This window comes from Petromyzon marinus, chromosome 17 (assembly GCF_048934315.1).
Source record: "Petromyzon marinus isolate PM22_M1 ecotype Great Lakes invasive population chromosome 17, UKy_Petmar_22M1.pri1.0, whole genome shotgun sequence".
Classification (NCBI taxonomy): Eukaryota; Metazoa; Chordata; class Hyperoartia; order Petromyzontiformes; family Petromyzontidae; genus Petromyzon; species Petromyzon marinus.
This window is the reverse complement of record NC_133683.1, coordinates 16,078,999-16,201,225: the sequence shown is the minus strand read 5'-3', so window position 1 is coordinate 16,201,225 and position 122,227 is coordinate 16,078,999. Positions and strand designations below refer to the sequence as shown.

The 122,227-nt window shown below is 53.4% G+C and overlaps 3 protein-coding genes across 5 annotated transcripts; 2 read left to right on the top strand and 1 right to left on the bottom strand.

Moving 5' to 3' along the window:
• Positions 1-4,449: 4,449 nt before the first annotated feature.
• Positions 4,450-14,142, bottom strand: COA8 (cytochrome c oxidase assembly factor 8). The gene is made up of 5 exons (XM_032955965.2): positions 13,682-14,142; positions 9,545-9,727; positions 7,727-7,790; positions 6,785-6,875; positions 4,450-5,380 (listed from the first exon to the last, which is right to left on the bottom strand). The coding sequence occupies exons 1-5, from the start codon at positions 13,838-13,840 to the stop codon at positions 5,281-5,283; spliced, it is 597 nt and encodes a 198-aa protein (XP_032811856.1). The 5' UTR covers positions 13,841-14,142; the 3' UTR covers positions 4,450-5,280.
• Positions 14,143-15,846: 1,704 nt separating this feature from the next.
• On the top strand, positions 15,847-25,525 carry LOC116943259 (WD repeat-containing protein 20-like). Of its 3 annotated transcripts, none has more exons than XM_076067672.1 (5): positions 15,847-16,179; positions 19,540-19,722; positions 20,792-22,006; positions 24,152-24,286; positions 25,368-25,525. In XM_076067672.1, the coding sequence occupies exons 1-5, from the start codon at positions 15,928-15,930 to the stop codon at positions 25,419-25,421; spliced, it is 1,839 nt and encodes a 612-aa protein (XP_075923787.1). In that variant the 5' UTR covers positions 15,847-15,927; the 3' UTR covers positions 25,422-25,525. The 3 variants fall into 3 exon arrangements, with proteins under 3 accessions (XP_075923787.1, XP_075923786.1, XP_075923785.1); XM_076067671.1 differs by having other exon boundaries at positions 25,289-25,392; XM_076067670.1 differs by lacking the exon at positions 25,368-25,525 and having other exon boundaries at positions 24,152-24,911.
• A 22,338-nt stretch (positions 25,526-47,863) lies between these two features.
• On the top strand, positions 47,864-119,601 carry LOC116943261 (glucagon-like peptide 1 receptor). Its single transcript, XM_032955969.2, has 13 exons — positions 47,864-47,972; positions 51,971-52,076; positions 52,696-52,803; positions 76,923-77,035; positions 83,993-84,099; positions 84,731-84,884; positions 85,350-85,509; positions 91,456-91,516; positions 97,253-97,322; positions 97,898-97,986; positions 108,822-108,960; positions 114,236-114,277; positions 114,755-119,601. The coding sequence occupies exons 2-13, from the start codon at positions 51,986-51,988 to the stop codon at positions 114,911-114,913; spliced, it is 1,293 nt and encodes a 430-aa protein (XP_032811860.1). The 5' UTR covers positions 47,864-47,972; positions 51,971-51,985; the 3' UTR covers positions 114,914-119,601.
• The last annotated feature ends 2,626 nt before the right edge of the window (positions 119,602-122,227 follow it).

The following is a 122,227-nucleotide window of genomic DNA, read 5'->3' as shown; positions in this document are numbered from 1 at the left end:
CGTGTCAGGACATTTCAGTTAAACTTAGAGCTGGACAAGAGCCAGGAGTCTCGCCTCCGTGCCGCTTTGGCCAAAACACGAGGATCTTTGAGAAGTCAGCGATTTATTGTTTTCGTTCAAAAGCGGTCGTGCGGGGAAAATCTGCACGGGTTTTTTTTGTTGTTGGTGCAAGGTCGGTCAGTGTGAACTCCAGCCACAGTCGGGCAGTGGCAGGGAGGGTTCAAATTACACGGTGCCAGACACAGCAACACAGCCGGAGAAGCCACGGAAACACGGTGGGACACGTGTTTGTTGAACTTCTTTCGCACCGTACGTATCCAACCGTGCATATCGGACGTGAGACATGGGGGAGAGACGGCTAGAGGCGGGGAGACATGGGCACATGGGGATATCCACAGCCTGCAGGTGCCTTCGCTAGTTGTTTACCCAGGAGAGCCTCACTGAGTCTCAAGATTCTTCTTGAGGAGGGTCCTTGCTAAGTTGTCGCAGTATCGAGCATTGATTGCTATGCTTCTCCTCGTCACATAGTTTGAGAGTCACTGCAAAATGTTGCAAATGTGGACACTGCGTGTCGCTGGACCGACTCGTATTTCGAATAACGCCCCCGGTATCCTCCAAGGTCCGCCGTGAAGCAGACTGCGCCTTATTAACCAGGGCGGCCAGGGGACTCGAACCCGCGAACCCTCCCTGAAAATGGGCGCTGGATGCGCGTCTCCCGCCCCTTTCTACCGTTGGCTTAAATTCGGGATCCTTCCGACTGAAATTAAACACCCGGCACCACCTATTTGACCTCGACTATTTCCAGTTCGCTGCATTCCATCATCCAGTATCGGGCTCAGATCACCATCATCATCATCATTCTGAGGGTACATGCAGAATAATTTTAAGCTCTGGTAAAAAAAAAATATACGACTGCATCTCGAAGCGGGATGCACGTCCCTAAAGTGTTGACGATTGCAAGTAGGCCTCTGCTTTTTGGAACTCCATCCTTTAACCAATTAGTGACACCCTCGGCAAAATGTGCTCCACCTCACCCTCGTCATCCCGATTCTTCCCTCGCACCACTTCACGTTTGGAATTCCCCTCCCATCGTCGCGCTTTCTCAAGCTCTTATACAATAAATAACCGTATAGAAAGGCAGACGATGTTTCTTTCGTGTGTCTGTTGCTGAACGGAAAAAATATATATACAAGTATTTTGTGTTACACAACCCACCATCTGCCCCATGGCCTTCTGGGAGTGCAATATTTCAGTAGCAAATTCAATTAAAAACTCTAACCCTGACCCACCCACCCTCTCACCCACTCACTAATTCACCCACTCATTCGCTCACCCACTCACTCACTCGCCCACCTACTCACTCACCCACTCGCCCACTCACCCACTCACTAATTCACCCACTCACTAATTCACCCACTCACTCACTCACTCGCCCACCCACTCACTCACTCACCCAGCCACTAAAGGGAAGGGGAGCATAGAAACAATGACGGGGGTCCGAAAGCACGGGGTCGAAAAGGAACGTTTTGTAGGCGAGCCTTGCTGAAAGCAGAGAGTGAAAGGGGACCAGGTGGAGTTTCCTTGGGAGGGTGGTCACCCTTAAGCTGTGGGTGACAACCAGGTGGAGATTACATCCTGACACAAGAGACGCCTGGTTCCCGATATCTGCTCCAACACCACAGCAGTCACCGCCTGGACCGTCATTGCCCCGCGTCCCCTGAGCAAAGCGCTTTCTTTACTTCGCCGCTCCTGTGGATCGTCAGACTGGACAGCCGCTGTCACATGGCTGTCACATGTCTGCCACAGGTCTGTCACATGTCTGCCACATGTCTGTCACAGGTCTGCCACATGTCTGTCACATGTCTGCCACAGGTCTGTCACATGTCTGTCACATGTCTATCACATGTCTGTCACATGTCTGTCACATGTCTATCACATGTCTGTCACATGTCTGTCACATGTCTGCCACAGGTCTGTCACATGTCTGCCACATGTCTGTCACATGTCTGCCACAGGTCTGTCACATGTCTGCCACATGTCTGTCACATGTCTGTCACATGTCTATCACATGTCTGTCACATGTCTGCCACATTTCTGTCACATGTCTGTCACATGTCTGCAACATGTCTGTCACAGGTCTGTCACATGTCTGCCACATGTCTGTCACAGGTCTGTCACATGTCTGCCACATGTCTGTCACAGGTCTGTCACATGTCTGCCACATGTCTGTCACATGTCTGTCACATGTCAGTCACATGTCTGTCACATGTCTGTCACATGTCTGTCAGGTCTGCCACATGTCTGTCACATGTCTGTCACGTGTCTGTCACGTGTCTGTCAGGTCTGCCACATGTCTGTCACATGGCTGTCACGTGTCTGTCACGTGTCTGTCAGGTCTGTCACATGTCTGCCACAGGGCGGCCGCTACAACCTGCCTGCCTCACGAGAGGCTCAAGGCCGCGTCCTTCCTGCCGCACCGCGGGCGTCCGCACAGAAGAGCGACTTGGCGCTGTGCGTCGATTCCTTCCCAAAAACGAGCGTTTGCACCCCCCCAACCCCGTGCCCCCCCAAACCTGCCCCCCAACCCCGCCCCCCCAACCTCGCGCCCCCCCCACCCCGCGCCCCCCCCCCCACCCCGCGCCCCCCCACCCCGCCCCCCCAACCCCCCCCACCCCGCCCCCCAACCCCGTGCCCCCCCCCAACCGCGCGCCCCCAACCCCCCCCCACCCCGCGCCCCCCCACCCCCCCCAACCGCGCGCCCCCAACCCCCCCCACCCCGCGCCCCCCCCCACCCCGCCCCCCCAACCGCGCGCCCCCCCTCCTCGTGATCTCACTCGGGACCCTGGTGAGGCGCCAGAGATTTGAGAGAAATCTGTGATGTGAAGTAAATCCCCACACCCATGTAGTATCGTATACAGGACGGGTTCAACCTCCACGTGCATGTATCGTAGACAATACATCCTGGCTGGATTACCATATGTACGTAGCTGTTTGAAAATAAAATGTTTCCTTTAATCAAACGTTGTGTTATTAAACGTGTTTATACGTTCTGTTTACGAGCAGGAATGTCTTTTATATGCATGGCTGCTGTCCATCTGCGTGCGAATTTGACCCATGGCACTGATTGTAGTGTCTATTGAATTTATTTCGCTTTTTTTGTTGCTGCCATTTCCGTGATCCAGGTCGCTCTTGCAAGCGATGCTTGTAACATCCTCGTCGCCCCGGGCTCTGTTCTGGTTAAACAAATTCACGTCAACTCGTGGGGGGCGGTGGGACGTGGGCCAGCGCTCGCGCGTCACAGCACGCCTCTTGCGAGAGGCTCAACATTCAAATCCGGCAGGCCGCCGTGGTAAATACCCGTGCGGGTGTTTTAATAAGGAAAAATAACTCTAAAGACTGTGCGCCGTCCGCTTCGTTTCGACGAGAGCATTGCGTGCTCGGCGTTAGCGTGCAAATGAAAAAACAAAACACGTTTTACCTGCAAACGACTCGAATGGGATCGCACGTTAGTCCTCATTGCCCGCGACTGGCAGATTATTTCCCCCCACTTGGCAGGCCAGCTGCCGAGTCAACCTGTGTCGCACAGGGACGGCTGCCAGTGCGGGGGGGGGGGGGGTGCCCTTTGAATGATTGAAGACCTATCACCCAGTAAAAACAAACCATCAAAAACACATCACAATTACGAGGCGGTCTCACCGTGCATATTTTATTGGCCAAACGCCGTCCGGCTCCGTGCAAATTTCGCGTTAGCCGAGGTCCGGATTTGTCCGGGCTTTAACTCCATTCGACTCGCCCTGCAGCTGCAGACGCTGGCCAGGCGTACGAGGCTACCTGCCACGTCCGATCCCCCCACTCCGCCCTCACCCCGACCGACACCCGTGAGCGACACCCGAGCCGCCGCTGCCGCCGCTGCCGCTGCTGCTGCTGCCCCGACTCTGATCATTCCCTGCCAGATTCTATTGCAGACGTCTATTTTGGTCGCAAGGTCAAAATGGCCCTCCGAGGATCCTAATGCACGCACTACACATCCCACCCGTGCGTGCGTGCGTGCGTGCGTTAGCGCGCGAGCGTTTTAAAGCTGCGCCGTTCGGCTGCGCAAGCGAACTCCCGACTCCCGTGTGACCCTGGCCGTGATCGGTAGAGGCGGGCGACCGCAAGGTGGTAGCCACCTTCCTCCTGCACGAGAGCCCCTTCCACCTCCTCCCTCCCATCAGTTTAAACCCGAACACTCGGACAGCTTGCGCCGCCAGAGTTCACGGTCAGAGGGGCGCGTTGACAGAGTGCAACGACAGGCGGTGACAAAGGGTGTGACAATGTGCGGTGACGAAAGGGAGTTACGATCAGGTGCAAGGGCAACGATTGGTGGCAGTGGCTGACAAGACGGGGGTGGGAGGGGGGGGGGTGGTGATATGCGGTGTCACGTGGAGTGGCAACACCCACGGCAACGGCTTGTGACGAATAGGTCTTTATTTTATGCAAAGGAAACTCCGGCTCGCACCTCGTTCGCAACGCACGGGACACACCGTGGGGTCACCATCCCGCGCATCCAAACTTGCATTTACTTCCGTCAGTGTGCAGCGTCCGCGGGCATCGCCTGGACCCCAGTTTCCTCGAGGATGAGCCCGAGACTCGTTGGGAGCTGTCCTGGCTGCCCCCCCGCCCGTCGCCTGTTGTCAATGTTTTTGTTGTTGTTGGTGCTGGGCCCTGCTTACTGGGTCCCGGGCTGTGCCGCAGTGTTGCCATCTCTCCTCTCTCTCAGATTATTTCCCTGCCTTGACTGCCCCTCCCCCTCCACCCCCTCCGCCTGCTACCCTGAGGTAGTTTTTGTTCAGTCTCGTAAAGTGTCTTGAAATGCGATTTTGGAGAAAAAAAAAAAAAAAATTACAAAAACATCAGATTTTTTTCGCATAGCGCAATTCACGGAAATTGCATCTGAAAACGCCGACGGGTTATAATTTTTTTTAACTCTCGCAATTTTCACACGGAGGCGATCGGGAGAATACAGAAACAAGTGCGTATGCAGCCAGAGCGGCGATGACAAAGGCCGATCTTGCGACGTTTTACCAACTTGCCGCGTACACGCAACATACATTCAAATTATTGTAAAATGGTTGTTGTGGTTGCTTTGTCCAGAGCCGAGCCACAGGCACGATGCACACGGAGCGCCGGCTCCGGACACGGTCTCCGCGCGGCGACCACGTCAGCCGGCAGACACGGGCGGCGGCTACTTCCTCCCAGTAGCCAGCAGTGACTACAGCCACCGCACGGGGAGTCGCGAGGTCACCGGGGGCGACCGCCACTCAGCACAAACCTCCAGGCTCGGAGCACGGCCACGCGACCCATCATCCACGTCATGGTGAAGTTCCTGCGGTACCACTCCCTGCGGGAGAACACGCACGCACACCACAAGACTCCCTGCAGAAGCGCACAACACTTCCTGAACATAGACACACAGCCAGCAGGAGCATACATGCACAAAACACAACAATCCCTGCACATGGACATACACACAACGCTCCCTGCAGGAGTACACAAACACACAACACTCCCTGCAGGAGCACACAAACACACAACACTCCCTGCAGGAATGCACACAAACGCACACAACACTCCCTGCAGGAATGCACACAAACGCACACAACACTCCCTGCAGGAATGCACACAAACGCACACAACACTCCCTGCAGGAATGCACACAAACGCACACAACACTCCCTGCAGGAATGCACACAAACGCACACAACACTCCCTGCAGGAGTACACAAACACACAACACTCCCTGCAGGAATGCACACAAACACACACAACACTCCCTGCAGGAGCACACAAACACACACACAACACTCCCTGCAGGAGCACACAAACACACAACACTCCCTGCAGGAGCACACAAACACACAACACTCCCTGCAGGAGCACACAAACACACAACACTCCCTGCAGGAGCACACAAACACACACAACACTTTCTGCAGGAATGCACACAAACACACACAACACTCCCTGCAGGAATGCACACAAACACACACAACACTCCCTGCAGGAGCACACAAACACACAACACTCCCTGCAGGAGCACACAAACACACAAAACACTCTGCAGGAGCACACAAACACACAACACTCCCTGCAGGAATGCACACAAACACACACAACACTCCCTGCAGGAATGCACACAAACGCACACAACACTCCCTGCAGGAGCACACAAACACACAACACTTTCTGCAGGAGCACACAAACACACAACACTCCCTGCAGGAGCACACAAACACACACAACACTTTCTGCAGGAGCACACAAACACACAACACTCCCTGCAGGAATGCACACAAACACACACAACACTCCCTGCAGGAATGCACACACAAACACAACACTTTCTGCAGGAGCACACACACAAACACAACACTTCCTGCAGGAATGCACGCACATACACACACAACACTTCCATGCACGGGGACACACACACACAACACTCCCTGCAGTAGCACACACACAAACACAACACTTCCTGCAGGAATGCACGCACATACACACACAACACTTCCATGCACGGGGACACACACACACAACACTCCCGGCAGGAGCACACAAACACACACGGAACACTCCCTTGCAGGGGCACACACACACGCGTGAGGCTCCCTGCATAACCACCAAACACTCCCTCGACTCGCCATCAACATCCATCACCATGGGCTGGCTCACCATGGTGACGCAATGTTGACATGTCAACACGCGTGTACAACCGCGTTTGGCACTCGCACACGAGGGCACGCACTTGTTATAGTTGAGGTGCTTGGTGTAGTTGTCATCCAGAAAGCCTTTGTAGAATTCTGCCATCTCCTCCACGCTCAGACTCCTCTTGGAACCTACACGCAGGAATCGTACGAATCTCACCATCGCTCGCATTTACGATCTATGCGCACGCAAGTGAAATAAAATCCAAGTGATTTCCTGCTCAAATACTCATCTCCACCTTTTCCTATCCACGGCATAATTTCGAGCTTGTTCAAACTTCGCGAGACTGCCAGAACAGCTCAACCCGGCCAGCACACGTCCCATCTACATACACACACCAATCCAGCCAGCACACCTACACACACGCACCATCCAGCCAGCACACCTCCCATCTACACACACACACACCAATCCAGCCAGCACACATCCCATCTACACACACACACCAATCCAGCCAGCACACCTACACACACACCAATCCAGCCAGCACACGTCCCATCTACACACACACACACCATCCAGCCAGCACACCTCCCATCTACACACACACACACCAATCCAGCCAGCACACCTACACACACACACCATCCAGCCAGCACACGTCCCATCTACACACACACACCAATCCCGCCAGCACACCTACACACACACACCATCCAGCCAGCACAAATCCCATCTACACACACACACACACGTCCCATCTACACACACACACCAATCCAGCCAGCACACCTCCCATCTACACTGTCACACACACACACCGACCCGCCAGCACACCTCCCATGTACATTGACAATCCACCCTGGGTCTATCCACGTTCACGACCCATTATATATTTCGGCATCAGGCGCACACCACATCCAGTACACCTTTCGCTCTAGGCTGCGGCTACCGGTCACGTGCCGACTCCAGTCTACACGGCGACCTGCAAAATGTTCCAGTGGGAGATGAATCCCTGGGAGGGGGTGGGGGCGGGACTCACCGTCCTCATCGCGAGTCCCCAGCCCTTTATCGCGCAGACGCTTCACGATGAACTCCTGCTTCTCCTGCGTGGGCACAGGTGGTGTGGGCACAGGTGGTGTGGGCACGGGTGGTGTGGGTACAGGCGTGAGCACGGGTGGTGTGGGCACAGGTGGTGTGGGCACAGGTGGTGTGGGCACAGGTGGTGTGAGTACAGGTGTGGGCACGGGTGGTGTGGGCACGGGTGGTGTGGGCACAGGTGGTGTGGGTACAGGTGTGGGCACGGGTGGTGTGGGCACGGGTGGTGTGGGCACAGGCGTGGACACAGGTGGTGTGGGCACAGGTGGAGCAATGCTGCTCACATCACATCTCACAGCTCACCTCACACTGCACCAAACACAAAGATGCCCCCCTATAGCCTGAACAGACTGTTGGGGCAAGTGTTGTTGGCGAGCAGTGCCTATGAAGGCCGGCTCGGCACACGAGGGGGCGGGTGGCCAGCACCACGCCCGGCCGCTTTTGTCTCCCCATTGGCGGTGTTTACACATCGCAACAGGTACTCATTTGAGGTTGAGTAGACCTCGGGGAGGCCCAGGACCGATGCAGATAATCGTCACCGGTGTTGGCCGTGAGCGGAAATCGACTTGTGTCGCAGGGTTCGGAGCGCAGTGTGCTGACCATTGCACAACTTGCTTTTTAATTTCGTGCGTTTATAAATACTAGATAAATAAAAGCCTGCCTTATACAGGCAAAAGTTTTCAAAAAATATAATAATGAACCTGATATGATTTTTTTTCTACGATCAGTCATGAACAACTACTGCAAATTTTGCAATATTTACGCTAACAAAATTGTTGATTTGATTCAACTTCTTACATTTAAAGACGTACCCATCGGAAACCGCTCAATTTAAAGATTCCGTTCTTCTTTTATTAGAAAGAACAAAATGCGGATGTTTTTTGTTCAAAACCGCTTGAATCCGAAATATCTCAAAAACAATAAAAGATAGATCCCCATTGGTTCTCGCTTTATTTTTATTTGCCATTTAACCCTCTTATTAAATGGAAAAACCCGCAATCTTATATTTTGAATGGTTTCTGAATGATACCATGCACAAACATGTTTATGAGGCACTGACAATCGAGATTTGGGGGCCTTAAAATTAACAATCTCATATTTTCTGATTTTTCCTGTTGCTTGTGTCCTAAAAGCTACCTGTGTACCAAATTTGAGCTTTCTACCTTGTCGGGAAGTGTCCAAGAGGTTTTTGAGACGCACAGATAAAGGTTTTTATTCGTATAGAATATACACTATTTGTTGTTTAAGTGTTGAGTTAAGAAACACTGAAATCTGTGCTCTCGCTTTGCCTGGGTGGAAAGTGGACAACGTCTTAGGGGCGCCACAGTGGCGAGATGTTAACAAACCACGCCTGGTATGGAGGAGGTCCTGGGTTCGATCCCAACCCTGACACCTGTATATTTGGAGTTGACGTGTTTTCCTTGTTGCCGCATGGATTTTTCTCTGGGTCCCCTGGTTTTTCCCTCCACATTTAGAATCAACACGCTATAAATTTCGACATAAGCCACTCCGTTGGAACTCTCGTGTGCGGCCAGGTAGCCTTTAAAAAAAGAGCTACATAGCTCCGTGGGCCAGCTGGCTCAAAGACGAAACAAGTTTCGTCTTTGCCCAGTCCTGGCCAGCTGGCTCAAATCGTAATCAATTAATTGGTCTCACCACTTAAAACACACACTCGTAACCCCGTCCCCTGCTATATGTCCAAACCCAGCTATGTTAGACCCCCCAAAGGGGGTCACAAAATCCTCTCCCACGCCTGCCTTACCCGGCTGAAGGCCAGGTTCTGCTCGCTCCAAAAGTGGTGGCTCCACGCCTCGGTGTCTCCACGCAGCTCGCGCAGCTGAAGCTCCAGGGGCGTCTCGGGGGGCCGTCTCCCCACGCGCACGGGCCGCAGGTTCGAGTCCCGGTCCGGGGGACCTACCCAGTCCCGCTCGGGCTCCGCGGGCGGCTGCGTGCGGGAGAGGGCAGGTGAGGTGATGGGGGGGGGCAGAGTCGCTCATGTCGGGCACAACGTCATTTTGTAGACATGCCAGTGGAGTGTAGTTCACTCGTGAGTTCGTCTCGTCACCACCACAGTGTAGTTCACTCTGGGTTAATCTAGTCTCACCGTGGTTGTGCGTTCATGCCAGAGGGCAGTCGTGTCACTCTGAGTTACATTCTTTGGGTCTTTCGGTAAAGTCACGTAGATAGGTTCAAAGAAAATAACAAAATACTACGACGTTTCGATCACAACACACAAGCGGTCATCATCGAAAGACCCAAAGAATATGAATTCCTGCCGTCACAAAAGCTTTAAGTTAAGATTGACTCTGAGCTAACCAAGGTTACTCCAAGTCAAGTCCCTTTGAGTCTAGTCACCCCGTCAGTGCAGTTATTAAGTATAGTCACCGAGTTCATAAAGTCACTAGGAGTGAGTCTACAGTCACTAGGAGTAAGTCTATAGTCACTGGGAGCGAGTCTATAGTCACTGGGAGTGAGTCTGCAGTGACTGGGAGTGAGTCTATAGTCACTGGGAGTGAGTCTACAGTGACTGGGAGTGAGTCTATAGTGACTAGGAGTGAGTCTATAGTGACTAGGAGTGAGTCTGTAGTCACTAGCAGTGAGTATGTAGTCACTAGGGGTGAGTCTGTAGTGACTAGGATTGAGTCTGTAGTCACTAGGAGTGAGTCTGTAGTGACTAGGAGTGAGTCTGTAGTGACTAGGAGTGAGTCTGCAGTGACTAGGAGTGAGTCTGTAATCACTAGGAATGAGTTTATAATCACTAGGAGTGAGTCTATAGTGACTAGGAGTGAGTCTACAGTGACTAGGAGTGAGTCTACAGTGACTAGGAGTGAGTCTACAGTGACTAGGAGTGAGTCTACAGCCACTAGGAGTGAGTCTACAGCCATTAGGAGTGAGTCTACAGTCACTAGGAGTGGGTCTACAGTGACTAGGAGTGAGTCTATAGTCACTAGGAGTGAGTCTATAGTGACTAGGAGTGAGTATATAGTGACTAGGAGTGAGTCTACAGTCACTAGGAGTGAGTCTATAGTGACTAGGAGTGAGTCTAAAGTCACTAGGAGTCTATAGTGACTAGGAGTGAGTCTATAGTGACTAGGAGTGAGTCTATAGTCACTACGAGTGAGTCTATAGTGACTAGGAGTGAGTCTATAGTGACTAAGAGTGAGTCTATAGTGACTAGGAGTGAGTCTATAGTGACTAGGAGTGAGTCTATAGTGACTAGGAGTGAGTCTATAGTGACTAGGAGTCTACAGCCACTAGGAGTGAGTCTATAGTCACTACGAGTGAGTCTATAGTCACTACGAGTGAGTCTATAGTCACTACGAGTGAGTCTATAGTCACTAGGAGTGAGTCTATAGTGACTAGAAGTTAGTCTACAGTCACTAGGAGTGAGTCTATAGTGACTAGGAGTGAGTCTATAGTGACTAGGAGTGAGTCTATAGTGATTAGCAGTGAGTCTATAGTGACTAGGAGTGAGTCCATAGTGACTAGGAGTGAGTCTACACTGACTAGGAGTGAATCTACAGTGACTAGGAGTGAGTCTATAGTCACTAGGAGTGAGTCTATAGTGACTAGGAGTGGGTCTATAGTGACTAGGAGTGAGTCTATAGAGACTAGGAGTCTATAGTGACTAGGAGTCTATAGTGACTAGGAGTGAGTCTATAGTCACTAGGATTGAGTCTATAGTGACTAGGAGTGAGTCTATAGTGACTAGGAGTGAGTCTATAGTCACTAGGAGTGAGTCTATAGTCACTAGGAGTGAGTCTATAGTCACTAGGAGTGAGTATATAGTGACTAGGAGTGAGTATATAGTCACTAGGAGTGAGTCTATAGTAACTAGGAGTGAGTCTATAGTCACTGGGAGTGAGTCTATAGTCACGAGGAGTGAGTCTATAGTGACTTGGAGTGAGTCTATAGTGACTAGGAGTGAGTCTATAGTGACTAGGAGTGAGTCTATAGTGACTAGGAGTCTACAGCCACTAGGAGTGAGTCTAAAGTCACTAGGAGTCTATAGTGACTAGGAGTGAGTCTATAGTGACTAGGAGTGAGTCTACAGTGACTAGGAGTGAGTCTATAGTCACTACGAGTGAGTCTACAGTCACTACGAGTGAGTCTATAGACACTAGGAGTGAGTCTATAGTGACTAGGAGTCTACAGCCACAAGGAGTGAGTCTACAGTCACTAGGAGTGAGTCTATAGTGACTAGGAGTGAGTCTATAGTGACTAGGAGTGAGTCTATAGTCACTAGGAGTGAGTCTATAGTAACTAGGAGTGAGTCTATAGTCACTAACTAATTCCCAGTCGTCTGGTCACTCACTCTGGTGAAGACTCACTTTAGTCACTCACTGTAGTCATTCACTGTAGTCACTCACTGTGGTCACTCTGGTGAAGACTCACTGTAGTCACTCACTGTAGTCACTCACTGTAGTCATTCACTGTAGTCACTCACTGTGGTCACCCTGGTGAAGACTCACTGTAGTCACTCACTGTAGTCACTCTGGTGAAGACTCACTGTAGTCACTCACTGTAGTCACTCACTGTAGTCACTCACTGTGGTCATTCACTGTAGTCACTCACTATAGTCACTCACTGTAGTCACTCACTGTGGTCACTCTGGTGAAGACTCACTGTAGTCACTCACTGTAGTCACTCACTGTAGTCATTCACTGTAGTCACTCACTGTGGTCACCCTGGTGAAGACTCACTGTAGTCATTCACTGTAGTCACTCACTGTGGTCATTCACTGTAGTCACTCACTGTAGTCACTCACTGTAGTCACTCACTGTAGTCACTCACTGTAGTCACTCTGGTGAAGACTCACTGTAGTCACTCACTGTAGTCACTCACTGTAGTCACTCTGGTGAAGACTCACTGTAGTCACTCACTGTGGTCATTCACTGTAGTCACTCACTGTAGTCACTCACTGTAGTCACTCACTGTAGTCATTCACTGTAGTCATTCACTGTAGTCACTCACTGTAGTCACTCACTGTAGTCACTCACTGTAGTCATTCACTGTCGCCATTCACTGTAATCACTCACTGTAGTCACTCACTGTAGTCACTCTGGTGAAGACTCACTGTAGTCACTCACTGTAGTCACTCACTGTAGTCACTCTGGTGAAGACTCACTGTAGTCACTCACTGTAGTCACTCACTGTAGTCACTCTGGTGAAGACTCACTGTAGTCACTCACTATAGTCATTCACTATAGTCACTCACTGTCGCCATTCACTGTAGTCACTCACTGTAGTCACTCACTGTCGCTATTCACTGTAGTCATTCACTGTAGTCACTCACTGTAGTCATTCACTGTGGTCATTCACTGTAGTCACTCACTGTAGTCACTCACTGTAGTCACTCTGGTGAAGACTCACTGTAGTCACTCACTGTAGTCACTCACTGTAGTCATTCACTGTAGTCATTCACTGTAGTCACTCACTGTAGTCATTCACTGTGGTCATTCACTGTAGTCACTCACTGTAGTCACTCACTGTAGTCACTCTGGTGAAGACTCACTGTAGTCACTCACTGTAGTCACTCACTGTAGTCACTCACTGTCGCCATTCACTGTAGTCACTCACTATAGTCATTCACTGTAGTCACTCACTATAGTCACTCACTGTAGTCACTCACTGTGGTCACTCACTGTAGTCACTCACTGTGGTCACTCACTGTAGTCACTCACTGTAGTCACTCACGTCACTCACTGTAGTCACTCACTGTAGTCACTCACTGTAGTCACTCTGGTGAAGACTCACTGTAGTCACTCACTGTAGTCACTCACTGTAGTCACTCTGGTGAAGACTCACTGTAGTCACTCACTGTAGTCACTCACTGTAGTCACTCACTGTAGTCATTCACTGTAGTTACTCACTGTAGTCACTCACTGTCGCCATTCACCTGCGCCGCGCTCTTTGCCTCACGATGCTCGCCGCTCCGCGCGGCCCGGGTGGCGGGGAGGCCCAGGGGGAGGCCCAGGGGGAGCCGAAGGCGGCCCAGGGGGCCCAGGGTGGGGAGGCCGCGGCCTCCCGGACGCAGCCGCAGCAGCAGCCGCCTCATGGCCGCGCTCGGCGCGGGTGACCTCCGAGGAAAGGGAGCAAAGGTTCGATCTCGGGCGAGGGTTCGATCCCGGGCGAGGGTTCGATCTCGGGCGAGCGACTGCGCTGACTGCACTTGGCTGGAGCGTGGACGCCGGCTTCTGGCGACGAGAGGGTTTGAGGGTTGAGTGCGGGTCGAGCGAGCGAGTGAGCGAGTGACCGGGACCAGACTGCAGTCGGTTCTGAGGAGCAGGCCAAGGCTGGTGGGGGGGGAGGGGGGTTCCAAAGCGCGAGTGGCGGCGTCCCAGGGCCGAGAGCGCCCCCACGTGGCTTGGCCACGTGGGGGATCGCCTGATGCTCGGTACCACGAGAGCGCCCCCACGTGGCCTGGCCACGTGCGCTCGAGGTTCCCCGTGCGCTCGCTCGCCTGATGCTCGGTACCACGAGAGCGGCAGTGAACCCGTGCCATCAACATCAGCAGCAACCTCGAGCAATGGTCAATCCACTGCTAGATTATAGCCTGGCAAAGTCGTCGCCATCTCGACCAACCACCCACTCAATTAAACACACACTCAACCACCAACAGATACTCAGCCATCACAATTAACTATCCGCTCAACCACTTAATTAACCACCCAAATACACCACTCAACCACCCACTCAACCATCAGATCAACGACCCACTCAATTAAAGACACTCAACCACCAACAAATACTCAGCCATCACAATTAACTATCCACTCAACCACTTAATTAACCACCCAAATACACCACTCAACCACCCACTCAACCATCAGATCAACGACCCACTCAATTAAACACACTCAACCACCAACAAATACTCAGCCATCACAATTAACTATCCGCTCAACCACTTAATTAACCACCCAAATACACCACTCAACCACCCACTCAAACGCTCCATTAACCATTTCAGAATCAGAATGTTTGTTTATACTGGAGTAGGAATCCGATGAGATATGAAGCTCTTTTTCACAGATGTTCAGTAGAGGCAGGTCAGAATGTTACAACAATAAACAATATAAAGTATAGGAAAGGTAAAAAAATCACTTTAAAAATACATACAAATACAACTAAACTATTTTTTTTATCTTACCAGCTAAAGCCCACTGAACGAAAAGCTTCTTTTTTAGAAGCAACCTGGGCACAAATGATAGCTCAGTGAAGTGGCTTATCAATGTGGACATTTATATCACTAAAATAAAGTAAAGAATCGAGATGCATACCGGTGACATGACGTCACTGCGCCGAGCTTGCCATGGTGACTTCATCGCGCCAAACACTGCCTCAGTGACGTCACCAAGCCTGGCCGCGATGACGTACCCACGCCGAGCCGTTTCGCGCTGACGCTCATCTTGCCAAGCCGTATTAGATGACGTCACCACGCGATGGCAAAACGCGGGGGACGTCGGTGCTGTACAGAAACGCGGTGACGTCACAGCGCCGATCAATAACACGGTGACGTCAGGCCCAGGGGCCTCCGCCAGCTGGAGGGATTCCAGAGATCAAGTGAAAAGTTATTTCATTTGTGATTGCTGAATTTTATTTGTTGTTAGAACTTGTAAAAATTATTTTAATTCTTCTTTAACTTTGTTTTCCTTTTGAAAATATTACTGGGGGCCTCACAGGACCTGTAGCCCAGGGTCCTACAAAATCTTAACCGGGCCCTGGGTGACGTCACCGCGCCAAGCCAAAACGCGGGACGTCACTGCGCCAAGCCGCAACGAGCTCACGTCACCGCGTGAAGTCGTAACGAGGTGACGTCACTGCGCCAAGCCGTAACGAGGTGACGTCACCGCGCTAAACCGTAACGCGGCGACGTCACTGGGCCGTAACGTCACCACGCCGAGCAGCAACGCGGTGACGTCCCCACGCCGAGCCGTAACGCGAGGATGTCACCGCACCGGGCCGCGGCGAGGTTGACGTCACCGCGCCGAGCAGCAACGCGGTGACGTCACGACGCCAAGCCTGAACGCGGTGACGTCACCACGCCAAGCCTGAACGCGGGGATGTCACCGCACCGGGCCGTAGCGAGGTGACGTCAGCGCGCCGGAAGGACGCGTGCGACGAACTTCCGGCGCGGACGACATGGCGACAGAGGGAGGAGGAGGGAAGGAGATGAGCGACATAAAGACTCAGTTCTCGACGCGCGAGGGCACCTACCGCCTGCTCTCCCTCTCCGAGTACAGCCGCCCCAACCGCGTGCCCTTCAGCGCGCAGGGCTCCAACCCCGTCAAGGTGTCGTTCGTCAACGTGAACGACCAGTCCGGCAGCGGCGACCGCATCTGCTTCAACGTGGGCCGCGAGCTCTACTTCTACATCTACAAGGGCGTGCGCAAGGTGCGGGCTCGCTCCCGGCTCATCGTTGCCCCAGCTCGCCGCACCCCGCGGACCTGCCCTCGCCTGCTCCGCCTCGCCGCCACTGCCGGCCTTGCCCGCTTCACCACACACCTCCCTCCTTGTCCGTTCCGGCGTTTGGCCTTCTCTACCAGCTATGCACCCCCCCGCCTCCTCACATCCATCCCGCTCCCGTCATGTGCTCTTAAGTCTTCGTCAGCCATGCCCTGCCCTCAGCCTTGCCCTCTTGAGCCCTGCGCTACCCTCTGCTTCGCCTTGCCCCCCCCCCCACCCTTCCACCGTGCCCTGCTTCCCGGCGAGTGCTGCTACTGCTGTTCCGTGAGAACCCGGCAGGGGCAGCGGACGGGGTGGGGCCGCTCTCATGCACCGTGGGAGTCGGCCCGTGCCCCCGTTTACAGGGCAGTGCCCTCAGAGCCCCGTTCAGTGAATTGTCTCTTCGTTGCCAGGGCCATCCTCCAATTGTACAAGGACCGTGCCCTAATTACCTGGAGCATGACCTAATTTACGAGGGCCGTGCCTCCGTGACAAGACCCTTGCTCCTACCTCTCCTGGCAAAGCCTTCGCGCGGAGTGCCGTATCGAGGGCCTTGCCCTAATTGACACGGGCGATGACATTACCGCCAGATAGTGGGGAAGCCCCCTGCTACGTGATTTTTTTTTAAAAGAGGCTGCATTTCATCGCGTGGCGTAACCCGGAGTGAATTCCCACGCTTCCCCAAGCAGGGTCACGTGGACGGCAAGGGTGGTGGTGGTGGGTGGGGGAATCATCTGGCAAAATCACGTGACAGCTGGCATGTGAATCTCACGTGGTAACTGGCGTTAAATCTGCCCATGGGCAAAGTAGCAAATGCCTCGTGATGCTCGTCCGTTGATGTTACAGGTCTGCCAAGGTGGCATCGCGTCTCGCTTATGTCCAGGTTCTGCCTCCGATCTGCTCGTGCGCGTTAATTTGCACCCTTTTGTAGTTTGCGTCCTTTCCCATTCGTCGGTGTGAAACGGAATCGCGTGAGGTGCCGACTTGTAAACCCTGACCTTGGCCTGCGCGGTGAGGTCCACGAAGCTGTCTTTTGCTGCCCGCATTCCTTGCTTACATTGGCTGAGCCTTGGGTGCTTCCTCGGCAGCCCGAGAGTCGTGCGAATCCACCAACAGTGGCGTCGCATGAGCAATTGAAACATTCTAAAGGGAGCTCTGGGGGAGATGTGGAGGAGACGTTGGGCAAAGTTGCGGTCAGGGGTAGGTACCGAGTGGAGGGGCTTGGTTTCTGAGAGTAAGGGCTCTTTTTTTGGAATCTCTAGTTTGCGAGAGTTCGTGCTAGGGTTAGGTTTCTCTCGTTAGGGTGAGGAATATAGTTGTGTGTGTGGTTGACCTGGCGGGCACAGTTGTCACGCTTGCGGTCCAGCGCTTTTCAGACAAGGGTTAATGAATCGGGCATAATTGTGAAATGGCCAAACCAAACGATGTACAGGAAGTAAGTCCCTTTGTGTTACCTTTTGATTTATTATCCTGCGATATGTGTGAGTTGTTTTTTCTGTGTAGTCTATTTCCTACCACAAGTCAAACATTCTTAAATCAAACATCTGAATGCAAACATTGTCCTCAGAGTCTTGAGACTTGGTGGGACTTCTTTGGGTAATTGGATAGTTCGTGGTACCGCCATAAGCACATGCCTACTGAAGCCTGCAGACTCACTCGCATGCTCATGCACTCGCATGCCCTGACACAAGCGCATTAATGCTCGGATACATGCAACACACTACAATGCAAACACCCACTGGTACGCACTATCATTCAATTGCACTCGAACGTGCACTCATGCACGAACTTTCCTACTCACAATCACATGCACATTTACGCTGTCACAGACACACACGCACTCACAAAATACAAAGATCCCCCGTATAGCATTAACAGACTGTTGGGGCAAGTGCTGTTAGCTATCGCCTATGAAGGCCGGCACAGCACACGCGTCGGTGAGTGGCCAGTACCTTGGCCAGCCGCCTTTGTCTTGCTAGTGGCGATGCTTACACAGGGTACTCATTTGAGCCTGCGTCGGCCTAGGTGAGGCCCCACACTGGTTCATATAATTGTCACTGGTGTCGGCCGTGGGCAGGAATCAAACTTGGGTCACCGTGTTCGTAGCGCAGCGCGCTAACTGCTATACTACCGCTCTCCATGCTTTTGCACACACTGACACACACACATACACTTAAACTGGCACCCACCAACACAGTCACAAACATACTCTCGCTTTCAAATTCGTACACTATCACGTACAATAACAGCCAGGCTAGGTACACTTTGAGGCTGCGTGAAGTGTTGAAGGCTCTCTGGCAGGAGTACATGGGACACACCTAGGTGCTATAGGTCATCTTCTTTGGTTCTTTCGGTAAAGTCACGTAGAATGAGAATAAAATAAAACAATAAAATTCTCACGACGTTTCGGCCACAACACAAGTGGCCTTCTTCAGGTGAAAGGAAGAAGGCCACTTGTGTTGTGGCCGAAACGTCGTGATAATTTTATTGTTTTATTTTATTCTCATTCTACGTGATTTTACCGAAAGAACCAAAGAAGATTAATCCTTGCAGTCACGAAAGCTTTAAATCGAAATTGCTATAGGTTAATTGACTGGCAGCAACAATCCCTATCTCATTGTAGTGTGTATTGTATGTATGCCTAATCGGGGAAAGGCTGATGTTTATTGGCAGATTACCCTCATGGCGCACGAACTTGTACCACGGTGGCAAAATGACGGGCACGGGACAGGTACAATGGACTAGTTTCCCCCCTACATTGTAAATTTAACTACCAAAGGACCGCAGGAAAAGCAAACAATAGGAACAGCAGCCATTCAAAACCAAGTAACGATGACATCACCATAGGGCGTGTGCCAGACTAGGTGTCCTTTGAGGCCACCTGAAAAACACAATCATAAGGAACAACATTCAGAAAAAACGTGCGCACACAAAGATCCCATGTATAGGACGTTTTACCTTTTTACCAGCACTTGCTCTTTTGGAGCAAATGCTGTTGTGACCTATTTGGGCCAGCAAGTCGAACTAGGGGGTGGTGTGGCCAGGACCACTCTTAGCTACCTTGGTCTCGGCAGTTCTCATTTGCACACCACTCCTGGTACTCACTTAAGGCCGAGTCGACATAAGAGAAGCCCAGCACTCTTAAGATATTCACCTCTCAGGCACAAAACAGCAGCCCAACGTTCGCCACGAAGTGACGGCCACGTCAGCACGTTGCTTGTGCCAGGCTGCGCGCGCGCGCACACGCACGTCGTCGCACTCGCTTGACCGCCCCGCCTGTGTTTCCCGCTATCGCTGCGACTGCTGCAGGCCGTGGACCTGAACAAGCCGATCGACAAGCGGATCTACAAGGGCACCCAGCCCACGTGCCACGACGTGAACACGCTGACCGCGCGGCCCGAGAGCGTGGCGCTGCTCGTGGGCTTCTCTGCCGGGCAGGTGCAGCTCATCGACCCCGTCAAGAAGGAGACGAGCAAGCTGTTCAACGAGGAGGTGTGTGCACGCGGGGGCACAGGAACACGCGCAGCAGTACGCATGCGCGTGCGCGCGCACGCACACAGGAAATGCAAAGTCAAGTTTTGAGTGTTGTTTTGTTTAGAACACGGTGGGAATCCCAGAGACCATAATGGTCTCTTATGCGAGAGTGTGTGACCTGGGTCACCAAAATGATAAAGATGGTCGTGGAAAAACAATTACAATGATGGCAATATAAATCGGAGCAAAAACAGACGAGTTTTAGAAGAATTCGAAAAAGTGTGCAAACAGTCAGTATTCAATAAAATACATTTCTGGTGACAAGTTGATTTCAACAAATGACTTTTAAAAAAACATTCAAAGTAAAATCAGGTTACAGAAACATCAAACACACTTAGGGTGATGAGTCCACTCGTATATCTGAGAAGGATATATCAAATACTCATTCATACATGCTGGAAAACACCCATAGCAGCACACATACCGGAATACACGAACAGAAATCCGAATTTTTATTTATCCTGTTAAAAACGTGTAGGAACAGAGTCGAGCAAGCACGCTTACACAGGAACGCACAATGGTATACAGGAACACACACACACAGGAGGATATAGGACGACTCGGCAAATTCGACAAGAACACGTACAAAACGTTCACACAGGCACACGTAAATAAATTCGATCACGTAAATCGCACGCCCAGACAGGACCACACCCAAATGAAGACAAATACACAGGGTCACCCGAAGGGACGTACACGAACAGCCAGGAATAAACGCAGGTCACCAGGAAGTGAAAGCTTACAGGAACACGCACAGGTACTTACACAGAATGCTCAGAGTAACATGCATTATCAATTGGACAAGCATGTGCATGAATAGACACAGATTCACACAAACAAACCGGAGCCCACAGGTGTTACATATATACTTACATGCAGTACCGCACACTTCCCGGTTTCGCGATGCGAGCGGTCTTGAGCATCGAGCACGATTCAATTCCACCCTGACAACACGGCCATGCAAGAGCCGCACCGGTGCGAGCGGCGAATGTCGTCCGCCTTGCCCTCTCTCCGCTCTGTCCCGCAGAGGCTGATCGACAAGACGCGCGTGACGTGCCTCAAGTGGGTGCCCGGCAGCGAGAACCTGTTCGTGGTGTCGCACGCGAGCGGCAGCCTCTACCTGTACAACGAGGAGCTGGGCTGCGGCACCAGCGCGCCCTCCTACTCCGCCATCAAGCAGGGCGACGGATTCTGTGTCTACGCCTGCAAGAGCAAGTCGAGCCGCAATCCGCTGCACCGGTGGGCCGTCGGCGATGGCGCCCTCAACGAGTTCGCCTTCTCGCCCGACGGCAAGCACCTGGCGTGCGTGGGGCAGGACGGATTCCTGCGCGTCTTCTCCTTCGAGGCCATGGAGCTGCAGGGTGCCATGCGCTCCTACTTCGGCGGGTTGCTGTGCGTCTGCTGGAGCCCCGACGGCAAGTACCTGGTGACGGGCGGCGAGGACGACCTGGTGAGCGTGTGGTCCTTCCTGGACGGCCGCGTGATCGCGCGCGGCCACGGCCACAAGTCGTGGGTGAGCGTCGTGGCCTTCGACCCCTACACGACGAGCCTGGAGGACGGCGCCGACCCCACGGAGCTCAGCGGCAGCGACGAGGAGTTCCCCGAGCAGACGCCGCCCTTCGCCGCGTCGCAGGGCCGCTCGTGCGCCGCCGGGCGGGACCGCGCCAACAGCACGCTATCGCGGCTGTCCCAGAGGGCGGACGGGCGGCCCGTGTCGGTGACGTACCGCTTCGGCTCCGTGGGGCAGGACACGCAGCTGTGCCTGTGGGACCTCACGGAGGACGTCCTCTTCCCGCACCAACCGCTGTCGCGTGCGCGCACGCAGACCAACATCGTGACGGCCGCCAACTCGGGCGCCACGTCGCCCTCCGCCGCCGGCGCCACCGTAGTCGGCGGTGGCTCGTGCCCCCTGCCGCGATCAAACTCCCTCCCGCACTCGGCCGTGGCCAACGCCAACAGCAAGGGCGGCGGCGGCGGCGGCGGCGCAGGGGGAGGGGGAGGAGGTGGCGCCGGGGGGTTGGTGGACGGCGCCATCGCGGCCGGGATCAGCAAGTTTGCGACGCTTACGCTGCACGACCGCAGCGGCAACGACAAGCGCAGCCTGGACAAGGAGCACAAGCGCAACCACAGCATGGGGCACATCTCAAGCAAGAGCGCCGAGCGCCTGCACGTGCTGTCCAAGAGCCAGCGCCCGGACTCGTCGCGCCTCCTCGGCACCCCGCCCTGCCCACGCATGGACGAGGTGAGGACCTCCCACTGGCGGCAGAGTGCATGGTGTGGCCGGCTCGGAGCACAGAGACGCTGAGCCGGCATCCGCTAAGAATCCTGGGTTCGGAGTCTGGGTTTCGGCCACCCGTGATGAAACCGGGTCGTTAGGTGTGAGGTGTAGCGAGTTGATGGTCTCATCCCGGTCACCAATGACTGCACAACAAAACTATCACGTTACATTTGGTTCTGCAAAATCTGGGAGGGGATAGCAAAATTGGGATGACATTTGTGGAAAAAAAGACAATCACAGTGCTACACACGGCTGAGAGAACAGCAGAAGGCTTGTTACATTAAGTACGCAGTACTTAGCGGTGTAACGCCAGGTGTCATGCATTGTATCACGGAACAGCACACACAGTCCAACATGGTGCAGTGTATTACGCATCGTGTAATCATAATAATCAGCAGCTTTTTGTCATACAACTGTTGGATTGAGGCCTCATGTTGTGCCAATTCTACAGAGATTATTTAACCGTACCTCACCACGCACGCGGAAGAGAACAAGTAAACTCGACACAGAAAACCACTCAAGTCAGGAAGCGAAGCCAGGTGCTTTTTTATCATAACAGACTGCCTTAAAGTAAAAAACAACAGACGTTTCGGGCAATGACCTTCCTTCATAGCACATCAGGCCACCGCAATAACGCGCAGGGTGTGTGGTCCGAGAGGGAATTAGCCGCCCAACGTTTGTTCACTCCGCTCTTGCCACATTTGCCGAGGCCTTATCTCCTCTATCATCGAAGAGTCCGCCCTCTCTCCCCACCCTCCCCACCTTCGCAAGCTTGTGGCCAAAGTCCCGTGTCATCCGTATCGATTTATTGAAGAGTGACGCGGCATTGGCACGCGTAGTGCCGCACTGTAAAACCACACACAACCCCCGGCACCGCCGCTCGCTGCTTCGACCGAGGCCGGGATCTGTTGACCCTGAAAAGCAAACTAGGCGAGGCGCAGGCTCCTCTAGGACTCCCTCAAGCGGGGAGGCCCTTCCGTCAGAAGTGGTGTGAGCGAGTAGGTGCAAGGCTGCGCCTCTACCTTTTAAAGCAAACCCATTATGTACATATTGTGTGCGCGCGCCGGTGTGCGGAGCATCGAGCCACTCGGGCGTTTTTAATTTATGACTTCGCCGACAACCACAAACCGACGGTGACCGCCAACCGCTCTGTGACGGAGAGCGATCTTGGCATCAGCTGAGCGGCGCGATCGAGGTCATAGTCGCGTCCTGTGAGGTCACGGCACCAAAATAAGAAGCCGGGTCAAGTGGCACGGTTGTTCCAACTTGCTGAATTTCATGCCAACCTCCTGAATTCTGTCCCGAGAACCAACTCCGGGAAGTCGGCATAAAATGTTTGGCGCAGTGTCTGGTTGTTGCTCAATTAGGTGGTGAGAATCGTCCGTCTCCTCACCGTTCAGATGAAATAATAATAATTGCCGCGTCAAACGCTTTTACACGTTGCGGTTTAATTTGTTTGGCTTTGTCAGGTGGTGGAGGTGTCTTACGACACAAACTTGCTTTAATCATTGCTTGGCCAAAGACAAAAATTATATTCTTTTACGTGACAACATCATGGTCGTTTTTACAGCTAGGGGTGGTGCAGCGGAAGGATGGCAGTATAGTGGTAACACTTGTGCCCCATAGCAAGATGGGTCTGGGTTCGATTCCTGACTTTGATGTGCCGTTACGTGTGGACTTTTATGTTCTCCCCCTGTCCTGCATGGGTTTCTTCTGGGTTCTCCAATTTTCCCTCGTTTACATGTAACTGGTATTGCCCAAAAAACATCCCAATGCTGAAAAAAATTACCAGCAAAATTACTCTTATTTGGGATTACACACAACAGTAACGTCGCCCCCTAGAGTAAACACTTGGCAACACCCTCCTGAAAAATAGTCTTAAAACTCTGTGAGGCTTTCCTGGGTAAACAAGTGAAACAACAAAAATAAATAACAACCACGGGCAATGTCGCCCAGCTCTGGCAACCACGCAACATTTGCCTGGCCTCTGCCAGGCTGCTTCCTGGACCGTGCCAGCCTGCGGCCGGCTACACGACGGACCCCGTTGGCTTCCGCTCGGCTGATATGTCACGCCCCGGTGGCTTGTGCGGTGCGCTGCTGGGCGAGCAGGTGCCGCTGCTGGAGCCGCTGGTGTGCAAGAAGGTGGCGCACGAGAGGCTCACCGTGCTGGTCTTCCTGGAGGAGGCGGTGGTGAGCGCCTGCCAGGAGGGGTTCATCTGCACGTGGGCGCGCCCCGGAAAGACGGTACGGCTCTTGCCGGGGATCGCAAGCGGCGCTGGCGCCGGCCCCTTCATGATACAGTACAACGTGGCCTTGTACGGTGTCTAAACGCGACCGCCCCGTCCCCCGAGACCCAGCGCACAAACGACGCGTGACGTGTTATCGGCTATTTGTACATTACGTGTATGATTCTAGAGGAGGATTGTTCAGTCGCGGGCAGAGAAGGTTTGGGGGGCAGGTCCTGGCCGTGGACTCAGTTGAACGGGGGCAGGGAGCGGACACCATGGATGGTTTGGGGAAGGGAGTTCCAGAATAAGGCGAAGAATTTGTGGATGAGATTACTTAATGTTCATGATATGTGATGACTTACAACTGAACAGAGGTTGGCTCAAGGATTTGACAGGAGACCTTGGCTGCTGGGTCTGAGACTGGATGGAGAGGAGTAGAGTGAGATGAGAGGGGAGACGTAGGAGTATGCTTGGATGAGAGTAAATTAGTATGAGAGCAGAGAGGCAGGAGAATGCATGGAGAATAGAGTGAGATGAGAGAGGAGAGTGCATGTAGGGGAGTAGGGTGAGTTTAGAGGGTAGACGTAGGACAGTGTGTTGCTGGGAGTAGAGTAACATTTTAATAAAGATTTTGGACAACATATATGTTGACTCAATTATTGCTTTGAAACTCGGTCCGCTGTGAAAGTAATTTGCTTCCCGCTCCCACCGGTAGATGTGCAGCTATGTTGCAAATCAGAAGCGGCCAATTCATGGTGTTTAACGTGAGATTCTACACGACATCTGAAACGGGGCAGCAGTGTGCAGGAAAGTGCAAGAAGATGTGGTCTAAGGGCAGCAATGTGGAGGCAAGTTTGCTGTGCCGTGCAGTTTAAAGGCACGGCGGTGGGGAGAGCGAGGGTGGTTCGTTGGGGGGTTGACCGAGCTACGTGAACCACGCCGCTGCTGGCGGCAGGAGCCTCAGCCAGTGTGTGTGTGTGTGGGGCCGCTCCCTCCCCGTGCACTCTCTCCGTTATAGAACCGCGGCGCGGAGCAGCTGCTGGGGAAACTGACGCCCAACGACGAGCGCTGACGATGGCTGCCGCCCGTGTTCACAGGGGCAGGCGGCGGCGCAGACGCAGGCCAACTCGCCCAGCGGGACGGTGGTATAGCGGCGGCGCCGCCGCTCGCTCGCTCCCCGGAGCCGCGTGGAGCGCCGCTTGGAGCTGTGCGGAGCGGCGACGCACGCCGCGGCTTCTCGGTGGAGCCGCCGTGAGCACAGCGGCTCGCTCACTCGCTCAATCGCTCGGTTGGCTGATCGATCGCCACCGCACAGGGTCGCCATCCCCACCCCCCCCCTTCACCCTGCTCCGGCACAGGCCCGGCTACCACCACCATCACCGCCACACGCGAATGCTCCAGTTAGCGGCCGTGGCAAGGGTGGGGGCGGGGGGAGCCGCGGCGCGGTGGGTGGGGGGGCTGCGGTACTGGGGAGGAGGGGGCCTCCTGGTGAAGGAAATGAAGTCCCCAGCTGCTGCTGGTGCTGCTGCCGCCATCGACTGAGACGTTTTTCCTGCGTTCAACCTTAACCCACCCCCCCCCCCGTCACCCCTTGAGCGACGTTTAAACCCTCGATCCCCTTGAACTGCGCGGGGACGCTGCTGGCGGCTGCTGGAGTCGGCCCTGGCGGCGAGGGCAGCGCGGCCCCCTGTGCAGCAGTCGCAGATTTTTTTGACTGCCCGCTCGGCGCGCCACTGCTGGCGTCTCCACCGCCGCTCCACAAGAACCTGTACCATACTGTACACTGTACCATACTGTACCTGTACCATACTGTACCCTGTACCATACTGTACATGTGTAGTGTTGTTATTTTTTGGCCTGGTCCCTCTGCCCCGCGCCGACGGCACACATATCACGGGGGGCGGCCTCCACGCGCCAGCTCGACCTGGAAGAGCGAGGGGAGAGAGTTTGTTTTTTTTGTTTCGCGAGGTGGGAAGAAGGTATATAATATATATATTTTTATGTATTTTGTTCCGTGCGCGCGCTCGCACACGCATCGAGGCTGTGTCGACGACGAGAATGCGTTTGGGCCTGGAGGTCACGTTCGTAGCGATCTCTCTCTCTCTCGCACGCGCGCGCTAGAGCGAGCAAGAGCGCAAAAGCGGTGAGCAAGCGGCGAGCGAGAGCGCGAGCGGTGGCCACTACCGCGAAAAAGGGGACTTTTCACCGTGGATCCTCGTCCCGGCGACGATCGGCGGAGGCCGCGGGATCGCCAACACGCGGCGCACGGCCTCGCCGGAGGGGAGGGGGGGGGGGAACTTGATTTGCACAAACTGCTGCTGCCCCGGTGCCGATCGTGTTTCCGCGCGGGCGGCGCCCGGGGTTGGCGGCGCTCGGCCCCCGATGTTGCACACACCCCGCACAAGCGCTCGCGCCGCGGCGAATCGCGGCGGGAGGTGCCGGGGAAAAATCCGACCCCACCCTCCCAACATGGGCCTCACCCACGCACATTGCCTCACTCCCAACCCTTCCCAGCACTGAACCCTGGGCCACCGAGTGCCCCCACCCACTCATCCAACCACCCACCCACTCCCCTGCTGCGCGCTCAGTTTCTGCAAAATAAAACTTTGTACTCGGCGTCAGCGCGGGCCCTTGCTCCTTCTCGGACGATGCCTGCAACTCGCCCGCCCTCTCACCAGGTCGACCACTCCGCTCGTCTTCTGGTGTGTCAGTCAGAGTCGTGTAGCCCCACGCGTGGCGCTGCTGAGCAACGGTCGCCCCCTCCCCGAGAGCTCCCCGTCTCCGCAGCGTGGCACAGACGGGTGCTCGGAGTCCTTTGATGGAGCTATCGATGTGGCCGTGGTTGTGGCTTGCACGGGAGAGGAGTGAGGAGGCTGCTGTTAAGGCGGCGCCTGCGTTGCTCCGCAAATTTCTGGCGCCAGCCAACATGATGGTGCGGTGATGTCTCAAAGGGGGGGGGGGGGGGTCCCACTGTGCTCAATGAAGGAAGCTTCACCGAGTGGATATTGTGAATTCTGCCCGAGTGGTTTGTGGTTAATCGGTTGAGAGGTCGAGTTATTGCCGAGTGGGTTGGGAAGTTGGTGCTAAGTAACTTTATTGAGTGGTTTGGTTTATGTTGACGTGGGTAAAACCGATTGGGCAATACATTTCCATTTTTCGATGGGAGGGTAACTGGTTCCACCATAGAAACGTGGTTAGACCAATATAACTTGAACAAAACGATCCAAAGGCGTTTCTGTCCGTGGTCAGGTTCCGAACGGCAAGGTCGTCAAACATCACGGTGCAACAGGTATAGATAATTTTTTAAAAATAAAAAAACCTAAAACTCAGTGCGTGAGTTTTTGGTTTTAATTAGATTTGTATTCTTTTCTATCTACGTGACTTTACCAAAAGAACCAAAGAATATGAATTCCTGCAGTCAGGAAAGTTTTAAGTCAAAATTTAAGCATAGAGTAAACAAGGCTTGTAGAACGCAGCATAGACAGTATTTAGGTGCCAAACGGCACCGAGGTCAAATTGTCACAAACAACATGGACTTAACATCTGCAGAGCAGCCATTTCCATGTGAAAGGAAATCTGAGGTCCTAAAGTGAATTGATGTGGGACGAGGATGGTTCAGGATTTGATCCCAGATATTTTCCCTTGGTTATTCCAGAGATTACGATTTAAATGCCTTCCGTTACACGGAAGGCATTTAATCGAGTTTGGGAGGGGGACTTAGAAGGATTCAGGAACTTATTTTTTTTATTTTAGCAGGTAATGCCCACTGAGCTATATAGCTTGTTTGTGGAAGCGACGAAGGGACTTATCATGTGGACATTTATAGCAGCGTAATACTCTAAACGCGTGTTTTAAAATGTGGAGGGCAAAACCCGAAAAGCCGAAGAAAAATCCACGCGACCACGAGGAGAGAGGCACGCAAACTCCAAATATACAGCAGGCGTCAGGGTCAGGTCTCACCCACGACCTCCTGTGTACCAGAGCGAGGTAGTCAACATCTTCTAGCAACCGTTGCGCCATTTCCTGGGTGAAATAAAAAATGATCCAGACGCTCCTTGGCAGGCTTATTTTGTAAGCGCTTTTGATGGTGAAGATGGCCCAATGCCATTCCCTGCGCGGATCAATGGGGAGCTGATTAGAGTTGAAATAAAGTGAACGGTGATGATGGGTGCTGTGGGTGGACATCAACGTCAACGCGGAGTGATGCAATTGAACCAGTTTTAGCGCTTAGCAACACCAGGTCTACATAGCATTACGATGTCGTGTGGCGGGGAGTATAGTGCCTATAATATCAAATCGTAGTCGGGGTGAAATGCAAAGTTTGTACAGGAAGCCATTTTTTTAAAAAACCTTTTTTTGTGATCGATATGTGCAGCAAACGATGGCTTGTTGGTCGAGGATGACACCTTGGTGTTGTTTAAATCTGTCCGCGTCGAGTTCAACTTGTTGACAGTCGAACGCCATCATTTTGGAAGTGGGGTGGGTGGGGGGGAGTCAATTAACCGCTTTCCAGAGGGCATCATTTTCGTCTTGCTGGCATTAACATCAAGTTCTAGATAGTCTCTGATGCATGTGGAATCGTAAGGTGAGTATGCATGTGGAGTGGTTAAGTGAGTTGGTTGGCCGAGTGAGCAGTTGTGGTTCGGCAAGTGGTTGTTGTTTTTTTTTACTGACTGACCGCTTGCTTTGTTGGCCGAGCGTGGCTGCTGCATGTTTGTGAGCGGGTTTAAAATATAAAGTTTTTCTTCGTAGTTTATTTAGCCGTCGGTTTGTGAGAGCTCGTTTGAAATACGTAAAATCGCACCGAGTGAAATGCCTCTTCGCAGTCGACAAGGGCTCGGCACATCGGTCATCGACGTTCATGGGTCTTTGCCAACAAGTCACGATGGGTCGCGTGGTGGATGGTATGAAAACCTCGTCTCAGCCTTTGCTTCCAACCCTGTTGGCGACCTACGGCCTCCGTCATTCTCTCCTCCGTGATCTCCGCGCGCCATCTCGACATTGTGCCATCAAAGAGGAACAACAGCGAATGAGTCCGTCGCTCTTCAGGTCCGTTTCGTCGCCGCTTCAGAGTCGAAGAATGATAGAGGCACCATTCCACGGCCGAGTCGTTTGACATCTTTGTTCACATTTTGTGAACAGGCCCGACTAATTTCATCACGACGGCTGGTGCCACTTATGTAACTAGTTGTGCGTGATAAAGCGCCCTTCGCATAGAAGAGCGCTTTATAACGCATCTCACCTCGACGCATTTAAAAGGGCACCCCCGGTAGCAACTGTCCATGTGGGTGCAAGGTGGCTCGGCACCTGGTCTGCAAACAGATGTTCGGCCTCTCGGTAGGGGGACGGTGATTGCTGCTCTGTGTGATTCCATGAGTCATTTAATGGTGTCCACGGTTATACCATCTGATCCAGGAGTTGTCCTCACACTGCAAAGGGCACAGTGGACCTCCACAAGGGGGACATCAGGAGCTTCCACATCGTCATCCGAGAGACGGTCCGATTCTTGGGATTTTTGTTTGCTCTAGAGATTTGTATACAATAACTCAATGTGTGGAATATTACACGCCCCCCCCCCCCAGACCATTTGCGAATCGAATCTACGATCATCGACCTTTGTTGCTGCTTTCCTGCTCCCATCGCTTGCTGTGTGCCAACCTCAGTCGTCGTGTCCGTCCACGTGATGACGCGATGACGTGACTTGACGTGAAAATACCAAAGCGCATCGGAGATGTTTTCCCAAAACTGGATCGCAGAAAGTAAAGGAGGTAGCCCTGCGATTTCTCGCTCACATCACTGCTGGTGGAAAGGCCTTCATTAGAGAGAGGCTCTGAAGAAAGAGATGGGTGGAGCCACACTTTGCAACCGCACGTGATTGGCCGATGGGCTCACCGTGGTTGTACCCTTGTTCGTCGAGAGGTGGACATGTGGGGGGCGATCATCAGACACTCGCAGGCACCACACGTGTCATTGTTATTTATAAAGCCTCCGCCGCCCCTGCAAAGTTAGACCGTGAATCGGTGGCTGGGTGGTTGGTTGGATGGTTGAGTGGTTGAGGTCATGCGTGGATTTATGGTTGAGTGATTTATTAGGAGGTTGAGTTATTCGGATGCGGTTGAGTAGTGTGTGGTTGGATGGATGCGTGGTTGGTTAGGTGAGTGATTGGGTGGTTGAGTGGGTAGGTGAGTGGTTGATTAGGTGCTTGAGTGGGTGGTGAGTGGTTGATTTGGGGGGCTGGATGAATGGGTGGGTGAGTGGTTGATTAGGTGGTTGAGTGGTTGGGTTGGGGGGCTGGATGAATGGGTGGATGAAGTGGTTGAGTTGGAAGGCTAGAGGAGTAGTTGGTTAGTGGTTGAGTTGGAAGGCTGGACGAATAGTTGGTGAGTGGTTGGTGGGTGGTTGGTGAGTGGTTGGTGAGTAATTGGTGAGTGGTTGGTGAGTGGTTGGTGAGTAGTTGGTGAGTGATTGGTGAGTGGTTGGTGAGTAGTTGGTGAGTAGTTGGTGAGTGGTTAGTGAGTGGTTGGTGGGTGGTTGGTGAGTAGTTGGTGAGTAGTTGATAGGTGGTTGGTGAGTGGTTGGTGAGTAATTGGTGAGTGGTTGGTGAGTAGTTGGTGAGTGGTTGGTGAGTGGTTGGTGAGTAGTTGGTGTGTGGTTGGTGAGTAGTTGGTGAGCGGTTGGTGAGTATTTGGTAAGCGGTTGGTGAGTGATTGGTGAGTAGTTGAGTGGTTGGTGAGTAGTTGATGAGTGGTTGGTGAGTGGTTGGTGAGTAGTTGATGAGTGGTTGGTGAGTGGTTGGTGAGTAATTGGTGAGTGGTTGGTGAGTAATTGGTGAGTGGTTGGTGAGTAGTTGGTGAGTGGTTGGTGAGTAATTGGTGAGTGGTTGGTGAGTGGTTGGTGAGTAGTTAGTGAGTGGTTGGTGAGCAGTTGGTGAGTGGTTGGTGAGTAGTTGGTGAGTGGTTGGTGAGTGGTTGGTGAGTAATTGGTGAGTGGTTGGTGAGTAGTTGGTGAGTGGTTGGTGAGTAATTGGTGAGTGGTTGGTGAGTAGTGAGTAGTTAGTGGTTGGTGAGTTGTTGGTGAGTCGACCACTCCCTCGGATTGCCACGAGGCGGCGATGTCTCACCAAGCGCCACGTGGGGGTACGCGGGGAGGGTAACCGCATTGAAAAAAACCGGTTACCGCATTGCCGCACAAATGTCTGGCGATGAACCGATCGGGTTTTACTTTTTAACCATAAAACGAAAGCAGTTGTCACAGGGGTGTGATGGTTCGCGTACCGGTGACTTGCAAGACAGATGACGCCGGTTGGATTCTATCTCCCGGCGCGGCATTTGAAACGACGGGGCGAGTGAAATCCCCCCCCCCCCGCCACGGGGCAGTGGAAATGTCTTCATCAACCACAGGTCGCGTGTGTTGGGGTCAAAGTGTGGGCTGACCTCTTCCAAGACGTTACTGTACTGGCCAGCGTGGAAGAGTAGACCAAGTACTTTCGAGAGCGCTAAATTAGTGGAGTGTCGTCCCCCCCCCCCCCCCTCAGCAGTGGCGTGAGCGAGAAATCGCAGGGCTGCGCCTTTGCCTCTTAACTGTGCAGATTAACCACTCGGTGACTTAGACCGCCGTGCTGGCTGGCGCGTCCGTTACAACAATTCCGCTGGAAACGGTTACCGGTTCCTGAATTGGGGAACTGGAAAACGGTTACCGGTTTTAGCAACCCAAGTGCGGACCTGCCTGGGAGAGGTGGAATAATATTATTACCTATCAGTCACGGCCGCTGACTAGTGGGTAGTCACTCGTTAGTGGTAGTCACTAGTTGTGGTTACGAATCAGTGGTTGTTGTGGCGAGTGAGTCAGGCTTCCAGGCCTCAGTGTTGACATTGATAATAATCGTGGTGATAGTGGTGAAGGTGGTGATGGTGGTGATTGCTGTGATATCGTTGGTAGGTGGTGCACCTGGTGATGGCAGTCGTGGTTGATGTTGGTATCGTGAAGATGATTGTGGTGATGGTGATAGTGGTCGTGTTTTGATTTAAAGCTTTCGTGACTGCAGGGATTCATATTCTTGGTTATTTCGATAAAGTCACGTAGAAGGGAAACAATAAAATAATAAAAATATAAAAAAACAATAAAATTCTCACGACGTTTCGACTGCAACACAAGCAATCATCATCAGGTGTGAAAGCCACAACAAGAAATTTTGAACCACAACAAGAAAATTTGAAAACATTTCTTGTTGTGGTTTTCACACCTGATGATGATTGCTTGTGTTGCAATCGAAACGTCGTGAGAATTTTATTGTTTTTTTACATTTTTATTATTTTATTGTTTCCCTTCTACGTGACTTTACCGAAAGAACCAAGATTATAGTGGTCGTGTTGGTGATGTTGATAGTGATGGTGTTGGTAGTGATGGTAGTGATGGTGGTGGTGATGGAAGAGGTCAATGGATGTATTAACCCATGACAGCCTCCCCGAGTCTCCCGCCCTGCGAGGTGTCCATACGTCCACGGCTGAGTGCGCCCTCCGCAAGGGAAGCCGGGAGGAGGCTACCCACTGAGAACCCACGCTGACTCGGGAATAATTAAGACCCGAAAGCTTCACACACATTGATTCAATAATATAATCCATTGCTGTTCTCCCGCAAGCCCGAACGCCTGCGGCCCAAGCTTATTACCACCTGCAGGAGCTCCACTCAGCTCCTCCTCACTACCCCCTCCTCTCTCCTCCCTCCTGTCTCCTCCCCGCTCTCGCCCCCTTCATTCCTTCGACCCGTTTTCACCTCTCTTCTCTCCCCCCATAGTCACCTCTTCCCCCCCCCTCTCTCTCGTCGCCACCTCTCATCTCACCTCTCTCCCCTGTCACTTCTCACTGCTTCCTCTACTCACCTCTGCTCTGTCACCTCTCCTCTCAATCGCTCCGCTCTCACATACCTCCTCTTGCCACTCCCCATCCTCTCTCTCTGCTCCCTCTCCCCGCTCCCTCTCCCCGGTCCCTCTCCCTGCTCCCTCTCCCTGCCCCCTCTCCCTGCTCCCACTCCCCGGTCCCTCTCCCCGCTCCCTCTCCCCGCTCCCTCCCTCTGCTCCCTCTCCCTGCTCCCTCTCTCTGCTCCCCCGCTGATTCCGCCGCGGCGCCGGGGTTCGCGATTGGAGGCCGCGCCGAGGCCCCGGGGGACCCCGCGGTTGCCGCTACCCCTCGCACCTGAGGGAGCGAAGGGGTGGGGATGGAGGAGCCGGGGGAGCTGCAGGATGAATCTCCTGGTCGTGGGACTTAGCTTCAGCTCGGAACTCAGGTACTTGGTGTCCCCCTGTCCCAAAGGCAACATTTCCCTCGACCCCTATTTCCCGTATTTCCGATATATCGGCGTCTACGTTCCCCCATGTCCCCGTGTCTCCGTGTCCCCAAGTTCTCATTTCCCTCAGTCTTAGTGATCCTCGTGTCCCCGTGATCCTAAGTTCCCGTTTCCCGCTACCCCAGAGTGTCTCCGTGTCCCCAAGTTCTCATTTCCCTCTCAGTAGTCTCCGTGTCCCAGTGACCCTAAATATCCCGTTATCCCAGTGTCCCCATGTCCCCCGTGTCTCCCGTGTCCCCCACGTCTCCCGTGTCCCCCGTGTCCCCCGTGTCCCCCACGTCTCCCGTGTCCCCCACGTCCCCCACGTCTCCCGTGTCCCCCACGTCTCCCGTGTCCCCCGTGTCCCCCGTGTCCCCCACGTCTCCCGTGTCCCCCGTGTCCCCCGTGTCCCCCACGTCCCCCACGTCTCCCGTGTCCCCCACGTCTCCCGTGTCCCCCGTGTCCCCCACGTCCCCCACGTCTCCCGTGTCCCCCACGTCTCCCGTGTCCCCCGTGTCCCCCGTGTCCCCCACGTCTCCCGTGTCCCCCGTGTCCCCCACGTCTCCCCCACGTCTCCCGTGTCCCCCACGTCTCCCGTATCCCCCGTGTCCCCCACATCTCCCGTGTCCCCCACGTCTCCCGTGTCTCCCGTGTCCCCCGTGTCCCGTGTCCCCCACGTCTCCCGTGTCCCCCACGTCTCCCGTGTCTCCCGTGTCCCCCGTGTCCCGTGTCCCCCACGTCTCCCGTGTCCCCCACGTCTCCCGTGTCCCCCGTGTCCCGTGTCCCCACGTCTCCCGTGTCCCCCGTGTCCCCCACGTCTCCCGTGTCGCCCGTGTCCCCCGTGTCTCCCGTGTCTCCCGTGTCCCCCGTGTCTCCACGTCCCCCACGTCCCCCGTGTCCCCCGTGTCCCCCACGTCTCCCGTGTCCCCCACGTCCCCCGTGTCCCCCGTGTCTCCCGTGTCCCCCGTGTCCCCACGTCCCCCACGTCCCCCACGTCTCCCGTGTCCCCCACGTCCCCCGTGTCCCCCACGTCCCCCGTGTCCCCCGTGTCCCCCGTTCCCGCCCGGCTTCCGTCCACCCCGAGGCTCTGTGCCTGCGTCTGTGGCGGTGGGCGACGTGTGGACATTTCTCGTGGCGGCTTTCGTCTCCCCGCGCGCGCCGTCGTTCTCTCGCTAATTGCGGCCACTCTGAAGCTGGGGGAGGAGCCGGGCGAGACAATGGGAGTCGCGGGGCGCGGCGGTTCGGCACCCGTCTAGGTCAGCTCCGGGGAAACTCGCGCGCAGCTGCGCAGCTGCTACTCGTGTCTCCCCGTGTGTGTGTGTCTACAAGTGTGTGCGTGTCTACAAGTGTGTGTGTGTGTGTCTCCCCGTGTGTGTGTCTACACGTGTGTGTGTGTCTCAACGTGTGTGTGTCTACACGTGTGTGTGTCTACAAGTGTGTGTGTGTCTCCCCGTGTGTGTGTGTCTACAAGTGTGTGTGTCTACACGTGTGTGTGTCTACAAGTGTGTGTGTCTCCCCGTGTGTGTGTCTACCCGTGTGTGTGTGTCTACAAGTGTGTGTGTGTCTACAAGTATGTGTGTGTCTCCCCGTGTGTGTCTACCCGTGTGTGTGTGTGTGTCTCCCCGTGTGTGTCTACAAGTGTGTGTGGGGAGCGGTAGTGTAGCGGTTAGCGCGCTGCGCTATGAACCTGACGACCCGGGTTCGATTCCCGCTCACGACCAAAACCAGTGATGAGTATTTGAACCGGTCCCGGGCCTCCCCTAGGTCGACTCAGCCTCAAATGAGTACCTGGTGCGGTGTGTAAACATCGCCACTAGGGAGACAAAGGCGGTTGGGCGTGGTGCTGGCCACCCACCCCCTCGTGTACCGTTCCGGCCTTCATAGGTGCTCGCTAACAACACTTGCCCCTACAGTCTGTTAAGGCTATACGGGGGATCTTTATCTTTGTCTACAAGTGTATGTGTGTGTCTCCCCGTGTGTGTGTGTGTCTACCTGTGTCTACCTGTGTGTCTCTGTTTTTACCTTTGTGTCTACCTGGTCGGGCGTGACTTCATAGGTGCTACTCGCTAACAGCAGTGGAATATTCGTCATTGTGTCTATCTCCTAGTGGCTATGCATATGCGTGTGCCGACCTGTGTGTCCACCCGTGTGTCCGTGTCTACCTGTGATTGTCTACCTCTTGATCCAACAGCCTGAAAAGGCCATACGAGAGATCGTTGCATTTTGTCTAATGTTGTTTACTATTGTCTACCAGTGTGTGTTTGTCTATCTGTGTTTACCAGTGTCTTACCTGCGTCTGTCCTATCGCCTTATCCACCTTTGTCTCCCCCCCCCCCCCCCGTGTCTACCCCGTGTCTCTCCCTCGTCTCTCTCTCTCCCGTATCTCTCCCTCTGTCTGTCTCCTGCCTCTCTGTGTGTCTCTCCCGTATGTCTCTCCCCTGTCTCTGTGTCTTTCTCCCTGTGACTATCGACCCGTGTCTTTCTCCCCGTGTCTATCCCCCGTGTGCCTCTCCCTGCCCGTGAAGTCCTCGACTCCCGATTTTCGTATCCGCGCCGCGTGGGCTCAACGCGTGGATCTCAGCGTCATGGCGGTGAGTGGGTGAGTCGGTGGGTGAGTGAGTCAGTGGGTGAGTGAGTGGGTGAGTCGGTGGGTGAGTGGGTGAGTCGGTGGGTGAGTGAGTGGGTGAGTCGGTGGGTGAGTGAGTGGGTGAGTCGGTAAGTGAGTGGGTGAGTCGGTAAGTGATTGGGTGAGTGAGTCGGTGGGTGAATGAGTCGGTGGGTGAGTCGGTAGGTGAGTGAGTGGGTGAGTCGGTGGGTGAGTGGGTGAGTCGGTGGGTGAGTGAGTGGGTGAGTCGGTAAGTGAGTGGGTGAGTCGGTAAGTGATTGGGTGAGTCGGTGGGTGAGTGAGTCGGTGGGTGAGTGAGTGGGTGAGTCGGTGGGTGAGTGAGTGGGTGAGTCGGTGGGTGAGTGAGTGGGTGAGTCGGTGGGTGAGTCGGTGGGTGAGTGAGTGGGTGAGTCGGTAAGTGGGTTTTGAGTCGGTGGGTGAGTGAGTCGGTGGGTGAGTGAGTGGGTGAATGAGTGGGTGAGTCGGTGGGTGACTGAGTGGCTGAGTCGGTGGGTGAGTGAGTGGGTGAGTCGGTGGGTGAGTGAGTGGGTGAGTGAGTGGGTTAGTCGGTGGGTAAGTGAGTGGGTGGGTGGATGCAGAGCGGGTGAGCTTTATACGAAGCTCCGGGTCGTCTCGGACACTGTCATGCCCTCCCGTCCATGTGCGCGCAAAACGTGCGCCCCGTTACAACATGAAACTTTCCAGGCTGCGATGCCAACGATTCATCCTGGGTTTAACCAGGCCGGATTGTGTGAGGAGCTCACCGATAACCGAACGACCCACACACTGTTCGCATCAGTGAGCGCCTCCGGCAGACAGGGCTATGTTGGCTGGGTCCTGTAACCCGCATGCCCAAGCAGCTTCTGTTTGCCCGAATATAGGACGGGGGTAGGGGGAGGGTGCTAAACGGGCGCGGCACGGACTGGAGAAGAGATGGACTGATGCGGCACGGGAAAGTTGTAGAGCTGAGTGGACTTGCCGAATACCGGTACAAGCGGTGTCAATATCGGCCGCCTCTGTGGAGGAGGCTCGTGAAGGACGCTGCTGCTGGGCAGTTGGAGGCAGTCGCCCTCCAACAACAGCGGAGGGCAGAGGAGCGACGCTCACAATAATGAGCCGAGTGCTGGCTGGATAAAATGCAGCAAGATTTGCACAGTGGGGACCAGAGGTGGTGCATCTGCCAGTTAACCCATAGCACCTGGGTCTGTATCGTGATCTCCTGCCAGTGATCCTCAAAGAGCGGGAATCGAACTCAGGTTGACTCACAGGCCATTAAGGTCGGGTCGCCCTTCCGGCTAACATCGGTGACGAATATCTGAACCGGCGTTGTACCCTCCCCTAGTTCCACTCAGCCTTAAACGAGTGACTGGTGCGGTGCGTGTTAAACGTCAGCCATGGGGAGACGAAGGCGACCGGGCGTGGTACCTGCCACCCACCCCCTCGTGTGCCGTGGCGGCCTTCATAGGTGCTACTCGCAAACAGCGCTTGGCTCTAAAAGTCTTCTCAAGGCTATACGGGGATCTTTGTGTTAGTCTTGTGCTGCTGTGCGCTATCTCTCTCTCTCGCTGTTGTCTCGCTCCTCTCGCCAAGTTGGCACGGGCACCGCTCATTTCGTAACCGAATGCGCGACCTCGCGTCTCACCGTGACAACGACGGCGTCTCAATTAACTCCTTCCCACTCCCCCCCCCCCCGTCTCTATTAACCCCCTTCCTACCCCTATGTTCCAACGAACATATTACTTATGTAGCGACATTAATGGTGTCACTATGGCGTTAGCGTCAGTTGCTGTCACGAGAGTGGAAACGCACGTCGGGAGTCATGACATGGATGCGGCCCATAGGGGGGGGGGGGGGGGCATAGTTCTGGTGAGGGCTGGAGGAGAGCTCGTGAGGACGTGCTACTCTGTGTGAACCCGAGTGGGCACGTGACCGGGACAGGGTAGCAAGGGGACCCGAAAGGGGACTCGAAGGACACGTGACGTGGAGCCGAGAGCCTTCTGGCAAGATCCAGAAGGGGGGCGTGGCCGAAGGCGGAGCGAGGCCGCGCTCGGCGGGATCAAGGGGACGCCCCGAGGGTGATCGGCGCTCGAATTGTGGAATCAACCTTTAGTGCTACGTCTCTTCGTGCTGCGGTCTTCGCCCGGCATCGTGGGTCAGACAGCATGTAGTCTGACTGACCCGGTTGTGTAGTTAACCCGCTGCTCACATAGCTAACCGTGTAGCTATCACCTACCAGTAGAACCAGTGTACGTTTAGTGAGTTACCCTGTTGGGGTGTTGGAATAAACGTGTTGCCTCCAAACTCCAGCGTGCGCCTCCGTACAACACACCACACTTACACTGGGTGCCACTTAACAAGTTAACACCCCCAAGTCCCTCCCCTCTACCAGCCCCCCCCTCTCCCCTCTAGACCCCCCCCACTCCCCTCTAGCCCCCCCTCCCCTCTAGCCCCCCTCTCCTCAAGCCCCTCCCCTCTACACCCCTTCCCTCTAGCCCCCCTTCCCTCTAGCCCTCCTCTCCTCGAGCCCCCTCCCCTCTAGCCCCCCCCCTCTCCCCTCTAGCCCCCCCTCCCCTCTAACCCCCCTCTCCTCAAGTCCCTCCCCTCTACACCCCTTCCCTCTAGCCCCCCACCCCCTCTCCCCTCTAGAACCCCCCACTCCCCTCTAGCCCCCCCTCCCCTCTAGCCCCCCTCTCCTCAAGCCCCTCCCCTCTACACCCCTTCCCTCTAGCCCCCCTCTCTCCCCTCTAGCCCCCCCCCCCTTCCCTCTAGCCCTCCTCTCCACGAGCCCCCTCCCCTCTAGCCCCCCCCTCTCCCCTCTATCCCCCCCCTCCCCTGTAGCCCCCTCCCCTCTAGCCCCCCTCTCCCCTCTATCCCCCCTCCCCTCTAGCCCCCTCTCTCCCCTCTATCCCCCCTCCCCTCTAGCCCCCTCTCTCCCCTCTAGCCCAACCCCCCTCTATAGCCTCCCCCCCCCCTCTATCCCCCCTCCCCTCTAGCCCCCTCTCTAGCCTCTCTCCCCTCTAGCCCCCCTCCCCTCTAGCCCTCCGTACCCCCTCCACCCAACCCCACTGCTGGTGCCTCACTGCTCTGGGCAGCGCGTTTTGGCGAGGGTCCTGCCTCTGGATATTTGGCCAATTCCTTCAGAATGAGACAGGGCTGAGCGCGTGGCGGTCTAGACTCTAGAGGGTGTTTGTGTAGTGTATGTGTGTAGGGTGTTTTATTGTGTAGTGTGTGTAGTGTTTTCTATGTGTCGAGTGTGTAGTATGTTCTATGTTGTAGTGTGTTCTACGTGTGTCGTGTATGTGCCGTGTGTTCTACGTATATTGTGTTATCTAGTGTGCAGTGTGTAGTTGTGTTCTAGGTGTGTAGTGTGTGTGTAGTGTATATAATGTGTTTTTGAGTGTAGTGTCTGTGCGTAGTGAGGTGCAGTGTGTAGTGTGAGTGTGCAGTGTAGTATGTGTGTAGTGGAGTATGAAGGTGTGTTGTGGAAACTGCGCGATTGCATGATCACACGGACAGTGTGGGTTATCTGGGGTCAGCCTGTGGAGAAGGCGAAAACAGTGTGGGTCGTGTTAGGACAGCCAAGTGCAAAGGCTGGGATGATGAGGTAACGGTTTGGCCAATTAAGCCAGAGGATCAGCAACGGCGGTGATTGGCTGTGGCTGTTGTCAAGGGCGAGGAGGCGTCGAGATGTCTGGAGAAAGGCAGGTGTTTGAGGACGCTAAGCGTGCGGAGGCACGCGGGCCAATTAATTATCGATAATGAGAATGGGAAAAATTGGGTCGAGACACACAGAGAGGGAGAGTTGGAGTTGGGAGCTGGACGAGGAAGACGTGGAATTTGGAAACAGAGTTTGGAAACAGAGTTTGGAAACAGAGTTTGGAAACAGAGTAGAAACAGAGTAGAAACAGACTTTGGAAACAGAGTTTGGAAACAGAGTTTGAAAACAGAGTTTTGAGACAGAGTGGGAAACGGAGTTGGAACAGAGTGTGAAGCAAGACAAAGTAGTTAGCAGTGGAGTGAGCGTAGCGATAGCGAAGCTGAAGCAAGACGAAGTAGTTAGCAGTGGAGTGAGCGTAGCGATAGCGGAGTTGAAGACGCTGTGTGCCGAGTGTGCGAAGTCGCTGTGTGGGAAGACGCTCTGTGCGGAGTTGCTGAACGGGGAGTTGCTGAGTGCGAAGCAAGTGAAGTGATAGTGGGGAGACAAAGGTGGTGAGCGAGACGAGCGGAGGACGGCGAGCGAGCCGTGGTGACCAGGATACTGTGGAGTGTGGAGGACATGTTGAATGTTGTAAATGAAGCGGTGTTCGAAGAAAGACAGAAGTTGTCCGCGTAAAGTCGAACACTACATGTGTATAGTTTGTGTAGTGTAGTGTGTGTAGTGTAGTGTGTGTATAGTTTGTGTAGTGTGTGTAGAGTGAGTGTAGTTTGTGTATTGTGTGTGTAATGCTAGTGTGTAGTGTGAGTGTGTAGTGAGTGTGTGTCCGGCAAAAACAACCCCCTACCTCGTTGGTGCCGGACGGCAACGTTGTGGTGAGCAGTGCCGTGGTGGGGAGGGCCAATTTAGATTGGCCATTCCCCTCATGGCGTTTGTAACCACCACAGAGGCCAAATGGGGGCTCTGTACGGGTGCGAGGGGCTGGTAACCCCTCCACCTTCAATAAATTTCCACAAAACCACGTCTAAAATATCTAATTAAGCTTGTGCCAGAGGCCCCGAGGGGACAGGTGTCTATGATGTCTCCTGGCCAAACCCCATTTGGTGGAGCCAGGAGACTGAATCCTTACCCTCAGGGCTCCACCAGAAACAACAAAAAACCACTGCAGGTGGCCACGTGGAATGTTCAAACGCTCACTGCGGAGGAGAGTCTGCCAATTCTCTGTCGTGAGCTGGACCGGTACCGCCTGGATCTCTGCTATTCACGAGGCCCAGTGGACTGGCTCTGGCTCCTGCCACCATGAGGGGTGGACAGCCCTCTACTCAGGGAAAGAGACGGACAAACAACAGGGAGTGGCTCTTCTTCTGATCAAAATAATGAAGGGGGCATGGGAGCATGGCGGTGAGGTGTGGGAAGCTGTAAGCCCCAGGCTACTTTGAGCTCGCCTTCCCATCAACCTGAGGCGAGGAGTGGTGGTCGTGGTCCCCACCGAAGACGAACATCCCTGGAGGGATGCAGGCAAGGCCGATGAGTCAGATCCTAGCTAAAGTGGCCCCTCGGGATAGTCATCTTGTTGGGCGACTTCAATGCCCGATTTGGTCATGATGCTGGCACCTGGTCTGGAGCGATTGGAAGGCATTGGCCAGATCAACTCAATAACAACGGGAGGAGGCTGCTAGATTTTTGTGCAGCCCATGGGCTTGTAATTACCAACACGCTGTTCCGGTATCGGCGCATCCACACAACATCATGGATGAATGCCGGGTCCAAGCAAGAACATCTGCTGGACTACATAGTGACGGAACAGCGGATTCAGGCCCATGTCCTTGACACCAGGACCTACCATGGAGCTGATCTGCCCATTGACCATCGACTTGTCATCTGTAAGATACACCTGCCATTCTTCCACTCCGGTGGTAGGTGTACACCCAGGACCCCATTCAAACCCAAAGTGGCATGGTCTAAGCTAGCTGATGAAAGTTGCAAGCGAGAATTTCATCAACGCTTGCGGCTGGGGTTGGCATCGTCCCCCACTCCTCCAGATGTCGAGGGGAAATGGGCGAGGTTTAGGACTATGGCTCAGGTTTGCAAATTTGTTGAGCATTTCTGTGAGGTCCTGGGGGAGGGGAAATCCCTCAGCCTGGAAAACATCATGGGACAAAGTTCTGATGACCATGCTGAGGCTGCGGTGTCCCAAATATTGGAAGAAGTCACCCCCTGTGAGTGGCTGGCTGAGGTGCCATCTGTTGAGGAAGTATTGAAGGCGATCCAGAGTCTGAGACCAGTAAAGGTACCGGGCAGAGATGATCTCCCAAGCGAAATACTGAGGGAGGGTGGCGTTTGTGCACAGACTGCTCTACATGACATCATAACAACAGTCTGGACCACTGGATGGGTTCCGCAGGATTGGAAGGATGCCCTGGTGGTCCCCCTCTTTAAGAAGGGAAACCACACAGACAGTAAAAGCTACAGGGGCATCTCACTCCTCAGTGTGCCGGGAAAGGTGCTGGCAAGGATTATTCAACATCGCCTTGCTCGGCACGCTGAGGAGAGGCTTGCGGAGCCGCAATGCGGTTTCAGGAAAGGGCGGTCCTGCACAGATGCCATATTTTCTGTCCGGCAGCTACAGCAGAGGTGTAGGGAGTTCCAACAAAACCTACATCTTTGCTTATTGACCTGGTCAAGGCCTATGATACCATCAGTAGGCCTGGGCTCTGGGTTATTCTTTGTGCTTTCAGAGTCCCTGACCCTCTGCTCATAATCATTAAGGACCTTCATGATGGTGAGCGGGCCCGGGTAAAACTACGTGGCCGGGAGTCGGAGCCATTCCCTGTTCATCTTGGGGTGCGACAGGGATGTCCTCTGGCTCCCACATTATTTAACATATTTTTCGACCACGTAGTTCATGAAGCCTTCTGGTACAGATACAATGGGAGGTTGATCGATGCCTGGGTGGGGTCTAGGGATGGCTCCCTATTGGTCAACCACGTTATGTATGCCAATGATCTGGTAATTGCTGCTCATTCAGCGGAGGAGCTGGAGGTGCTGCTGCTGAACCTGGAGGTGGGGCCTTACCATCATCCCCACCAAAACCTGCCTGGGTATTTTGTACCATCGGACACTCCACCTCCACAATTCCCAATTGGTGATGGGGCAGTTGTGGAGAGAGTGGAGAGTTTCCCATACCTGGGTAGTGTGCTTATGACCGGCTCCGGTCTGACAGCAGAGGTCTCACTCCAAATCAGTCGAGTGGCAATATCTTTTCATCGGTTGCTTAACGCTGTGTGGAAGCTACCTGGTCTGTCGCTCCGCACTAAGCTTCAGGTCTTCTCGGCCACGGTCGAATCGTGGACCCCCCTAATGGAACATCTTCGCCGGTTAGAAACATTTAGGCTGGCCTGTCTATAATCCATCCTGGGTTTAACCAGGCTGGATTATGTGAGCTTACAAATCCTTGAAAGATCTGGATAAAGTCCCATCGGTGAGCTCCTCCGGCAGGCAAGGCTGCGTTGGCTGGGTCATGTAGCCAGCATGCCCAGCCACCACATGCCTAAACAGCTTTTGTTCGGCCGGATAGAGGGGGCTAAATGGGCGCGGCACGGGCTAGAGAAGAGATGGAGTGGTGTGGTACAGGAGGATGTGGACTTGCCGATGACTGGTACCAGCGGTGTCAAGATCGGCCTCTGTGGAGGAGCCTCGTGAAAGACGCTACTGGGCAGTTGGAGCCAGTCGCCCTCCAACAACAACGGAGGGCGGAGGAGCGACGCTCACAACAATGAGCGGAGCGCCGGGTGGCTAACGCACAGCAAGTTGGCACAGTAGGGGGCACCGGTGGTGCATCAGCCAGTCATCTCAGTCAGTCGACCGGTGGTTGCTGGGTCTGCCCCGCGACCTCCTGCCAGCGGGCATTCGACGTTTCACATGGCATCAAAGTGTACATAGCTTGGCACAAGCATCACCAGCACTTAGTGGTGAATGGCGGTTGTTGTGTCTAGTGAGTGTGTGTGTAGTTTGTGTGTAGTTTGTGTGTCCCCTCTACCCCTCTTCCTCTCCAAGACCCCCCCCCCCTCCATTCCCGCCGTTCCTCAACCCTCCCTCAGGACTCTCCCCCCCCCTTACCTCTCTGGGCTCCCCCCCCCCCCACTTGCCTCCCCCCCCCCCCTTGCTGGCATCTCCCTCCCTCCCTTAGTGTGCGGTGTGTGTATAGCGTGTATAGTGTACTGAGCATGTGTCGTAAGTGGAGTGAGTGTAATGTGTAGTGTATAGTGTGTTTGTTGAGTGTGTGTAGTGTGTAATGAGTGTCGTGTGTGTAGTGAGTGTGTATAGTGAGTGTGTATGTGTAGTGTAATATGCAGAGGCGCACACACTATACAGTAGTTGGAGGCAACACGTGTATTAACTTCTCTAACCACTTCGGATTCTACAGCTAGGTGTGGCTATACTGTTCGCTATGTGCGTGCGCGTTAACTATAACGAACTGGCCAGTCAGCACACACGCTGCCGAGCTAAGACTCAACCCTATTAACGAAGAGCGAAGAGACCGGGACCCCAGGACGATCCCCACAAACGAGCCCTGATCCCCGTCGGGGCTCCGCCTTTTATTCTCTGGTCGCGGCCTCGCCCTGCCCTCGGCCACGCCTCCTCCTGGATCAAGTCAGGAGCTCCCGGCTCCCTGTCACGTGTCCCTCGAGCCCCCGAGGGAGGTTCTCGGCGCTCAGCAGCACTCATGATAGTGGCTGGCGCTAACACCGTAGTGACATCAATTATGTCACGACATGTGTGTAGTGTATAGTGAGTGAGTGTGTGTAGTGTATAGTGAGTGTGTGTAATGAGTGTGTGTAGTGTCTAGTGAGTGTGTGTAGTGTATAGTGAGTGTGTGTAATGAGTGTGTGTAGTGTATAGTGAGTGTGTGTAATGAGTGTGTAGTGTATAGTGAGTGTGTGTAATGAGTGTAGTGTGTGCAGGGAGTGTGTATAGTTAGTGTGTGTAGTGTCTAGTGAGTGTGTGTAGTGTATAGTGAGTGTGTGTAATGAGTGTGTGTAGTGTCTAGTGAGTGTGTGTAGTGTATAGTGAGTGTGTGTAATGAGTGTGTGTAGTGTATAGTGAGTGTGTGTAATGAGTGTAGTGTGTGCAGGGAGTGTGCCGGCCTTAATGATTTGTTCTCGTGAAGGGGTAACGGGGCGAGCCCTGCACGCAATAACCGTGACCTCCCCCCCCCCCAATACCGCGGTGCTCAACATGACCACCGCATGAGCCGGGGGTGCCGATAAGGGCTGTGAGCCCGTGTCACGTTGTCATGCAGGGAGAGGGATGAGAGCCTTGATCCTGGAGGGGAGGGGCCACGGGATCCCCGGGGTGCCCGGAGAAGGAGGAGGCGTTGATACCCAGAGCCCAACACGTGCGTGTGTGTGTATGTACGTGTGTGTGTGTACGTGTGTGTACGTGCGTGTACGTGTGTGTGCGTGTGTGTGTACGTATGTGTGTGTACGTGTGTGTATGTACGTGTGTGTGTACGTGTGTGTGCACGTGCGTGCAATAATCATCACTGGGGAAACAAAGGCGGCCGGGCGTGGTGTCTGGCCACAACAAACGACGCTCGTTCACCATCCCCGGCCTTCACCGGTGCTCATGAACAGAATTGGCCCCAACAGTCCGCCAAGCGGGCTTTTCAAGTTCGATTCCTGCTCACGGTCACAACATCGTTGACTAATATCTGTATCGGTTCGGGCGTGGTGGTGTTGGCCACACCACCACCAACTTCGTGTGCCGTGCAGGCCTTTGCCGTAGTTTGCTACTCGCAGACAGCACTTGCCCCAACAGTCTGTCCGAGGCTATACGGGGGATTTGTTTTAAATTGTCTTTGTGCGCGCGCGCGCGCGTGCGTGGCCCCGCGACGATGGGTTTATGCAGGCCGCGTTGCGGGGATTAGTGCAACGCGTAAAGGGCACGGGTGTGAGTTGTGTCACGCTGCAAAGACAAAGATCCCCCGTATAGCCTCAACAGACTGTTGGCGAGCACCTATTGGGAGCAACCGCACCACTTACTCATTCAAGGCCGAGTTTCCCGCGGCACACTCGCAGAGAGACAAAGATCTCCCATGTAGCCCTGAGCGACTTTTGGGGAAAGTGCTGCTGTTAGCGAGCACCTGTGAAGGCCGGTGCTGCACATGCCGGGTGTGGGTGGCCAGCACCACGCCCGGCTGCCTTTGTCACATCGCGCCAGGTACTCATTTGAGGCTGAGTCAACTTAGGGGGAGGCCCAGGACTGCTTCAGAAAATCAAAGACAAATATCCCCCGTATAGCCTAAACAGACTGTAGGGGCAAGTGCTGTTAGAGAGCACCTATGAAGGCCGGAATGGCACACGAAGGGGGTGGGTGGCCAGCACCACGCCCGACCACCTTTGTCTCCCCACACCGCACCAGGTACTAATTTTGAGGCTGAGTCGACCTAGGGGAGGTACAGGACCGGTTCGAATAATCGTCGCTGGTGCTGGCCGTGAGAGGGAATCGAACTCGGGTCGCCGGGTTCGTAGCGCTAACCGCTACACCACCGCTCCCCCACTCGCCACTGATGTCACACACACACACCACACACACACCCCACACACACACCACACACACCCCACACATACACGACACCACACACACACCCCACACACACACCACTCACATACACCACACACACACCACACCACACACACCACACCACACACACCATACACACCACACACACCACACACACACACCACACACATACACCACACAACCACACACACACCACACACACACACCACACACACCACACACACCACACACACACCACACACACACTCCACACACACCCCACACACACACCACACACACACCCCACACACACCATACACACACCACACACCCCACACACACAGCACACACACCACACACGCAGTCGCCACAGGCGGCGCCAAAGGAGAGGCGAGGTAGCCGTGTTTGCTGCCGGAGGGGTGATCGGGCGATGACATCTTTCCCCTCCCATCCCCCCCCGCTACCAGTGAAACCCGTGAAGGTGAGACGAGGTTAGAGGAGTGGGGGGGGCTACACGTGGCAGGCGATAGACGACTGTGGAGACAGCGGCGTGGGTGGGTGCCGTTACCTTGGATCACCAGGAGATGGCACCAGAGCGAAGTGTGGACTGATCGCCGTCTGTCTCCATATGTACGGGGATAGAGCGTTGTCCCCTCGCTCGCTCGCGTTGAGTTTTCTCCGTGGCGTTCCGCTTTTCCTCCCACCTGGATAATAATAAACACGACTCGTCATTGATTGGCTGAAAACTTATTCAATTAAAACCCCACAATGTAGCAGCAGCAGCAGCAAGGACCCTCCTGAAAAAAACCCCAGTGTAGCTCTCACCTGGATAGATAACAAGTAAAAGTGTTTACACGCGGTGAGAAGTTAAAGGCGCAGCCCTGCAAACTGCTCGCTCACCCCACTGCTGGCGGAAGAGTCTCCACTGGAGGGCGCTCTGAGGAGCCCCCTTTATAGGATATTTGGCCCACTCTTCCACACACTAGCTAGACGCGTTGCAAGAGGTGGGGGATACCCACACTTTACCCCACCTCACCACACGACGACCTGCCAATAGGCTTGACTACGGAGTTACTGGTGGACAGAGGCGAGGTTGGGCTTCTGCTGGTGGCGGGTGGGGTGAGTTTAATAAACTTTTGCACCCCTATTTCAAATGCCGCGCCTGGGAAATCGACACATCACAGGCAACATCGCCTTCACCTCCAGCAGCCCCCCCCCCGCCACCCCCCCCCACCTCGACCCCCCAACCTCGACTCCCCCAGCTCCACCCCCCAACCTCCACCCCCCAACCTCCACCCCCAAACCCCCACCCCCAAACCTCCACCCCCTACCGCCACCCCCCCACCCCCTACCGCCACCCCCCCACCTCGACCACCCCACCTCCACCCCCCCAACTGTCGGAGAGGGGGCGGGGCTGCGGGATTGGCCCCGCCCCTCGCGGTGGGGGGGGTGGCGTCTGATGCACGGCACGCACAGAGACACGGAGACACGCGGGGAGAGACGCGGGGACTCACTCCGATCCCGCAGAACCGGCGCTCATCACCGCTCCCACGTCCAGTGAGTGTCTCGTGTCTCTGTGTCCCGTGTCTCTGTGTCCCAGTGTGTGTTCGTCTCTCTGTCCCGTGTCTCTGTGTCCCAGTGTGTCTTCGTCTCTATGTCCCGTCTCTCTGTCCCAGTGTGTCTTCGTCTGTATGTCCCATGTCTCTGTTCCAGTGTGTCTTCGTCTGTATGTCCCGTCTCTCTGTCCCAGTGTGTCTTCGTCTGTATGTTCCGTCTCTCTGTCCCAGTGTGTCTTCGTCTGTATGTCCCGTCTCTCTATCCCAGTGTGTCTTCGTCTGTATGTCCCGTCTTTCTGTCCCAGTGTGTCTTCGTCTCTATGTCCCATGTCTCTGTGTCCCAGTGTGTCTTCGTCTGTATGTCCCGTCTCTCTGTCCCAGTGTGTCTTCGTCTGTATGTCCCATGTCTCTGTCCCAGTGTGTCTTCGTCTGTATGTCCCGTCTCTCTGTCCCAGTGTGTCTTCGTCTCTATGTCCCATGTCTCTGTGTCCCAGTGTGTCTTCGTCTCTATGCCCCGTGTCTCTGTGTCCTAGTGTGTCTTCGTCTCTCTGTCCCTTGTCTCTGTGTCCTGTGTCCCCGTGTCTCTGTGTCCCAGTGTGTCTTCGTCTATACGTCCCGTGTCTCTGTCCCAGTGTGTCTTCGTCTCTATGCCCCGTGTCTCTGTCCCAGTGTGTCTTCGTCTCTATGTCCCGTGTCTCTGTGTCCTGCGTCCCCGTGTCTCTGTGTCCCAGTGTGTCTTCATCGCTATACCCTGCGTCTCTGTGTCCCGTGTCTCTGTGTCCCGGTGTCTCTGCGTCTCTATGACCCCGCGTCTCTGTGTCCCCATGTCATTGTTACCCCGTGTCTCTGTGTATCTTATTTTCCCGTGTCTCTGTATTCTGGTGTCTGTGTCCCCCGTTTCTCTCCGTGTGTCCGTGTACCCGCGTGTCCGTGTCCCCGTGTCCCCGTTTTCTATGCTTCACTGTCCCATGTCAAGTGTCGTTCTGTCCCCGTGTCGCTGTGTCACCGTGTATCAATGGCTCGTGTCTGCGTGTCTTGTATGCTCTGTCTATCGGTGTCCTCTGTCTCTATGCCCCGAGTCCCCGTGTCTCTATACTCCGTGTCTCCGTGTCCCGTCTTTCTTTGCCCTGTGTCTCGTGTCCAGCGAACAAGGGACAAAGAGAGAGAGATACAACACACAACTCACACATACACAGATAGACATTTGGGCATACATACAACACACACAAAGAGACAGACATAGAATGTCTGTGTCTTTGTGTGGGCATGTTAGTGTGTGGGGAGCGGTGGTGCAGCGGTTAGTGCGCTGCACTACGAAACAGGTAGCTTCCCCTAGGCTGACTCAGCCTCAAATTAGTGCTTGGTGAGGTGTGTAAACATCGCCACTGGGGAGACAAAGGCGGTCGAGCGTGATGTTGGCCACCCACCCCCTCGTGTGCCTTCATAGGTGCTCCATAACAGCACTTGCCCCAACAGTCTGTTGAGGCTATACGGGGAATCTTTGTCTTGTCTTTGTTAGTTTGTGTGTCGGTGTGTGTGCGTGTGTAGAGGTGCTCGCTAAAAGCACTTGCCCCAAGAGTCCGGTAAAATAAAAAAAGGCGAAACGGAGGATGTTTGTCTTTGTTAAGGGAGTGAGTTTAGCGAGTGCTGTTGTGATGGGCGCGCTGCAAATATGAATCTGGACAGCGGCCGAGTTGGATTCCCGCTCTCGCGGTCCACATCAGTGGTCAAATACAAAACAAATGTTAACACTTACATGGGACTGTCGTTTTTTAATGGAAAAAGAACGGATGATACTGCACTGGAAACATGATACTCCACTTGTTCGCCATCATTGTTGTCTCCAGAGCCCGGATGCACATTTATTGCGGTATTTGTTGCATCAGGGGCCATCCATGTAGTAGGTACGCGAAAATCTGTCAAAACTTGATCCCTCCTCTCCTCCCTGTACGCACGCGGGCTTTTTACCCCCCCCCCTCCGCCTGCGTACGTACAGCCTGACGCACCCCCCCGAATCCTATAGAACGGCCGATATTTAATCCACGCAGAAACGATCAAGGATTAATAATATTCACGTGTTTAAGTAAACAGATAGTCCACCGCCCGACTGACTCATTTGAAGGCCAATGTCGACAAATTATGTTCGAGGCTTCACCACCCCCCACCCCGTTTCCCCCCCTCCTCCCTCCATGCGTACGCACTAAATGGATGGCCCCCTATTCTCAGAAGTGTTAACATGTTTTTTTGAAGCACCCTGGACTATTACATGTGAAGCGGGTTCAGGGGTTTTCACCTGAACGAGTCAGTCCCCCGCTGCGGTGCGTCAACCCCAGCGCTGGGGGGAGACAAAGGCGGCCACCGGGGTGTGGGTCCCGGCCACCCACTTCCTCGCGTGCCTTACCGCCCTCGATCGGTGCTGGCCAGCGGCGCTTGCCCCAACAGTCTGCTTGAGGCTTTAGGGGCCGTCCATAAATGACGTCACGCACCTGGGGGGAGGGGGTCAGACATTTGTGACGATGTGTGACGAGGGGGGGGGGTTGTTTGAGAAATGTGACGTCACATCAAATTGCGCAACTTTAAATAAATATAGACAACACGTTCTACTTAATTAAATAGACCTTTTTTTAAATAAATATTTTCTTCTACAACATTTTTTGTGATGCCGTGTGACGATACGGGGTGGGAGGGGTCAAAAATCGTCCAAAATCGCGTGGCATCATTTATGGACGGCCCCTTACAGCGGGAGGGTGACTTTGTCTGTTCGCCGCCTTGGTTAGTTCGTGCGTGTGACTTCGTGCGTGTGGGGAGCGGTGGTGCAGCGGTTAGCGCTACACAGCGCTACGAACCCGCCCACCCGGGTTCAATTCCCGCTCACGGCCAACACCCGGTGACGATTATCTGAACCCGTCCTTGGCCTCCCCTAGGTCGACTCGGCCTCAAATGAGTACCCGGTGCGACATGTCAACATCGCCACGAGGGAGACAAAGGCGGCCGGGCGTTGTGTGTGATGGCCACCCACCTCCTCGTGTGCCGTGCCCGCCGTTATAGGTGCTCGCTAACAGCACTTGCCCCTACAGTCTGTCAAGGCTACACGGGGGGGGGGGGGGGTCTTTGTATTTGTGCCCGTGCAGCGCGTGCGTCATCGTGTCTCGGATAGTGACGAGGAGGGGGGGGAGGAGGAGGTGGGGGGGGTGATGAGCTGGGGGGGGGGAGGTCGTGAAAGCGGACGTGTGGCCACGTGAGCGTCGTGTTTGCGATGTTCCTCTAGCCCGCTCGGCCCCTGTCTCACAAGTCGCCTGGCCTCTTGAACGCCTGCAGCCGTGAGATAACGCGTGGAGGGAGCAGGGATTCGTTCGGAACGAGTCCCCGTGCCCTCACACCATACGCACGGGTTCTCACCTCTTGCCTCCTTTGATTGTATGTTGAACGTCTGTCGTGTCTCACGTGTCCCAGTGTCCACCTGTTTGTGTCCGCTAGTCCCCGCGAGGTTATGTAATGACAATGAGTTGTTGTGATACATGGAGAATGAGTGGTATACTCACGTCCCCGTTTTCCCATGTCCCCCTCTTCCTGTGTCTCTGTGTCCTCTTGTCCCCGCGTCCTCACGTACCCGTGTTCCCATATTCCTGTGTCTCTGTGTCTTCATACAGTGATTATAATTAGTTATACTATATAATATGTCCCGTGTCCCCGTGTCACTTAGTCTCCGTGCTCCGTGTCTCCATGTCTATGGGTCTCTGTGTCCCGTGTCCCATTTCCCCGTGACTCTGCGCGTGTCCCCCGGATCTCTGCGTGTCCCCCGGGTGTCCCCCGTGCTGCTGCGTGTCCCCCGGGTGTCCTCCGCGTCTCCCCCGGGTATACCCCGTCCCCATGTCCCCCGGGTGTCCCGCGTGTCTCCGCGTGTCCCCAGTGTCTCCGCGTGTCCCCCAGGTGTCCCGCGCGTATCTCCCGTGTTCCGCGTGTCTCTTGAGTCGCCGCGTGTCTGCGTGTCTCCCCCAGCAGTCCCCGCGCTCCATGCTGTCGCGCACGGTGGAGCGGTGGAAGGAGTACCGCGCTCGCTGCCTCGACGAGATGGAGTCCACGCCATACCCCCCACACGCGGCCGGTGCGCGGCGCACGGCCCAGTCTCACAGACCTCCTCATCATCAACCTCATCCTCCACCTCATCTCCCTCCCTCCTCATTCTCTCTGTTCACCTGTGAATCATCGTTCTCGTTCCCCCCCGCCTCCTCCTCCCCCCTCCCCCCCCTCCTCCCCCCCCCCTTCTCCCCCCTCCTCCCCCCCTCCTCCCCCCTCCCCCCCCCTCCTCCCCCCCCCCCGCCCCATGCCCCGGGTCGTTGTGCGTGACGAAGCAGCGCTCACTACGCAAGATTAAAATGAAGCCACTTGCGGGTCCAGGGGGGCGCGGGGGAGTAGGGGGGGGGGCGATGGAAGTAGGGGTGCTGCGGTGTGTCCTTGTGTCTCAGCCGCTGTCCCCGTGTCTCCAGTTCTACTTTGTGTCCTTTTACCTTGACACTTGTCTCATCTGCGTCCGTGTCCCCGTGTCTCCCCTCGTGTCCCCGTGCCTCACCCCGTGCCTCACCCCGTGTCCCCGTGTCTCCCCTCGTGTCCCCGTGTCTCACCCTGCGTCTCACCCCGTGTCCCCGTGCCTCACCCCGTGCCTCACCCCGTGTCCCCGTGTCTCACCCCGCGTCTCACCCCGTGTCCCCGTGTGCGCCACGCAGGCCGCTACTGTAACCGCACGTTTGACAGCTACGTGTGCTGGCCGGACGGTCTCCCGGGGCAGAGCGTGAACGTGAGCTGCCCCCCCTACCTGCCCTGGTCCGACAGCGGTAGGGACCTGCCGTGACACCACCTGACCCCACCGACCCCATCCTGACTGCGCTCAACCCCTTTCTGACCCCTTCACGACCTCGTCCTGACCCCACCCTGACCTCACCCGACCCCTTCCTGACCCCACACAGCCCCCTCCTGACCTCTTCCTGACCGCCGTAGGGAGACCCCTTTCCTCATACCACGTTGACCCTACATGACCCCACCCGATCCCACCTTGACCTCGCGTGCGACGCGACATTTGCGCAGCATCTGGAGGCCACCGCGTCTCAAGATGCCGTGCGGCAGCACGGCGTGTGACGCGCGTCATGTGGGATATCACGCGTACTTGGTGCGCAGTGCAGGCGCTCGTGGTTAACAAGAGGAAGGGGTTGGGATCGGCCTTGAACAGTGGCGGGGGTTCGAGAGCACAGACGGCTGGGGGAAGGGGAGTTCCCTATTTACGGCATGCGGTGACGCGGAAACTCCAGCAAAAAAATTTGCACGCTTCAGTTGACGGTCAACGTTCGGAGTGGACTGCGACCCTCAAAGGAACCGCGCCGCTCCCGTGATCCCTCACTACCCCCCTCCCCCCCCCCGTGATTCATAGATCAAACAAATCACTCGAGACGCCGGTGTATGGCAGCCAAGACGCAGTTCGTGCGAATGCTTTCGCAAGAGGTCACGCGTTTGGCGCGCCGGTCCTTCGCCGACTACGCGGTCGGTCACGGGTGGCCATTGGAACGCTCGCGGAACCGAGTTCGATCTCTGGCCGCCGTCGCCCACACTCGAGTTGGCGACGGAGCAATGAGGCGACCGACCGGGTGGCTCGGAGGGCAGAGCGCCGAGCGGGCGCCTCCGAGAGCGTGGGTTCGAACCCGGGTCTTAGCCGCTGGGTTCTCAACTGTAAAACCGTCAACTATTTTTATTTGACCAGGTAAGGGCCCCACTGAGTTACGTGGCTCTTTTTCGAGAAGTGACCTGGCCACAAATGATAGCTCAACGAAGTGGCTTATCACGTGGAAATGTATAGCAGACAGATCCTCTAAACGCACGATGTTGATTCTTAATGTGGTGGGAAAAAACCGGAGGACCCGGAGGAAAATCCACACGACCACATGGAGAACACGCAAACTCCCAATATACAGCAGGTGTCGGGGTCGGGATCGAACCCACGACCTGTATACCAGGCGAGGTAGTTAACATCTCCTACCCACCGTGGCGCCCATAGCGAGTGGAAGGTCTCAGGGTGGTCACTCATCGCTGCACACGCACACACATAAAAAACCCCCGTGACATTCAATTTTGTTCGGCCAAATGCCAGCTCTTGAGAATTAACGACGGGTTGGCTGCAGCCATGCGGTGTGGATGAGAGGCCACCTTGAAGGGCTCACAGAGGTAGCTCTGTGATGTCCGCTTCCGCGGGCCGCTCCCCACCACCGAGGGTCGCACTGTTCTGCGAGAGACGAAGTGGAATTCGTCGTCTCGGCACCCCGATGAGACGATCGTGATGGGGCGTGGTGGCGGTGGGGGTGCAGCAGCGGCGTGAACCACCGATTGCACCTTCGCCTTTTACCTTTACACTCACTCAGAGTGGCGCCATCACTGCCCAGAATTCCCGGCTCCAGATCCCGCCCTGGTATCGGCGACATCTCCAGCTGCGACCAACCCAGTGTAGCCCCCGGGCATCCCCCGCCACGCCCCCACCCTACCCCTCCCCATCCCCCCATTTACCCCATCCCCCCGGCCCGGCTTGTAAAGAACAGCTGATGACCCGCGTCCAGGTCACAACGAGAACATTTTCTCTGAGGCTACGGGGTGATTGGAGGGGCGCGGGGAGGGCGGCGGGGGGGGTTATAGGCGCTCTTCATTCGTCACTATCTCACCATTGGCATCACGATCTGCGTCATCGATATCAGCTCACCATCATCATGATGAGCGTGATCATCTTCATCTCATCATCATATTCATTATAGCATCGTTATTGCTTGAATTTGCCCGATCTGGTCGCGTCTCGCAAGCTCAGCAGCGTTGAGCCCGGTTCCTTCTGTGATGGGAGACGCCCTGGGAATGGGGCGCGTGCTGCAGGCGTGGGCTGCGAGGCGGACCGGGAGATGGCAACGCAGCAATTTATTCTTGAATCCATCTGTGCGGGGCTTTCACTGATATCCGCTTGTACGGATGGCGGAGGGATTTCTCCGGGTTTTTTTTGGCGTCGTCAATGGAATTGGCCAAGGGATCCCTGGTGTGGCAGGACCCTCCTGAAAAGGAGTCTTGAGACTCGTTTAAGCCTTCCCTGGGTAAATAAGCGCATCAGCAACAACAACAACAAAAATATTAACTACGTGCTGTATTTCAGGCCAAAGGTCCTCGCCATGCTCTGAGCAAATCCACGATTTCTTAGCGCAGTGGGTCAGCAACCTAAGTAAGGAGAAGAGTCTCGAATTCGTTAGCAATAAAAAACACAACTCCGTATTTCGAGAAGCCGCGATGAACCCAATGAACGCGAGGAGGTTTTGGTCCTCAGTGGAGAACGTCACGATGGGGTCCTTGAAGAGCCGCCGCAACCTGCGGGCTACGGAGCCGCAGGTTGCCGAGCCCTGGTCCAGCGAGCGGACAGAGGAGGTGCGGTCGTCAGCCTGGCACGCCGCTCACCGCCGCTCACCGCCGCTCACTGCCGGTGCATTCGACGCCAGTGGCACCCGCGCCGAGGCCCGCATCTGCCCAGGGCTGAGTTTATAAAAAAAAGACGCTGAATCGGCGGGAGATGCTGCTGGTGGCGGCGCTCATCATGGGGAGCTCCACGTCGCCGGCTCTGTCCGGCCGAGCCAGAGGATGGCTTCCCCTCGTCTCCTCAACCTTCTTCCTAGGGACACCTCCCTCTCCCTTCCTGCCATCCCTCTCCTTCCCTCTCTCCCTGGGATCCCCCCCTTCAATCCTATCCCAGGCCCCCCCCCCCCCTCGCTGCTTATCCCCTCCTGGCAGCTCAAAATCCTCCCGGGGCCACCCCCTCCCTCTCTAGGGTACCTCTCCCTCCTCTCCCTCCCCAGAGTCTCACATCCCCTTCCGTGGGCTCATCCCCCCTCTTTCTCCCTGAGCCCCTCGCCTCTACCCCCTTCCTGGGGTCCCTCTCCCTCCCTGCCCCCCTCTCCCTCCCTGGGGTCCCCCTCCCTCCCTGGGGTCCCCCACCCCACCCCTTGTTTTCCGGGGCCCCCACCTCTCTCCGACGCCGCTCCTGGCATCTCCTTCCCTAGGGTCCCAGCAGTGCTGTGCCTGATGGAGATGAATATATATTCCAGTGTGTGTCGTCAGTGTGTGTAGTAGTGTGATTAGTGTGCGTCTTGGGTGTGTTTGTGTGTGCGTGCGTGCCAGTATGTGTGAGAAGTGTGTGTGTTTGTGCATGCATGTTTGGATATGTCGGTGTGTGTGTGTGTGCGAGTTGCTTTGATGTGTGTTGGTGAGGCTTTGCGTATGGTAAGGGTATTAGTTTGTGTTAGTGAGTGCCTTCATGTGTATATGTTAGTGTGTATACGGATGAAATGTGGCTTACACATGTAAATTATATTTATATATTAGTACGTTTGTTTATCTGTGTGTATATATTAAGATGTGCATGTTAGTCTGTGTGTCGGTAGTGTGGCAGTTAGCGCCCCGAGTTCGATTCCCGCTCACGACCAATAATAGTCGCGAATATTCGAACCGGTCCTTTGCGTCCCCTAGGTAGCGTGAACGAGTATCTTGTGCGATGTGTAAAACGTCGGTAGGAGGGAGACAAAGGCGACCGAGCGTGGTGTTGGCCACCCACCCTCTCGTGTGCTGCGCCAGCCTGCATAGGTGCTCGCTAACAGCACTTGCCTCAACAGCCTGTTACAGGCGACATGGGGGACCTTTGTCTTTAGCTGTGTGTGTGTTGTCGTGTCGCATAGAGATTAATGAGTCCTGCCTGGTTCCGTTCCACTCAGCTCCGCTGACAACATTCCAGAGCCACACTCCTCCAACCACTCTCACTCCTCCTACCACTCTCACTCCTCCTACCACTCTCACTCCTCCTACCACTCTCACTCCCCCAACCACTCTCACTCCCCCACCCACTCTCGCTCCCCCAACCACTCTCACTCCTCCTACCACTCTCACTCCTCCTACCACTCTCACTCCTCCTACCACTCTCACTCCCCCAACCACTCTCACTCCCCCAACCACTCTCGCTCCCCCAACCACTCTCGCTCCTCCAACCACTCTCACTCCTCCTACCACTCTCACTCCTCCTACCACTCTCACTCCTCCTACCACTCTCACTCCCCAAACCACTGTCACTCCCCAAACCACTCTCACTCCTCCTACCACTCTCACTCCTCCTACCACTCTCACTCCCCAAACCACTCTCACTCCCCCAACCACTCTCACTCCCCCAACCACTCTCACTCCCCAAACCACTCTCACTCCCCCAACCACTCTCGCTCCCCCAACCACTCTCACTCCTCCTACCACTCTCACTCCTCCTACCACTCTCACTCCCCCAACCACTCTCACTCCCCCAACCACTCTCGCTCCCCCAACCACTCTCGCTCCCCCAACCACTCTCACTCCTCCTACCACTCTCACTCCCCCTACCACTCTCGCTCCTCCTACCACTCTCACTCCCCCAACCACTCTCGCTCCCCCAACCACTCTCGCTCCTCCAACCACTCTCACTCCTCCTACCACTCTCACTCCTCCTACCACTCTCACTCCTCCTACCACTCTCACTCCCCAAACCACTGTCACTCCCCAAACCACTCTCACTCCTCCTACCACTCTCACTCCTCCTACCACTCTCACTCCCCAAACCACTCTCACTCCCCCAACCACTCTCACTCCCCCAACCACTCTCACTCCCCAAACCACTCTCACTCCCCCTACCACTCTCACTCCCCCTACCACTCTCGCTCCTCCTACCACTCTCACTCCTCCTACCGCTCTCACTCCCCAAACCACCCTACCACTCTCACTCCCCCAACCACTCTCACTCCTCCTACCACTCTCACTCCCCCAACCACTCTCACTCCTCCTACCACTCTCACTCCCCCAACCACTCTCACTCCTCCTACCACTCTCACTCCCCCAACCACTCTCACTCCTCCTACCACTCTCACTCCTCCTACCACTCTCACTCCTCCTACCACTCTCACTCCTCCTACCACTCTCACTCCCCAAACCACTCTCACTCCCCCTACCACTCTCACTCCCCCTACCATTCTCACTCCCCCTACCACTCTCGCTCCTCCTACCACTCTCACTCCTCCTACCGCTCTCACTCCCCAAACCACCCTACCACTCTCACTCCCCCAACCACTCTCACTCCTCCTACCACTCTCACTCCCCCAACCACTCTCACTCCTCCTACCACTCTCACTCCCCCAACCACTCTCACTCCTCCTACCACTCTCACTCCCCCAACCACTCTCACTCCTCCTACCACTCTCACTCCCCCAACCACTCTCACTCCTCCTACCACTCTCACTCCTCCTACCACTCTCACTCCTCCTACCACTCTCACTCCCCAAACCACTCTCACTCCCCCTACCACTCTCACTCCCCCTACCACTCTCACTCCCCCTACCACTCTCGCTCCCCAAACCACTCTCCACCACCACCACCACCCTGGTAACTCCGCTGTTAACCTCAGTGTTAACTTCGCTGTTCACTCCAGTGTTAACTTTTCTGTTAACCTCAGTGTTAAGTTCATGTATGTGTGTGTGGGGAGCGGTGGTGTAGCGGCTAGCGCGCTGCACTACGAACTCGGCGACCATGGCTCACGGTCGACACCAGTGACGATTATCTGAACCGGTCCCGGGCCTCCCGTAAGTCGACTCAGCCTAAAATCAGTACCTGCTGTGGTGTGTAAACATCGCCACGCCGGAGGCAAAGGGGGCCGGACGTAGTGCTGGCCACCGACCCCCTCGTGTGCTGTGCCGGCCTTCATAGCGGAACACGAACAACACTTGCCCCAATAGTCCGTTAAAGGCTATACGGGGGGGGGGGGGTCTTTGTCTTTGTTTGTGTTTCCCAGTGGCAAGTATCTGACCCGGTCGTGGCCGGGCGTGGCACTGGTCACACCACCCCCTCGTGCGCCGTACCAGCGGCCTTCAGAGGTGTCCGCGAACGACACTTGCTTCGAAAGCCTGTGTCGAGGGGTGTGTATTTTGGTGTGTGTGAGTGTATAAGTGGGTGTGTGTGTGAGTGTATAAGTGTGTGTGTGTGTGTTTGTCTTAAGGGGTGTGTGTGTGTTCTATGCCCCTGAGAATGAGTAAAGTGCCGACCAAAGATGACCTTCCCATTGAACTCGTAGAGGAAAGGAGCGACGTTTGTGTGCAGGCTGCATTGTACGCCACCATTATAACTGCCTAGACCTCTGGACGGGTTCCACATAATTGGACGAATGTCTTCCTTGTTGGTGTGCCTCCCTCCTTTTGTAGGAAAGTGGGACCGCACTGATTGTAACGCTCACCGGGGTAGCTCTCCCCCTCGGCGTGCTGGGAAAGGTCAAGGCTTGCGTGGTGGATCATGCTAAGTTGTATTGAGGGATTGTTCAACATCAAAGATAATCGAAGATTAATTAACGAGGTAGTCGATGATTACTCGGTGCGGTCTTGGCAGGCCCGCGGAGGAGAAGCTCGCGGAGAAGCACAGGGTGGCTGTGGCGGAGCGGTAGCACGGCGGTTAGCGTACTGTGCTATTATTAATGGACCCAAGCCACCTGAGTTCGATTCCCGACCGCAGTGCCGACTAAGTGATTTCTCGGAACCATTCCTACCTCTCCCCCTCTCCCCCTCTACCCCCCGCCACCACTCCTTCATCAACCGACCGGAATGGCGAAGTATGGACAAATAACCTCGGTGTCCTGTGGTGGGGGTGGGGAGAGGGCCTTCATCCAACAGCGAACTGACAATGGGCTGAAAATGGAAACTATTATTAAAGGTCATCTTAGCGAGCCAGAGTCAGGATGGAAGCCTAGGAAATCGTAGTGTGCGCCTCTCTGTGAGGTTGAAATGGCATTCATCCCGTTTTGTGCCACCAAGATCATTCGATGTCGTGAGGATGTGAAGCGTTTTGTGCTGCTGTTTTTTTTTCATTTTGTGATGCCAGCAGTGGATGGACGGAGAGATTCAACAACTCCAAAATTGTTACAGTTAAAGCGATTTCCTGGTCGTGTCAGCATCGAAGCTTTGATTCTTCTTCTATTTACAGCCTTGCAGAGGCTGTGGTGGAAATTCCACAATCCTATGGTGGTGGGGGGGGGGGGGGGGGGTGAGCCTATCCATTAGACTAAACAGCTGTTGATTTGGCCCCACACAGACAGAGTGGTACGCATTTTAACCACCGCAGAGGGATGATGGCCTGAGAGGCTTAGTGTTCCACAAACACATCCTCCGCACAGAATCCTGTTGAGCTGTGTTCACTTATCTGAAAAGAGTAGTGAGAACAGTCGTTCAATTTCAAAACATATAAACTTGCTATGAAATATGTAGACTTTAGTTGATATTCGTGCATTACCTGTTTCCCTGTACAAGACCAATGATTACGGAAAAAAACTTGTCCTCGCTGGTCAACATCGGGGCAGTTCCCCAGCAGTGGTCTAAGCAAGCCTCTCTGTGCATCGTGAGAAAACCGAAGGTTGAACGCGCTCCAGAGGGAGTATGGCTCGTGTTGAGACAGTGCAGCTGATGGAGACACACTCACAGAAGGCAGTGTGGTCGATGGGATATGCGAATCAAATACTTGTATATATTTATTTTCGAATCAGAGTCAGAAGTTTCTTTCCCACTGAATGAAGCCCATTTAGCTCAGCAGCTCTTTGTTCAAGGGCGACTCGGCGTGCAGACAAAGCATCAAAGCATTACTTGATTTTGTAGATAACCTACACACTGAGCCGTCCCTAGGGGTACACGACAAATCGGGGCCATCGCCCTGGGCTCCGCACCTTAGGGGGAGGAGGCGCGCTTCGACGTCACGGTGTCAGATATGTAATGACGACTAGACTTCTCTTGAGGTGGAATTGTATTGAAGACACGTTGACACTTGACGTCAGGCGGAGACCCCCACTGCAACAGCCCCGAGTGTCCCGCGCATCTCCCCCTTATACACCGACACGAGGCCACGCCCCCCTTTTAGATCATTCTCGCTGACTCTGCACGCTCGCTCCACCGGCAGACTCCACCACCCTCTTCCGACGCCTGACCACGCTCCCCTTCTCGAACATTCCCGTAGCCGCCGGTCCCTTCGCACTCACAACTGACACCCCCTGTCATTACCTCCCGAGGCCACTCGTGCATTCGCACCGCATGCAGGCTCGATTGTCATTACAGATGTAATGCTTGAGGTTTACTCTGATGGCGTGGGGGGGGGAGGGGCACGTGGTGTGATTTTACCCCGGGGCCCCGCATCCGCTCTTTATGGACGGCTCTGCCTGCACCGAAAGTAAACCACCACGACTTTGCTTAACGATCTGTTAAACTCTTGATGTTCATTCATTTTCGGTTGTGCCTTTAAAAGTTTCACTTAAACAGTCTGAGAAATCCGGCCCTAGAAAGACTGCGCATCCTCGTTTTCAGTGCCAATCGCTTTGCGCGAATCGAGGACCTCAAAGTAATATTGAGTAAGAGTTGAAAAGTACTCGGGATTCGTAATCAATCACATCTAATTGCAAACATAAAACAAACATTACATTTCATCGCTGCCCATGTTGAACACACGATCGAGGATAAGAACATCCTGTACCTCCTTACAAGGTCGTAAATATTTACCAATGACCTGTGGCCACATTTTCGTACGTGGGAGATTTTTTTTACATGAAATAAAAAAAAGTTTAAGGACGGTAGGAAAATGTTGAAATAATGAGAAGGGCTGAATGGACGTGGCCGAGTCGATACTAATGCAGGTCTGATCGCGACGACACACAGGCAGTGTATGAGAAACTTCAAATATAAAATCTAATTTTAAGCGAGATGCCAGCTCATTCTAGATGGGGTCCCCCCACCCTTTGGAACTAAATTTAATCTTCATTTTTCAAAAGTATTTTGAAGTTTCTCTAAACACGGGGGGGCGGGGGATGAGGGGGGGTTCTAAACTTGGCACGAGGTGTCCGCTGATGGTCCTCAACCACGAGGCCCCTTCTCCGGGACGAATAGGCGGTGGGGTGGGGTGAGACAGTCAGTCCGGCGCATGGACTGATACCATCCGTCATCAGTCTTCAACGTCTGTAAATGACAACAAAACCAATCACGAAACGGAAATTAGTTGCGGGCCGTAACACAGCGAGATATAACGGGTCGCGCGTTTGTGCATTGCAATGCGCATCTTTTGCGCGCTGTTAAAACGCCCAAACGTGTCTATGTCTGTCTCCTACAGCGAATGTGTAGGGAATTTTAATAGGACCCTACACCCACTGCTTCGTTAAAGCTCATCATGTCCGAACGATACCATCAATAGGCCAGGGCTCTGGGTTATCATTAAGGAGCTTCGCGATGATGGGCAGGGCCGCGGGTAACGCTATGTGGCCGGGAGCCTGAGCCATTCCCTATTCACATTGCGGTGCGACAGGGATGGCCTCTGGCCCCTACACTATGGAGCATCTTATTGAACCATGTATTTGTTTGTAGCTTTAGAATCCTTCTATGGAATTTATATCTGGTACAGATACAATGTAAGGCTGATCGATGCCTAAGTGGAGTCACGGTGAGCGTGAATGTGTGCATATATTCTGGTGCGTGTATGTGTTGGTGCACACGTTTGTGGAGCGGTGGTGCAGCGGTTAGCGCACTACGCTACGATCCCGGCGACCCGAGTTCGATTGCTGCTCACGGCCAACACCGGTGACGATTATTTGCACCGGTGCTGGGCCTCCCCTAGATCGAGTCAGCCTCAAATGAGAACCTGGTGCGACGTACAATCATCGCTACTCGGGAGGCAAAGGCGGCCGGGCGTGGTGGTGCCGACCGCCCCACCCTCTCGTGCGCCACAGTGCCGGCCTCCATAGGTGCTCACCAACAGCACTCGCCCCAACAGTCTGTTAAAAGGCTGTACGGAGGATCCTTGTCTTTATTTGTACGCATGGATATGCAGTTATCTATACGTGGTGAGAAGGAACTGTTTGGGCACACGTGTAGGATGGACGGCAGCAAAAAAATGTAAAGTGGTGCTGTTCGTAAAAATGGAAGGAACCGGGAAGAGAGGAAGACCTTTCTAGATTTGAATTTTTCGTGACTGCAAGGATCCATACTCTTTGGTTATTTCGGTAAAGTCACGGAGGTGAAAAATAAAAAATAGAAAATATAAAAATATAAACAAAAATTCTTTTACTTATTTTTATTTTTCACCTACGTGACTTTACCGAAATAACCAAAGAGTAGAGGAAGACCTCGCAGAGAATGGCTTCTTGACAACGACGTTCGAGATTGGTGACAGAGAGATGTGGCACTCGTTGAGCACATTGGCACAAGACAGAGGAAAGTAGATCACAAATAACGCCACGTGCAGTGGACACCTACGGGATCGTGATGATGATGATGATCCGTGTACGGTCGTGTGTGTGCATTGATGTGTGTTCGTGTGTGTGCCGGTGAACGTGTTGATGTAGGTGTGTGTGTTAGTGAGAGTTTTTTGAGTGAATGTTTGAGTGTTCGAGAATGATTTGTGCGAGTGATGGTGAGTGTTGGTGTGCGCTCGTGAGTGGGTTAGAGTGTGCGTGTTTGTTGATGCGTGCTGGTGAGTGTAGGTGTGTGTTGGTGAATGTAAGCGTGTGTGTTGGTGAGTGAGTTTGTGTTTGGTGAGCTGGTGGTGAGGTTGGTGGTAAGCTCGTAGTGAGATGGTTGTGCGCTGATGGTAGATTTTGGGGCAAGGGTGAGATCGATGGTGAGGTGGGAGTGAGTTTCCTGGTGAGGTGACGGTGAGTGAGCCCGAGTCTCTGGTTCTGCTTTGGGCGGTGACACGGCCCAGCGGGTAGCGCGTTCTCACGTTGTTGCAGAGTCTTGTGGTTAGAATCCGGCAGTCCGCCCTGGTTATCACCACGAGTATGCTAACCGTAGGCTACTGCAGTCCTAGGCATCTGCTGCAAGTACAAACGAGTTGTCCATTGTGTGCGGGCGTCACGGTCCAAACGTGCCAGGTGTACAACACACGCAAATTATTCCATAGATTGAAATGACAGAGACAAAGATCCCCCGTATAGCCTTAACAGCGTGTTGGGGAAAGTGCTGTTAGCGAGCATTTATGAAGGCCGGAACGGTACACGAGGGGGTGGGTGGCCAGCATCACGCCCGACCGCCTTTGTCTCCCCAGTGGCGATGTTTACACACCGTACCAGGTACTCATTTGAGGCTGAGTCGACCTAGGAGATGCCCAGGACCGGTTCAGATAATCGCCACCGATGTTGGCCGCGAGCGGGAATCGAACTCGGTTCGCCAGGTTCGTACCACAGCGCCACGCTAACCGCTGCACCACCGCTCCCCTAACAATTTGCAATCGCGCACGTAGCAGCGAGCATCCCTGATCACTCGGCGCTGTGAGGACGGAACGAGTACAAAATGTACCGGACTGTATTGCCATCACCTTCATCAGCACCACCGCCGCCGCTATTACGGTATCCAGCAAAGCCACGCTTCACACGGTCACACAGCTGTCTCTGTGTGTGTGCACAGACGGGCGCGGGAATCCCAGAGTCAACAACCTCGACACGGCAACTCAATAATGGCATCTCGCTGCGCACGCCCGAGTGGGAGCGAGGGGATGGGAGGGGGAATGCGGGGGATTTGTGTGTGTGTGTCGAGGGGTGGGGGGTGATGAAGGCTGAGTTCCTCCCGTGCAGCTTGGCGCAGTTCATTAATTAGACACGGCGCATACAATGTGCGTGACGTATGCTCTCGTGAACTATTAAAAACTATATTAAACGATGTTTTGTTAATTTACAAGGTTAGGGCCACTGAGCTACGCGGCTCTTTTTCAGAAGCGACCTCGCCACAAATGAAAGTCCAGGCAAGTGGCTCATAATAATGCGGAAATTTGTAGCAGCCAAAAAAACGCTCTCAACGCGTGTCGATTTTAAAATGTGGAGGGGAAAACCCGGAGGACCCGGAGAGAAAAAAATCCACGCGACCACAGGGAGAGAGACACCGCAAACTCCAAATATACAGCAGCAAGCGTCAGGGTCGCGCTTCGAACCCACAGACTTCATGAGTAGCAGGCGAGGTAGTTCGCATCTCGCCACCGCGGCACCCGAGCAGATAAGCTGCTGTGCCTGCTGTGAGTGCGTTGGCAGTGACGCACAAACACAACGGCAGCGAACAACACAGCCCAACGCATCCGTCGATCATGTTAAAGGCGGCGCACGCTTTCACGCGACCGGCAATACGATTCGTCATTGATATGCGTTTGTTTGGGTCGGATCGCCGCGCGAATAACAATGTTGCGTCGTCAAAGCCTCCTCCACCCGACAACGGCCAATTGGTAACATTATTTCATGGGACCTCCCTTGCCAGTATCAAAAAATAAGAATAGGTGTTACCCTTTCTGGCAATAAAACAGGTGTGTTAAGATGTAAAAAAAAACACCAAACAGAAACCCGAACGAATGTCTGCATTAACCGGACATGGATAGTTAACGTCGAATTCGTTAACGCGGTTATTGCAGACATGATTCCTTGCAAAGGGTTTCAGTTTGGTGTTTTAACATCTTAACACCTGTTTTATTGCCAGAAAGGGTAACACCTATTATTATAGTCAAGTTTTTTGTGTGTGTGTGGAATATTTGCTGGTTTATTCCAGGCTGTTTCTGTTACGCGTTGTCGCTTTAAGAAGATGTTCTGTGTTAAAATTGTGTTTGTTACGGCTGCACCCGACTTGAGAGCCGCATGGCTCACAGGGCTCTACCTAATACATGAAACTTGAAACTTGGCCAACGGGGCAGCAACTCAACCGACTCCTCCGCACGAGACACGGGGGGGAGGGGGGGCGGGCGGAGGTGGGGGAGGGGGTGGTGGTGGGGGGGAGGTGGGGGGGTAGTGGGTTGGGGGGAGGTGGGGGGGCGGTGGTGGGGGGGGAGGTGGGGGGGTGGAAGATGAGGGATGTGGATCTCCCCCCCCCTCCCCCGCGAGAGTCCTCCCAGAGCGTGGAACGCATGGAGCCCCCCCCCCTCCCCGCACCGCAGACTTCTTGCGAGCGGGCGGGCGGGCGCTGCCATCCACCCCCCTCCGCTCGGCGCCTCGGAGAGCCGCCGCCGAAGTGGACCGCCGCTCAGCTCTCAAACGCGTCCCACTGTCCGCTTCTCCCGGTCGCGAGAAACGAAGTCCGTTGAGGAGCAACCGCGTGCGGTGTGAGAGAGAGAGAGAGCGGTGCACGCGCGTGCGCGCGCTTTACAGCACGTGTAACGTGCCGTAACGGACGGGCGTTCCGTGTGCTTTTGAAGAAGGGCAATTGCCCGTAACGTCGCCTGTGATATGTATAGTGTTGCTTTTAAGGCCACACATATAGTAGTGGTATTGACGAACGTGTCGAGTGTGTTTTATTTATTTTCACCCTCCATAGTTATCAGTGAATGAGTCAATTGGCCAACGAGTGGATGAGTTACCGAGTTATTAAGTGATCAGGTTCATGGGTACATTAGTGAACGCGGTTACTGAGCACAGTAGGCCCAACGGCCAAAGATGTCAAGCGGCCCAGCAGCAAACAGCACTCGTGTCAAAGTTGGACTCGATGGGAGGGTGTAGCGCATTTCCTAAATGTGGGGAGCGATAGTGTAGCGGTTAGCGCGCTGCGCTATGAATCTAGCAGATAATCGAACAACGCGAACATCCTCCTGCAGAGGAACAACAACAACAACAGCAGCAGGGGAACGAGGTGACGACGACATCGGAGGAGACGTGGCTAGATCGCATCAGAACGTTGCCTGGAGCATCCAGAAGCAGTGTGGCCGGGGCCAGAGTCGGGCACGGCTGCAAGTTGGCCACGAGTCGAGCTGCCGGTGGGCACTGGTGCCAGCAGTCGCCCGGGCGTGGCGCCAAAAAGTCAGATTCTGAGAAACTGGCGAATTTACTTCCAGATGAAAATGGGTATGCATCGGCGAACGTGTGGCCGATGTTTCGAGTTAATTGGTCGTCGATTGAATGAGTTAAATAATTCAGTGGTGAATGAGTTGGTTATCGAGTCATTGGGTGCAGGAGTGCATTGTTTTGTTTAATGATGGGGATTGGTAATCGCTGAACGGGTTCGCGAGTAGAGGAGTGAATGAGTTGAGTTAATTAGCCACTGAGTTAATGAGTGGAAGGGTTAACGAGCAGCTGAGTGGCTCGCAGTGACTGGATGTTTGTGAGTGTGAGAGTGTTTCGCTTACAGCACTTGTGACTGCAGTCTGTTTGGGCTATGCGGGCGATCTTTGTGTATGTCAGTGGGAAGTGTTGGCGTAGTGGTCAGCGCACTGCGCTACGATTCTAGCGACCCAATTGCAATCCTCACAGCCAACATCGGTGACGATTATCCGAATCGGTCCTGGACCACTGCCGCTAAGTCTACTCGGCCTGAAATGAGTACCTGCTGCGGTGTATAAATATTGATACGGGGGAGACAAAGGCGGCCGGGCGTGGTGCTGGCCACCCACCTACCCGTGTGCCGTGCCGGCCTACATAGGTGATTGCTACACAGCACTTGCCCCAACAGTCTGTTGGAGACTATATGAGGGATCTTTGTCTTTGTCGTCTAGAAATAAAAAAACACCGCCCGCCTCATCGTGGTCTCAGACGGTAACCCCGCATGCTGTGTGCGAGCAGCCCCTCTGGGGGTCAAGGGTGACGTTAGTTGGACGATTGCCCCCATTGTGCACTCACAGTCGCCACAGCGGCCAATCGGGGCTCTGATCTGGCGTTAGAGAGGCTGGTAACCCCCTCTCCAGCCTCGTGCTTAATTACCAAAGAGGACACAAGGTGGAATGAATGCAAGCAGGCGCCGGAGACCCCCGAGCGAACGGATGTCTATGACGTGCCTTGCCACATAAACTATATGGCAGCGCCGAGGGACTGCATCCCCATTATCGGGGATTCCTCCAGAAACAACAGGCAAATCACTGCGGTCGACCACGTGGAGATGTCCAATTGTTCGCTCGAAGGAGAGGCTGCCATTCCTCTGTCAGGAGCTAGTCCGGTATTGGCACTGCCTGGACCTCTGGAATAAGGGAGGTGCAGTCTCTTATTGAAGGGTAGGCAGTCCTCTATTCAAGGGAGGATGACATCAAACAACAGGGAGCAACTGTTATTATGAATACAATGTATTAAGGGGTGCATGCGAGTCTGGTGATTAGTTGTGGGAAGCGATGAGTCCCAGGCTATCGTGGGCTCGCCTCTCCATCACCAGGAGGAGAGAAATAGTGGTGGTAATTGTCTACGTGTCCACCAATGATAATAACAGCTTTGGAAGGATTCTGGCAAGGCTGATAAGGCAGATGCTTTCTATAACCTGTCATAGCTGTTGGCTGAAATGGCCCTTCGGATATGGAGTCATTTTATTAGCTGACTTGAATACCTGAGTGGGTCTTGACTCGTACTCGAGCGGGAATAATTGGACAGCATGAACCAGATCAGCTCAATAATGATAGTAAGAAGGTGATAGATTTATGTACAGCCCATGGGCTTGTGATCACCAACACGCTGTTCCGCCATTGATGCGGCATTCATGCGTCCACACAACATCTTAAATGCACGCCAGGTCCACGAAAGAACATCTTCTGGATAATAAATTGGCAAAACAAAGAATGCAAGCCCATATCATTGACACCTGGCCCTTCGGTGGAACTGATCTTCCAACTGAATACCGGCTTGCCATCTGCACGATGTGCCTGCCAGTTTTTGATAGGGGTGCTGGAAATCCACATAAGGACCCAATCCAAACCCACAATGGCAAGTTCTAGGTTCGCTGATGGAAGTTGAAATATGTTCCACGCTATCCACCCCCTTGTGAGTGCTGGATGGCATGCTGTCCGTGCCAGGGAGGTGAAGAGGGCGATCTAGAGGGTGCCTCCCAACTTGTGGCCCGAGGTTTGGCGGTTTGCGTTGCAATCCGCGCTTCGTGACATCCAGGCCCTTAGTCGTAACCTCGTTTAAAGGGGGTGCCCGAACACACACACACAAAACTCCCCGCACAGTTAAAGTTAAACAAACTTGAAACAAATGGTGAGACACTAAGCAGAGCGAGCAACGGTGCGATCTGCGTGCTTTTAATGCGGTCTCTGCTCGGCCTCTCGTCCACTTGGGTGTACCGGGAAAGGCTGACCCGATGGAAAACCGCCGCCGCTGTTCAATATTCTGCCACGATTTTTCGACTTGGTTAAAAATTTAGAAGGGGACTGGGTGGGTGGGCCTTTAGAAGCGGGGGGGGGGGGCTCACCCCCCTAACCTCCTCGCCTAGCCCGGCTCAATGCTACGGCGTTGATATCAATTCATCTACCTGGATGAGATGACGGAGTTGTGGCCAATTGGAGAGGATTCCCTGGTGGCTTCCATTCATTGGGAATGGAGAGAGCACTTATTGTGAGCCTGGATTGTGTTCATGAGCTCACGGTCCCCCTGAGAGATCTGGACGCAATCCCATCGTCGGTGAGTTCCTCCGGCAGGCGCTGCTGCGTTGTCTTGGGTCACGCAGCCAGCATGCTCAGCCACCGCATGGCCAAGCGGCTTTTGTTTGGCCGGATAGAGAGGGGGCTAAAGGAGCGTGGCACGGGCTAAATGTGAGATGGGCTCATGCGGTGCAGGAGGGTATGGAGCTGAGTGGACTTGCCGATGACCGGTACCAGCGGTGTCAAGATCGGTCTCTGTGGAGGAGGCTGGGTCAGTCCCGTGACTTCCTGCCTGCAGAGAGCCTTCGACACTTCAACCTGGCCCCAAAGGTGCACCTAGCTTGGCACGAGCGCCGCGGTGACGCCACCGGCACTGAGTGGCGAACGGCTGTTGTTGTCTGTGTATGTGTGCGTATGTACCTGTGTGTATGCGTGTGCGGGGTGTCGGAAACTCTAATATTTATTCGCTCCTGTGTTTGATGTCATTAGCGGGGCTAGCGGCGCTCAGGAGCGCGCTACTCCGGCGTTCATTAGCGGTGATGGGAGGCGACACGGTGAGCGGGGAGAGAGCGAGGGGAGAGTGGAGTGTGTGGGGAGAGAGCAGTGGTAGAGAGGGGAGAGGGTGGAGAGTGTGGACTGGGTAGGGGAGCGGAGCTGAGAGGACATCGTAGTTTTAGGTCGACTCGGCCTTAATTGAGTGCGGTGTGTAAACGTCGCGACTAGGGAGACAAAGGCGGCCGGGCGTGGTGCTGGCCACCCACCCTCTCGTGCACCGTGTCGTCCTTCATAGGTGCTCGCTAACAGCACTTGCCCCTACAGTCTGTTAAGGCTATACGGGGGGGGATCTTTGTCTTTGCTTATGTGGTGGGGAGAGTGGAGAGAGGGGAGAAAGTGAGGGAGCGTGGGAGAGAGGAGGAGGGAGGGGGGAGAAAGAGGGGAGTGTAGAGAGTGTCTGAGGAGCCAGAGGAGAGAGTGAGGTAGGGAAGGGTGTGGGGGGGAGTGTGTAGAGAGGGGGGGGCAGTGTGGGGAGAGGGGGACCCTTGTGTTTGTGGAGTCACGAGCGCTCGTGTTGATGGGGTGGAGTGTTGAAGAGGTGGGGCTCTGTTTGATTGAGAGTGGGCTGAAGGGAGGGGGGGAGATGGGTGTAGATTGAGAGTGGGGGAAGGGGGGGATTGGAGAGAGGGGAGGGGGGTGATTGAGAGGTTTATGAGAATCCGCGAGGATGAACGTGGCGACAGCAGCTCCACTGGGACCAACGGACATAAAGACAAAGGTCCTCCGTTTGCAATTTACAGACTGTTGGGGCAAGTGCTGTTAGCGAGTAACACCTACGAAGGCCGGCACGGTGCACGATGGGGTGGGTGACCCAGCCGTGATGGTTACAAAACCGCACCGGGAACTCATTTAAAGCTGAGTCGACCTAGAGGAGGCCTCGATCGGTTCAAATATTCGTCATCGATGTTGAACTCTGACCCGCCGGGATCGTAGTGCAGTTTCGCTAACCGCTGCGCGACCGCTCCCATTGTGCCTGCCCCAATCTGGGATTCCGCGTCAAACTTTGTTGAAGTGGGTCCGCTGAGACTCGGGGTGATGGGGGGGGGGCAGAGGGGGGAGGGGAGCAGGGGGACCAAACGGGGGGGGGGGGGTAATGGGACCTCAGGGGATAGTGGGGGCTCTGGGTGTAGGGGTGTCAGGGGTCGCTGTACGAGCAGGGAGACCCCTTTTTATTTTCTGAAATCTCCTAGAGATCCTCATCAGCAGCAGCATCATATTCAGCAACGTGACCTTCATTATCACCAGAAGCATTATGAGCATTATCAGTCATCCTCAGTTCATCTCATCTCTTGATTGGTGCTTCAGTATTAACCACCATCTGATTGTCCTACCACCACACCTGCCCGTCTTGGCCTGTGATCAGTTTGCTGTGCTCTACAATCAACTTGTCATCAAGTGATGAGACGAAGATAAGCTTCATCTCATCACATGATTGGCACGGCTGGATTACCACCTGCACGTTCCGGCTCATGACCATCCCGCTTCGGCCTGCACCCAGCTTGCCCGAGCTGAAGCTCAGCCTATTTCATCGCCAAGTTGATGTGGCAGCACTACTAGTATTACTGCTTGTCCAACTAGCCACTGCACCGGCCATCTCGGCCCGTGTCCTGCTCACCGTGGGGTTTTGCCCAGTCCATCCTGGTGAAGTTCAGTTTGTCTCATCATCTGGGCTTCTGGTGTTTGACCAACACCTCGGGAGGCATGCATCTGGTTTAGGCACAGCAACTCAAGCAAATAGCGGTGCACGCCCTTTCACCATGTATACTTCAGTGTCTGAAGTCTTGCCTCTCTCGTGACTTATGGGCTACTCAGTTCACTTTCCCCTGACGATTTTCGGGTGGACTGGTGGACGAAGGAGGCGTGTAGGGCGGTTGAAATCTGGGAGCCAGTGAGGATTGATGGTTGCAATTCATCGTCTACTCATAAGATCTCGCTGGATTCACGTCCGCATTGGACCCTCAGATCCAGATTCCCAGATGCCATTCCCCATACGCCTCGGGTTATAATAAATATACCTCACCAACTTTCCACTGAGCTGCAAAATAGAGGCGTCAGTGTTAAGAAGGAGCACTGCACTGAAGTTTATGGTTATGAACTCCAGGTCGGTCGTGCAATGCGCCCCTTTAGTAGGTGACACGATTGCTATGGGCTGTGCCCACCGAGCTTTTATTAATAAAAGCTGGCATCGACCTGGAGTCGACCAACCTCCGGTTGATTTAGTCTCAGATGGATATTCAATATCGCATATTCCTAAACCAGGTAAAAAGAGAGGTGACAAGGTGGTGTTGATCTTTCAGACTGGTCTCATCTGTGCTGTGTCCTGGTCCCAAAGTTGGATCGTTTGAATACAGGATCGTGCGTTGTGCCCTGCATGAGAATCAGAGCCTGTATTTCACCACTTGATTATAGACCACCTGTCTCAGCTGTCTGATGTGATTTTGCCCTTGTTCTTGGAATTCCCTCGCACAATTGTGCCGGGAGATTTCAACACATGGACGACGCGTCTGATAGCTTGGCTACAGACCTTTCGAATACCATGGATTCTATGGGAGTTACTCAGTTCATTCAGGGCCCAACCCATGATCACGGCCACATTATCGACAATGTATTCGCCTAGGGGGTCTCAGTTGGGGCCATTCAAATTTTGTTCACACTGTGGACTGAACACATGGTGATTAATGCTGAGATCAAGGGTCTCCCCACCATTCTCTGACAGTCTGGGGGACTTCAGGGAGGTTGGGTTTGGCCCAAAAGACACATGACCCCTTCTGGATTTCACGACGCCTTGTCGGCCCATATTTCCTCTTACTGTGATAGTAGTACCATCAGTGGGAGGGTTGGTGAGTACGTTTCAGTGCTCCGATCTGCTTTAAATGACCTTGCTCCTCACCGCCGTCTTCATGCTCAAGTTACCACGAGCACCACCCCCCCCCCCCGCCCCCCCCCCCCGGTATTCCAGAGACCTCAGGGGCCTCAAAGTACAACTTAGGAAAATGGAACGACGCTAGTGCAGATCTCAGCTCGATGATGATCGAGCTGAGCCTGTCAACGGGCTGACACACACGGGGGGCTATCTTTATGGCGAAGAAAAAGTCCGTTGCCACGAGGATTGACTCTGCAAGGAACCGCCCTGTTGAGCAGGATGGTCAACGGTTTGATTCACCCAGACTGAGCGTGCATAAAGGTTGCTCCTTCTGAAGAGCGCTGCAACGATTTCCATAAATTCTTTGCTAATAGGATCGATCGCATTACAGAAGGTATCTGCCCAGCAATTAGTACTGATCCTAGCTTGGACCCAAGGGCTCCTCTCGTCTTTGAGGATTTTTTTTACCGGTCCTGCCTGCAAACCTCATCCAGACTACTGCGCGGATGAAATGGACCACGTGTGATTTAGATCCTTGTCCATCTTGGCTTCTTAAGAGGCCTTTGAGCCGGTGGTTCCAATGGTGACCGAATTGGTCAATTCTTCCATTTCAGAAGGAGTCTCCCTGTGACCGCTGAAAAGTGGTTTAGTGCGACCACTCCTAAATTAAACGGGACTGGATGTTGATATCCTCGCTAACTATCGCCCGATCTACAATCTTCCCTTTGTAGGGAAGATTATAGACAGGCTTCAGGACCCATCGTGGAACTGAGTCCGCCTTGGTTTGCGTGACAGACGATGTCCTCACGGCGATGGGCCAGGGATACAGCCCTGGCTATGTGGGACCTGTCAGTGGCCTTTGATACAATCGATCGTGGGGGTTTATTTTAGCTCCTACGGGACCTGGCAGGAATCGGAGGTACCGCCTCGCAGTGGATTGGATCTTTTCTGCAGGGCAGGGACCCAGCAAATGGCTTTGGGTCCCCACGTGTCCCTTTCCGGACCCTCCCCTTAGGGTATCCCTCAGTCTTATCTCCCCTTTTATTCAATGTCTATGTTAGGCCGCTGGGAGCTGTCATCCGGAGGCACGGGTTAAAGTGCCACCAGCACGCCGATGAAACGCTCAGATATGTGTCTCCTTCTCAGGTGACCCAGATGCAGATCTCGCCTGCGCAACAGACTGCCTGGCAGAGGTCGCTGCACGGATGCATGACAACTGGCTACGGCTGAATCCTGACAAGACGGAGCTGATGATTGTAGGGTCAGAGAATGAGGATGGGGCAGGGGGAGCTTGAGCCTCCGTGAATTAATGGAGGACGCCCTCTTCCTGTAAGGGGTGGTGCACAAGCTAGGTGTGCCGTTCGATCGTAGCTGTTTATTTATCACCTAAGAGTGCTCCTAGGGCTGAGCCCCCTCTTATCCGCTGGCGATCTCAAAACACCGCTTCACGCCTCTGTGTCAACGCTCCTGGATTGCAGAAATGCTTTTGTGTGCCGTGCGGCCTCGTGGATCGGTTCGGAAATTGCAGCCGGTGCAGAATGCGGCTGCCCGCACGCTTTCGACGTCGCTAGCCATTTCGAACGCGTAGAAAACCAATCCTCCCGCGATCAGCACTGGCTACCAGTCTGCCATCGCGTACAATTAATTTAGCTGTAAGGACTTACAAAGCTCAGTACCCGTAGTCCCGTCTGGTCCCCCAGACGTCGAGTAGACACATACCTTGCGCCTCTCAGGCCAGGCTCTGCTAGCTCAACCTAGAAGTGTTCATTCTAGGCTGGGTCTGTAAGTGGTCGTAGAGGCCTTTTCGAGTGTGGCGTCCAAGATGTGGAACCCTTCCACCGGGCCCTAAGATTGGTTCCGAGCACAGAAACAGCTCAGGAGAACTCTGCAAGACTCAATTTTTGTTTTCCTTTTAGCTTTTCCTTGAGTGTGTCCTCTCATTTTGATATTTGTATTCGTGTGTTTTGATGATATTTAGGTAGGACTACATTCGTTTAATTTATACCGTAAAGAATTGCGATGCCCTCTTCAGTGGGGACGAGTTCTTCTTTAAAAAGACATTAAAATGAAGCATAATTGGAGGCGATGTTATACTCATCAGCAAGATCATCGTAATCATCGGCAGCAGCAGAAGTATCATTCGCATCAGTAGCAGCAACAGCATAATCAGCAGGATTACCTTGATAATTATCAGCGGCATTATCAGCAACATAATCTGCAGCAGAGCAGTGTGTTTCCTCAAGGGTTCTTGAAGGCTGCGATCGATAGCAGCTGCTGTTAAACCGGGATATACCGCCCTGCATTCCACACAGTGCACCCTGCACTACCCACACACTGCACCCTGCACTACCCACACACTGCACCCTGCACCACCCACACTCTGCACCCTGCACTACCCACACACTGCACCCTGCACCACCCACACACTGCACCCTGCACTACCCACACAGTGCACCCTGCACTACCCACACACTGCACCCTGCACTACCCACACACTGCACCCTGCACTACCCACACACTGCACCCTGCACTACCCACACACTGCACTACCCACACAGTGCACCCTGCACTACCCACACACTGCACCCTGCACCACCCACACACTGCACCCTGCACTACCCACACAGTGCACCCTGCACTGCCCACACACTGCACCCTGCACCACCCACACACTGCACCCTGCACTACCCACACACTGCACCCTGCACTACCCACACACTGCACCCTGCACTACCCACACACTGCACCCTGCACTACCCACACACTGCACCCTGCACCACCCACACAGTGCGGTGTCTGTGTGTCTCACAGTGTGGTGTCTGTGTGTCACACAGTGTGGTGACTGTGTGTCACAGTGCGGTGTCTGTGTGTCTCACAGTGTGGTGTCTGTGTGTCACACAGTATGGTGTCTGTGTGTCACACAGTGTGGTGTCTGTGTGTCACAGTGCGGTGTCTGTGTGTCTCAGTGCGGTGTCTGTGTGTCACACAGTGCGGTGTCTGTGTGTCTCAGTGCGGTGTCTGTGTGTCTCAGTGCAGTGTCAGTGTGTCCCACAGTGTGGTGTCTGTGTGTCTCAGTGCGGTGTCTGTGTGTCTCACAGTGCGGTGTCCGTGTGTCCCACGGTGCGGTGTCTGTGTGTCTCAGTGCGGTGTCTGTGTGTCACACAGTGCGGTGTCTGTGTGTCTCAGTGCGGTGTCTGTGTGTCCCACAGTGTGGTGTCTGTGTGTCACAGTGCGGTGTCTGTGTGTCTCACAGTGCGGTGTCTGTGTGTCACACAGTGCGGTGTCTGTGTGTCTCACAGTGCGGTGTCTGTGTGTCACACAGTGCGGTGTCTGTGTGTCTCACAGTGCGGTGTCTGTGTGTCACAGTGTGGTGTCTGTGTCTCACAGTGCGGTGTCTGTGTGTCACACAGTACGGTGTCTGTGTGTCTCAGTGCAGTGTCTGTGTGTCCCACAGTGCGGTGTCTGTGTGTCTCAGTGCAGTGTCTGTGTGTCCCACAGTGCGGTGTCTGTGTGTCTCAGTGCGGTGTCTGTGTGTTCCACAGTGTGGTGTCTGTGTGTCACACAGTGCGGTGTCTGTGTGTCTCACAGTGCGGTGTCTGTGTGTCACACAGTGCGGTGTCTGTGTCTCACAGTGCGGTGTCTGTGTGTCACAGTGTGGTGTCTGTGTGTCTCACAGTGCAGTGTCTGTGTGTCACACAGTGCGGTGTCTGTGTGTCTCAGTGCGGTGTCTGTGTGTCTCAGTGCGGTGTCTGTGTGTCTCAGTGCGGTGTCTGTGTGTCACACAGTGCGGTGTCTGTGTGTCCCACAATGTGGTGTCTGTGTGTCACAGTGCGGTGTCTGTGTGTCTCACAGTGCGGTGTCTGTGTGTCACACAGTGCGGTGTCTGTGTGTCACACAGTGCGGTGTCTGTGTGTCACACAGTACGGTGTCTGTGTGTGTCACACAGTGCGGTGTCTGTGTGTGTCACACAGTGCGGTGTCTGTGTGTCTCAGTGCGGTGTCTGTGTGTCTCAGTGCGGTGTCTGTGTGTCACACAGTGCAGTGTCTGTGTGTCCCACGGTGCGGTGTCTGTGTGTCTGACAATGCGGTTACTATGTGTCTCAGTGCGGTGTCTGTGTGTCTCACAGTGCGGTGTCTGTGTGTCCCACAGTGTGGTTCGGCCGGGCGTACCGCTTCTGCTCAGCCGATGGGACGTGGCTCCACATGGACGGATCCAACGAGACGTGGAGGAACGTGAGCGAGTGTGAGGACCGCACCAACCAGGTACTCACCACGAGCACCGCCACCACGGCAGAGCGTGCGCCACGTGCAGGGTGTGCGGTGCGCGTGTGTTGTCTCAGGAGGTGCGGAACGGTGGCGGTGGTGGTGGCTCCCATACCACCGCCGTCGAAGTTGAACATCAGTGGGGGGTAACAGGCGAGGCGAGTGCCTTCTGCCCCAGGCGCTGGCTAAAGTGGCCCGTCGGGATCGAGTCATCTCACCGGGTGACTTTAATGCCCCCGAGTGGGTCATGATGCAAGCATTGAAGAGTGGCAGGAGGCTGCAAGACTTCCGTGCAGCCCGTGGGCTTGTAATGGCACGCTGTGATGGCATCGGCACGTCCACAACAAATCGATGCACGCCGGGTCCCGGCAAGAGCATCTGCTGGACTATGTAGCGACAGAACAGAGGATTGCGGGCCCATGTCCTGTTGCCCTTCCCCGCGCACCTCCGATTAGCACGGTTGGCTACGTACGGCGCGAAAGAAGCTCAACATACATACGTCAGGACCTACTTGTGGACCTGATCTGTAAAATTGACCATCGGCTTGTCATTTATAAAATGCGACTGCCATTCTTCCACCACAGTGGTGGGCGTCCACCTTAGGATCTCTTAATTAACACCCACAATAGTCCGGTATCGGATAGCTGATCAAAGTTGCAAGCGAGAATTTGATTATTGCTTGCAGCAGCAGTCGGCATCATCACCCCCCCCCCTCCTCTCTGATGCCAAAAGGAAATGGGCGAGGTTTAAGACTGTGGCTCATGCAGCTGCTGTGGCTGCATTGGGTTCGCGGTACAGACCTCCCCAGAGAACTTGGCTGATGGAGGAAATGTTCCAATTATATCACGATGTAACACGATTTTTGGTCCTGGGTAATAAGTGTTATTTTCTAATTGCTTATGCCTCAAAAGTATAGAAAATGTCTATTATTGTTCCCCACAAACTTTGCTTTTGTGACCAGGACTTTACGTGAAGGAATGACACTAATGCACACCACGTTTTCTCGTTGGAAATAGGTACATTTCAAAATATCAATGTCCTGGTCACAAAAGCAAAGTTTGTGGGAAATACTAGCCCTTTTCTGTACTTATGAGACATAAGCAATTAGGAAATAACACTTACTACCCAGGAACAAAACACATTTTTTGTTACACTGTTATTAATGGAGTGGATTATTAACCTTGCTTTTGTGTCCTGGTCACAAAAGCAAAGTTTGTGGGGAATAATAACAGCCATTTTCTGTACTTTTGAGGCATAAACAATTCGGAAATAGCACTTACTACCCAGGAATAAAAAAACAATTTATTTTTTGTTACACAGCGAATTATCTGAGTGAAAGCGACAGATCCCTTCCCACTGTCTTCCATATCCCACCCCGCAGCTTTGGTGCTGGTCACATCCCCTCCTCGTGTGCAGTGCCGGCCTTCAAAGGTGGTCGCTAACACAACACTTGCCCCAACAGGCCGTGCAGGCTATGGGGGGATTTTTGTCTTTGTGTTATGTGTGTGCTGTGTGTGTGCTGTGTGTGTGCTGTGTGTGTGTGCTGTGTGTGCTGTGTGTGTGGTGTGTGCTGTGTGTGTGTGCTGTGTGTGTGTGCTGTGTGTGTGTGCTGTGTGTGCGGTACAAGGGGGTCAATGTGGATCCTTGACTTGGCTCAGCGGTGGCGCGTTCGCAGCTCGTCACGGAGCTTCGCGGTCCGACTCGAGCGGCCACGCTGGTTAATACCGCGGTAGTGTAACACCGCAATAGTACCGCGTGCCGTCCGCTTCACAGTGGACGCGAGAGATCCCGTGACATCATGCACAAGAGTAGTGCCGTTGTGTGGCGGCGTCACGGTCCATGCACATTTGCAAAAATGACCCAGGAATGACTCCATTGGGGTGCTCCGTAACCGATCATCGCCGCCATCGGTGAAAACTTGGCAGGACCCTCCTGAAAGAGAGTCATGATACTCGGTGAGGCTTTCCTAGGTAAACAGGTGCAAGGATCTTTCGTGACTGCAGGAATTCATATTCTTTGGGTCTTTCGGTAAAGTCACCCAAACAATATGTGTAACGATAATAATGTGTGTGGGTGATATGTGTCGTGTGATGTAAGCCTCGTGTATGTGGTGGTGTGTTGCTACATGTGGGTGTCTGTGTGTGTGTGTGCGGGGAGCGGTGGAGTAGCAGTTCGCGCGCTGCGCTCTGAACCCGGCGACCCGGGTTCGATTCCCGCTCACGGCCAACACCAGTGACGATTATCTGAACCGGTCCTGGGCCTCCCCTACGTCGACTCAGCCTCAAATGAGTACCTGCTGTGGTGTGTTAACATCTCCACTGGGGGAGACAAATACCACCCACTCCCTCGTGTGCCCTGCCCACCTTTGTAGGTGCTCACGGACAGCACTTGCCCCACCGGCTTGTTATGGCTACACGAGGGATCTTTGTTTTTGTTTTGGGAATTCGCCAGTCACGTCAGTCAGTTAACCCGTAACACCAGGGCCTGCCCCGCCCGCGAGCCCTCCACACTTTACATGGCCTCAAAGTGCACATAGCCTGGCACGAGTCACCGCGGTGACGCCGACTGCCATCGCTGTACGCTACATGGACGTGTGGTGTGCGCTCTGGGCACATTGTGCGTGCACGCGTGTGGCACGTGGTGCGTGGTACGCGGTGTTCGTGTGTGTGCGTGCACACGTGTGGCACGTGGTGCATGGTACGCGGTGTTTGTGTGTGTGCGTGCATGCGCGAGTGTAAATTTCACTGACACACGTAGGCCCTTGTTAATCAAGATGCTGTAAATTCGACGCGGCACTGGGCACTGGTCCCGTTTCTCTCCGGCTTATGCTCGTTTTTGTTCTTTTTTCCACCAAACTCCTCAGGAACTCATGAATCGTAAAGAACAGTGACCGCTCCTTTTGGCTCTCCTGCTCTCTCTAACTTTCCCACCAACGTCTCCTCCTCGTCTTCCTCCCCTCGTCTTTCCCCCCACCCCCACCCTCCCCACGTGTTCCCATCACCCCATCTGTCCGACGCTCTTATTCCTGTCACCTTCCACTTTCCTAGCTCCATGTTCTCGTCATTTCCCCCATATTCACCTCGACTCTCTCCCTCGCCTCTCCCGCCAACCCCGCAAGTGTCCCCATTACTCTCTTTCACGACCATATTCCTGTCACCTGTCTCCCTCACTCCCACGAACTACACCCCCCCTCTACCCCCCTCTCAGCACTTCCCTCCCACCCTTACATTCCACTCCATTGCCTCTTCCCTTCTAACACATTTTATTTCCATAAACAATGTTAAACTCATCAGATAGAGAAGTGCCCGCAGCAGACTGGAATACAATAAGGGCTCCAATCGTCTCTCGAGTAGCGGTACACGACAGAAGGTGATTTCTAGACGGGCAGAGGTGACGGTGTGATTGGGTCAGCCCTGCCCTGCACGCTGGGTGTGTAATGCGCACAGCCTTGCCTAGACCACCAACTAACAAATTACTCTGATTTGTGGCCGTATTGTTTAGGCAGCAGCAGCAGCACAAGGATGTGTAGGTTACAGGTGTGCTATCTTGACGTGTCCGCGATGCCGCGTGTCAATGGACACCGTCTGGACACCGTCTGGACACCGCTGCAAACCCGAGATGTCCCTCCATCCCAAAGATTTAGCTCAACAAAATATATCGTAATCTGTTAAAAGTAAAAAAAAACTTTCTCTGCTCCTCCATCCACCCGCTCTGCTTTAGTCGTGTCCCCCTGCCCTCCCACTCACGCTCCCCCATTTCATCATCTCCTCCCCCCCCACCCCCATCTCTCTCTCCCTTGCTTCGCGATCCGTGGACAGTTTCGTGTTCACGCTGTTGCGGAATTCTGTGGCATTCCGGCGTTTCCAGAATTACGGCCGATTCACGGGCACAGCTTTTCCCCGTTCCACAAAAAAAACATTCCACAGCCAACCGGTCACGTGTGTCGACGTCACCACGCTGGTCCTCCAGAGGGACCGGAACCGACCAATCAGACTCCGTCTGTAACATAGACAAAAAATGCCCCGTAAGCCTTAGCAGACCGCAGGGGCAAGTGCTGTTAGCGAGTAGCACCCGGGAAGGGCGGCACACGCATACACGCTGAGTGTGTGCTGAGGAGATGGAAGCTGCAATCTAAAATCGCTCTTTAATTACGTTAAAAAGGTAACCCGCAGCACCGCACACATTACCACCCTTAAGGGAAAGAATGGTAATCCTATCTCCGACCGCCAAGAACAGGTTCGCATGTACAGTGAGAGAAAAAGTATTTGATCCCCTGCTGATTTTGTACGTTTGCCCACTGACGAAGAAATTACCAGTCTATAATTTTAATGGTAGGTTTATTTGAACAGTGAGAGACAGAATAACAATAAGAAATCCAGAAAAACGCATGTCAAAAATGTCATAAATTGATTTGCATTTTAATGAGGGAAATAAGTATTTGACCCCCTCTCAATCAGAAAGATTTCTGGCTCCCAGGTGTCTTTTATACAGGTAACGAGCTGAGATTAGGAGCACACTCTTAAAGGGAGTGCTCCTAATCTCAGCTTGTTACCTGTATAAAAGGCACCTGTCCACAGAAGCAATCAATCAATCAATCAGATTCCAAACTCTCCTCCATGGCCAAGACCAAAGAGCTCTCCAAGGATGTCAGGGACAATATTGTAGACCTACACAAGGCTGGAATGGGCTACAGGACCATTGCCAAGCAGCTTGGTGAGAAGGTGACAACAGTTGGTGCGATTATTCGCAAATGGAAGAAACACAAAAGAACTGTCAATCTCCCTCGGCCTGGGGCTCTATGCAAGATCTCACCTCGTGGAGTTGCAATGATCATGAGAACGGTGAGGAATCAGCCCAGAACTACACGGGAGGATCTTGTCAATGATCTCAAGGCAGTTGGGACCATAGTCACCAAGAAAACAATTGGTAACACACTACGCCGTGAAGGACTGAAATGCTGCAGCGCCCGCAAGGTCCCTCTGCTCAAGAAAGCACATATACATGCCCGTCTGAAGTTTGCCAATGAACATCTGAATGATTCAGAGGACAACTGGGTGAAAGTGTTGTGGTCAGATGAGACCAAAATGGAGCTCTTTGGCATCAACTCAACTCGCCGTGTTTGGAGGAGGAGGAATGCTGCCTATGACCCCAAGAACACCATCCCCACCGTCAAACATGGAGGTGGAAACATTATGCTTTGGGGGTGTTTTTCTGCTAAGGGGACAGGACAACTTCACCGCATCAAAGGGAAGATGGACGGGGCCATGTACCATCAAATCTTGGGTGAGAACCTCCTTCCCTCAGCCAGGACATTGAAAATGGGTCGTGGATGGGTATTCCAGCATGACAATGACCCAAAACACACGGCCAAGGCAACAAAGGAGTGGCTCAAGAAGAAGCACATTAAGGTCCTGGAGTGGCCTAGCCAGTCTCCAGACCCTAATCTCATAGAAAATCTGTGGACGGAGCTGAAGGTTCGAGTTGCCAAACGTCAGCCTCGAAACCTTAATGACTTGGAGAAGATCTGCAAAGAAGAGTGGGACAAAATCCCTCCTGAGATGTGTGCAAACCTGGTGGCCAACTACAAGAAACGTCTGACCTCTGTGATTGCCAACAAGGGTTTTGTCACCAAGTACTAAGTCATGTTTTGCAGAGGGGTCAAATACTTATTTCCCTCATTAAAATGCAAATCAATTTATAGCATTTTTGACATGCGTTTTTCTGGATTTAGTTGTTGTTATTCTGTCTCTCACTGTTCAAATAAACCTACCATTAAAATTATAGACTGATCATTTCTTTGTTAGTAGGCAAACGTACAAAATCAGCAGGGGATCAAATACTTTTTTCCCTCACTGTATGCTGAGCGTTTCTGCGAGGTCTTGGGTGGGGGGGGGGGTCGGAGGGGGAAACCCCTCAGCTCAAACTGCATCACCAGGCCAGGTGAGGTTGACCCTGCTCGTGCTTGCTGTGCCTCAAATATTGGAGGAAATAGCTGCCGCTTGTGAGCGGTTGGCTGATTTTGCCACCTGTTGGGGAAGTGCGAAGGGGCGGTCCGGAGCTTCAAACCGAGGGCGACGTTTGCACGCATTCCGCCCCCTTTGTGAGACCATCACGACTGTCCGGTCCACGGGACCGCTTCCGCAGGAATGGAAAGGACGCCCTGGAGGGGCACCGCACTCATTTTCCCCAGCGTGCTGGGAAAGGTCTTGGCAAGAAATGATGCAACGTCGCCTGGCCAGGCATGCTGAGGGTGGTCCTGCACGGACGCCATATTCGCTGTCCGTCAACTGCAGCAGAGGTGCAGGGAATGTCAATGGTACCGTCGTCTCTGCTTCGTCAATAGGCCAGCGCTTTGGGTTCATCATCGTGATTTTCGGGGAAATGCTACGTGCTGTATACTATAGGTGTGTGATATGTGGTGTATACTATAGGTGTATGCTATAGGTGTACACTATGGGTGTACTCTATAGGTGTACACAATGGGTGTATGCTATAGGTGTAAGCTATGGGAATACGCTATGGGTGTACGCTATGGGTGTACGCTATGGGTGTACGCTATGTGGGTACGTTATGGGTGTACGCTCTGCGTGTTCGCTATGGGTGTACGCTATGCTTGTACACTATAGGTGTACACTAGGCGTGTACGCGATAGGTGTACGCTATAGGTGTACACGATGCGTGTACGTTATAGGTGTATGCTATGCATGTACGCTATAGGTTTACGCTAATGGTGTACGCAATAGGTGTATACAATAGGTGTACACTATGCGTGTACACTATAAGTGTACGCTATAGGTGTACACTATGCGTGTACGTTATAGGTGTACGCTATGCGTGTATGCGATAGGTGTACGCAATAGGTGCACGCTATGCGTGTACACTATAAGTGTACGCTATGGGTGTACGCTATGGGTGTACGCTATAGGTGTACGCTATGTACTGTTTGCTGAGCTGCAGGAGGAGCCCCGGGAGCTGCTGTCCCTGATCCACGCTGTCTACACGGTCGGCCACTCGCTCTCCCTCGCCGCTCTGCTGCTCGCCTCTGCCATCCTCCTGCTCTTCCGGTAGCTCCCCGCATCTCCCGCGTCTCCCTACTTCTCCCCACATCGCCCTGCATCTCCCCGCATCTGCCTGCGCTTTCCCGCGTCTCCCCGTATCTCGCAACATGTCACGTCTCCCTAAACCTCCCGTGTGTCTCGCCGCATCTCCCCGCATCTCCCCAGTCTCTGCGCACCTCCCCACTTCTCCCTACGTCTCCGTTGCATCTCCCCAAAATCTCCCCGCGCCTCCCCGCGTCTTCCCACATCTCCCTCTTGTGGTCTCCCTCCATCTCCGCGTGCCTCGCCACGTGTCCTCACATTGAAACTGGGGTCCCCCTCTGCCACGGAGGGAGGGGCCTCCTTTGGAGACGTGGGAGTAGATGACCCAATTTGGGACGACCCTCAGGATGGATTTGCAGGGTCACGAGGCAGGGTCGAGATAAGAAGGGGAGGTGGACAGCAACAGCAGCAGCGTTGAGAGCGAAGGGATGGAAGAAGACTGGGCCTCCCCTAGGTCGACTCAGCCTAAAATACATCAGGCGCCTCTGACTTGTGTTAGTAACCCACCGCTAACATCGCTTGGCCCAGCGTTCTGTGAAGGCTACAAGGGGGCGGAACGTTTATCGTTGCCTTTGTGTGTTGTGTGCGAGCATAGGAGGCTGCACTGCACGAGGAATTACATCCACCTGAATCTGTTCCTCTCCTTCATCCTCCGCGCCATCTCCATCCTGGTGAAGGACGCTGTCCTGCGCAGCATCTACGCCTCCGACAGCGACACGGGCGCCTGGGATGAAGTGCTCGCTCACCAGGTGTGGACTCGCTGTGCGCACAATCATCCCTCGCCCCACACATTCACCCCTCACCTTTACTCCACAGCACGCCCAACCCTCTAGCATATCTGACGCGATCCGGTGCAGTCTGTATCACCTCTCACTGTGACTTCTTATTGTGACCCCACGATCGTGACATCTTTGCTCCCTTGTCACCTCTCGCGATGATCTAAAAACTGTTACCTGTCGCCTCCTGCTGTGATCTATCTTCGTGACCCCGCTCTACGACTCAGTGACCTCTCCCCCATTTCCCAGGGACCCCTCTGCTACTCCGCGACCCCTCTCTGCAACCCCCTGACCTCTCTCCGCGACCCCGTGACCCTTCTCTTCCATGACACCGCGACCCCTCACCGGAACCCCTTCTCCGCGACCCCGTGACCTCTCCCCCCGTGACCCTGTGACCTATACTCCGTGACCCCTCTTCCCCGTGACCCCGTGGCCCAGGAGTCTGCGGCCTGCAAGGCGGTGTTTGTGCTCATGCAGTACTGCGTGGCCGCTAACTACTACTGGCTTCTGGTGGAGGGCGTCTACCTCCACACGCTGCTCGCACTCGCCGTTTTCTCCGAGCGCCGCTCCTTCAAGGCCTACGTCGCTATCGGCTGGGGTGAGAGGTCACAGCTCCGGGTGGGGGGGGGGGGGGAGAGGGGTGGGGAGCTCCCGGGGGCTCCACGAAGCTTCCGGTGGGTCTAGATATCCGAGGAAGCTCCAGGCGATCCAGGAGGATCCGGATATTCTACTGACTTGCATGTGTTCCAGGCATATCGATGAAACTCCATGAAGTTCCAGGCAGATCAGGATATTCTAGGAAGCTTTAGGTGCTCCAGGGAGATCCGGATATTCTAGGAAGTACCACGTACTCCAGGAAGATTGAAATGTTTTAGGAAGCTTCAGGAATATCCGGACATCCTAGGAAGCTCCAAGTGCTCCAGGAATATCGGTATATAATAGGACGCTCCAGGTGCTCCAGGAATATCGGTAAAGCCTAGGAAACTTCAAGTGCTCCAGGAAGATCCAAGGGCTACATAAGTGCGTAAAATGCAGAGCAATCCGTGTATACTCTTTGGTTCTTTCGGTAAAGTCACGTAGAAAGAAAATAAATTAAATAATAGAGTACGACGTTTCGATTGCAACACAAGCAACCGTCATCAGGTAGAACTACATTTGAGAGAGAGACAAAACACAGACACGGAGACACACAGGCAGACACACAAACAGAGAGAGACAACACAGAGACACACAGAGAGACACACAACAGACACTCAAGCTGCCTATTTCTCTCTCTAAAATTTATCAGGCTCGAAAGCTTCAAATTAAATTTGATCCGTGTATAGATACCCCGCTGATGTCTTCTCAGTGCAGACGTATTGTAATCGCCGTGCGTATTTCGCGCGTTTAACCGGGAATGCATCGCTGAGCCTCAACGGTTTTTCAGGAGGGTCCTGCCAAGTTTTTCGTGGGAGGGGACGAGGTTGCTGCTGTGGGCAATCCCAATTGAGTGATTTGCGGGTAATTTGTCAGCGTTGTGATGTTTGGCCAATGCTGGTTACACGGTGTGTGTGTGTTTAGATAATGCATCACTTAGCTTCTTCACAGCAAGCTGATAGGACATCGTTAAAGGGGGCGGCCCCGTGTCTTTGTGAGAGATGTAATCAGTGTCATTTGGATTGGTTGGATGCGTGTAGAGGCAAGGAATAGCGTCATTATACTTTAAATCATTCACTCTCTAGCCCTTCTGAACATTAATAATCCACATCACTCTCTAGCCCCTGTAGAACATTGATAATCCACATCACTCACTCTCTACCCCCTCTAGAACATTGATAACCCACATTACTCACTCTCTACCCCCTCTAGAACATTGCTAATCCACACCACTCACTCTCTAGCCCTTCTAGAACATTGCTAATCCACACCACTCACTCTCTACCCCCTCTAGAACATTGCTAATCCACACCACTCACTCTCTAGTCCCTCTAGAACATTGATAATCCATATCACTCACTCTCTAGCCCCTCTAGAACATTGATAATCTACACCACTCACTCTCTAGCCCCTCTAGAACATTGATAATCCACGTCACTCACTCTCTAGCCCCTCTAGAACAGTGATAATCCACATCACTCTCTCTCTAGCCCCACTAGAACATTGATAATCCATATCACTCACTCTCCAGCCCCTCTAGAACATTGATAACCTACATCACTCACTCTCTAGCCCCTCGAGAACGTTGATAATCCACATCACTCACTCTCTAACCCTTATAGAACATTGATAATCCACGTCACTCACTCTCTAGCCCCTCTAGAACATTGATAATCCACGTCACTCTCTCTCTAGCCCCTCTAGAACATTGATAATCAACATCACTCACTCTCTACCCCCTCTAGAACATTGATAACCCACATTACTCACTCTCTACCCCCTCTAGAACATTGCTAATCCACACCACTCACTCTCTAGCCCTTCTAGAACATTGCTAATCCACACCACTCACTCTCTACCCCCTCTAGAACATTGCTAATCCACACCACTCACTCTCTAGTCCCTCTAGAACATTGATAATCCATATCACTCACTCTCTAGCCCCTCTAGAACATTGATAATCCACACCACTCACTCTCTAGCCCCTCTAGAACATTGATAATCCACGTCACTCACTCTCTAGCCCCTCTAGAACAGTGATAATCCACATCACTCTCTCTCTAGCCCCACTAGAACATTGATAATCCATATCACTCACTCTCCAGCCCCTCTAGAACATTGATAACCTACATCACTCACTCTCTAGCCCCTCGAGAACGTTGATAATCCACATCACTCACTCTCTAACCCTTATAGAACATTGATAATCCACGTCACTCACTCTCTAGCCCCTCTAGAACATTGATAATCCACGTCACTCTCTCTCTAGCCCCTCTAGAACATTGATAATCCACACCACTCACTCTCTACCCCCTCTAGAACATTGATAATCCATGTCACTCACTCTCTAGCCCCTCTAGAACATTGATAATCCATATCACTCACTCTCTAGCCCTTCTCAAACATTGATAATCCTCATTACTCACTCTCTAGCCCCTCTAGAACATTGATAATCCATGTCACTCACTCTCTAGCCCCTCTAGAACATTGATAATCCACATAACTCACTCTCTAGCCCCTCTAGAACAGTGATAATCCACATCACTCACTGTCTAGCCCCTCTAGAACATTGATAATCCATGTCACTCACTCTCTAGCCCCTCTAGAACATTGATAATCCACATCACTCACTCTCTAGTCCCTCTAGAACATTGATAATCCACATCACTCACTGTCTAGCCACTCTAGAACATTGATAATCCACGTCACTCACTCTCTAGCCCCTCTAGAACAGTGATAATCCACATCACTCACTCTCTAGCCCCTCTAGAACATTGATAATCCATGTCACTCACTCTCTAGCCCCTCTAGAACATTGATAATCCACATCACTCACTCTCTAGTCCCTCTAGAACATTGATAATCCACATCACTCACTGTCTAGCCACTCTAGAACATTGATAATCCACGTCACTCACTCTCTAGCCCCTCTAGAACAGTGATAATCCACATCACTCACTCTCTAGCCCCTCTAGAACAGTGATAATCCACATCACTCCCTCTCCCGCCTTTCTAGACCATTGATAATCCACACCACTCACTCTCTACCCCCTCTAGAACATTGATAATCCATGTCACTCACTGTCTAGCCCCTCTAGAACATTGATAATCCACGTCACTCACGCTCTAGCTCCTCTAGAACATTGATAATCCACATCACTCACTGTCTAGCCACTCTAGAACATTGATAATCCACATAACTCACTCTCTACCCCCTCCAAAACATTGATAATCCACATCACTCACTGTCTAGCCCCTCTAGAACATTGATAATCCACGTCACTCTCTAGCCCCTCTAGAACATTAATAATCCACATCACTCACTGTCTAGCCCCTCTAGAACATTGATAATCCACATCACTCACTCTCTAGCCCCTCTAGAACAGTGATAATCCACACCACTCACTCTCTACCCCCTCTAGAACATTGATAATCCACATCACTCACTGTCTAGCCCCTCTAGAACAGTGATAATCCACATCACTCACTCTCTAGCCCCTCTAGAACATTGATAATCCACACCACTCACTCTCTACCCCCTCTAGAACATTGATAATCCACGTCACTCACGCTCTAGCTCCTCTAGAACATTGATAATCCACATCACTCACTGTCTAGCCACTCTAGAACATTGATAATCCACATAACTCACTCTCTACCCCCTCCAGAACATTGATAATCCACATCACTCACTGTCTAGCCCCTCTAGAACATTGATAATCCACGTCACTCTCTAGCCCCTCTAGAACATTAATAATCCACATCACTCACTGTCTAGCCCCTCTAGAACATTGATAATCCACATCACTCACTCTCTAGCCCCTCTAGAACAGTGATAATCCACACCACTCACTCTCTACCCCCTCTAGAACATTGATAATCGACATCACTCACTGTCTAGCCCCTCTAGAACAGTGATAATCCACATCACTCACTCTCTAGCCCCTCTAGAACATTGATAATCCACACCACTCACTCTCTAGCCCCTCTAGAACATTGATAATCCACACCACTCACTCTCTAGCCCCTCTAGAACATTGATAATCCACACCACTCACTCTCTAGCCCCTCTAGAACATTGATAATCCATATCACTCACTCTCTAGCCCCTCTAGAACATTGATAATCCACATCACTCACTCTCTAGCCCCTCTTGAACATTGATAATCCACGTCACTCTCTAGCCCTTCTAGAACATTGATAATCCATATCACTCACTCTCTAGCCCCTCTAGAACATTGATAATCCACATCACTCACTCTCTAGCCCCTCTTGAACATTGATAATCCACGTCACTCTCTAGCCCCTCTAGAACATTGATAATCCACATCACTCACTCTCTAGCCCCTCTAGAACATTGATAACCCACATCACTCACTCTCTAGCCCCTCTAGAACATTGATAATCCACATCACTCACTCTCTAGCCCCTCTAGAACATTGATAATCCACATCACTCACTCTCTAGCCCCTCTAGAACATTAATAATCCACATCACTCACTCTCTAGCTCCTCTAGAACATTGATAATCCACATCACTCATTCTCTAGCCCCTCTAGAACATTGATAACCCACATCACTCACTCTCTAGACCCTCTAGAACATTGATAATCCACATCACTCACTCTCTAGCCCCTTTAGAACATTGATAATCCACGTCACTCACGCTCTAGCTCCTCTAGAACATTAATAATCCACATCACTCACTCTCTAGCTCCTCTAGAACATTGATAATCCACATCACTCATTCTCTAGCCCCTCTAGAACATTGATAACCCACATCACTCACTCTCTAGACCCTCTAGAACATTGATAATCCACATCACTCACTCTCTAGCCCCTCTAGAACATTGATAATCCACGTCACTCACGCTCTAGCTCCTCTAGAACATTGATAATGCACATCACTCACGGTGAATTTCTCTGCATTTTTTGAGTTGGGAATTATGTCGACAGATCACTCCGTGCATTCGAATTACAAAATTACAGGACTATTGTAATTTAATTCCCAATTACTGCGTTGTTGTGTAATTTAGATTACAATAACGTGCGTGAACAACGACAACAATCTTAATTACGTGCATGGCACGGGGGATCCTGGAAGAGATAGGGGAGGGGCTGGAGCCCAGATGAGGGGGGAGGGGCTGGTGCCCAGATGAGGGGGGAGGGGCTGGAGCCCAGATGAGGGGTGAGGGGCTGGAGTCCAGATGAGGGGAGGGGCTGGAGCCCAGAGGAGGGCGGGACTGGGTTATTGTGAGTTGACTGAAAGGCTTACCCACGCATTATCTCATTAGTGCCGCATGATCCGAGGATTGTCTTTTACTCTGTAGTATCTGCGACTTAATCCGATTTCTCTCTCTCTCTCCCTCTGCGCGCCGCGTCTGGTCGATGCGGGGATAGACATCGGCGGAAGCCCCCACCCGACAGGGTCCCCGCTTCATCGAACATTAAACGAAACACCGTCACTCACCGTTACAAATAATGACGCCGTCAAAAACATTACCAATACCAAGATCGTCATCGTCATCATCATCATCATCGCCACCATCATCAAGTGGTACAGCAGTGCAGTCGCTGCTTTTTTTCGCAGAGGTGCGCGGGGGGCAGCTGCCACTGGGGGTGCCCCTTTGATTTGTCTGAGATGAGACGAGGCGCGAGGCGCTTGCAGCTGCTGAGGAATTTAAACAAGCGCCGTGTAAGCGCAAACATGCTGCTGATGTGATGCTGATGTTTGTGATGCTCGCTACTGCTCGTGACATGGCAGCATCATGGCCAATGACCTCGACTTGACCTTTCCGTGTCACCGAATAACCACCGGTGACACCGCTCACCCCTCCCCCACTCGCCCCTCCCCCACTCGCCCCTCCCCTCTTCCCCCGCCCCCCCCCTCCCTTCCACCCGTCCCCCAGGAGCCCCCGTGCTGTTCGTGGTGCCATGGGTGGTGGTGAAGCAACTGAACGAGAACGTGGGGTACGGGTGCTGGCCTCCTAGTGCCCCCTACTGCTCTCACCCCCCACTGCATCCTCACCCCCTGCTGCCCCCCCCTCCCCCCGTTGCTCTCTGCCTCCAGCTGCCCCCTTCCCCTACTGCCCTCACCCCGTGATTGGCCCCGCCCCCTGGCGAATGCGAGTGTTTGGCACACAATTAAACAATTAACTTGCACACGCAACCACATCTCCATGCCTGCGGTGGGGGTGGGGGGGAGACGTTGTCTCGTCTCGACCCTTCCACTGCTGATGCCGTGATTAGCGCGCATCGACAGCAATTAATTAAGATTTCGGGTCGCCATGGCAACCCTTGGTACCTTAATCACAGGTCCATCATTACCCAGCATCCGTGGCTTTTGCCCACGCCACGAGCGTGCCACTGAATTGCTTCGCCTGGGATTATTGATTACCCCGCGTTTACCTGGGATTATTGATTACCCGGCGTTCACCTGGGATTACTGATTACCCCGTATTCACCTGGGACTACTGATACCCCGCGTTCACCTGGGATTATTGATTACCTTGCGTTCACCTGTGATTACTGATTACCCCGTGTTCACCTGGGATTACTGATTACCCCGTGTTCACCTGGGATTATTGATTACCCCGTGTTTACCTGGGATTATTGATTACCCCGCGTTCACGTGGGACTACTGATTACCCCGCGTTCACCTGGGATTACTGATTACTCCGTGTTCACCTGGATTTATTGATTACCCCGCGCTCACCTGGGATTACGGATTACCCCGTGTTCACCTGGGATTACTGATCACCCCGCGTTCACCTGGAATTATTGATTACCCTGCGTTCACCTGGTATTACTGATTAACCCGCGTTCATCTGGGATTACTGATTACCCCACGTTAACCTGGAATTATTGATTACCCCGTGTTCACCTGGGATTACTGATCACCCCGCGTTCACCTCGGATTACTGATCACCCCACGTTCACCTGGGATTATTGATCACCCCGTGTTCACCTGGGATTACTGATTACCCCGTGTTCACCTGGGATTACTGATCACCCCGCGTTCACCTGGGATTATTGATTACCCCGCGTTCACCTGGGATTACTGATTACCCCGCGTTCGCCTGGGATTACTGATTACCCCGCGTTCACCTGGGATTACTGATCACCCCGCGTTCACATGGGATTACTAATTACCCCGCGTTCACCTGGGATTACTGATTACCCCGCGTTCTTCTGGGATTATTGATTACCCCACGTTCACCTGGGATTACTGATCACCACGCGTTCACCTGGAATTACTGATCACCCCGCGTTCACCTAGGATTACTGATTACCCCGTGTTCACCTGGGATTACTGATCACCCTGCGTTCACCTGGGATTATTGATTACCCTGCGTTCACCTGGGATTACTTATTACCCCGCGTTCACCTGGGATTATTTATTACCCCACGTTCACCTGGGATTACTAATTACCCCGTGTTCACCTGGGATTACTGATTACCCCGCGTTCACCTGGGATTACTGATTACCCCGCGTTCGCCTGGGATTACTGATCACCCCGTGTTCACCTGGGATTACTGATCACCCTGCGTTCACCTGGGATTACTGATTACCCGGCGTTCACCTGGGATTACTGATCACCCCGCGTTCACCTGGGATTACTGATTACCCCGCGTTCACCTGGGATTACTGATTACCCCGCGTTCTTCTGGGATTATTGATTACCCCGCGTTCACCTGGGATTACTGATCACCCCGCGTTCACCTGGGATTACTGATTACCCCGCGTTCGCCTGGGATTACTGATCACCCCGTGTTCACCTGGGATTACTGATTACCCCGCGTTCTTCTGGGATTATTGATTACCCCGCGTTCACCTGGGATTACTGATCACTCCGCGTTCACCTGGGATTACTGATTACCCCGCGTTCGCCTGGGATTACTGATTACCCGGCATTCACCTGGGATTACTGATCACCCCGCGTTCACCTGGGATTACTGATTACCCCGCGTTCACCTGGGATTACTGATCACCCCGCGTTCACCTGGAATTACTGATCACCCCGTGTTCACCTGGGATTACTGATTACCCCGTGTTCACCTGGGATTACTGATCACTCCGTGTTCACCTGGGATTATTGATTACCCCGTGTTCACCTGGGATTACTGATTACCCCGTGTTCACCTGGGATTATTGATTACCCCGCGTTCACCTGGGATTATTGATTACCCCACGTTCACCTGGGATTACTAATTACCCCGTGTTCACCTGGGATTACTGATTACCCCGCGTTCACCTGGGATTACTGATTACCCCGCGTTCACCTGGGATTACTGATCACCCCACGTTCATCTGGGATTATTGATTACCCCGTGTTCACCTGGGATTACTGATCACTCCGTGTTCACCTGGGATTATTGATTACCCCGTTTTCACCTGGGATTACTGATTACCCCGTGTTCACCTGGGATTATTGAATTCCCCGCGTTCACCTAGGATTATTGATTACCCCGCGTTCACCTGGGATTACTAATTACCCCGTGTTCACCTGGGATTACTGATTACCCCGCGTTCACCTGGGATTACTGATTACCCCGCGTTCACCTGGGATTACTGATCACCCCGTGTTCACCTGGGATTACTGATCACCCCATGTTCACCTGGGATTATTGATTACCTTGCGTTCACCTGGGATTATTGATTACCCCGCATTCACCTGGGATTATTGATTACCCCGCAATCACCTGGGATTATTGATTACCCCGTGTTCACTTGGGATTACTGATCACCCCGTGGTCACCTGGGATTATTGACTACCCCGCGTTCACTTGGGATTATTTATTACCCCGCGTTCACCTGGGATTACTGATCACCCCGCATTCACCTGGGATTATTGATTACCCCGCATTCACCTGGGATTATTGATTACCAAACATTCACCTGGGATTATTGATTACCCCGCGTTCACCTGGGATTATTGATTACCAACCGTTCACCTGGGATTACTGATTACCCCGCGTTCACCTGGGATTACTGATCACCCCGTGTTCACCTGGGATTACTGATCACCCTGCGTTTACCTGGGATTACTGATTACCCCGCGTTCACCTGGGATTACTGATCACCCCGCGTTCACCTGGGATTACTGATTACCCCGCGTTCACCTGGGATTACTGATTACCCCGCGTTCTTCTGGGATTATTGATTACCCCGCGTTCACCTGGGATTACTGATCACCCCGCGTTCACCTGGAATTACTGATCACCCCGCGTTCACCTGGGATTACTGATTACCCCGTGTTCACCTGGGATTACTGATCACTCCGTGTTCACCTGGGATTATTGATTACCCCGTGTTCACCTGGGATTACTGATTACCCCGTGTTCACCTGGGATTATTGATTACCCCGCGTTCACCTGGGATTATTGATTACCCCGCGTTCACCTGGGATTACTAATTACCCCGTGTTCACCTGGGATTACTGATTACCCCGCGTTCACCTGGGATTACTGATTACCCCGCGTTCACCTGGGATTACTGATCACCCCACGTTCATCTGGGATTATTGATTACCCCGTGTTCACCTGGGATTACTGATCACTCCGTGTTCACCTGGGATTACTGATTACCCCGTGTTCACCTGGGATTATTGAATTCCCCGCGTTCACCTGGGATTATTGATTACCCCGCGTTCACCTGGGATTACTAATTACCCCGTGTTCACCTGGGATTACTGATTACCCCGCGTTCACCTGGGATTACTGATTACCCCGCGTTCACCTGGGATTACTGATCACCCCGCGTTCACCTGGGATTACTGATCACCCCGTGTTCACCTGGGATTATTGATTACCTTGCGTTCACCTGGGATTATTGATTACCCCGCATTCACCTGGGATTATTGATTACCCCGCAATCACCTGGGATTATTGATTACCCCGTGTTCACTTGGGATTACTGATCACCCCGTGGTCACCTGGGATTATTGACTACCCCGCGTTCACTTGGGATTATTGATTACCCCGCGTTCACCTGGGATTACTGATCACCCCGCATTCACCTGGGATTATTGATTACCCCGCATTCACCTGGGATTATTGATTACCCAACATTCACCTGGGATTATTGATAACCCCGCGTTCACCTGGGATTATTGATTACCAACCGTTCACCTGGGATTATTGATTACCCCGTGTTCACCTGGGATTATTGATCACCCCGCGTTCACCTGGGATTACTGATTACCCCGCGTTCACCTGGGATTACTGATTACCCCGCGTTCTTCTGGGATTATTGATTACCCCGCGTTCACCTGGGATTACTGATCACCCCGCGTTCACCTGGAATTACTGATCACCCCGCGTTCACCTGGGATTACTGATTACCCCGTGTTCACCTGGGATTACTGATCACTCCGTGTTCACCAGGGATTATTGATTACCCCGTGTTCACCTGGGATTACTGATTACCCCGTGTTCACCTGGGATTATTGATTACCCCGCGTTCACCTGGGATTATTGATTACCCCGCGTTCACCTGGAATTATTGATTACCAAACATTCACCTGGGATTATTGATTACCCCGCGTTCACCTGGGATTATTGATTACCAAGCGTTCACCTGGGATTATTGATTACCCCGTGTTCACCTGGGATTAGTGATCACCCCGCGTTCACCTGGGATTACTGATTACCCCGCGTTCACCTGGGATTACTGATCACTCCGTGTTCACCTGGGATTATTGATTACCCCGTTTTCACCTGGGATTACTGATTATCCCGTGTTCACCTGGGATTATTGATTACCCCGCGTTCACCTGGGATTATTGATTACCCCGCGTTCACCTGGGGTTACTAATTACCCCGTGTTCACCTGGGATTACCGATTACCCCACGTTCACCTGGGATTACTGATTACCCCGCGTTCACCTGGGATTACTGATCACCCCGCGTTCACCTGGGATTATTGATTACCCCGCATTCACCTGGGATTACTGATCCCCCTGTGTTCACCTGGGATTATTGATTACCCCGCGTTCACCTGGGATTATTGATTACCTCGCGTTCACCTGGAATTATTGATTACCCCGCGTTCACCTGGGATTACTGATCACCCCGCGTTCACCTGGGATTATTGATTACCCCGTGTTCACTTGGGATTACTAATCACCCCGTGTTCACCTGGGATTATTGATTACCCCGCGTTCACCTGGGATTAATGATTACCCCGTGTTCACCTGGGATTATTGATTACCCCGCGTTCACCTGGGATTATTGATTACCCCGTGTTCACTTGGGATTACTGATCACCCCGTGTTCACCTGGGATTACTGATCACCCCGCATTCACCTGGGATTATTGATTACCCCGCGTTCACCTGGGATTATTGATTACCAAACATTCACCTGGGATTATTGATTACCCCGTGTTCACCTGGGATTATTGATTACCAAGCGTTCACCTGGGATTATTGATCACCCCGCATTCACCTGGGATTACTGATCACCCCGTGTTCATCTGGGATTATTGATTACCAAGCGTTCACCTGGGATTATTGATTACCCCGCGTTCACCTGGGATTACTGATCACCCCACGTTCACCTGGGATTATTGATTACCCTGCGTTCACCTGGGATTATTGATTACCCCGTGTTCACCTGGAATTATTGATTACCCTGCATTCACCTGGGATTACTGATCACCCTGTGTTTATCCGGGATGACTGATCACCCTGTGTTAACCTTCCAGGTGCTGGACCCGCAATTACAACATGAACTACTGGCTCATCATCCGCCTCCCCATCATCGCTGCCATCGCGGTGAGGGTGAGGGGCTCAGCCCCAGGGGAGGGGCTCAGCCCCAGGGGAGGGGCTCAACCCCAGGGGAGGGGCTCAACCCCAGGGGAGGGGCTCAACCCCAGGGGAGGGGCTCAACCTAAGGGGAGGGGCTCAGCCCCAGGGGAGGGGCTCAACCCCAGGGGAGGGGCTCAGCCCCAGGGGAGGGGCTCAACCCCAGGGGAGGGGCTCAACCCCAGGGGAGGGGCTCAACCCCGGGGGAGGGGCTCAACCTAAGGGGAGGGGCTCAACCTAAGGGGAGGGGCTCAGCCCCAGGGGAGGGGCTCAACCCCAGGGGAGGGGCTCAACCGCAGGGGAGGGGCTCAACCCCAGGGGAGGGGCTCAACCCCAGGGGAGGGGCTCAACCTAAGGGGAGGGGCTCAACCCCAGGGGAGGGGCTCAACCCCAGGGGAGTGGCTCAACCCCAGGGGAGGGGCTCAGCCCCAGGGGAGGGTCTGAACTCCAGGGGAGGGGCTCAACCCCAGGGGAGGGGCTCCCACCTGTGCCCCAGAGCGGGGCCAGGTAACTGACGTTGTTGACCTCTGCCCGTGACCTCCCAGGTAAACTTCTTCATCTTCGTGAAGATCATCTGCCTCGTGGTCTCCAAGCTGCGCGCAAACCTCATGTGCCGATCCGACATCAAGTGCCGGTAACACGCCACCCCGCCACACAAGAAGGGCGCTAATCGAGCGACAAGGCCATCCTTGATGTCACCTCACCGGGGCGAATGGGATGATAGATTTCTACATTGTAGACATTCGCGTCCCCGTCAAGAGCGTCGCTTAATTGATTTTGGTCAGAGGCGCAGAGCGCGCCGACAATAACTCGAGGTACTCGCCCGCACACGAGCACCCATTAGCGCTCTTTCCCTACACACGCACGGACACACCGAGACACCGTTATTTATGCTGAAGTATGGTATAAAAAACATCCTGTGTGGCCAATACGGATTGGGGGGGGTAGGAGGAATTCACCCAGCAGTCGACTGCTAAAGGGATATAAATTATGACGTATTATTATTGTTGTTGTTCTTGTATGCATATATTCAACTATATATTCAACATCATACTGCTACTGTTGAACAATAATCGATGGCTCGAGGTCGCTGGCTGGCTGCTGACTGGGCTCCTCACCACCCCAACAACAACTCTGTTGTTAGTGGCTGCTGCGGGCAGTTGCCACCGAAGCTAGCTGGGTAACTGGCTACACGGGATTTTGCCTGCAACATATTGGAAGTTGAGTTGAATTGGAATGGCGAAATAAGTTCTGGAGACATTTAAAATTGATAATAATAGGTAGCGACACCGAAGAGGTTCGGAGTAACGAATACCGAAGACTGACCTCTCGGTCCATTTAAAATGTCCCTGACTTTTCAAGTTGTGCTCCGATTAATGCAATTCTTTTAGCCAGAATATTCTTAAAATCCTTGAGAATTTCGATTTAAAGCTTTCGTGACTGCAATGATTCATCTTCTTTGGTTCTTTCGGTAAAGTCACGTAGAATGATAATAAAATAATAAATTGATAAAATAAAATAACACAATAATATTCTCACGACGTTTCGGCCACAACACAAGCGGCCTGATGAAGGCCGCTTGAGAATATATAAAAAATAATCTCGCAATACATTACCTTGCCGGGCTCACTCTCAGTGACCGGGTGAGGAGCTCGGTAATCCGGAAGAGCCTCAGAGTCGAGCCGCCGCTGCTGCTCCGGATCAAGAGGAGCCGGTTGGGGTGTGGTTCGGGCACCCGGTAAGGATGCCCCCCGGTAGACTTCCCCTGGAACTCTACCGGGCAGCAGCAGCAACGTCCCGCTGGGCGAAGACCCCAGGGCCGGCCCAGGACCACGCTGCTGGCGGTGGGGCGATGTCGCTCGGCTGGCCTGGGAACGCCTGAGAATTCCTTAGGAAGAGCTAGAGTCTGTGTATAGCAGTGTACAGTTCTAGATTTTGAAGCTTTCGTGACTGCAAGGATTCATACTCTTTGGTTTTTTCGGTAAAGTCACGTAGGTAAAATAAAATAAATGAAAACAACTAAATTAAATCACGACGTTTCGGAGGCAACACAAGCTTCCGTCTTCAGGTGGAACAGTCACAGCAGAATAGCTCTATCAAGTGGAGAGCTCTGAGACAACCGAGATTATATACAGGTTAAGGGGGGGGGAGGAGCCAGGAAGTGACGTGGGTGGGGGGAGGGCTGAGTTAAGACGCCTTTTGTTATGCTGCAGGGGGTTCGGGGGAAGCGATGCACGAGTACATTCAACCCACTGAGAGCAATGGCAACGGCTGTACAATTATAAGGCAGCTAAAGTTTGACTTGGTTTATAACATCTTTCCAATGGTTGCTCAATTTGAAACCATCCTCTCGGTTGAAGTGTGTCTGTGTTTGTATATCTGGATGGCTTCATGGACAAATCTTTGGTAATAACCGGGAGGTTTGCATAGTACTTTGGTATCGGAGAAAACAATGTCATGAGAACCCGCTGTGTTGAAACAATGATCAGCCACGGCCGAATAATTTGTTCTGCCGTGTTTCAAATCTGATTTGTGCTCGCAGATTCGGTCAGAAATATGTCGTTTCGTCTCCCCGATATAGCAGTCACCGCAGGTACAACTCAATTTGTAAACACCAGGGTACTGTAAGTCAGGAATGACATCCTTAACTGATGGGATCAGATCACGGATTTTGTGTACTGTATTGAACCGGACCTGGATCTTGTGTTTGTTTAGAATTTTGGAAATATTTTTGGTAACGTCTGCTATGTATGGTAACGTGATGATTTTGATCGGAGTATCAGGTGGTTGTTTCTGTATGGTGGGAGAAACAGCTTGGCGGATAATACGGTCAGAGTATCCGTTCATCTTGAGGGCCAGATGTACATGTTTTAATTCACTGGCCAGGTGGTGTTAGTCAGAAATGCAATGAGCCCTATGGTATAATGTTTTGATGAGAGAATTATTTTGAGTCGGGTGGTGGTGGGAATCAGGCTTCAAGTAGGAGTCTGTGTGGGTGGACTTCCTGTAAACAGAATGTCCCAAAGAGCCATCAGTCCTCCTCTCAAACATAACATCCAAGAATGGCAGCTTGCCATCTTGGATGGTCTAGGAAATGGTTCAATGCTGGAAGGCCATGTGGCCAAATGACGAAAGTGTCATCCACATATCTCTTCCATAGGGAAGGACGAAGATTTGGTCCAACATGGACTGAACCCTGATGTACCTGCGCTGGTTAGGCACTGCCTCGCCAACACTTATTTTACCTGGAATGATACCTTCTACAAACATAATGAGGGTACGATAAGGTAATTAAAGCTTTCGTGACTGCATAAAATTACTCATTGTTTTTTTCGGTAAAGTCACGTATGTATTGTATTTCTGCATACGTGACTTTACCGAATTAACCAATGAATAATGAGGGTACCCCTATGGGTTCCCTCTTGTCACCAGTGATAGCCAATGTTTTCATGGAGAAATTTGAATAAGACGCCATCCAGACATCCACCCTTCGTCCTTCCCTATGGAAGAGATATGTGGAGTTGTCTCTTATTTTTTATTGCAGGGCAAGGGGTTATCTTGCTCGTTCTCTTAAACACCGATGTGCCCACATGCTCACGCGCATGCACAAAGATCCCCCGCATAGCCTGCGCAGATTGTTGGGGCAAGTGGTGTTAGTGAGCATGTATGTAAGTATGTACGGTACGTTGAACTTCTTTTGCACCGTACATAGCAAACCGTGGCTAACTGGAGGTGCGGGGAAAGGACAACAAACTAAACACAAAAAGTAGTTCTAAAGAAATTAGTTTTCAATCTCGATTGCGAAGCGCATAGCTCCAGTGGCGTCCTAACATACATCACATATTCATAAAAAAACGCATTGTCAATCATATACTCACACCCACCCGAAACACACACACCTCCTCCACACACACTCATACATTCATATATATTAATGCTATTAAATCCCCAACACGCATTCACATGACTGATGTAAATTTTAATTACATTTTAACAATGTTCTGGGGAAATTTAGCATGAATAGAGCAGACTAGATGCCCATAACCAGAACAATCGTAAAATATATCCGCTCCTGCACCTGCCACACAGCCCTATTCACTCACTCACACAGCCCTATTCACTCACCCACACAGCCCTATTCACTCACTCACACAACCCTATTCACTCACTCACACAGCCCTATTCACTCACTCACACAGCCCTATTCACTCACACAGCCCTATTCACTCATTCACTCAGCCCTATTAACTCACTCACACAGCCCTATTCACTCACTCACACAGCCCTATTCACTCACTCACCCACACCGCCTTATTCACTCACTCACACAGCCCTATTCGCTTACTCACACAGCCCTATTCGCTCACTCACACAGCCCTATTCACTCACTTACACAGCCCTATTCACTCACTCACACAGCCCTATTCACTCACTCACCCACACCGCCTTATTCACTCACTCACACAGCCCTATTCGCTCACTCACACAGCCCTATTCACTCACTCGCACAGCCCTATTCACTCACTCATACAGCCCTATTCACTCACTCACACAGCCCTATTCACTCACTCACACAGCCCTATTCACTCACCCACACAGCCCTATTCACTCACTCACTCGTCACACAGCCCTATTCACTCACTCACCCACACAGCCTTATTCACTTAGCCACCCACACGGCCCTATTCGCTCACCCACACAGCCCTATTCACTCACTCACTCAGACAGCCCTATTCACTCACTCGCCCACACAACCCTATTCACTCACTCACCCACACAACCCTATTCGCTCACTCACCCACCCACACAGCCCTATTCGCTCGCTCACTCACCCACCCACACAGCCCTATTCGCTCGCTCACTCACCCACCCACACAGCCCTATTCGCTCACTCACCCACCCACACAGCCCTATTCCCGCAGCCACCCACACGCACCAACTCGCACTCACTTGACCACTCACGTACATCCCCCATGCACAAATTGCTCTCGATATAAGCGCAACGACAGGCGGTGAGCAGTGGGCGTCTGTCAGTGGCCGTCCTCCCTCCTCCCCACGCTCTCGTCGGTCCTGGGGAGTTGTTCGTTCGTACTTCGGTCCTGGGGTGGGAGGAGGAGGGACCGGTTTAGGTTTCACTCGCCGCTGATGTTCGCCGTGGCCAGGAATCGAAAACCGAGTCGCCGGGTTCACACGACTGTAGCGCAGTGCGCTAACTCGTGCGCCACCGTTCCCTTCCCCCAGTGACTCAGTAGCGGCGCTGAAACTCGCCCACGTGTTCGCCCACCCCGACCCCCCTCCCCTCTCCTTCACCCCCCTCCTCCCTTCACCCCCTCCCCCCTTCACCCCCCTCCCCCCTTCACCCCCTTCTAACCCCTCCCCCACCCCCCGGGACGCGAGCCGTCGGCCTTCGCTCGGCAGCGACATCGCCACAGAGCCACAGCGATTTCAGCGAGCACAGCACGCGAAGCTTCAGAGCACCCGGAGCAGTCTTTCATTGATAGCGCGAACAGCATTGTTAGCATCTACAGCAGTCATAGCAGCTGTAGCTCATTCATAGCACTTGTAACTCATTCATAGCTCCTGTAGCTCACTCATGGCACCTGTAGCTCATTCATAGCTCCTGTAGCTCATTCATGGCACCTGTAGCTCATTCATAGCTCCTCTAGCTGATTCATAGCACTTGTAACTCATTCATAGCTCCTGTAGCTCACTCATGGCACCTGTAGCTCATTCATAGCTCCTGTAGCTCTTCATAGCTCCTGTAGCTCATTCATAGCTCCTGTAGTTCATTCATAGCTCCTGTAGCGCATTCATGGCACTTGTAGCTCATTCATAGCTCCTGTAGCTCACTCATGGCACCTGTAGCTCATTCATAGCTCCTGTAGCTCTTCATAGCTCCTGTAGCTCACTCATGGCACCTGTAGCTCATTCATAGCTCCTGTAGCGCATTCATGGCACTTGTAGCTCATTCATAGCTCCTGTAGCTCACTCATGGCACCTGTAGCTCATTCATAGCTCAAGTAGCTCATTCATAGCTCCTGTAGCTCATTCATATCTCCTGTAGCTCATTCATAGCTCCTGTAGCTCTTCATAGCTCCTGTAGCTCATTCATAGCACCTGTAGCTCATTCATAGCTCCTCTAGCTCATTCATATCTCCTGTAGCTCATGCATAGGTCCTGTAGCTCTTCATAGCTCCTGTAGCTCATTCATAGCACGTGTAGCTCATTCATAGCACCTGTAGCTCAATCATAGCTCCTGTAGCTCATTGATAGCACCTGTAGCACATTCATGGCACCTGTAGCTCATTCATAGCACCTGTAGCTCATTCATAGCTCCTCTAGCTCATTCATAGCTCTTGTAGCTAACTCATGCCACCTGTAGCTCATTCATAGCACCTGTAGCTCTTCATAGCTCCTGTAACTCATTCATAGCTCCTGTAACTCATTCATAGCTCATGTAGCTCATTCATAGCTCATGTAGCTCATTCATAGCTCCTGTAACTCATTAATCCTGTAACTCATTCATAGCTCCTGTAACTTATTCATAGCTCCTGTAACTCATTCATAGCTCCTGTAACTCATTCATAGCACCTGTAGCTCATTCATAGCACCTGTAACTCATTCATAGCACCTGTAGCTCATTCATAGCTCCTGTAACTCATTCATAGCTCCTGTAACTAATTCATAGCTCCTGTAGCTCATTCATAGCTCCTGTAACTCATTCATAGCTCCTGTAACTCATTCATAGCTCCTGTAACTAATTCATAGCTCCTGTAGCTCATTCATAGCACCTGTCGCTCATTCATAGCTCCTTTAGCTCATTCATAGCACCTGTAGCTAATTCAAAGATCCTGTAGCTCATTCATAGCTCCTGTAACTCATTCATCGCACCTGTAGCTCATTCATAGCTCCTGTAGCTCATTCATAGCTCACGTAGCTCATTCACAGCTCCTGTAACTCATTCATAGCTCACGTAGCCCATTCATAGCTCCTGTAACTCATTCATAGCTCCTGCAGCTTATTCATAGCTACTGTAACTCATTCGTAGCTCCTGTAACTCATTCATAGCTCCTGTAGCTTATTCATAGCACATAGCTCATTCATAGCACCTGTAGCTCATTCATAGCACCTGTAGTTCATTCATAGCTCCTCTAGCTCATTCATAGCTCCTGTAACTCATTCATAGCTTCTGTAGCTCATTCATAGCACCTGTAGCTCATTCATAGCACCTGTAGCTCATTCATAGCACCTGTAACTCATTCATAGCTCCTGTAGCTCATTAATAGCACGTACAGCAGTCATATCACATGTAGCACATTTATTCTGTAGCTCATTCATTCATAGCACGTACAGCAGTCATATCTCATGTAGCTCATTCATTCATAGCACGTACAGCAGTCATATTTCATGTAGCTCATTCATTCATAGCACGTATATAATTCATAACACCTGTAGCTCATTCATTCATAGCACGTACAGCAGTCATATCTCATGTAGCTCATTCATTCATAGCACGTATATCATTCATAGCACCTGTAGCTCATTCATTCAAAGCACGTACAGCAGTCATATCTCATGTAGCTCATTCATTCATAGCACGTATATCATTCATAGCACCTGTAGCTCATTCATTCATAGCAAGTACATCATTCACATCACCTGTAGCCCAGTGACTCATCCACAGCTCCTAGCCATTCATTAATAGCGCTCTGAGAGTGATAGTGGATGAGAGAGATGAATTACGTAGAGGGATTGACAGCTGGGAGAGTGGAGGGGGGGGAATGAAATGCGCTGAGCTGGACGCGATGACGAATGAGAGGTGATGAGAGGTGAGCGCTCCCCGCTCCCATTATACCCGCGCCTCATTAGGAACCAACGGAGGACCTCTCTCAACCACCCCTCCATCAACCACTCCCCCCCCCTCAACCACCCCCCCCCTCAACCACCCCCCCCCCTCAACCACCCCCCCTCAACCACCCCCTCAACCACCCCCCCCCCTCAACCACCCCCCCCCATCAACCACCCCCCCCCTCAACCACCCCCCCCATTAACCATTCCCCCCCCCTCAACCCCCCCCTCAACCACCGTCCCCCCTCAACCCCCCCTCAACCACCCCCCCCCTCAACCATCCCCCCCCCTCAACCACCCCCCCCTCAACCATCCCCCCCTGCAACCCGCAGTTTCAGACGCTCTCCCACGCAGTCTCCCAGGCCGAGGCGCATTAATCAATCACCCTATAACCCCATCACCTCCTTCCCATCACACCCATCACCTCCCTTCCATCACCCCCATCACAACCATCATCTCCATCACCTCCCTTCCATCACCCCGTCACCTCTCCCCCATCACCAAATCCCCCATCACCCTCCTCCCATCACCCCTCGCTTCACACCCATCACCTCGCTTCCATCACCCCCATCACCTCCCTCCCATCCCTGTCACCCCTGGAACATCCCAACACCTTCACTGCCACCCCTCCATGGCTCCAATCCCTACCCTCCCTCACTTCCGCCCACGACATTGCGTCAATGTCACACTGTGAGTGTCACACTGTGAGTGTCACCCAGTGTCACACTGTGAGTGTCACACTGTGAGTGTCACACACCCAATGTCACACTGTGAGTGTCACCCAGTGCCACACTGTGAGTGTCACACTGTGAGTGTCACACTGTGAGTGTCACCCAGTGTCACACTGTGAGTGTCACACTGTGAGTGTCACACTGTGAGTGTCACACACCCAATGTCACACTGTGAGTGTCACCCAGTGTCACACTGTGAGTGTCACACTATGAGTGTCACCCAGTGTCACACTGTGTGTCACACTGTGAGTGTCACACTGTGAGTGTCACACAGTGTCACACTGTGTGTGTCACACTGAGTGTCCCACTGTGAGTGTCACACTTTGAGTGTCACACAGTGTCACACTGTGTGTGTCACACTGTGAGTGTCACACAGTGTCACACTGTGTGTGTTAGACTGTGAGTGTCACACTGTGTGTGTCACACTGTGAGTGGCACACTGTGAGTGTCACACAGTGTCACACTGTGTGTGTCACACTGTGAGTGTCACACAGTGTCACACAGTGTCACACTGTGAGTGTCACACTGTGAGTATCACAGTGTCACACACTGTGTGTGTCACACAGTGTGTCACACTGTGAGTGTCACACTGTGTGTGTCACACTGTGTGTGTCACACTGTGTCACACTGTGAGTGTCACACTGTGAGTGTCACACTTTGAGTGTCACACAGTGTCACACTGTGTGTGTCACACTGTGAGTGTCACACAGTGTCACACTGTGTGTGTTAGACTGTGAGTGTCACACTGTGTGTGTCACACTGTGAGTGGCACACTGTGAGTGTCACACAGTGTCACACTGTGTGTGTCACACTGTGAGTGTCACACAGTGTCACACAGTGTCACACTGTGAGTGTCACACTGTGAGTATCACAGTGTCACACACTGTGTGTGTCACACAGTGTGTCACACTGTGAGTGTCACACTGTGTGTGTCACACTGTGTGTGTCACACAGTGTGTCACACTGTGAGTGTCACACTGTGAGTGTCACACTGTGTGTGTCACACTGTGAGTGTCACACTGTGCGGTTTCAGGAAAGGGCGGTCCTGCACAGATGCCATATTTTCTGTCCGTCTGCTACAGCAGAGGTGCAGGGAATTCCAACAAGACCTACATCTCTGCTTTATTGACCTGGTCAAGGCCTATGATACCATCAGTAGGCCTGGGCTCTGGGTTGTTCTTCGTGCTTTTGGAGTACCTGACCCTCTGCTCACGATCATTAAGGACCTTCATGATGGTGAGCGGGCCCGGGTAAAACTACGTGGCCGCGAGTCAGAGCCATTCCCTGTACACCTTGGGGTGCGACAGGGATGTCCTCTGGCTCCCACATTATTTAACATCTATTTTGACCACGTAGTTCGTGAAGCCTTCAATAGCTGTACCGGGGGAATCTCCATATGGTACAGATATAATGGGAGGCTGATCGATGCCCCGGTGCGGTCAAGGGATGGCTCCCTATTGCTCAACCACGTTACGTATGCTGATGATTTGGTAATAGCTGCTCATTCAGAGGAGGAGTTGGAGACGCTGCTGCTGAGACTGGAGCGTGCCACTAAGAGATGGGGCCTTACCATCAGCCCCACCAAAACTAAGCACCTGCCTGGGTATTTTGTGCCATCGGACACTCCACCCCCCACAACTCCCAATCGGTGATGGGGCAGTTGTGGAGAGAGTGGAGAGTTTCCCATACCTGGGCAGTGTGCTTATGACTGGCTCCAGTTTAACAGCAGAGGTCTAACTCCGAATCAGTCGAGCGGCAATATCTTTTCATCGGTTGCGTAACGCTGTGTGGAAGCTACCTGGTCTGTCGCTCCGCACTAAGCTTCAGGTCTTCTCGGCCACGGTCATTCCCTCCCTTCTCTACGCTTGCGAAACGTGGACCCCCCTAATGGAACATCTTCGCCGGTTAGAAACATTTAGGCTGGCCTGCCTACGATCCATCCTGGGTTTAACCAGACTGGATTGTGTGAGGAGCTCACAAATCCTTGAAAGATCTGGGCAGGGTCCCATCGGTGAGCTCCTCCGGCGGGGAAGGCTGCGATGGCTGTGTCATGTAGCCCGCATGCCCAGCCACCGCATGCCGAAACAGCTTTTGTTCGGCCGGATTGAAGGGGCTAAGCGGGCGCGGCACGGGCTAGAGAAGAGATGGAGTGATGTGGTACAGGAGGACGTGGAGCTGAGTGGACTTGCCGATGATTGGTACCAGCGGTGTCAAGATCGGCCTCTGTGGAGGAGGCTCGTGAAGGACGCTACTGGGCAGTTAGAGGTAGTCGCCCTCCAACAACAACGGAGGGCGGAGGAGCGACGCTCACAACAACGAGCGGAGCGCCGGGTGGCTAAAGCACAGCAGATTGGCACAGTAGGGGGCACAGGTGGTGCATCAGCCAGTCATCTCAGTCAGTCGACCCGTGGCACCTGGGTCTGCCCCGTGACCTCCTGCCAGCGGGCGTTCGACACTTCACGTGGCCTCAGCGTGCACATAGCCTGGCACAAGCGTCGTGGTGACGTCACCACCACTTAGTGGCGAATGGCGGTTGTTGTTGTCGTCACACTGTGAGTGTCACACTGTGAGTGTCACACAATGTCACACTGTGAGTGTCACACTGTGAGTGTCACATTGTGAGTGTCACACAGTGTCACACTGTGTGTGTCACACTGTGAGTGTCACACTGTGTGTGTCACACTGTGTCACACTGTGTGTGTCACACTGTGAGTGTCACACTGTGTGTGTCACACTGTCTCACACTGTGAGTGTCACACTGTGCGTGTCACACTGTGAGTGGCACACTGTGCGTGTCACACTGTGAGTGTCACACTGTGAGTGGCACACTGTGAGTGTCACACTGTGAGTGTCACACTGTGAGTGGCACACGCTGTGCCATTGCTCCCAGGCTCGCCAAGTCGACGCTGACGCTGATCCCGCTGCTGGGCGCGCACGAGGTGATCTTCGCCTTCGTCACGGACGAGAATGCGCAGGGCACGCTGCGCCACGTGAAGCTCTTCTTCGAGCTCTCCGTCACATCCTTCCAGGTGCCCGCTCGCAGTAGTGTCACAGTCCGCGTGTGTGTCGGTGTCATAGTCCGTGTGTGTGTGTCAGTGTCACTGTGTTTCAGTGTCACACTGCGAGGCAGCGTCGCTGTTCGTCAGTGTGGCTGCGTGTCAGTGTCACCCCACCCCTCTAACCCCACCCCTCTACCCCCTCCCCTCTACCCCCTCCCCTCTACCCCCTCCCCTCTACCCCCACCCCTCTACCCCCACCCCTCTACCCCCACCCCTCTACCCCCACCCCTCTACCCCCACCCCTCTACCCCCACCCCTCTACCCCCACCCCTCTACCCCCTCCCCTCTACCTCTACCCCCACCCCTCTACCCCCTTTGATCCTCCCCCACTCTAATGATCCCTGAGACACCTGCACCGTGGCGGCACCTGAGACTCATTCTAAATATGCACAATGCTTTACAGCCTCCTGTTTTCGTAGCGGACTTCCCCCGGCACCTCCTATTAGCAGGGCTGGCTACGTACGGTGCCAAAGAAGTTCTACACTCAAATATATACAAAGACAAAGATCCCCCGTGTAGCCTCATCAGACTGTTGGGGCAAGTGCTGTTAGTGAGCACCCATGAAGGCCGGCACGGAACACGAGGGGGTGGGTGGCCAACACCACGCCCGACCGTCTTTGTCTCCCCTGTGGCGATGTTTACACACCGCACCAGGTACTCGATTGAGGCTGAATCGACCTATGGGAGGTCCAGGGCTAGCTCAGATAATCGTCACTGGTATTGACCATGAGCGGGAATCGAACCTAGTAAGCTAACCGCTACACAACAGCTCCCCACATATATACACACACTCTTACATACACAACAACACAACACAACAACCGCCATTCGCCACTAAGTGGCGGTGACGTCACCACGACGCTTGTGCCAGGCTATGTGCACCCTGAGGCCACGTGAAGTGTCGAACGCCCGCTGGCAGGAGGTCACGGGGCAGACCCAGGTGCCACGGGTCGACTGACTGAGATGACTGGCTGATGCACCACCTGTGCCCCCTACTGTGCCAACCTGCTGTGCTTTAGCCACCCGGCGCTCCGCTCGCTGTTGTGAGCGTCGCTCCTCCGCCCTCCGTTGTTGTTGGAGGGCGACTGCCTCCAACTGCCCAGTAGCATCCTTCACGAGCCTCCTCCACAGAGGCCGATCTTGACACCGCTGGTACCAGTCATCGGCAAGTCCACTCAGCTCCACGTCCTCCTGTACCACATCACTCCATCTCTTCTCTAGCCCGTGCCGCGCCCGCTTAGCCCCCTCAATCCGGCCAAACAAAAGCTGTTTCGGCATGCGGTGGCTGGGCATGCGGGCTACATGACCCAGCCATCGCAGCCTTGCCTGCCGGAGGAGCTCACCGATGGGACCCTGCCCAGATCTTTCAAGGATTTGTGAGCTCCTCACACAATCCAGTCTGGTTAAACCCAGGATGGATCGTAGGCAGGCCAGCCTAAATGTTTCTAACCGGCGAAGATGTTCCATTAGGGGGGTCCACGTTTCGCAAGCATAGAGAAGGGAGGGAATGACCGTGGCCGAGAAGACCTGAAGCTTAGTGCGGAGCGACAGACCAGGTAGCTTCCACACAGCGTTACGCAACCGATGAAAAGATATTGCCGCTCGACTGATTCGGAGTGAGACCTCTGCTGTTAAACTGGAGCCAGTCATAAGCACACTGCCCAGGTATGGGAAACTCTCCACTCTCTCCACAACTGCCCCATCACCGATTGGGAGTTGTGGGGGTGGAGTGTCCGATGGTACAAAATACCCAGGCAGGTGCTTAGTTTTGGTGGGGCTGATGGTAAGGCCCCACCTCTTAGTGGCACGCTCCAGTCTCAGCAGCAGCGTCTCCAACTCCTCCTCTGACTGAGCAGCTATTACCAAGTCATCAGCATACATAACGTGGTTGAGCAATAGGGAGCCATCCCTTGACCGCACCCGGGCATCGATTAACCTCCCATTATATCTGTACCATATGGAGATTCCCCCGGTACAGCTATTGAAGGCTTCACGAACTACGTGGTCAAAATAGATGTTAAATAATGTGGGAGCCAGAGGACATCCCTGTCGCACCCCAAGGTGTACAGGGAATGGCTCTGACTCCCGGCCACGTAGTTTTACCCGGGCCCGCTCACCATCATGAAGGTCCTTAATGATCGTGAGCAGAGGGTCAGGTACTCCAAAAGCACGAAGAACGACCCAGAGCCCAGGCCTACTGATGGTATCATAGGCCTTGACCAGGTCAATAAAGCAGAGATGTAGGTCTTGTTGGAATTCCCTACACCTCTGCTGTAGCAGACGGACAGAAAATATGGCATCTGTGCAGGACCGCCCTTTCCTGAAACCGCATTGGGGCTCCGCAAGCCTCTCCTCAGCGTGCCTGGCAAGGCGATGCTGAATAATCCTTGCCAGGACCTTTCCCGGCACACTGAGGAGTGAGATGCCCCTGTAGTTGTTACAGTCTGTGCGGTCCCCCTTCTTAAAAAGGGGGACCACCAGGGCATCCTTCCAATCCTGCGGAACCCGTCCAGTGGTCCAGACTGTTGTTATGATGTCATATAGGGCAGTCTGTGCACAAACGCCACCCTCCCTCAGCATTTCGCTTGGGAGATCATCTCTGCCCGCTGCCTTTCCTGGTCTCAGACTCCGGATCGCCTTCAATACTTCCTCAGCAGATGGCACCTCAGCCAGCCACTCACAGGGGGTGACTTCATCCAATATTTGAGGCACCGCAGCCTCAGCAGGGTCATCCTCACTTTGTGCCACGATGTTTTCCTGGCTGAGGGATTTTCCCTCCCCCAGGACCTCACAGAAATGCTCAGCAAATCTGCGAACCTGTTCCTGGGGGTCGGAAATTGGATCACCGTTTTTTCCCCTAATGATGGTAATAGGTGTGGCGCTGCAGGTTACTTTTTTGATGGAGTTAAATAGAGATTTGTGATCACGGGCCACTGAGGCAGACTCCATCTCCTCAGCAACCCGCGACCACCACCCATCCTTGCAGCGCCTCACGGCTCTCCGAACCTCCGAGCGAAGGCTGCGGTAAGCCTCCTCATTCTCTGACGTGGGATTCTGTAGCCGATGACAGTGGGCCTGTCGCTTTTTCTCAACCATCCTGAACAACTCCTCAGTCATCCAGGGTGTCTGGGGAGGTCTGGACCGCGTACCCAAAGCAGCCATTGCAGCTGCATGAGTCACAGTCCTAAACCTCGCCCATTTACCCTCGACATCAGGAGGAGTCGGGGACGATGCCAATCCCAGCCGCAAGCGATGATGAAATTCTCGCTTGCAACTTTCATCAGATAACTGAGACCAGGCCACTTTAGGTTGGAATGGGGTCCTGGGTGTACACCCACCACCAGAGTGGAAGAATGGCAGGCGCATCTTACAGATGACTAGTCGATGGTCAGAGGGCAGATCAGCTCCACGGTAGGTCCTGGTGTCAAGGACATGGGCTCGCATTCGCTGGTCCGTCACTATGTAGTCCAGCAGATGTTCACATACACATATACACACACTCTCTTACATACACTCATGTACATACACACATACACACACTCTTACATACACTCATGTACATATACACATACACACACTCTTACATACACTCATGTACATACACACATACACACACTCTCTTACATACACTCATGTACATACGCACATACACACTCTTACATACACTCATGTACATACACACATACACACACTCTTACATACACTCATGTACATACACACATACACTTTTACATACACTCATGTACATACACACGCATTCTTACATACACTCATGTACATACACACATACACACACTCTTACATACACTCATGTACATACACACATACACACACTCTCTTACATAGACTCATGTACATACACACACACTTACATACACTCATGTACATACACACACACACTCTTACATACACTCATGTACATACACACATACACACACTCTCTTACATACACTCATGTACATACACACATACACACACACACTTACATACACTCATGTACATACACACACACACTCATACATGCCATATACAAAGGCAAAGTTCCCTCGATAACCTAATACCCAACTCAGGGATACATTTCGGTGACCAGAAAAAGACTTCATCACCCCGCACACCACATCCGGAATACCTCTGGCTACGACTGCGACGGCTACACACCTACGGCACTCGGTCACGCCACACGCGCCCACCGCAGTCTCGAACGCGGAATATGAAATGCCCTGGGGCCATTTGCGTTGGAACACATTCGGTCAAAACAAAACCTAGCAACAAAAATCTCCCCTCGCTGAAATGACGACCGCGTTTGAGGCAGGGACAATGCTGAGCTTGTGTTATTTGTATGAAAATGACCCCGTGACCCATGGTGTCAACTTCCCGTGCGACACGCAGCACTTGCCATTCCTCCACAAACCAAAGTCTTGCACGGCCTTGATTACTTTTTCAAAAATAAATTCCTCCCCCCCCTCCACCCCCACCTCCCTTTCACCAGGATTGCAGGCAGCGGCTGAGAGTCTTTCTCCCTTTGACATTCTGTGGCCCGGCTTGAATCTGACGCTCTCTGGTGGAGCACTGTCGCCCACGCTTTGCCATTCCCTGGTGCGGCCCCGCCACTTTCCGCTTGGCCAGTGTAGGCCGCCCGACAATATAGCCAGCAGTGGATAGTTCCTTGCACGTGATGATGATGATGAGGATGATGTGGCCCTGCCTATACAAAGGCCGTTACGCGTGCCATTGTCGCTGGACTGGAGGACTCACCGTGGGTTCACGCATTAGCGCGGTTGGCTACATACGGTACAAAAGAAGTTCAACATACATACATACAAACATTCCCTTCCCTTTGGGCTTCGTGGTTAGCGCACTATGCTACGCATGCGAACACCTGAGATGATTCCTTGCCACGGCCAATATCATTAGCGAGTGATCTATGAATCGGTCCTGGGCCTCCGCTAGGTCGACTCAGCCGTAAAACGAGTACCCGTGGTGTACATATTTTGGTGCCGTGCGCGTTATTTCCTGCGGTGTGTCTGATATGGTGCGGTGTGCCTGATCGGTGCGGTGTGCCTGATCGGTGTGGTGTACCTGATCGGTGCGGTGTGCCTGATCGGTGCGGTGTGCCTGATTGATGCGGTGTGCCTGATCGGTGCAGTGTGTGTGATCGGTGTGGTGTACCTGATCGGTGCGGTGTGCCTGATCGATGCGGTGTGTGTGATGGGTGCGGTGTGTGTGATGGGTGCGGTGTGTACAGGGCCTCCTGGTGGCCATCCTCTACTGCTTCATCAACAGTGAGGTATGTACAGTCTAATTAGTACTCAATATTGCAAAAGCCCAAGCAAGCGAGCACCTCTCCTGATTGGTTGGTGAACATGCATTAATTTCAGTCGGCTCTCATCTGGGTTGGCGATCCAGAAAATATGCATGCACCAGGCACACCACATCCAGTATACTTGTCTCCCCCGCTATGGCTACTGTGGGGGACCTTCTCCCAGTGTGTCAGTGGCCCGGAGAATATTCGGTGAGAAACTTAGCCGGTGGTTGGCGATCCAGGACGTCGCCATTCGGTGCCTCATGAGCAGGGTCAGGCTCGCTTGACCCATCGGTTCAACACAAGCCCGCTCGGCACCTGTCTCGTCAGCATGCAGAGTCGTCGGCCTTGCTCTAACAATTGATTCGTCGCAAGCCAACGCTGGACCGGTTTCGTCATCCGGTGTCCTCATCAGCGAACGATGACGATGTTCTCGCGACCACCCCCCCCCCCCATCCGCAGGTGCAGGCGGAGCTGCGCAAGACGTGGGAGCGGTGGCGCTTGGAGCGGGGGGCCGGGGGGGCCCGGGACGGCCCCGCGGCCCTCAAGCCGATGCACTCCACGCTCCTGTCGGCCGCCAGCACCGACCGGCGCCTGGGCTCCGACAGCGCCGAGCTCTGAGGCGCACCTTGCCTGGCACGCGCGGCAGGGGTCACCGGCGGGGATGATACCTAGCCTGGCACGCGGCGACCCCACCACCCCCCCCCCTCTCCCCACCGGGCAAAAAAGGGGAGCTAGTCTGGCATGAAAACAGTGCGTGGCTAAAACAATTCGCCCGAGCTGGTGTAGGAAATTGAGGGCAGGTATGGAAGGGGGGAGTCACCTAGCCTGGTACGGAGCTCCCCTACCCGGCGCGGATACCCCGCTGGGCACCCAGGCACGGGGTCACCGCGGGGTTCGCTTAGCCTGGCACGGAGACCCAAGGTGACACGGGGACCCCGCGAGGTTGACTGCACGGCCCCCTGCGTCACCCCCCCCCCCCCCCGTGAAGGGGTGGGCCCCACGGCTGGTTGGCCTGAGGGTCGCTGTGTCCCCTGGGACCCTCTTGCCTCCCCCACCCACCCCACTCACCCGTCTCCCATGGGGGGGCCCGTGACCCCCAGGACTTATCGTGGGGCCTCCAACCCCCCCTTCCCCCACCAAGACCCCAGTCTCTGTCACCCCCAGGGCCCCTGTACGGAGACCCGGGAGCGGTCAAGACAAGGGCGTCAGAGTCAAAGGACGTTGTGGGTCATGGGGTCAGAGACCAACTCTTGTTGTGTTGTGATTGTGGTTGCGTGTAAAAATGTGTCCAGGAAGTGGACTCAAAGTGCACCCAGTCTGGCACAAGTGCTTTGTGACGTCGCCGCCACTCAGTGGCATGTTGCGAATGGGTGGGTGGGGGGGGCTGCTGTGTGTATGCGCGTGTGTGTGGAGCGATAATACAGCGGCACTTACCCCAAAGTCTTCCGAGGCTATACGGGGGATCTTTGTCTTTGTACAGCGGTGAACGCACTGCACTCCGGCGACCCGAGTTCTATTCTCGCTCACGGCCAACACCAGTGACAATAATCTGAAGCGGTCCTGGTCATCTCCTATGTCTGCTCAGCCTTAAATTAGTACCAGATGGGATGTGTAAACATCGTCACTGGGGAGACAAAGGCGGCCGGGCGTGGTGCTGGCCACCCACGCCCTCGTGTGCCGTGCCGGCTTCCTTAATAGGTTATCGCTAACAGCACTTGCCCCAACAGTCTATAAAGGCTATACGGGTCGTCTTCGTCTCTATATATGTGCGTGTGTGGTAGAGGGAGGGAGGGAGCGGTGGCGCGGTAGTTAGCGCATTGCGCTACAAACCAGGTAACCCAGCTGAGTTTGATTCCCGGCCACGGTGAATATCGGTGGAGGGTAAATACCCGAACCGGTTCTCTAACGGTTCTGGACCTCCTCGATTCAGCCTTAAAGGGCATGACGCTGACTGGGGAGACAGATGCGGCCGCGAGGGGTCCAAGGCACGGCACTCCCTCTTGCTCGTTCCAACCTTAATAAATGCTCCCTAACTGTCTGCGCAATTTACATAAGCTCTGCGATGGATCTTTGTGTCTAGGTACATATGTGAACATATGTGCTTGTGTGCGTGGTTGCTAACACACGTACATAACCGTGAACATACGGCTGTGCGTGCGCGTGTAGGTATACAGGATTAGCTATCCTCTGTGGAGGAGGCTCGCGAAAGGACGCAGATGGAGAGTTGAAGGCAGTCGCCTCCCCCCCCGCAACAGCGGAGAGCAGAGGAGCGATGCTCACAACAAACGAGCAGAGCGCGGGGCGCCTAAAACGCAGCAAGTTGGCACAGTGGGGAACACAGTTGGTGCATCTGCCAGTCAACTAAGTCGGTCAACCCATGGCACCTGGGTCTGTTCCGTGACCTCCTGCCGGCGAGCCTTCGACACTTCACGTGGCCTCAAAGTGCACCTAGCCTGGCACAAGCGCCGTGGCGACGTCATCGCCACTGAGTGAACGGCAGTTGTCGAAGCTATACACGCGTATATGTTTGCGTGTACGCGAGCGTTAACGTGTTTGCGCGCGCGCGTGTGGCTATTTCAATATTCGATTGTGTGCGCATGTGTGTGTGTGGTTCATAGTGGGGAGCGATAGTGTAGCGGTTAGCGCGCTGCGCTATGAACCTGGCGACACGGGTTCGATTCCCGCTCACGGCCAACAGCAGTGACGATTATCTGAACAGGTCCCGGGTCTCCCCTAGGTCGACTCAGCCTCAAATGAGTACCTGGTGCGGTGTGTAAACATCGCCACTAGGGAGACAAAGGCGGTCGGGCGTGGTGCTAGCCGCCCACCTCCTCGTGTACCGTTCCGGTCTTCATAGGTGCTCGCTAACAGCACTTTCTTCTACAGTATGTTAAGGCTATACGGGGGATCTTTGTCTTTGTAGTTCATCGAGAGACTCGGAGCCACGCCCTGCGAGTCGCACCAATCGGCCTCCGCGCTGTGGAATATTTTTTAGGGGTCAGATTTTTGTAAATCTGGCCAGACGCCCCAGCAGCAGTGCGGGGGGGGGGGGGGCGGTTGTGGGTAATTAACTCTGCCCATTATTCCTCTGGAGGGGGTCAATAAAATGAGTACTGTACTACCACTGTGTGGGGAAGCCAACAGCGGTTGTCCTATGGATGGACTCGCCCTCGTCATATGAATGTGGAATTGCCACCACTGGCTCACTCGAGAGATAACTTTTGAATTTGGAACGTTTGTTTTTCGGATGTTCTCGTCGTCAGTACGACGTCCGCTTGATTTGAGCCAGCATGTTATCTCTGTGTAGCCCACCTAGAACACAATTAGAATTTACATCAGTCGGACCGTTGTGTATTTCAGGGTGTGTGAACACGTGTACAATGATTGTACGTGAGTGCATATGTGTACGTTAACAGCACTTGCTCCAACAGTCTATTTAAGGCTATAGGGGGGGATCTTTGTCTTGTATACAGTGTGTGTACTGTGTTTATATCCGTGTGCCTGTGAGTGTACGTGTGCGTGTTGATATTGAGCCGTTCCGACCTTAATAGATGCTCACTAAAGCACTTGCCCCAACAGCCTGTAAAGGCTATTCGGGGGATCTTTGCCTTTGTGCGTATTATATGTATGGGTGGAGCGGTGGTTTAGTGTTTAGCGCACTGCGCTACGAACCCAGTGCCATAAGTTGGATTGCCGCTCACGGCCAAAATCAATGGCAAATATCTGAACCGGTGGTGGGCCTCCCCTCGGTCGACTCGGCCTTAAATGAGTACCTGGTACCGTGTATGTGTGTGTACTAAACAGCACCGGGGATAACAAGCAGCCCCTCGTGTGCCGTTCCGGCCATCATAGGCGCTCACTAGCACCACTTGTCCCAACAGTCTGTTAAGCCCATGTGGGAAATCTTTGCTGTATGTATCTGTGTTTACATGTGTGAATGTGTGAATGTATTTTTGCTCCCACCCCCATGGGGTCTGATTGAGTAATGACGCGGCCGAAAGCCACGAAAAGATGAATTTAACTAACACCCTCGCATCCTCACCCACAAAACCCCCACTCTCACAATCACATCCAAGAGGCTCCTACTGCTGGGAAGGGCTAGCGCTGATTTTGGCTTCTGCGGATTTATACTCCAAGCCGAGGGGACCAGGCCCCTAAACCATTTAACTTTAGGAAATGAGACTGTGCTAGCCTCTCGAGGTCTCTCACCCGGTTAAGCAAATAAACTAGGAACCTAACAGATTTGTTGTCGATCACGTCGTTCGAGAAACATTGCAGGTGGAATTTTTTTTCGGCTACAATCACGCCCTCTCTTCTTTATGCTTGGGAAATGTGAACGCCTTTTACAGGAACATCTGCGCTAGCTTCAGTGGCGATGGTGTTATGTAGTACGATAAGATTGCCGATGACTGGTAACAATCAATGTCAAGATCGACCTTTGTAGAGGAGGCTCGTGAAGGACCCTACTTGGCAGTTGGAAGCAGTCGCCCTCCAACAACAACGGAGGGCAGAGGAGCAACGCTCACAACAACGAGCCGAGCGCCATGCAGCAAAAAACGCGCAAGTTGGCACATTCGGTGGCACAGGTGGTGCATCTGCCAGTCATCTCGGTCAACTCGTAACACCTGGGTCTGTCCCATGATCTGCCAGCGAGCCTTCCACACTGCACGTGGCCTCAAGGTGCACCCAGAATGCCACAAGAGCCAATTTGATGTCAGCGGCAGGTAGCGTTGAATGGCGACAATTTATGTACTTGAGTGTGCACGCACGTGTGTGTGCGTACGTTTGTGTATGTACCCGTGTGTGTGTGCGGGCGCGTGTGTGTGTGTTCAAGAGCGATGCGCTCCGAGCCCTGAGAACTGACGAGTTCGATTCCCAGCCACGGCCCAACATCAGTGGCGATCTTTTTGAACCGGTTCTGGCCGTCACCTTGGTCGACTCGGCCTCGAAAGTGAGCGTACCTGGATGCGGCGTGTAAACATCAGCACTGGGGAAGGCAAAGGTGACCGGGCGTGGTGCAGGCCACACCACCCCGTCGTGCACCGTGCGCCAGCCTCCATAGGTGCTGGCCAACAGCACTCTGTGTTTGCGAGGTATTGGGAGGGTGTGGTGGGTGGAGGTCTTTGTATCGGCTCAGCTGCAGTCGCGTTCCCACGTGCAAGCATCGCATCCTCTTAAGTTATTTATGGGCGCCTTGGGCCCCCCTGAATCCTCCCCCCCTCTGAATCCCTCACCCCCCCTTGAATCCCCCACCCCCCCCTTGAACCCCCCACCCCGCGCCGAGACGTGTACATTCCACATTCCGTGAATAAAAGCCCCGTGTACAGATAGCAGTGGTTTGTCTGTGTCATCTCTCAGCGGCTCTCGAATTTATTTATAGCCACCTTGAGAAGCTCAATTGACGAGGCCCCATAACCACCTGGGGGCCTCTTTTGCACGATCTCCTTGTTAACGCCATCTGCTCGCTTCAACAGTGAGTGGAGTGGGGGGCGTTAATGATGCCGTGGCGTCATTCGAAAAGCGGAGAGACCATTGTGTGCCGGCGTCGTGGCCCCCTCCTCGTTTGAAAAAAGATTACGCGCAAATTATTGTAATTAAATTATTCTTAGCAAGTATGACCCCTCTACTGCAGAACAGCAACCACAAAAAGTTAGCGGCTTCCTCTCGAAATTAAGTGGATGGTAATAGTAATAAAATAATACGAAGCGATATAACCACAACAAAATGCCCTCTGACGCAAGTGAGACCTGAGTCACCGAGACAGGCACGAGAACACACAAAAACAATTGCACAAGACGTAAATGAATGCGTCAATCGTCTTTTACGCCAAAGGAAAAAAAAACTATCACCTGCAAGCAACGTGACACAAACGGAAATTGAGTTCAAGCAGGGTTCGAGCCCTCTGGACACGGGCTCGCCTGCACCCTGCACACCACCATACCGTTCTTGTGGTGGCACCATCCAGGTTCACTCTCCTTAGCGGTCTGTCGCTGTCAGGGTATCACACCCCCCCCTCCCCCCGGACAGACAACATCTCGCCATGAGATGTTAACTCCCTCGCGTAGTATGCAGGTAGTCGTGGGATTCGATCCCAACCCTGACTATATTTGAAGCTTGCGTGTTCTCCCCGTGGATTTCTTGTTTATACCTCCGCATTTAGAAGCAACGTGTTTGGCTGCGATACATTTCCACACAATTTGCCACTTCGTTGGACTATAATTTGTGGCCAATTCACTTCTGAAAAAGCGCTACATAGCTCAGTGGGCTTTACCTGGTAAAAACATAATTTAGTTTTCGTTTTAAATAGCTTTACCCCCACCCCAGCTCAACTGGAGCCCAGCCTGATGACACAAATCCGACTCGGTTCAGAATCAGAATTTTTACTTAAACTGGTAATATCCGATAAGCTATGAAGCTCTTTTTCACAGATATCCAATAAGGGGCGCGTCAGAAAGTTACAGCAACAAACAATACAAGAACCAATAGGAGTGCAAAGTGTTCAGAAAGCTAAGCAAGTAACTAAACATTTTTTTAAACGTTGTAACGCGCACGCCACCTGCATCATCGTCAGTTTGTGGAACTGTGGGACCAAATCCGGAGGGTCTTGGGTTGTGGGACCTGGATTCCGGCTCCCGGCTCTCGGGGTAGCTCCGGACAATTGGGAGCGGCTGCGCCCACGACCCACGACCCACGAGTCGTCACCCATTGTGAACGAGTGCGGGGATTGCAATGGCATTCCTCCCAAACAACTCCCTCTACCCCCTCCAAACAACTCCCTCTAACCCCTCGGCGCCAAGAGAACACTAGAATCCCCATGGTATCCGTGTCTCCCCATGTCTCTACATGGGCCACGTATCTCCCCATGTTTCTCCATGGTCTCTGTGTCCCCCCATGTCTCTCCATGGTCTCCCTGTCTCCCCATGTGTCTCCGTGTCTCCCCGTGTCTCTCCATGGTATCCGTGTCTCCCCATGTGTCTCCATGGTTTCCGTGTCTCTCCATGGTATCCATGTCTCCCCGTGTCTCTCCATGGTCTCCGTGTCTCCCCGTGTTTCTCCATGGGCAACGTGTCTCTTCCCATGTCTCTCCATAGTCTCCCTGTCTCCCCATGTCTCTCCATGGTATCCGTGTCTCCCCGTGTTTCTCCATGGGCAACGTGTCTCTTCCCATGTCTCTCCATGTCTCTCCATGGTCTCCGTATCTCCCCATGTCTCTCCATGGTCTCTGTGTCTCCCCATGGTATCCCTGTTTCCCCATATCTCTCCATAATCTCCCTGTCCCCCAATGCATCTCCATGGTCTCTGTGTCTCTCCATAGTCTCCCTGTCTCCCCATCGTCTCCGTGTTTCCCCGTGTCTATCCATGGTCTCCGTGTCTCCGCGTGTCTCTCCAAGGTGTCCGTGTCTCCCCATGTGTCTCCTTGATCTCCGTGTCTCTCCATGGTCTCCGTGTCTCCCCATGTGTCTCCATGGTCTCCGTGTCTCTCCATGGTCTCCGTGTCTCTCCATGGTCTCCGTGTCTCTCCATGGTCTCCGTGTCTCCCCGTGTCCCTTGCACTGTCTCCATGCCTACCCACAGTCCGCTTGTGGTGACGGCAGGTGGCAACTCTAATTTACACTCACGGGGGACCTCTTGCAGTGCGGTACGGGGACCCGGGTGGAGTGTGAGGTCAGAGTCAAGGGTAGTGTTAGAACATCTGTCAACCCAAACGGTTTACTCTGTACTCTTTGGTTCTTTCGATAAAGTCACGTATTTTATACCTTCGTGACTTTACCGAAATAACGAAAGAGTGTGGAACCCTGCAGTCACGAAAACTTCAAATCTAGATTGGTTTACTGTGCATTCTTGTACGGGGAAATTGAGTTATCAGGTCCATACGGCGTACAGCCGTTTCAATACGGGCAAACAATTGTTTTGTCTATTTGTTTGTGTTTC

Bases quoted from the DNA above. Each gene is read 5' to 3' on its own strand.
- LOC116943261 (XM_032955969.2), top strand. From the start codon at position 51,986: ATGCTGTCGCGCACGGTGGAGCGGTGGAAGGAGTACCGCGCTCGCTGC. The intron at 52,804-76,922 runs GTAGGGACCTGC...TGTGTCCCACAG, and splicing joins CCTGCCCTGGTCCGACAGCG to TGTGGTTCGGCCGGGCGTAC. The intron at 84,885-85,349 runs GTGTGGACTCGC...CCCGTGGCCCAG, and splicing joins ATGAAGTGCTCGCTCACCAG to GAGTCTGCGGCCTGCAAGGC.
- LOC116943259 (XM_076067670.1), top strand. From the start codon at position 15,928: ATGGCGACAGAGGGAGGAGGAGGGAAGGAGATGAGCGACATAAAGACT. The intron at 16,180-19,539 runs GTGCGGGCTCGC...CGACTGCTGCAG, and splicing joins TCTACAAGGGCGTGCGCAAG to GCCGTGGACCTGAACAAGCC. The intron at 22,007-24,151 runs GTGAGGACCTCC...CTGGGCGAGCAG, and splicing joins CCTGCCCACGCATGGACGAG to GTGCCGCTGCTGGAGCCGCT.
- COA8 (XM_032955965.2), bottom strand. From the start codon at position 13,840: ATGAGGCGGCTGCTGCTGCGGCTGCGTCCGGGAGGCCGCGGCCTCCCC. The intron at 7,791-9,544 runs GTAAGGCAGGCG...GTGCCCACGCAG, and splicing joins AGAACCTGGCCTTCAGCCGG to GAGAAGCAGGAGTTCATCGT. The intron at 5,381-6,784 runs GTGCGTGCCCTC...GTTCTCCCGCAG, and splicing joins AAGCACCTCAACTATAACAA to GGAGTGGTACCGCAGGAACT.